The 118782-nt window shown below is 37.0% G+C and overlaps 6 protein-coding genes, 1 long non-coding RNA gene, 2 other non-coding genes and 8 pseudogenes across 15 annotated transcripts; 5 read left to right on the top strand and 12 right to left on the bottom strand.

Annotated features, from left to right (window-relative positions):
- Positions 1-2556: 2556 nt before the first annotated feature.
- Positions 2557-2658, bottom strand: LOC147937282 (small nucleolar RNA R71). Its single transcript, XR_015569785.1, has one exon. It is a non-coding gene; the product is annotated as a small nucleolar RNA R71 (small nucleolar RNA).
- An 11496-nt stretch (positions 2659-14154) lies between these two features.
- LOC147937281 (phenolic glucoside malonyltransferase 1 pseudogene) lies at positions 14155-16093 on the bottom strand (annotated as a pseudogene). The gene has a single exon (XR_015568628.1). The product of XR_015568628.1 is annotated as a phenolic glucoside malonyltransferase 1 pseudogene (transcript).
- Positions 16094-16281: 188 nt separating this feature from the next.
- On the bottom strand, positions 16282-19724 carry LOC104719570 (phenolic glucoside malonyltransferase 1). Its single transcript, XM_087469402.1, has 2 exons — positions 18288-19724; positions 16282-16471 (listed from the first exon to the last, which is right to left on the bottom strand). Exon 1 carries the CDS (start codon positions 19699-19701, stop codon positions 18313-18315), a length of 1389 nt encoding a protein of 462 aa, XP_087325528.1. The 5' UTR covers positions 19702-19724; the 3' UTR covers positions 16282-16471; positions 18288-18312.
- LOC147937280 (large ribosomal subunit protein eL21z/eL21y pseudogene) lies at positions 16553-17503 on the top strand (annotated as a pseudogene). The gene has a single exon (XR_015568629.1). The product of XR_015568629.1 is annotated as a large ribosomal subunit protein eL21z/eL21y pseudogene (transcript).
- A 1732-nt stretch (positions 19725-21456) lies between the features above and the next one.
- On the top strand, positions 21457-21981 carry LOC147937279 (uncharacterized). Its single transcript, XM_087468730.1, has one exon. It carries the CDS (start codon positions 21457-21459, stop codon positions 21979-21981), a length of 525 nt encoding a protein of 174 aa, XP_087324856.1.
- Positions 21982-28515: 6534 nt separating this feature from the next.
- LOC147937278 (small nucleolar RNA R71) lies at positions 28516-28617 on the bottom strand. The gene has a single exon (XR_015569784.1). It is a non-coding gene; the product is annotated as a small nucleolar RNA R71 (small nucleolar RNA).
- Positions 28618-40112: 11495 nt separating this feature from the next.
- On the bottom strand, positions 40113-42400 carry LOC104719572 (phenolic glucoside malonyltransferase 1 pseudogene; annotated as a pseudogene). The gene has a single exon (XR_015568626.1). The product of XR_015568626.1 is annotated as a phenolic glucoside malonyltransferase 1 pseudogene (transcript).
- A 188-nt stretch (positions 42401-42588) lies between these two features.
- Positions 42589-43455, top strand: LOC104774690 (large ribosomal subunit protein eL21z/eL21y pseudogene; annotated as a pseudogene). Its single transcript, XR_015568627.1, has one exon. The product of XR_015568627.1 is annotated as a large ribosomal subunit protein eL21z/eL21y pseudogene (transcript).
- A 713-nt stretch (positions 43456-44168) lies between these two features.
- On the bottom strand, positions 44169-45677 carry LOC104719568 (phenolic glucoside malonyltransferase 1 pseudogene; annotated as a pseudogene). The gene has a single exon (XR_015568220.1). The product of XR_015568220.1 is annotated as a phenolic glucoside malonyltransferase 1 pseudogene (transcript).
- A 4833-nt stretch (positions 45678-50510) lies between these two features.
- On the bottom strand, positions 50511-52090 carry LOC147937277 (uncharacterized; annotated as a pseudogene).
- Positions 52091-67672: 15582 nt separating this feature from the next.
- On the bottom strand, positions 67673-69108 carry LOC104720606 (uncharacterized; annotated as a pseudogene).
- A 9819-nt stretch (positions 69109-78927) lies between these two features.
- On the bottom strand, positions 78928-80666 carry LOC104719567 (phenolic glucoside malonyltransferase 1). Its single transcript, XM_087469577.1, has one exon. It carries the CDS (start codon positions 80497-80499, stop codon positions 79072-79074), a length of 1428 nt encoding a protein of 475 aa, XP_087325703.1. The 5' UTR covers positions 80500-80666; the 3' UTR covers positions 78928-79071.
- Positions 80667-91575: 10909 nt separating this feature from the next.
- On the top strand, positions 91576-94667 carry LOC147937276 (uncharacterized). Its single transcript, XM_087468729.1, has 5 exons — positions 91576-91816; positions 92049-92288; positions 92335-92453; positions 92693-93916; positions 94350-94667. Exons 1-5 carry the CDS (start codon positions 91576-91578, stop codon positions 94665-94667), a joined length of 2142 nt encoding a protein of 713 aa, XP_087324855.1.
- A 438-nt stretch (positions 94668-95105) lies between these two features.
- On the bottom strand, positions 95106-99444 carry LOC104719566 (ABC transporter B family member 27). The gene is made up of 17 exons (XM_010437507.3): positions 99189-99444; positions 98712-98774; positions 98601-98636; positions 98445-98519; positions 98214-98338; positions 98012-98111; positions 97688-97859; positions 97481-97599; positions 97276-97386; positions 97048-97192; positions 96837-96969; positions 96682-96757; positions 96349-96414; positions 96165-96272; positions 95973-96080; positions 95659-95856; positions 95106-95566 (listed from the first exon to the last, which is right to left on the bottom strand). The coding sequence occupies exons 1-17, from the start codon at positions 99261-99263 to the stop codon at positions 95357-95359; spliced, it is 1920 nt and encodes a 639-aa protein (XP_010435809.2). The 5' UTR covers positions 99264-99444; the 3' UTR covers positions 95106-95356.
- A 4120-nt stretch (positions 99445-103564) lies between these two features.
- On the bottom strand, positions 103565-106198 carry LOC147937275 (uncharacterized). Its single transcript, XM_087467952.1, has 2 exons — positions 104156-106198; positions 103565-103933 (listed from the first exon to the last, which is right to left on the bottom strand). Exons 1-2 carry the CDS (start codon positions 106176-106178, stop codon positions 103809-103811), a joined length of 2148 nt encoding a protein of 715 aa, XP_087324078.1. The 5' UTR covers positions 106179-106198; the 3' UTR covers positions 103565-103808.
- A 3681-nt stretch (positions 106199-109879) lies between these two features.
- LOC104719565 (putative receptor-like protein kinase At5g39030 pseudogene) lies at positions 109880-112680 on the bottom strand (annotated as a pseudogene). Its single transcript, XR_015568732.1, has one exon. The product of XR_015568732.1 is annotated as a putative receptor-like protein kinase At5g39030 pseudogene (transcript).
- A 1093-nt stretch (positions 112681-113773) lies between these two features.
- On the top strand, positions 113774-116010 carry LOC147937274 (uncharacterized). Its single transcript, XR_015568059.1, has 2 exons — positions 113774-115254; positions 115704-116010. It is a non-coding gene; the product is annotated as an uncharacterized LOC147937274 (long non-coding RNA).
- Positions 116011-118782: the final 2772 nt, after the last annotated feature.

The following is a 118782-nucleotide window of genomic DNA, read 5'->3' as shown; positions in this document are numbered from 1 at the left end:
TATCTTATTAGTGTGATAAGCTTTAGGTTCTGATATATTAGTTTCAAGAGCTTATCATGTGTTAGTCTCTCATGTATAAATACCACATTGTTATTAATCAATAAAGTAAGTCAGTTTGATATTAAATTCTTCATGAATCTAAAACATCTTATTTAACCATCGATCCTAAGAAAAATTAACCTATACCCATTATATTTAATCTGCTCAACAAATTTCTCATAAATAAAAAAAAAAGAAATATATTAAAAGTGTAAAAAAAAAAGATTGTAGAAGTGGTTGTTTGAGAAACGGTTCCTTAATTGTATGTACACGTGCCTATTTATTAGTGGTTTAATTTTTAAAAACTTAAAATATTGTTGTATAGTTATTATTTTTTTTTTTTTGCAACCCTCCCCATTTCCACCGTTGGAGATAGTCTTAGTTAGTACTGGTACCATAAAAAAAACTACTTTACAATAAAAAAAAATAACAATGATAATATCAAGTAGATGACTAGATGATGGATTAATAATTAATTGGTGTTTAAGATGGGTTTTCCGTAAAAAGGTTCGATCCATTTGGAAAGAGACTACTTTTTATGATTTGATCCCTTATATTTACGAAAACGTACATATGGATCACACCTTTGGTAAAATTGATGTAGCACATCTTTATGTATCAAATAAGCTTCTAGAATTCTTTGTTTTCCTTTTTGTTTTTGTTAGTTGATGTGTCTGTATTTTATAGGTTTTAACCATAGTTTTTAGGTTTGTTTTGAGTCTTTTATTGAGTCGAAATGTGCTTTTAGAGTCTTTTTAGTCTTTTATGAGTTTGTACAGGATCTAGGTGACTTTGGAAGGAATCTGAACGCTTTGGGGATGCAAGTAAGCATCTAGAGCCAATTTGGTGAAGACTGATCGGACTAGCAAGCAGATGGAGCAAACACAGAAAAGGCATCCTGGATCGGCTGATCCACATTCAGATCGACCGATCCCGAGCCCGATACAATTTTTCCTTTTTCGTTTTAAACCGACTTTTAGGGTTTTATTTTAGTATTTAAGCACGAGGCACGACCTCTAGAAAGACAACTTTTATTCTACGCAGCCTTTGAGCACTTGTAAACTTTGGGAGAAGATCTCTAATCCTTTTTGACACCTTGGAGAAGATTTCTAAACCCTATTTTCTATTCTTTTGCAATTCAATTATGTTTTTTTCATCTTTGATTTGCTGTTTCTGTTTCTCTATGGCTGAGTAGTTTATCTATTGGGTTTTGGGTTTCAAAGGGGTTTATAATTCTCTAACGATGGTGTTTTAGATTTGGGGTTGATCTCTTTTGTTCTTCATCTATAGTTGTTCTTAAAGCCTAATCTAGATTAGCTACCTAGTTTATGATCATAGGTTTAATTCATCGTGGCACCAAAAGTGTTGTTGAGTTGCTGGAAAATAACTTAGGTGAGCAAGGTGGACCTTAGCCAACAAAAGTTGAAGTTGAGGCACCTTGTGAACAGATCAACTTCAACTTTTATTGCTTTCTTGGTTTGCTAGATCCAAACGACGGTTTAGGGTTTAGTGAATTCATTGCATAGACAGTTAACGCTGCGAAAGTAGGTTAGCTTTACAACCATGATTTGAGTTCTAGAACGGTGTCTAATGCATCCCCATCTAACCACCTTAGTCTGAGATTATAATCCCCATAGATTCCCTGTGCCCAATATTTCCTTTTTGATTTAGAAACAACTTATTTACTTTCCGTTTGTTTAATTATTACTTGCTTCACAAACTTCCTCTTTTGTCTTAGCTATATTTGATCTTCATAGTTTCATAGTGCAATTGTTTGGTCTCTGTGGATTCGATACTGAAGTGTTACAACGATACCACTAGATCGTGGTGGAGTACACATTGGGTTTTAATTGACCTGTTGATCAATTTGGCGCCGTTGCCGGGGACCAAACGTTGCCTTTGGAATTTTAGAATTGAATTTAGTCTAAGATATATTTTATTTTTATTTACTAATTAGTTCTTGAGCTCTTTCGCTTGTGTTTCAGGTTTATGCAAACAAGAAGCCACAAGCCTACTGATTTGCAAAATCTGCGAAACAAGGAGTTAGCACGACTGGAACGAGAGAACCGAAAAGCAAGAGTCGATTCCGATAAGATGGCCGAAGACAATGAAGAGGTTCGCCAACCCAATCCGCCAGCTAGGTGAGCTACCTTGAGAGATGAAGAAGCTCACAACAGGCTGTTTCTGAATCGATCTGTGATCCAACCACCAGCTCCTGCGAGAAAAGATTATGAGATCAAGCATAGCCTAATCAATTTGGTCCAGAATTGTGTGTTTAATGAATTAGCCTCAAAGAGCCCTCTGGACCATATTGAAGCTTTTGAGAGATTGGCTAGTATGACAAGGTCTAATGGAGTTCCATATGATTACCTCATGTTGACTTTGTTCCAATTCTCCTTAGGAGATAAGGCTTTGAGATGGCTAAATCTCTTGGACCGAGGATCACTTACCACTTGGGAGCAATGTAGAGCAGCGTTTTTAAACCACTTCTACACTAAGTCACGATCAGCTATGTTAAGGAGCAAAGATTACTACCTTCTCACAAGGTGGTATGGATTCTTTTTGTGAAGCGTGGGAGAGATTCAAGGAGTATATGAGGGACTGTCCCCATCATGGCTTTTCACAAGAGAATCTTATAAACATCTTTTATGGAGGAATTGACCAGAAGTATCAGATGGCACTCGACACCGCCAGCAGAGGAGATTTTTCTACTAACACTGCCGCTGAAGCAAACCTCTTGATCGAAAACCTTGCAGCGAGTAACAACAGTCATAGTCATGAGTATGATCGTTCTGTGCGTGTTGTTAGCTCCGTGAATACAGATGTTATTAAGAATCTCACTGCTAAGGTAGACCTTCTTTTGAAGAGAGATCAACAAGCTATCAACATGTGCGACGGGCAGACGGGTGTTTATCAGCAAGTTGGAGTAAATTCAGGTTTTATGGGAACAGAGGAGCTGAACTATGTAAGAGGAAAAGGGAACTATCAGAATCATGGGTTTAATCAGAATTATAGAAATCATCCTGATCTCTCTTACAGAAACACCAACGTTGAAAATTCTCAAGATCAGGTGTATCCTCCACATAATCAACAAGGTAACTTCCCGCAAGGATTTTAGAACAAGGGTGCTGGATTTAATAGCTAAAATGTCCAAGGATATCATGCTCCATCTGCAGCTCCACAAGATAAGAAACTCGAATTGATGATGCAAGCACTACTGGACGGCCATAAGAAAAGTTCTGCTGAGATTAATGTCAAAATTGATAGCATGTACAATGATTTGAATGGGAAATTTGAGAGGTTAAGTTCACGTGTTGATTCCATTGATAAGAGAGCCTCTGCTATTTCTTCTAGCTCTAAGCATAAAGAGTCATGCAATGCTATAACACTCCATGGTGGGATTGAAGATGAGCTGAGTTGTGCTGTGATCAACTCATGTTTGGCTTCCGTAGAGCCAGGATCGATCAGTCTTGAGCATAGATTGACCAGTCCTATTTATTCTGATAATTCGAGTTTGATCCCCATAGAAGTTGGATTGACTGATCGCCCCTATAGATCAGTCGATCCTGTCGTTGTTGCAGAGCCTGTCTCATAAAATTTCACTCCTTCTGTTGATCGGCCAATCCATGCTGCAAGAATAGGGAATTTTGATTCATCTACTCCTATTATGAATACCAAGGAATCACTTCTTGTGGAACCAAAGCCCTATAGGCCACAAATTCCTTTTCCAAGAAGACATGTGAAGAAACCTCTGGATGAAAAGAAGTATGATCGGTACAAAGAAGTTATGAGTGAGTTCACTGCTGACATTCCCTTTACAGAGGCAGTAAAGCATATCTCTTTGTTTAGGAAGGTTTACAATGATGTTGTGGTTGAAGAAAAGGATTTGGTGGAGGTTAAGGCGTTTTTGGCCCTAGAGAAGAAGAACATTCATGCTCCAGTTTTGAAAAGACTACCCAAGTTAGAAGATCCAGGAAAATTTGTTGTTCCATGCTCCATCTTAGGAGTGAATTTTGAGGATTCCCTTTATGATATTGGATCCAGTGTGAATGTAATGTCTAAAGCTGTTGCAGAGAGGTTGGGGATTGACGATATGAAGGCTTATAAGGTCCATCTTAAGTTTTCAAATGCTGTCACCACGACTCCACAAGGCTTCATTAGTAATTTAGATGTTCAAGTTGGGAGTTGTTTGGTTCCTACAGATTTTCATGTTGTAGAAATGAGCGAGGGTTCTGTTATGCCTTTGATTTTTGGGAGACCTTTCCTAGCAACAGTGGGAACAATTGTTGACTTGCCGAATAAGAGGATCACTTTATCTAACATTGATGATAAAGTCTTCTACAACACAGTCACTACAAATGAAGCTACAAAACATTGTCTAACTGTAGAAGATGAGAAGAAGGTGGATGTCATGCTAATGGGAGAGAATGGTAAAAAGAATGAGGTCAACGAAGTCATGGATGGAAAAACTCATTCTTCTGAGAAGAGGTCTAAGAAGGTTAAGAAGAGAGACAAGCCAAAGATAGAGAGAGTAATACGCGATCTTCACATAACTTTGGTACCCCAGATATATGTTAGAGACACCATTGAGTATAAGGTGAAGTGTAAAGGAAAGTCTCGGCCTTTTTCTAAGGTTACATCCATCCTCACTCCGGAGTTTAAAGAGAAATGCCAAGAAGCAATGGATGATATGATGAAAAAGATTCTCGAGCTTAAGATGACGAATGGGAGAGCTTGTTTTGACACAAGTTCTCATCCTCCCATCACTTGACACCTAAAACCACGATCAAGCTATAGACCTTAACCAAGCGCTTATGGGAGGCAACCCATGGGGTTTGTGCTGGCTTACCCTTTATTTTTTTTATTTGTCTTAGGATTTTGGTTTGTTTTTAGGATTTGTTACGGTGAAATCACGTCCGATGTTAAGTGTTTTCAGGAACAAGTTCCAAACGCAGAAGATGCAAAATCTTTTGTTCTAGGAGCTTTGGATCGGTCGATCCTCCTTACAGATCGATCGATCCTCCTTACATATTGATCGATCCCGTTAGTTTGCTGCAGGTATCTCCAAGTTCAATAATGTTTTCGATCAGTCGTTCCCCACCCTTTCCAACACTACTCCAACACCAGATGCGAAATCACCGATTTTTGTTTATTATCTTTACTTTTTCTTTTTCATTTTTTTTTCTTATTTTTCTTTGTGGGATTCATTCTTTTTCTGGCTTTGCTTTCACACCGGGACGGTGTGAAGTAAGTCCGGGGGAGGGGTGTCTCCAGGTTACCAATGTCGATTTCTTTTGTTGTTTCTTTTTGATTTTTCTTTTCTTTGAGTCTTTTTATTCTAAAGAAAATTTTTTTTGGGAAACTATGATCATTTCTAGGAGTCTTTGCTTTGAATTAACACTCTTATGATTGCTTTAGTACTTTTGATTTTTGAATGAAGCTTGGAACGAACATGAGAAGAATCAACATGCCCCAAAAGACCCTCACTGAAGAGGACATTCAGTTGATCTTGCGTTGTCTCTAGCTTTGAAAGGACTTAACCGGATTTAACTTCTTTCCTTGGGGCTTCGCATATATCGGCCAAGAATCGTCCCTTCAAGCCTCACGAGACATGCATCTCCTTGCAAAGTATGCTTCCCCTCTCTCTTCCCTTCACTACTGAGTAAAAAAAAAAACAGAAAAAGAGAAAAGAAAAGAAGAAGAAGAAGAGGAGGATATAGGTAATAAAGAAGTAAACCGAGGGTTGTGCGTAAACCCGTACATCCTTTGGAGCTCATGAAAACCTGTCCGCAAGAAAAGAGCAAAGGATTGATACAAATAAAACAATGATACCCTAGAAAATTAGGGAGAAATCAATCTTTTGGAAGTGAGAAAAGAGAGAGGAAATGGAGCATATGAAGGAAGTCTTGGGAACTTAAAGGTTGAAGGAGTCAAAAAGTTCAATGATCGATACTCCCATGGTAAGACCGCACCTTTTTACTAATCTGATGTAGAGAGACAATGATGGGGAGACTGAAGGTTCTTTAAGGTTGTGGAGTTCGGAGTAGGGAGTGTTGATACTAATCATGGGCAAAGTACAAAAAGTAGTTCTTAATTTGATTTGATGAAGTGTGCAAAGAATAGGTTCCCAAGAATATGTGAGTTTTCACTTTCAAACATTTTCTCTGATCTTGAGTTTTTGTTTGTTCTTGCTTGAGGACAAGCAAAGATTCAAGTCCGGGGGAATTGACGTGTCGGTATTTTATAGGTTTTAACCATAGTTTTTAGGTTTGTTTTGAGTCTTTTATTGAGTCAAAGTGTGCTTTTAGAGTCTTTTTAGTCTTTTATGAGTTTATACAGGTTCTAGGTGACTTTGGAAGGAATCTGAGCGCTTTGGGATGAAAATAAGCATCTGGAACCAATTTGGTGAAGACTGATCGGACTAGCAAGCAGATGGAGCAAACACAGAAAAAGCATCCTGGATCGGCTGATCCACATTCAGATCCACCGACCCCGAGCCCGATACAATTTTTCTTTTTTCGTTTTAAACCGACTTTTAGGGTTTTATTTTAGTATTTAAGCACGAGGCACGACCTTTAGAAAGTCAACTTTTATTCTACGCAGCCTTTGAGCACTTGTAAACTTTGGGAGAAGATCTCTAATCCTTTTTGACACCTTGGAGAAGATTTCTAAACCCTATTTTCTATTTTTTTGCAATTCAATTATGCTTTCTTCATCTTTGATTTGTTGTTTCTGTTTCTCTATGGCTGAGTAGTTTATCTATTGGGTTTTGGGTTTCAAAGGGGTTTATAATTCTCTAATGATGGTGTTTTAGATTTGGGGTTGATCTCTTTTGTTCTTCATCTATAGTTGTTCTTAAAGCCTAAACCAGATTAGCTACCTAGTTTATGATCATAGGTTTAATTCATCGTGGCACCAAAAGTGTTGTTGAGTTGCTGGAAAATAACTTAGGTGAGCAAGGTGGACCTTAGCCAACAAAAGTTGAAGTTGAGGCACCTTGTGAACAGATCAAACTTGAACTTTTATTGCTTGTTTGGTTTGCGAGATCCAAACAACGGTTTAGGGTTTAGTGAATTCATTGCATAGATAGTTAACGCTGCGAAAGTAGGTTAGCTTTACAACCATGATTTGAGTTCTAGGACGGTGTCTAATGCATCCCCATCTAACCACCTTAGTCCGAGATTATATTCCCCATAGATTCCCTGTGCCCAATATTTCCTTTTTGATTTAGAAACAACTTATTTACTTTCCGTTTGTTTAATTATTACTTGCTTCACAAACTTCCTCTTTTGTCTTAGCTATATTTGATCTTCATAGTTTCATAGTGCAATTGTTTGGTCTCTGTGGATTCGATCCTGAAGTGTTACAACGATACCACTAGATCGTGGTGGAGTACACATTGGGTTTTAATTGACATGCTGATCAATTTGGCGCCGTTTCCGGGGACCAAACGTTGCCTTTGGAATTTTAGAATTGAACAGAAATTAGGTTCATCTTCTAGAAACTTGAATGCGTCTACAAGGTCTCACAATTCTTCACTACAAGACCAGAACGTGGGTAAAGGGCTGTTACAGGAAAACACAGATTTAATTGCGAATACTTCGTGTTCTACTATTTCTAATCGAGCACCAGCTACAACAGAGGATCAAACGCTTTGTCGTTCTACACGTACACCATCATATCGTTGTTTCACTTGTGGAGAACCAGGTCACAGACAAACTGCATGTCCAAATCAATCAAGACGAGGTCTCTTAATTGAGGAATTTGATCCATCATATAGTACTTACAACGATGATGTTGAGGAGACAAATACCCTTGAGAACACATATCTTACCGGTGATACAGGTCCTCTTTTGGTGGTTCGCCGCATCTGTTTAGCACCCCAAGTTATGGAGGAACCATGGCTTCGCACAAATATTTTTCAGTTGACTTGTACGGTTAAAGGTAAAGTGTGTTGGTTCATTATTTACTCTGGTTCCTGCCACAACATAATCTCGGACTATGCAGTTCGCAAATTGGGCCTTCAAAAAGAAGCACATCCTTATCCATACAAACTCATGTGGATAAAAGAAGGGACAAAATCTCGAGTAACACATCGAGCGCTTGTTTCGTTCTCTATTGGTTCGATTTACAAGGATAAGATCTATTGTGATGTTTTGACTATGGACGTGAGTCACTTGATTTTTGGAAGACCATGGCATTATGATAGAGAAACCACTCATGACAGGAAGCGCAACTCTTATAGATTCATGTACGATAATCGAACAATCACATTGTTGCCAAAGGAACCTTCTGCGCCTTTGACCACGCCCCATAAGGATACTCCAATGACTAAGTCTTTGTTCAAACTCGCTTTGATCTGTTCTTGTGATACTTTGAAGAAGAGTTTCACCAGACCGGGTTTTCCTTTGCTTTACTCTCAGTTGCAAGTGATTGTTTACCAAGCTACTCTCCTAATCTTGCATTGAGCACGCTTTTACATGAGTTTCAAGATGTCTTTCCAACCAAGCTACCTAGTGAGCTTCCACCATACGTGATATCCAACATAATATTGATTTGGTTCCATGAGCTACGCTCCCTAATCGACCTCATTATCGGATGAGTCCACAAGATCATGAAGAACTAAGACTTCAAGTTGAAGATTTAGTGGCTAAAGGTCATATTCGCGAGAGTCTTAGTCCATGTGCAGGTCCCACTTTGTTGATTCCTAAAACAGATGGCTCTTGGTGTATGTGTGTTGATAGTCGTGCCTTCAATAAGATAACCGTACGTTACCGTTTTCCTATTCCACGACTAGACGACCTTCTTGACCAAATTGGTACTTCCAAAATCTTCTCAAAAATCGATCTCAAGAGCGTTATCATCAGATTCGGATTCGCCCCGGTGATGAATGGAAAACAGCTTTTAAGAATCGAGAAGGACTGTTTGAATGGCTTGTTATGCCTTTCGGGTTATCGGACGGCCCTAATACGTTTATGAGGGTAATAAATCAAGCGCTTCGTCCTTTCATTGGGAAGTTTGTGGTAATATATTTTGATGATATACTCATATTTCAGTTCTTCTTTGGATGATCATATTCATCATCTACGAGTAGTTTTAGGTGTCTTACGGAAAGAACGATTCTTTGCTGCAAAGCACAAATGTCATTTTGGAACAGATTGTGTCTTATTCTTTGATTATATGATTTCAAAGGATGGTTTATCTGTTGACGTGTCCAGGATAGAATCCATCAAGTCATGGCCTATCCCACAACAATTACAGACGTAAGAAGCTTCAACGGTCTTGCATCTTTTTATCTACGTTTTGTTCCGCATTTTGGCAGCATTATGGCTCCGATTGCGGACTGCATGCGTGAAGGAAATTTTGAGTGGACAGAAATGGCGCATCAAGCGTTTGAAGTCATTAAACACAAATTAACAACCACACCGGTTCTCGTTCTTCCCGATTTTTCCTTGAATTTTGAGTTGCATTGTGATGCTTCTAATCTAGGAATTGGAGTTGTTCTTAGTCAACAAACTCGATCCGTAGCTATTTTAATGATAAATTATCGGGTGCTCGAAGCCAGCACAACACATATGATGTGGAGTTCTATGCTATAGTCCAAGCCATAAAACATTGGAAGCATTATCTTTGTCACTGTGATTTTGTTCTCTTCACAGATCATGATGCTCTATGCTACCTTGATAGTCAAGCGAAGGTTTCATCTCGACATGCAGCGTGGATTGCATTTCTCCTACATTTCACATTTACAATTAAACATCAATCTGGAAAGCTGAACCGAGTTGCTGACGCTTTAAGCCATCGTCACAATCTTCTCACGACTATGCGTAATTCAGTTTCTGGATTTTCATCTATTGGTGAGTTGTACGTCACAGAACCGTATTTTGCTTGTATATGGGCTGAAGTGCAAAGTGGTATTCACAAAGATTTCATATTACAAGATGGTTTCTTGTTTAAAGGGAGCCAATTATGCATTCTTGATTGGGAACGAACAATAACAAAAAACAACAAGATAGTCCATGTGCAGTTCCCACTTTGTTGATTCCTAAAACAGATGGCTCTTGGTGTATGTGTTGATAATCGTGCCTTCAATAAGATAATCATACGTTACCATTTTCCTATTTCACGACTAGACGACCTTCTTGACCAAATTGGTACTTCCAAAATCTTCTCAAAAATCGATCTCATAAAGCGGTTATCATCATATTCGGATTCGCCTCGGTGATGAATGGAAAACAGCTTTTAAGACTCGAGAATGACTGTTTGAATGGCTTGTTATGTCTTGGTTATCGAACGCCCCTAGTACATTTATGAGGGTAATAAATCAAGTGTTTCGTCCTTTCATTGGGAAGTTTGTGGTAATATATATTTTAATGATATACTCATATTCAGTTCTTCTTTGGATGATCATATGCATCATCTCTGAGAAGTTTTAGGTGTCTTAAGGAAAAAACAATTCTTTGTTGCGAAGCACAAATGCCATTTTGGAACAGATTGTGTCTTATTCTTGGATTATATGATTTCAAAGGATTGTTTATCTGTTGACTTGTCCAAGAATCCATCAAGTCATGGCCTATCCCACGAAAAATTATAGAAGTAAGAAGCTTCCACGGTCTTGCATCTTTTTATCGACGTTTTTCTCCACATTTTAGCAGCATTATGGCTCTGATTACGGACTGCATGCGTGAAGGAAAGTTTGAGTGGACAGAAATGGGGGATCAAGCATTTGAAGTCATTAAACACAAATTAACAACCACACCGGTTCTCGTTCTTCCTGGTTTTTCCTTAAATTTTGAGTTGCATTGTAATGCTTCTAATCTTGGAATTGGAGCTGTTCTTAGTCAACAAACTCGATCCGTAGCCTATTTTAGTGAGAAATTATTGGGTGCTCAAAGCCGGTACAACACATATGATGTGGAGTTCTATGCTATAATCCAAGCCATAAAACATTGGAAGCATTATCTTTATCACCGTGATTTTGTTCTCTTCACAGATCATGATGCTCTACGCCACCTTGATAGTCAAGCGAAGGTTTCATCTCAACATGCAGCGTGGATTGCATTTCTCCAACAATTCACATTTACAAATAAACATCAATCTGGAAATCTGAACCGAGTCACTGACGCTTTAAGCCATCGTCACAATCTTCTCACAACTATGCATAATTCAGTTTCTGGCTTTTCCTCTTTTGGTGAGTTGTACGTCACAGATCCGTATTTTGCTTGTATATGGGCTGAAGTGAAAAGTGGTATTCACAAAGATTTCATATTACAAGATGGTTTCTTGTTTAAAGGGAACCAATTATGCATTCTTGATTGCAGCCTTTGTTTGAAAATCCTTGAAGAACCCCACTCCGAAGGACATGTTAGACGAGACCGAAATCTCCAACTAGTTACGACATGTTACTTTTAGCCTTCTCTTCGAAGGGATGTTGAGCGATTTGTTGAAAGGTGTCGTGCAAGTCAACAAGCTAAAGGCAAGGCGCCTAATGCTGGTTTATACATGCCTTTAACAATTCCTACACAGCCATGGATTGATATTAGTATGGATTTTGTACTCGGCCTTCCTCGTACTCAAAGAGGTAACGATTCAATTTTTGTGATTGTTGATCACTTCTCATAAATGTCTTATTTTTTGCCATGTAAACAAACAACTGATACTGTCTAAGTGGCACAATTGTTCTTTCATGAAATTTACCATCTTCATGGCCTCCCTACCTCCATTGTTTCGGATCGCGACACTCGTTTCCAGAGCTATTTTTGGCGTTTGGTGTGAAAGATCCTTGGACAAGTCTTAACATCAGCTCCGCTTATCATCCACAAACGGATGGTCAAACCGAAGTCACAAATTGAGCCTTGGGTACTATGTTGCGTAGTCATGTCAGCAATAACATCAAGACGTGGGAATCGAAGTTACCACTGGTCGAGTTTGCACATAATCATGCCAACAACAAAACCTTGGGGTTCAACCCTTTTCATGTGGTTTATGGGATTATGCCTCGAAGTCCTTTGGATTTGTCTACGATGCCAGATAAATCACATCTCCATGGACAAGCAGTGGACTTTGTGGAAAATTTATAGATCTTTCATCAACAAGCACACAACCATTTGGAGTCTTCAGTACGTTCTTATAAACAAGCCGCCGATAAGCATCGCCGTGAAGTGAATTACCAGCCATGTGATCTTGTGTGGGTGGTCTTGACAAAGGACCGATTTTCGGTGCGAGAATACAACAAGTTGAAGTCTCATAAGATAGGACATGTGGAGATCATTCACCGTATCAATGCAAATGCGTATAAGCTTCGATTGCCGGATCATATTCGAACATCGGACGTCTTCAACATAAAACATTTATTTCCTTATCATGGGGGCAATAATGAGCCAGATTGGGGGTCAAATCTTCTTCTACCCTGGAAGATCTGATGTAGAAAATCTTTAAGTATTACACAAGCTTCTAGAATTCTCTGTTTTCCTTCTTGTTTTTGTTAGTTTTCTATTTTTTTGTTGATCTTCCTTTTGTCTCAAATTTATATTTCTTTTAGGTTTTCCTTTTCAGGTTGATTTAGCTGCTCTATAAATAAGACCTCTAATTCTTGTAAAGAGAAAAATCCTTGAATTGAATTAATAAAGAGTTATCTTACAAATTTGAGTTTTGCAAAATAGCTTATTCTTTCAAGTCTCAAACCTTTGCTTTTCGTGTAGTAAAACAGAGTTTTTCCTCTGTTTTTCGTGAAGAAAACATAGAATCTTGTTTCTTTAGCTTCCCGGGAACGTAAAAAACAAGTCTTTTTTTTTCTTTTCGTGCTTCTGCTTCATCAAAAATACTTGGATTCACCCTTAGGATGAACCCTTTTGTTCAACTTTTTTATATTCAACCAATCAGATTATGCCAGCTAAAAAATGAATAAATTTAAAATTTCATATTTTTTATTTTTAAATATATTTTTATATATATATTAAGTTTGATTTACAAGGTTATATGCTGGTTTAGGTTTATAAATAAAATTTATATTTTACAATTAAATGATACGTGAGTTTAGGTTTATAAATAAAAATTATGGTTTTAGTTTGGATTTATAAATTAAAGGAGGGTTAGTGTTTTGATTTTATAATTATTCAGAATTATATGTCGGTTTGGGTTGACAAATGAAAATTAAAATTTAGATTTTATAATTAAAATAGAATATTATATGTCGATTTGGGTTGATAAATGAGAACTAGGGTTTATATTTTTATAACTAAATAAAGTTATATATTAGTTTGAGTTTATAAAGGAGAATTAAGGTTTAGATTTACTTAAATTAATATTTTTTAATTTTGGTTAATGACTTTTTAAAATATCTATTAATATCTATTTTATTTAATATGACATGGCATTATTTGATTGGTTTAAATATGAGAGTTGAATGAACAAGTATCTTTCTAATGTTTGTATTTTAATGAAATCTAAAATTCTATTGAAAAATTTCATAGATATCATGATATGAACATTTTCTTATCAAATTCAATCATTTTTGTTTAATTTATATATAGTTATATTATATGCTATATACATGTGTTTGATATCATTATGATGACTAACTAAATTTATATGCCAAATACATGTCAATTTTTCATACACAAGTAAGAGTTAATGTATAAATAAAAAATGTAAGTAATAATTATTAATAATGAATGTAATATACTAATGTAGCATGGTGATATGTCTGAGTCCTTTCTTTTTCTTACTGATAAGATTTGGGTTAGTTACTTATCAAGCCCACTACATATTTAAATGTCTCATTATTATAACCCTACTAAAATCATTAAATGCCATAAAATGCACAACTTTATCAAATAACCTAATGTTTCATCTCAAATAGACCAAGTAAACCATTGCAGTCTTGTCCATCAATTCATCACAGTTGGCAGCATGCGATTGCGATGCATGCATCTCAAACTCGGGAGAGTCTGTGACAGCAAGTGGGACAGTTGTAGAAACAGACAAACATGATTTTGAAATTGTGAGAATCTCTTTGGCATATCTTCTTTGTATGGATTCTATAAAGTTTTGTGGCTAATATCAGGTCTGTAGATAAGCACAGTAAAGATCTTGTACTAAAGAGAGAGAGGGCTGTTGGCTGTTGCAATCTTTGCGTGATGTTAAAAAAAAGTCAGACCAAAGTGGGCTGATGAAAAGTAAGTTGGCCAAAAAAGGAAGGTACAGTTTTATTTCAAGAAAAAGAGTGGTTAAACTTTTAGTCCGTTATGGAGCAAATCGATCAGAGCATCCATTTCATGTTTCTTGAGAGAGAAGCCAACCTCCACACCGCCTTTTCTATCTCTATTCTCCGCCAAGGAAATCGCTTCGCCTTGATCAATTGACACAACCACCACTTTCTCCGGTCTGCCCCACCCGAAATCCATCCCGTATACACTAAACCGGGTTGACCCGGCAACAGAAACAATTTTTGTACCTAGTGGAATACTACTAAAAAACTCTACATAATCTGGGATATTCCACACAACACTCTCCTCCAATTCCTCAGCCAACCCGCTCACTAATCTTGCAGAAGCCAAAAACCCTTCTTCACCCATAAACGTATCTGCGGTTAATGGAATTCTATACGTACTGACGGCGCAGTTACCGAAATAACTCGACGGGATCGGCGGAGTTACTATTTTTCGACAATCAGCAGCAAACACAAACCCGACAGGTTCATTTGGATCTCCACCTCGAGCTCTAAATAAGCAAGTTAAAGCATATGAGTATGTAATCACAAACGTCGACAAACGAAGCACCTTTGACAGGGGGAAGGACTCTCTCTTGAGCCTCTCCCGAAACGTTTGGATATCTTCGGGAGTGAGCTCAAGAGTGTACCGAACTGCGTCAGGACTAATCACGGGAGACGGAGGAAGCTTTAAACTCTTGGGGTTTTCTGGTTCTTTACCGCCCATGAACGTTTTCACTAAAGTCTGCCATGAGTTCAAAACTTTTATATCGCCATTTGGTGGACCTTTTATGACCGTGCGATCGTAAAACGGAGTCAGATCTTTGGGTAGAGAGGAATCTTGATGTTTACATATGTGCGCCCAAGATTTGAGAAAACTGGTTGTCGTTTTCCCATCTAAAACGCCATGGTGTGCAGTTACGCCTACGCAAAACCCTTGGTTTGGAAACAGCGTGACTTGAAACGACATGACCGAAGCCGAGTCGTCGGAGCTTTGTAACTCAGGGACTAACGGGTGCAACTCGGTGGAGAAGAATGGTTCCTTACCGGTTAAACGGGAGAAATCGGCGTTTGACTCGGCGACGGTGAATGAAACGGCGTCGTTTGGAGAGTAGACGATGCTCGGTTTGAGATCGAGTGGTTCCCATACGAGTTTGCCGGCGAGTGGGAGATAGTGAGAGAGGGATGAGGAGAGAGAGGCTTTGAGGTTTGGCACGATGGCTGAGTCGAAAAATGAGCGAGTTGCTTCAGTGAGTCGAAAGAAGATGACTCGTTCGACTGGATGGTGCTTGAACCAGAGAAGGTCGAAGAAAGTGAGTGGGAGAGTGAGTGACTCGGACGAGTCTGAGATTGAAGGAGAGACTCGCTCCACGTTGATGATATTTACTGATGAATCCATTTCTTGTACTATTGATGGGAATAATACAACAGAGCCACTCATTATATATATATTAAAAAATATTAAATCATGAATCCAAAGCCAAAACTGGTCAATTTTTAACATTTTTTCTCTATTTTTTTTTTCAAATTTTGATGATGAAAATTGATCATTTCATCATATCAATTATTATTGATTGGTTATTAAATATATATTTGAAAATTATTAACCTGACACATACCATAGAAAACTCATTTGTTCAATATTATTTGAATTATCTCTACCATTCTCTTGCATTTTTAGCTCTAAACAATTCTATTGTTGGCCAGTAAATTTAACACAAAATGAAACATTACATATTGTATCAACTTATTTTTTGCCTTCATATGATTATCTCCTGTTTTACGTGTGCGAATGTTTTGTTGATTACTGCTTTATCATCAGAACTTCACTCCCAAGAATGAGAATTCGCAGCTTAAAGCCAAAGACTTTGGCTTATCAAACTTTTTCAGACCAGGTTCATCATCACACATTTTACTTTGGCTTAAGAAAGCTTGATTCATCATGTATATTCGTTAATGAGTTTGTGATAGTCTCTTGTTGTTTGTGATAAAATGCTACAAAGTTTTATTGGTCACCTGTTTGTGATAGTCTCTTTTTATCAAAAATGTATTTACTTGATAAAATGTCGACAAGCGAAGCTCCTGTGAGGATCCGAAAGATGAGGAGGAAAACTCTCTCGTCAGTCCCTAACGAAGCGTTTCGATATTTTCACAAAGAGTGAGCGCAAGAGTGTATTAGAAAAATTCGGGACCAATCTCGAGTGATGGTTGAAGCATTACACCCTGTAGAAATAAAATAAAATTAGGAAGAGTCTGTGACAGCAAGTGGTACAGCTATAGAAACAGACGAACATGATTTTGAAATTGTAAGAATCTCTTTGGCATATCTTCTTTGTATGGATTCTATAAAATTTTGTGGCTAATATCAGGTCTGTAGATAAGCACAGTAAAGATCTTGTACTAGACAAAGAGAGGGCTGTTACAATCTTTGCGTGATGCCAAAAAAAAGAAAGACCAAAGTGGGTTGGTGAAAAGTAAGTTGGCCAAAAAGGAATGTTGAGAATGAAATAAGGGGTATGTAAAACCAAAAATAGATAAAAATAGACTAAAGAGACGGAAAAATGCCGGCAGGTCATGGAGTTCGTGCCAGAACGAGGAATCTGTTCGCGAGGCCGTTAAGAAAGAAGGGTTACATTCCACTCTCGACTTACTTAAGGACCTTCAAGGTCGGCGATTACGTCGTTGTTAAGGTGAATGGTACGATCCACAAGCGTATGCCTCACAAGTTCTATCATGGTCGTACTGGTCGCATCTGCAACGTCACCAAACCCGCCGTCGGTGTTGAAGTCAACAAACAGATTGGCAATAGGATCCTAAGGAAGAGGATTCATGTGCGTGTGGAGCAATCAAGGTGTGCTGAGGAGTTCAAGCTGAGGAAGAAGAAGAATGATGAGCTCAAAGCTGCAGCCATAGCCAATGGTGAGACAATAAGCACCAAGAGACAGCCTAAAGGACCCAAACCAGGAGTCATGGTCGAAGAAATGACCTTGGAGACTGTGACACCAATCCCTTACGATGTTGTCAACAATCTCAAGGGAGGCTATTAGTTCTCTGCTTTCTTATGTTTTGGAAGCTCCTCTGTCTTCATATGTTTTGTAGTGACTTGAAACTTTGTTTTCGACTAAGAATATTTTATATAACAGGAGTTTGCAGTAAAAAAAAAAAAAGAAGAAAAAAATAGACTAATTTGTTTTTCTATGTATTGTAACATATGTTTAGAAGTATGTATAATGTAATATATTTATGTTTTCATAAGATGTATTATAATTATAATTTATAGTTTTATTATTCTTATTTTGTATAAATACTAACCAACATTTGTTACATTATAAATTATATTAAAAAAACATTTTCTATAAATAATTAACTTTTAATTCTTAAAACACTCATATTTAAGGTTCACCAATAGAAGGAGAAAAACTAATATACATAGTTAGTGACCCACCTACTATGGAGCAGTGAACCTTCGATGTAATTTATCTATGTTATATGGAGAGGTTGAAGCTTTTAGTTTGGGCGATGAAGTGTATGATTTGGTGCGGACAATAGCGACGTAGTTTTACTCACCGACTACTTAGACATGTGTTTTCTCCTTCCGAATGACCGGTCTTCTCAATTTATTCGGACCAGATCAAGTGTGATAAAAAAGAGTTCTCTACTTTTTCTTTTTCTCTTAATTTTGTAGTGCAAATGCTAAAGCGAATTTCTTGACATAAAAAAAATTGTACCGAACCACGGTATGTTAGTTTTGTAAACAATTTTTCTTCGAGTTGACTTCCTTTGAGCTAATCTATTAAAGCTGTCGACAAAAATATATATATATATATATATATAATATACATAGTTAGTGAGGTTTAAATTAAACTAGTATTAAATTTAATGTTAATTTAAAGTTAACAAACCCATTAAGGGCTGTTTAATGATGATGCTCTAATAAGATTTTACCATTGGAGAAGTCATTGAAAAATCTCTTAATGAAGTTCTTAAGTTTAAAAAATGTGAAAATTATAATAAATTATACTACTGGAGATGCTCTTACAATTTTATTTTGAGGAAAAGAGTGGTCAAACTTTTAGACCGTTATGGAGCAAATCAATGAGAGCATCCATTTCATGTTTCTTGAGAGAGAAGCCAACCTCCACACCGCCATTTCCATCTCTACTCTCCACCAAGGAAATCGCTTCGCCTTGATCAATCGACACAACCACCACTTTCTCTGGTATGCCCCACCCGAAATCCAACCCATATACTCCAAACCGGGTCGAATCCGCAACAGACAGAACCTGTGCTCCTTTGGGAATACTACTATATAACTCAACAAAATCTGGGATCTTCCACACCACACTCTCGTCCAATTCCTCAACCAACTCGCTCACCAACTTTGTAGAAGCCAAAAACCCTTCTTCCCCCATAAACGTATCTGCGGTTAATGGAATTTTACTAGCAAGGATGGCGCAATTACCGAAATAACTCGATGGGATCGGTGGAGTGACTTTATTTCGACAATCCACAGCAAACACACACCCAACAGGTCTATTTGGATCTCCACCTCGAGCTCTAATCAAGCAAGTTAAGGCATATGAATATGTTATCACAAACGTGGACAAACGAAGCTCCTTTGACGAGGAAGAGGAGGAGGACGACTCTCTCTTGAGCCTCTCCCGAAGGGTTTGGATATCTTCGGGAGTGAGCTCAAGAGTGTACCGAACTGCGTCAGGACTAATCACGGGAGACGGACGAAGCTTTAAACTCTTGGGGTTTTCTGGTTCTTTACCGCCCATGAACGTTTTCACTAAAGTCTGCCATGAGTTCAAAACTTTTATATCGCCATTTGATGGACCTTTTATGACCGTGCGATCGTAAAATGGAATCAGATCCTGAGGTAGAGAAGAATCTTGATGTTTACATATGTGCGCCCAAGATTTGAGAAAACTGATTGTCGTTTTCCCATCGGAAACGGCATGATGTGCTGTTACGCCGATGCAAAACCCTTGGTTTGGAAACAGCGTAACTTGAAACGACATGACCGAGGCTGAGTCGTCGAAGCTTTGTAACCTAGGGACTAACGGGTGTAACTCGGTGGAGAAAAATGGTTCCTTACCGGTTAAACGGGAGAAATCGGCGTTTGACTCAGCGACGGTTAATGAAACGGCGTCGTTTGGAGAGTAGAGGATGCTCGGTTTGGGATCAAGTTGTTTCCAGACGAGTTGGCCGGCAAGGGGGAGATAGTGAGAGAGGGATGAAGAGAGAGAGGTTTTGAGGTTGGGGACGATGACTGAGTCGAAAAAAGAGCGAGTTGCCTCGGTTAGACGAAAGAAGATGACTCGTTCGACTGCATGGATCTTGAACCAACGAAGGTCGAAGAAAGTAAGTGGGAGAGTGTGTGACTCGGACGAGTCAGAGTTTGAAGGAGTGACTCGGTCGACGTGGATAAATTTTAGTGATGAATCCATTTCTTTGGTGGATAGATACTATATGCTGGTTCTATATAAATGCGACGTAGAATAAAACAGAGCCACTGATTAATGATTACGTTGAAAATTATTGAAACATGAATCGCGTGTCAATTTTCAATATTAGTGTAGTAAATATTTCCCAAAAGTGAAACATGAGCTCAAGAGGGTACCCAAAAGATTAACAAAAAAGAAAGAGAAATGTAAACAGTTATTACGGTTCGGAATCAATGTTTTTTTTGGGGTTTTTACTGGGGTTTCGCTTACGCTTTATTTCTATTTTCACGATCAGCTTGCTTGTTTTGTGTTGTAAGTTTTGGTGGTTTTTGAAGCTTTTTAGTCTTTTCTTTTTCTTGACCAAAAAAAAAAAAGTCTTTTCTTTTTCATGTGTTCTATAAATATTATATACTTAGTAGTATTGAACCAAAAAAAAAAAAAAAAAAAACTCCACAATAAAAATAAGAATAATAATATCAAGTAGATGCTAGATGGTGGATTACTTGGCGTTTAAGATGGGTTTTTTTCGGAAAAAGGTTTGGAGCTCTCTCCCCATTAGTTCCATCCGTTTGGCAAGAGACTATTTTTATGCTTTGATCCCTTATAACATCTCCATCAATATATTTTAAGAAATTTGCTTAACAATTTTTTCAATTTTTTTTATCCAGCTCTTCACATGTAAAAGGACTCAAACTTAAACAAGAACAGAAACTCAAACTCATTACATAAACAGAACCTTAAACTCAAACAAGATAGCTGAAAAAAAAAAAAACTCAAACAAGATATTGAACCCATGGTACACATGATTTGTAGTGTCTTTTTCACTAACTTGATCATGCTATACCATTTACTATAAATTTATCATTATAGACCACACATAATTGAGACTTACACTCACAACAAGCTCAAACCAGAAAGGCAAGAATGAATCATCTCATAATGAAGTGACCTCACCCGTTTATGAGAACTTTCGACCCAATACTTATTAGGCTTGGAGTAACTTAATTTGCCACCTATACTCATGATAGAGATATTATTACTATCCTGAAACAAGCCAAAACAAACACATCTTCAAAAAAAACTCAAATCCCTTTTGAGTTGCAGCTCATTGAATCAACCGTTTGTAATATCACAAATCCCACTGAAACAAAATTTTTTAGATATGCAATTGGAAACGAAGAAGATGAAATCTGACAGAGGCTGTTGCCGAGTTTGATTGTCTGATTAGTCATGTTTGACAAATCAAAAACCCTAATTCCTTGAGAGGTTGACGCTGATCTGATCCCCTGAAACACTCTGTAGTAGTCTCCTCCACTGTCAATTCGACGGACCGTCTGGTGAAGCTTTCGCCGTCTAACTATTCACCGTGCTTTAAGAGAGAGAGAGACGAGAGGAACAAACAATAACAAAAAACAGCAAAACTTTTTTTTTTCCTAGCCAATCACAACTTGACACACCCAAATTTCTAAATGAATTATTACGGATAATGATGTCTCGTTAGTGAATATTGGTGTTGTACTTATGTTCCTAGTGTGATAAGGTTTAGGTTCCGATATTATTAGTCTCAAGAGCTTATCATGTATTAGTCTCTCATGTATAAATACCACATTGTTGTTAATCAATAAAGTAATTCAGTTTGATATTTAATTCTACATGGTATTAGAGCGAAATTCACATAAATTTCTCTAAATTTTTTCTTTCAATCGATAGTTTCGATTCTCTTTTTGTTAAAAGTTATTTCTTGCATGACAAGAAAACATGTCTGAAGTCGAAGATGTTTCTTCTGGAACCAAGAAAGCTGTTGGTCAACAGCCGGAGCCACCGGTGGTGTCTCCTTATCTCTTGTCCAGCTCCGACAATCACGGTTCCATGATCTCGTCGGTGTTATTGAATGGTGAAAACTATAATGAATGGGCTACAGAGATGTCTAATGCTCTGCAAGCTAAACGCAAAACAGATTTTATTGATGGAACAATCTCAAAACCTTCCATTGATGATCCTAACTTTGAGAATTGGCAGACGGTGAACTCAATGATTGTTGGATGGATTCTTACTTCCATCAAACCAAAATTTAAGTCCACCGTTACGTTCATATCTGATGCATGTGACCTATGGCTTGATTTGAAGCAAATTTTCTCAGTGGGAAACAAGGTGCGAGTACATCAAATCAAGGCTCAAATTGCGGCATGTCAACAAGCTGGACAACCCGTCAACGATTACTATGACAAATTGTGTCATTTTTGGGAAGAACTGCAGACTTACAAACCCCTTGACATTTTGTAAGTGTGGTTTGTGTACACGTGGTGCTACTCTTGAACCGGCTAAAGAAAGAGAGGAGGAGAAGATCCATCAATTTATTTTGGGTCTCGACGATTCTCGCTTTGGAGGTCTTAGTACCAATCTTATTGCGATGGATCCATTGCCTTCTCTTGGTGAAATTTATTCCCGAGTTATACGAGAAGAACAACGCCTTGCTTTTTCACGACATCAAGAATAGAGGAAGGAGGCTGTGGGTTTTGTCACATGTCGCGAGATGGTTTCTCCACCCGTAGCCGCTGAAAATCAATCTGTTAATCGCATGGAATCCTCCGTTATCAGATCTCGTCCCGTGTTATGTTCCCATTGTGGTCGGACGGGTCATGAAAAAGATTGTTGGTCTATTGTCGGTTTCCCTGACTGGTGGACAGAACGTAATGGTGCTGGTCGCGGCTCATGTGGTCGTGATCGCGGTGGTCGCAGCACTGGTGGCGGACGTGGCAGAGGACAGATAGCTATGGCACATGCCACAAGTTCCGATCCCTCTTCCCATTCTTCCGTGTTTTCAGAATTCACACCAGAGCAGCTCCAAGCTCTTTGCCAACTGCTTCAAGAACGAACTGTTAGTAGTAGTTCTGACAAGTTATCTGGTAAGCCAAAGTTTGGCGATGTTATACTTGATACAGGTGCTTCCCATCATATGACTGGGAACCTTACTCTCTTGACTAACATTGTTCCTATTTCACCTTGTTCGGTGGGTTTTGCGGATGGTAGCAAAACAATGACTCTAAGTATGGGAGAATTTCCTCTTTCAGAGAAAATTTCCTTGACTAATGTTCTCTATGTCCCAACTTTGAACTGCACTTTGTTCTCCGTTTCTAAAATTGTGACGCAAACTAAGTGCATGGCCACCTTTACTGATTCAATTTGTGTTTTACATGACTTTTTTTTGAGGACTTTGATTGGAAGAGGTGAAGAGCGTGATGGGTTCTACTATCTAACGGATGTAGCAACCGCAAAAATTCACACAGTTACTGTCTCTACTGATCAAGCTTTGTGGCATAAATGATTGGGTCATCCTAGTTATTCGGTGCTTTCGGTTTTGCCTATGGTTTCTGTTTCCGGTTCTTCTAATAGCTCTTTGTCTTGTGACGTGTGTTTTCGAGCTAAGCAAACTAGAGAAGTTTTTCCTGATAGTATCAATAAAGGTTCTGATTGTTTCTCTTTAATTCATTGTGATGTGTGGGGACTGTATCGTGTTCCTTCTTCTTGCGGTGCAGTTTATTTCTTGACTATTGTTGATGATTTCTCAAGGTCCGTCTGGACTTATTTATTGCTTGAGAAATCGGAAGTGCGTATTGTTCTTACTAATTTTCTTGCGTACACCGAAAACAATTTGGGAAGACCGTCAAAACAGTTTGTAGTGGTAATGGGACAGAGTTTATGTGTCTTTCCTCTTATTTTAGGCAAAAAGGCATTGTTCACCAAACATCCTGTGTTGGTACTCCGCAGCAAAATGGTCGTGTTGAACGGAAACACAGACACATACTTAATGTCGCCCATGCATTGTTATTCCAAGCAAGCCTACCAATAAAGTTTTGGGGAGAAGCTGTCTTAACCGCTGCGTACTTGATAAACCGCACTCCGACGTGCATTCACAACAATTGTTCCCCATACAAATTACTTCATGGTGTTAAACCTGCTTATGATCAGTTGTGTGTCTTTGGTTCGGCTTGCTAGACACATCGGTTGGCTCATGACAAGGACAAATTTGGGGCTAGAAGTTGCCTTTGCGTGTTTGTTGGTTATCCGTTTGGCCAAAAAGGTTGGAAAGTTTTTGATATGGAGCAAAACAAGTTTCTGATTTCACGTGATGTGATTTTTTGAGAGGATGTTCGCAGAGAAATCTGCTGAGGTGCCTTCTTCTCCAGCTCCTTCTATCCCTCTGGTGACTGATTCAGATTGGTGTGTTCCAATGACTGTGCTGAAAGGGGGAGTACACTGTCTTCTGTCTTCTGGTCTGGAGACGGCTGCGCGTGATGATCACAATGTGTCCTCTGTTTTGCCTAGTGAGCTGGTTGTTTCACAACCACGTGAGCCGGTTGTGCCACTCTTCGTACCCTCTGTGCCTCCTGCAGTTCCAAAGTCGTCTCTTCCAGATTCTTGTGTCATTCCTACGCCGGTGGTTCCTGTTTCTGCACCGTCGTCTGTGGAAGTTCAACAACTGCCTCGACCCGACAAGTGTCAAGTTTGACAGTCTGTTCGTCTCAAGGACTTTGTGTTGTGTAACACCACCACTGATAACGCCACCTATCATTCTCTCTCGTCCTCTGTTTCTCAGTCCTCATCGGTCCATGGTAATTCTTTGTATCCTTTGATGGATTGTATATCCGATGTTTCTTTTTCCGCAGGACACAGAGCTTATTTGGCTGCCATAACCAATGCTACTGAACCCAAGAATTTTAAAGAGGTAGTCCGTATTAAGGTATGGAATGATGCAATGACTACAGAGGTGGATGCTCTTTAATTCAAGAAAATGTGGGATATCACGGATCTTCCACCTTGTAAGGTTGCGATTGATTCTCAATGGGTGTACAAGACTAAGTATCAGGCTGACGGTTCTCTCGAACGTTACAAAGCCCGTCTCATTGTCTCCGGGAATAAACAGGTTGAAGGGGAAGACTATCATGAGACGTTCGACCCTGTTGTCAAAATGACCACTATGCGTACGCTTCTACGACTTGTTGCTACTAATAATTGGGACGTGTTTCAGATATATGTTAACACCACTTTCCTTCATGGTGATCTAGAGGAAGAGGTTTATATGAAGCTGCCACCAGGTTTTTGACATTCTCATCCTGGCAAGGTTTGTCGTCTTAAGAAGTCATTGTATGGGCTGAAACAAGCTCCTCGATGTTGGTTCAAAAAGCTTTCTGATGTGTTGCTTCGTTTTGGTTTCAAGCAAGCGTATGACAATTATTCTCTCTTCTCCTATACTCGTGCGAATATTGAGATCAATGTGTTGATCTATGTTAATGATCTTGTTATTTGGGGCAATGATAGCTATATGGTGCAAAAGTTCAAAGACTACTTAGGGAAATGTTTTTCTATGAAGGATAGAAGTGTCTCGCGGGTCGGAAGGAATTTTCTTGTCCCAACGCAAGTATGCGTTAGATATAGTCGCTGATACTGGCAATCTTATTTTACGACCCGTTGTCAATCCACTCGAACAGAATCATCATTTGGCTGATGATGATGGTCCGTTGTTAACTGACCCCACTCCGTTTTGCCGTTTGGTTGGCCGTTTGTTGTATCTTCTACACACAAGACCAGAGTTAAGTTAATCCGTCCATGTGCTGTCTCAGTTTATACACCATCCACGTGAGGCTCATTGGCTTGCTGCTTTGCGTGTGGTACAGTTCTTGCAGGGTCTTTCGGGACAAGGGATTCTCCTTAAGGCTGACTTCGACTTGTCTCTCACAGTGTATTGCGAGTCGGATTGGTCTTATTGTCTTATTACTCGTCGTTCGATTAGTCTGTTTGTGGTGCTTCTTGGTGGTTCTCCAATTGCTTGGAAAACCAAGAAACAAAAGACTGTCTCTCACTCTTCCGCTGAAGCTGAGTATCGCGCAATGTCCTTTGCTCTTGGAGAAATCCAGTGGATTCGTAAGTTGTTAAAAGAGTTAGGTATCAAACAGTCTCAACCTGCTCGATTGTTTTGTGACAATAAGGCTGCTCTCCATATCGCTTCTAATCCATTTTTCCATGAACGCACCAAGCATATTCAGAATGATTGTCATGCGGTTCGTGATGCGGTGCGCGATGGTATATTTTTACACAACATGTCGCATCAAGTGAGCAGCTTGCTGACATTTTGACAAAGGCTTTTGGTCGACTTCAGTTCCTTTACATAATGTCCAAGTTGGGTGTTCAAGACCCTCGCACTCTAACCTAAGGGGAGTATTACGGATAATGATGTCTCCTTAGTGAATGTTGGTGTTGTACTTATCTTATTAGTGTGATAAGCTTTAGGTTCTGATATATTAGTTTCAAGAGCTTATCATGTGTTAGTCTCTCATGTATAAATACCACATTGTTATTAATCAATAAAGTAAGTCAGTTTGATATTAAATTCTTCATGAATCTAAAACATCTTATTTAACCATCGATCCTAAGAAAAATTAACCTATACCCATTATATTTAATCTGCTCAACAAATTTCTCATAAATAAAAAAAAAGAAATATATTAAAAGTGTAAAAAAAAAAGATTGTAGAAGTGGTTGTTTGAGAAACGGTTCCTTAATTGTATGTACACGTGCCTATTTATTAGTGGTTTAATTTTTAAAAACTTAAAATATTGTTGTATAGTTATTATTTTTTTTTTTTTGCAACCCTCCCCATTTCCACCGTTGGAGATAGTCTTAGTTAGTACTGGTACCATAAAAAAAACTACTTTACAATAAAAAAAAATAACAATGATAATATCAAGTAGATGACTAGATGATGGATTAATAATTAATTGGTGTTTAAGATGGGTTTTCCGTAAAAAGGTTCGATCCATTTGGAAAGAGACTACTTTTTATGATTTGATCCCTTATATTTACGAAAACGTACATATGGATCACACCTTTGGTAAAATTGATGTAGCACATCTTTATGTATCAAATAAGCTTCTAGAATTCTTTGTTTTCCTTTTTGTTTTTGTTAGTTGATGTGTCTGTATTTTATAGGTTTTAACCATAGTTTTTAGGTTTGTTTTGAGTCTTTTATTGAGTCGAAATGTGCTTTTAGAGTCTTTTTAGTCTTTTATGAGTTTGTACAGGATCTAGGTGACTTTGGAAGGAATCTGAACGCTTTGGGGATGCAAGTAAGCATCTAGAGCCAATTTGGTGAAGACTGATCGGACTAGCAAGCAGATGGAGCAAACACAGAAAAGGCATCCTGGATCGGCTGATCCACATTCAGATCGACCGATCCCGAGCCCGATACAATTTTTCCTTTTTCGTTTTAAACCGACTTTTAGGGTTTTATTTTAGTATTTAAGCACGAGGCACGACCTCTAGAAAGACAACTTTTATTCTACGCAGCCTTTGAGCACTTGTAAACTTTGGGAGAAGATCTCTAATCCTTTTTGACACCTTGGAGAAGATTTCTAAACCCTATTTTCTATTCTTTTGCAATTCAATTATGTTTTTTTCATCTTTGATTTGCTGTTTCTGTTTCTCTATGGCTGAGTAGTTTATCTATTGGGTTTTGGGTTTCAAAGGGGTTTATAATTCTCTAACGATGGTGTTTTAGATTTGGGGTTGATCTCTTTTGTTCTTCATCTATAGTTGTTCTTAAAGCCTAATCTAGATTAGCTACCTAGTTTATGATCATAGGTTTAATTCATCGTGGCACCAAAAGTGTTGTTGAGTTGCTGGAAAATAACTTAGGTGAGCAAGGTGGACCTTAGCCAACAAAAGTTGAAGTTGAGGCACCTTGTGAACAGATCAACTTCAACTTTTATTGCTTTCTTGGTTTGCTAGATCCAAACGACGGTTTAGGGTTTAGTGAATTCATTGCATAGACAGTTAACGCTGCGAAAGTAGGTTAGCTTTACAACCATGATTTGAGTTCTAGAACGGTGTCTAATGCATCCCCATCTAACCACCTTAGTCTGAGATTATAATCCCCATAGATTCCCTGTGCCCAATATTTCCTTTTTGATTTAGAAACAACTTATTTACTTTCCGTTTGTTTAATTATTACTTGCTTCACAAACTTCCTCTTTTGTCTTAGCTATATTTGATCTTCATAGTTTCATAGTGCAATTGTTTGGTCTCTGTGGATTCGATACTGAAGTGTTACAACGATACCACTAGATCGTGGTGGAGTACACATTGGGTTTTAATTGACCTGTTGATCAATTTGGCGCCGTTGCCGGGGACCAAACGTTGCCTTTGGAATTTTAGAATTGAATTTAGTCTAAGATATATTTTATTTTTATTTACTAATTAGTTCTTGAGCTCTTTCGCTTGTGTTTCAGGTTTATGCAAACAAGAAGCCACAAGCCTACTGATTTGCAAAATCTGCGAAACAAGGAGTTAGCACGACTGGAACGAGAGAACCGAAAAGCAAGAGTCGATTCCGATAAGATGGCCGAAGACAATGAAGAGGTTCGCCAACCCAATCCGCCAGCTAGGTGAGCTACCTTGAGAGATGAAGAAGCTCACAACAGGCTGTTTCTGAATCGATCTGTGATCCAACCACCAGCTCCTGCGAGAAAAGATTATGAGATCAAGCATAGCCTAATCAATTTGGTCCAGAATTGTGTGTTTAATGAATTAGCCTCAAAGAGCCCTCTGGACCATATTGAAGCTTTTGAGAGATTGGCTAGTATGACAAGGTCTAATGGAGTTCCATATGATTACCTCATGTTGACTTTGTTCCAATTCTCCTTAGGAGATAAGGCTTTGAGATGGCTAAATCTCTTGGACCGAGGATCACTTACCACTTGGGAGCAATGTAGAGCAGCGTTTTTAAACCACTTCTACACTAAGTCACGATCAGCTATGTTAAGGAGCAAAGATTACTACCTTCTCACAAGGTGGTATGGATTCTTTTTGTGAAGCGTGGGAGAGATTCAAGGAGTATATGAGGGACTGTCCCCATCATGGCTTTTCACAAGAGAATCTTATAAACATCTTTTATGGAGGAATTGACCAGAAGTATCAGATGGCACTCGACACCGCCAGCAGAGGAGATTTTTCTACTAACACTGCCGCTGAAGCAAACCTCTTGATCGAAAACCTTGCAGCGAGTAACAACAGTCATAGTCATGAGTATGATCGTTCTGTGCGTGTTGTTAGCTCCGTGAATACAGATGTTATTAAGAATCTCACTGCTAAGGTAGACCTTCTTTTGAAGAGAGATCAACAAGCTATCAACATGTGCGACGGGCAGACGGGTGTTTATCAGCAAGTTGGAGTAAATTCAGGTTTTATGGGAACAGAGGAGCTGAACTATGTAAGAGGAAAAGGGAACTATCAGAATCATGGGTTTAATCAGAATTATAGAAATCATCCTGATCTCTCTTACAGAAACACCAACGTTGAAAATTCTCAAGATCAGGTGTATCCTCCACATAATCAACAAGGTAACTTCCCGCAAGGATTTTAGAACAAGGGTGCTGGATTTAATAGCTAAAATGTCCAAGGATATCATGCTCCATCTGCAGCTCCACAAGATAAGAAACTCGAATTGATGATGCAAGCACTACTGGACGGCCATAAGAAAAGTTCTGCTGAGATTAATGTCAAAATTGATAGCATGTACAATGATTTGAATGGGAAATTTGAGAGGTTAAGTTCACGTGTTGATTCCATTGATAAGAGAGCCTCTGCTATTTCTTCTAGCTCTAAGCATAAAGAGTCATGCAATGCTATAACACTCCATGGTGGGATTGAAGATGAGCTGAGTTGTGCTGTGATCAACTCATGTTTGGCTTCCGTAGAGCCAGGATCGATCAGTCTTGAGCATAGATTGACCAGTCCTATTTATTCTGATAATTCGAGTTTGATCCCCATAGAAGTTGGATTGACTGATCGCCCCTATAGATCAGTCGATCCTGTCGTTGTTGCAGAGCCTGTCTCATAAAATTTCACTCCTTCTGTTGATCGGCCAATCCATGCTGCAAGAATAGGGAATTTTGATTCATCTACTCCTATTATGAATACCAAGGAATCACTTCTTGTGGAACCAAAGCCCTATAGGCCACAAATTCCTTTTCCAAGAAGACATGTGAAGAAACCTCTGGATGAAAAGAAGTATGATCGGTACAAAGAAGTTATGAGTGAGTTCACTGCTGACATTCCCTTTACAGAGGCAGTAAAGCATATCTCTTTGTTTAGGAAGGTTTACAATGATGTTGTGGTTGAAGAAAAGGATTTGGTGGAGGTTAAGGCGTTTTTGGCCCTAGAGAAGAAGAACATTCATGCTCCAGTTTTGAAAAGACTACCCAAGTTAGAAGATCCAGGAAAATTTGTTGTTCCATGCTCCATCTTAGGAGTGAATTTTGAGGATTCCCTTTATGATATTGGATCCAGTGTGAATGTAATGTCTAAAGCTGTTGCAGAGAGGTTGGGGATTGACGATATGAAGGCTTATAAGGTCCATCTTAAGTTTTCAAATGCTGTCACCACGACTCCACAAGGCTTCATTAGTAATTTAGATGTTCAAGTTGGGAGTTGTTTGGTTCCTACAGATTTTCATGTTGTAGAAATGAGCGAGGGTTCTGTTATGCCTTTGATTTTTGGGAGACCTTTCCTAGCAACAGTGGGAACAATTGTTGACTTGCCGAATAAGAGGATCACTTTATCTAACATTGATGATAAAGTCTTCTACAACACAGTCACTACAAATGAAGCTACAAAACATTGTCTAACTGTAGAAGATGAGAAGAAGGTGGATGTCATGCTAATGGGAGAGAATGGTAAAAAGAATGAGGTCAACGAAGTCATGGATGGAAAAACTCATTCTTCTGAGAAGAGGTCTAAGAAGGTTAAGAAGAGAGACAAGCCAAAGATAGAGAGAGTAATACGCGATCTTCACATAACTTTGGTACCCCAGATATATGTTAGAGACACCATTGAGTATAAGTTGAAGTGTAAAGGAAAGTCTCGGCCTTTTTCTAAGGTTACATCCATCCTCACTCCGGAGTTTAAAGAGAAATGCCAAGAAGCAATGGATGATATGATGAAAAAGATTCTCGAGCTTAAGATGACGAATGGGAGAGCTTGTTTTGACACAAGTTCTCATCCTCCCATCACTTGACACCTAAAACCACGATCAAGCTATAGACCTTAACCAAGCGCTTATGGGAGGCAACCCATGGGGTTTGTGCTGGCTTACCCTTTATTTTTTTTATTTGTCTTAGGATTTTGGTTTGTTTTTAGGATTTGTTACGGTGAAATCACGTCCGATGTTAAGTGTTTTCAGGAACAAGTTCCAAACGCAGAAGATGCAAAATCTTTTGTTCTAGGAGCTTTGGATCGGTCGATCCTCCTTACAGATCGATCGATCCTCCTTACATATTGATCGATCCCGTTAGTTTGCTGCAGGTATCTCCAAGTTCAATAATGTTTTCGATCAGTCGTTCCCCACCCTTTCCAACACTACTCCAACACCAGATGCGAAATCACCGATTTTTGTTTATTATCTTTACTTTTTCTTTTTCATTTTTTTTTCTTATTTTTCTTTGTGGGATTCATTCTTTTTCTGGCTTTGCTTTCACACCGGGACGGTGTGAAGTAAGTCCGGGGGAGGGGTGTCTCCAGGTTACCAATGTCGATTTCTTTTGTTGTTTCTTTTTGATTTTTCTTTTCTTTGAGTCTTTTTATTCTAAAGAAAATTTTTTTTGGGAAACTATGATCATTTCTAGGAGTCTTTGCTTTGAATTAACACTCTTATGATTGCTTTAGTACTTTTGATTTTTGAATGAAGCTTGGAACGAACATGAGAAGAATCAACATGCCCCAAAAGACCCTCACTGAAGAGGACATTCAGTTGATCTTGCGTTGTCTCTAGCTTTGAAAGGACTTAACCGGATTTAACTTCTTTCCTTGGGGCTTCGCATATATCGGCCAAGAATCGTCCCTTCAAGCCTCACGAGACATGCATCTCCTTGCAAAGTATGCTTCCCCTCTCTCTTCCCTTCACTACTGAGTAAAAAAAAAACAGAAAAAGAGAAAAGAAAAGAAGAAGAAGAAGAGGAGGATATAGGTAATAAAGAAGTAAACCGAGGGTTGTGCGTAAACCCGTACATCCTTTGGAGCTCATGAAAACCTGTCCGCAAGAAAAGAGCAAAGGATTGATACAAATAAAACAATGATACCCTAGAAAATTAGGGAGAAATCAATCTTTTGGAAGTGAGAAAAGAGAGAGGAAATGGAGCATATGAAGGAAGTCTTGGGAACTTAAAGGTTGAAGGAGTCAAAAATTTCAATGATCGATACTCCCATGGTAAGACCGCACCTTTTTACTAATCTGATGTAGAGAGACAATGATGGGGAGACTGAAGGTTCTTTAAGGTTGTGGAGTTCGGAGTAGGGAGTGTTGATACTAATCATGGGCAAAGTACAAAAAGTAGTTCTTAATTTGATTTGATGAAGTGTGCAAAGAATAGGTTCCCAAGAATATGTGAGTTTTCACTTTCAAACATTTTCTCTGATCTTGAGTTTTTGTTTGTTCTTGCTTGAGGACAAGCAAAGATTCAAGTCCGGGGGAATTGACGTGTCGGTATTTTATAGGTTTTAACCATAGTTTTTAGGTTTGTTTTGAGTCTTTTATTGAGTCAAAGTGTGCTTTTAGAGTCTTTTTAGTCTTTTATGAGTTTATACAGGTTCTAGGTGACTTTGGAAGGAATCTGAGCGCTTTGGGATGAAAATAAGCATCTGGAACCAATTTGGTGAAGACTGATCGGACTAGCAAGCAGATGGAGCAAACACAGAAAAAGCATCCTGGATCGGCTGATCCACATTCAGATCCACCGACCCCGAGCCCGATACAATTTTTCTTTTTTCGTTTTAAACCGACTTTTAGGGTTTTATTTTAGTATTTAAGCACGAGGCACGACCTTTAGAAAGTCAACTTTTATTCTACGCAGCCTTTGAGCACTTGTAAACTTTGGGAGAAGATCTCTAATCCTTTTTGACACCTTGGAGAAGATTTCTAAACCCTATTTTCTATTTTTTTGCAATTCAATTATGCTTTCTTCATCTTTGATTTGTTGTTTCTGTTTCTCTATGGCTGAGTAGTTTATCTATTGGGTTTTGGGTTTCAAAGGGGTTTATAATTCTCTAATGATGGTGTTTTAGATTTGGGGTTGATCTCTTTTGTTCTTCATCTATAGTTGTTCTTAAAGCCTAAACTAGATTAGCTACCTAGTTTATGATCATAGGTTTAATTCATCGTGGCACCAAAAGTGTTGTTGAGTTGCTGGAAAATAACTTAGGTGAGCAAGGTGGACCTTAGCCAACAAAAGTTGAAGTTGAGGCACCTTGTGAACAGATCAAACTTGAACTTTTATTGCTTGTTTGGTTTGCGAGATCCAAACAACGGTTTAGGGTTTAGTGAATTCATTGCATAGATAGTTAACGCTGCGAAAGTAGGTTAGCTTTACAACCATGATTTGAGTTCTAGGACGGTGTCTAATGCATCCCCATCTAACCACCTTAGTCCGAGATTATATTCCCCATAGATTCCCTGTGCCCAATATTTCCTTTTTGATTTAGAAACAACTTATTTACTTTCCGTTTGTTTAATTATTACTTGCTTCACAAACTTCCTCTTTTGTCTTAGCTATATTTGATCTTCATAGTTTCATAGTGCAATTGTTTGGTCTCTGTGGATTCGATCCTGAAGTGTTACAACGATACCACTAGATCGTGGTGGAGTACACATTGGGTTTTAATTGACATGCTGATCAATTTGGCGCCGTTTCCGGGGACCAAACGTTGCCTTTGGAATTTTAGAATTGAACAGAAATTAGGTTCATCTTCTAGAAACTTGAATGCGTCTACAAGGTCTCGCAATTCTTCACTACAAGACCAGAACGTGGGTAAAGGGCTGTTACAGGAAAACACAGATTTAATTGCGAATACTTCGTGTTCTACTATTTCTAATCGAGCACCAGCTACAACAGAGGATCAAACGCTTTGTCGTTCTACACGTACACCATCATATCGTTGTTTCACTTGTGGAGAACCAGGTCACAGACAAACTGCATGTCCAAATCAATCAAGACGAGGTCTCTTAATTGAGGAATTTGATCCATCATATAGTACTTACAACGATGATGTTGAGGAGACAAATACCCTTGAGAACACATATCTTACCGGTGATACAGGTCCTCTTTTGGTGGTTCGCCGCATCTGTTTAGCACCCCAAGTTATGGAGGAACCATGGCTTCGCACAAATATTTTTCAGTTGACTTGTACGGTTAAAGGTAAAGTGTGTTGGTTCATTATTTACTCTGGTGCCTGCCACAACATAATCTCGGACTATGCAGTTCGCAAATTGGGCCTTCAAAAAGAAGCACATCCTTATCCATACAAACTCATGTGGATAAAAGAAGGGACAAAATCTCGAGTAACACATCGAGCGCTTGTTTCGTTCTCTATTGGTTCGATTTACAAGGATAAGATCTATTGTGATGTTTTGACTATGGACGTGAGTCACTTAATTTTTGGAAGACCATGGCATTATGATAGAGAAACCACTCATGACAGGAAGCGCAACTCTTATAGATTCATGTACGATAATCGAACAATCACATTGTTGCCAAAGGAACCTTCTGCGCCTTTGACCACGCCCCATAAGGATACTCCAATGACTAAGTCTTTGTTCAAACTCGCTTTGATCTGTTCTTGTGATACTTTGAAGAAGAGTTTCACCAGACCGGGTTTTCCTTTGCTTTACTCTCAGTTGCAAGTGATTGTTTACCAAGCTACTCTCCTAATCTTGCATTGAGCACGCTTTTACATGAGTTTCAAGATGTCTTTCCAACCAAGCTACCTAGTGAGCTTCCACCATACGTGATATCCAACATAATATTGATTTGGTTCCATGAGCTACGCTCCCTAATCGACCTCATTATCGGATGAGTCCACAAGATCATGAAGAACTAAGACGTCAAGTTGAAGATTTAGTGGCTAAAGGTCATATTCGCGAGAGTCTTAGTCCATGTGCAGGTCCCACTTTGTTGATTCCTAAAACAGATGGCTCTTGGTGTATGTGTGTTGATAGTCGTGCCTTCAATAAGATAACCGTACGTTACCGTTTTCCTATTCCACGACTAGACGACCTTCTTGACCAAATTGGTACTTCCAAAATCTTCTCAAAAATCGATCTCAAGAGCGTTATCATCAGATTCGGATTCGCCCCGGTGATGAATGGAAAACAGCTTTTAAGAATCGAGAAGGACTGTTTGAATGGCTTGTTATGCCTTTCGGGTTATCGGACGGCCCTAATACGTTTATGAGGGTAATAAATCAAGCGCTTCGTCCTTTCATTGGGAAGTTTGTGGTAATATATTTTGATGATATACTCATATTTCAGTTCTTCTTTGGATGATCATATTCATCATCTACGAGTAGTTTTAGGTGTCTTACGGAAAGAACGATTCTTTGCTGCAAAGCACAAATGTCATTTTGGAACAGATTGTGTCTTATTCTTTGATTATATGATTTCAAAGGATGGTTTATCTGTTGACGTGTCCAGGATAGAACCCATCAAGTCATGGCCTATCCCACAACAATTACAGACGTAAGAAGCTTCAACGGTCTTGCATCTTTTTATCTACGTTTTGTTCCGCATTTTGGCAGCATTATGGCTCCGATTGCGGACTGCATGCGTGAAGGAAATTTTGAGTGGACAGAAATGGCGCATCAAGCGTTTGAAGTCATTAAACACAAATTAACAACCACACCGGTTCTCGTTCTTCCCGATTTTTCCTTGAATTTTGAGTTGCATTGTGATGCTTCTAATCTAGGAATTGGAGTTGTTCTTAGTCAACAAACTCGATCCGTAGCTATTTTAATGATAAATTATCGGGTGCTCGAAGCCAGCACAACACATATGATGTGGAGTTCTATGCTATAGTCCAAGCCATAAAACATTGGAAGCATTATCTTTGTCACTGTGATTTTGTTCTCTTCACAGATCATGATGCTCTATGCTACCTTGATAGTCAAGCGAAGGTTTCATCTCGACATGCAGCGTGGATTGCATTTCTCCTACATTTCACATTTACAATTAAACATCAATCTGGAAAGCTGAACCGAGTTGCTGACGCTTTAAGCCATCGTCACAATCTTCTCACGACTATGCGTAATTCAGTTTCTGGATTTTCATCTATTGGTGAGTTGTACGTCACAGAACCGTATTTTGCTTGTATATGGGCTGAAGTGCAAAGTGGTATTCACAAAGATTTCATATTACAAGATGGTTTCTTGTTTAAAGGGAGCCAATTATGCATTCTTGATTGGGAACGAACAATAACAAAAAACAACAAGATAGTCCATGTGCAGTTCCCACTTTGTTGATTCCTAAAACAGATGGCTCTTGGTGTATGTGTTGATAATCGTGCCTTCAATAAGATAATCATACGTTACCATTTTCCTATTTCACGACTAGACGACCTTCTTGACCAAATTGGTACTTCCAAAATCTTCTCAAAAATCGATCTCATAAAGCGGTTATCATCATATTCGGATTCGCCTCGGTGATGAATGGAAAACAGCTTTTAAGACTCGAGAATGACTGTTTGAATGGCTTTTTATGTCTTGGTTATCGAACGCCCCTAGTACATTTATGAGGGTAATAAATCAAGTGTTTCGTCCTTTCATTGGGAAGTTTGTGGTAATATATATTTTAATGATATACTCATATTCAGTTCTTCTTTGGATGATCATATGCATCATCTCTGAGAAGTTTTAGGTGTCTTAAGGAAAAAACAATTCTTTGTTGCGAAGCACAAATGCCATTTTGGAACAGATTGTGTCTTATTCTTGGATTATATGATTTCAAAGGATTGTTTATCTGTTGACTTGTCCAAGAATCCATCAAGTCATGGCCTATCCCACGAAAAATTATAGAAGTAAGAAGCTTCCACGGTCTTGCATCTTTTTATCGACGTTTTTCTCCACATTTTAGCAGCATTATGGCTCTGATTACGGACTGCATGCGTGAAGGAAAGTTTGAGTGGACAGAAATGGGGGATCAAGCATTTGAAGTCATTAAACACAAATTAACAACCACACCGGTTCTCGTTCTTCCTGGTTTTTCCTTAAATTTTGAGTTGCATTGTAATGCTTCTAATCTTGGAATTGGAGCTGTTCTTAGTCAACAAACTCGATCCGTAGCCTATTTTAGTGAGAAATTATTGGGTGCTCAAAGCCGGTACAACACATATGATGTGGAGTTCTATGCTATAATCCAAGCCATAAAACATTGGAAGCATTATCTTTATCACCGTGATTTTGTTCTCTTCACAGATCATGATGCTCTACGCCACCTTGATAGTCAAGCGAAGGTTTCATCTCAACATGCAGCGTGGATTGCATTTCTCCAACAATTCACATTTACAAATAAACATCAATCTGGAAATCTGAACCGAGTCACTGACGCTTTAAGCCATCGTCACAATCTTCTCACAACTATGCATAATTCAGTTTCTGGCTTTTCCTCTTTTGGTGAGTTGTACGTCACAGATCCGTATTTTGCTTGTATATGGGCTGAAGTGAAAAGTGGTATTCACAAAGATTTCATATTACAAGATGGTTTCTTGTTTAAAGGGAACCAATTATGCATTCTTGATTGCAGCCTTTGTTTGAAAATCCTTGAAGAACCCCACTCCGAAGGACATGTTAGACGAGACCGAAATCTCCAACTAGTTACGACATGTTACTTTTAGCCTTCTCTTCGAAGGGATGTTGAGCGATTTGTTGAAAGGTGTCGTGCAAGTCAACAAGCTAAAGGCAAGGCGCCTAATGCTGGTTTATACATGCCTTTAACAATTCCTACACAGCCATGGATTGATATTAGTATGGATTTTGTACTCGGCCTTCCTCGTACTCAAAGAGGTAACGATTCAATTTTTGTGATTGTTGATCACTTCTCATAAATGTCTTATTTTTTGCCATGTAAACAAACAACTGATACTGTCTAAGTGGCACAATTGTTCTTTCATGAAATTTACCATCTTCATGGCCTCCCTACCTCCATTGTTTCGGATCGCGACACTCGTTTCCAGAGCTATTTTTGGCGTTTGGTGTGAAAGATCCTTGGACAAGTCTTAACATCAGCTCCGCTTATCATCCACAAACGGATGGTCAAACCGAAGTCACAAATTGAGCCTTGGGTACTATGTTGCGTAGTCATGTCAGCAATAACATCAAGACGTGGGAATCGAAGTTACCACTGGTCGAGTTTGCACATAATCATGCCAACAACAAAACCTTGGGGTTCAACCCTTTTCATGTGGTTTATGGGATTATGCCTCGAAGTCCTTTGGATTTGTCTACGATGCCAGATAAATCACATCTCCATGGACAAGCAGTGGACTTTGTGGAAAATTTATAGATCTTTCATCAACAAGCACACAACCATTTGGAGTCTTCAGTACGTTCTTATAAACAAGCCGCCGATAAGCATCGCCGTGAAGTGAATTACCAGCCATGTGATCTTGTGTGGGTGGTCTTGACAAAGGACCGATTTTCGGTGCGAGAATACAACAAGTTGAAGTCTCATAAGATAGGACATGTGGAGATCATTCACCGTATCAATGCAAATGCGTATAAGCTTCGATTGCCGGATCATATTCGAACATCGGACGTCTTCAACATAAAACATTTATTTCCTTATCATGGGGGCAATAATGAGCCAGATTGGGGGTCAAATCTTCTTCTACCCTGGAAGATCTGATGTAGAAAATCTTTAAGTATTACACAAGCTTCTAGAATTCTCTGTTTTCCTTCTTGTTTTTGTTAGTTTTCTATTTTTTTGTTGATCTTCCTTTTGTCTCAAATTTATATTTCTTTTAGGTTTTCCTTTTCAGGTTGATTTAGCTGCTCTATAAATAAGACCTCTAATTCTTGTAAAGAGAAAAATCCTTGAATTGAATTAATAAAGAGTTATCTTACAAATTTGAGTTTTGCAAAATAGCTTATTCTTTCAAGTCTCAAACCTTTGCTTTTCGTGTAGTAAAACAGAGTTTTTCCTCTGTTTTTCGTGAAGAAAACATAGAATCTTGTTTCTTTAGCTTCCCGGGAACGTAAAAAACAAGTCTTTTTTTTTCTTTTCGTGCTTCTGCTTCATCAAAAATACTTGGATTCACCCTTAGGATGAACCCTTTTGTTCAACTTTTTTATATTCAACCAATCAGATTATGCCAGCTAAAAAATGAATAAATTTAAAATTTCATATTTTTTATTTTTAAATATATTTTTATATATATATTAAGTTTGATTTACAAGGTTATATGCTGGTTTAGGTTTATAAATAAAATTTATATTTTACAATTAAATGATACGTGAGTTTAGGTTTATAAATAAAAATTATGGTTTTAGTTTGGATTTATAAATTAAAGGAGGGTTAGTGTTTTGATTTTATAATTATTCAGAATTATATGTCGGTTTGGGTTGACAAATGAAAATTAAAATTTAGATTTTATAATTAAAATAGAATATTATATGTCGATTTGGGTTGATAAATGAGAACTAGGGTTTATATTTTTATAACTAAATAAAGTTATATATTAGTTTGAGTTTATAAAGGAGAATTAAGGTTTAGATTTACTTAAATTAATATTTTTTAATTTTGGTTAATGACTTTTTAAAATATCTATTAATATCTATTTTATTTAATATGACATGGCATTATTTGATTGGTTTAAATATGAGAGTTGAATGAACAAGTATCTTTCTAATGTTTGTATTTTAATGAAATCTAAAATTCTATTGAAAAATTTCATAGATATCATGATATGAACATTTTCTTATCAAATTCAATCATTTTTGTTTAATTTATATATAGTTATATTATATGCTATATACATGTGTTTGATATCATTATGATGACTAACTAAATTTATATGCCAAATACATGTCAATTTTTCATACACAAGTAAGAGTTAATGTATAAATAAAAAATGTAAGTAATAATTATTAATAATGAATGTAATATACTAATGTAGCATGGTGATATGTCTGAGTCCTTTCTTTTTCTTACTGATAAGATTTGGGTTAGTTACTTATCAAGCCCACTACATATTTAAATGTCTCATTATTATAACCCTACTAAAATCATTAAATGCCATAAAATGCACAACTTTATCAAATAACCTAATGTTTCATCTCAAATAGACCAAGTAAACCATTGCAGTCTTGTCCATCAATTCATCACAGTTGGCAGCATGCGATTGCGATGCATGCATCTCAAACTCGGGAGAGTCTGTGACAGCAAGTGGGACAGTTGTAGAAACAGACAAACATGATTTTGAAATTGTGAGAATCTCTTTGGCATATCTTCTTTGTATGGATTCTATAAAGTTTTGTGGCTAATATCAGGTCTGTAGATAAGCACAGTAAAGATCTTGTACTAAAGAGAGAGAGGGCTGTTGGCTGTTGCAATCTTTGCGTGATGTTAAAAAAAAGTCAGACCAAAGTGGGCTGATGAAAAGTAAGTTGGCCAAAAAAGGAAGGTACAGTTTTATTTCAAGAAAAAGAGTGGTTAAACTTTTAGTCCGTTATGGAGCAAATCGATCAGAGCATCCATTTCATGTTTCTTGAGAGAGAAGCCAACCTCCACACCGCCTTTTCTATCTCTATTCTCCGCCAAGGAAATCGCTTCGCCTTGATCAATTGACACAACCACCACTTTCTCCGGTCTGCCCCACCCGAAATCCATCCCGTATACACTAAACCGGGTTGACCCGGCAACAGAAACAATTTTTGTACCTAGTGGAATACTACTAAAAAACTCTACATAATCTGGGATATTCCACACAACACTCTCCTCCAATTCCTCAGCCAACCCGCTCACTAATCTTGCAGAAGCCAAAAACCCTTCTTCACCCATAAACGTATCTGCGGTTAATGGAATTCTATACGTACTGACGGCGCAGTTACCGAAATAACTCGACGGGATCGGCGGAGTTACTATTTTTCGACAATCAGCAGCAAACACAAACCCGACAGGTTCATTTGGATCTCCACCTCGAGCTCTAAATAAGCAAGTTAAAGCATATGAGTATGTAATCACAAACGTCGACAAACGAAGCACCTTTGACAGGGGGAAGGACTCTCTCTTGAGCCTCTCCCGAAACGTTTGGATATCTTCGGGAGTGAGCTCAAGAGTGTACCGAACTGCGTCAGGACTAATCACGGGAGACGGAGGAAGCTTTAAACTCTTGGGGTTTTCTGGTTCTTTACCGCCCATGAACGTTTTCACTAAAGTCTGCCATGAGTTCAAAACTTTTATATCGCCATTTGGTGGACCTTTTATGACCGTGCGATCGTAAAACGGAGTCAGATCTTTGGGTAGAGAGGAATCTTGATGTTTACATATGTGCGCCCAAGATTTGAGAAAACTGGTTGTCGTTTTCCCATCTAAAACGCCATGGTGTGCAGTTACGCCTACGCAAAACCCTTGGTTTGGAAACAGCGTGACTTGAAACGACATGACCGAAGCCGAGTCGTCGGAGCTTTGTAACTCAGGGACTAACGGGTGCAACTCGGTGGAGAAGAATGGTTCCTTACCGGTTAAACGGGAGAAATCGGCGTTTGACTCGGCGACGGTGAATGAAACGGCGTCGTTTGGAGAGTAGACGATGCTCGGTTTGAGATCGAGTGGTTCCCATACGAGTTTGCCGGCGAGTGGGAGATAGTGAGAGAGGGATGAGGAGAGAGAGGCTTTGAGGTTTGGCACGATGGCTGAGTCGAAAAATGAGCGAGTTGCTTCAGTGAGTCGAAAGAAGATGACTCGTTCGACTGGATGGTGCTTGAACCAGAGAAGGTCGAAGAAAGTGAGTGGGAGAGTGAGTGACTCGGACGAGTCTGAGATTGAAGGAGAGACTCGCTCCACGTTGATGATATTTACTGATGAATCCATTTCTTGTACTATTGATGGGAATAATACAACAGAGCCACTCATTATATATATATTAAAAAATATTAAATCATGAATCCAAAGCCAAAACTGGTCAATTTTTAACATTTTTTCTCTATTTTTTTTTTCAAATTTTGATGATGAAAATTGATCATTTCATCATATCAATTATTATTGATTGGTTATTAAATATATATTTGAAAATTATTAACCTGACACATACCATAGAAAACTCATTTGTTCAATATTATTTGAATTATCTCTACCATTCTCTTGCATTTTTAGCTCTAAACAATTCTATTGTTGGCCAGTAAATTTAACACAAAATGAAACATTACATATTGTATCAACTTATTTTTTGCCTTCATATGATTATCTCCTGTTTTACGTGTGCGAATGTTTTGTTGATTACTGCTTTATCATCAGAACTTCACTCCCAAGAATGAGAATTCGCAGCTTAAAGCCAAAGACTTTGGCTTATCAAACTTTTTCAGACCAGGTTCATCATCACACATTTTACTTTGGCTTAAGAAAGCTTGATTCATCATGTATATTCGTTAATGAGTTTGTGATAGTCTCTTGTTGTTTGTGATAAAATGCTACAAAGTTTTATTGGTCACCTGTTTGTGATAGTCTCTTTTTATCAAAAATGTATTTACTTGATAAAATGTCGACAAGCGAAGCTCCTGTGAGGATCCGAAAGATGAGGAGGAAAACTCTCTCGTCAGTCCCTAACGAAGCGTTTCGATATTTTCACAAAGAGTGAGCGCAAGAGTGTATTAGAAAAATTCGGGACCAATCTCGAGTGATGGTTGAAGCATTACACCCTGTAGAAATAAAATAAAATTAGGAAGAGTCTGTGACAGCAAGTGGTACAGCTATAGAAACAGACGAACATGATTTTGAAATTGTAAGAATCTCTTTGGCATATCTTCTTTGTATGGATTCTATAAAATTTTGTGGCTAATATCAGGTCTGTAGATAAGCACAGTAAAGATCTTGTACTAGACAAAGAGAGGGCTGTTACAATCTTTGCGTGATGCCAAAAAAAAGAAAGACCAAAGTGGGTTGGTGAAAAGTAAGTTGGCCAAAAAGGAATGTTGAGAATGAAATAAGGGGTATGTAAAACCAAAAATAGATAAAAATAGACTAAAGAGACGGAAAAATGCCGGCAGGTCATGGAGTTCGTGCCAGAACGAGGAATCTGTTCGCGAGGCCGTTAAGAAAGAAGGGTTACATTCCACTCTCGACTTACTTAAGGACCTTCAAGGTCGGCGATTACGTCGTTGTTAAGGTGAATGGTACGATCCACAAGCGTATGCCTCACAAGTTCTATCATGGTCGTACTGGTCGCATCTGCAACGTCACCAAACCCGCCGTCGGTGTTGAAGTCAACAAACAGATTGGCAATAGGATCCTAAGGAAGAGGATTCATGTGCGTGTGGAGCAATCAAGGTGTGCTGAGGAGTTCAAGCTGAGGAAGAAGAAGAATGATGAGCTCAAAGCTGCAGCCATAGCCAATGGTGAGACAATAAGCACCAAGAGACAGCCTAAAGGACCCAAACCAGGAGTCATGGTCGAAGAAATGACCTTGGAGACTGTGACTCCAATCCCTTACGATGTTGTCAACGATCTCAAGGGAGGCTATTAGTTCTCTGCTTTCTTATGTTTTGGAAGCTCCTCTGTCTTCATATGTTTTGTAGTGACTTGAAACTTTGTTTTCGACTAAGAATATTTTATATAACAGGAGTTTGCAGTAAAAAAAAAAAAGAAGAAAAAAATAGACTAGTTTGTTTTTCTATGTATTGTAACATATGTTTAGAAGTATGTATAATGTAATATATTTATGTTTTTATAAGATGTATTGTAATTATAATTTATAGTTTTATTATTCTTATTTTGTATAAATACTAACCAACATTTGTTACATTATAAATTATATTAAAAAAACACATTTTCTATAAATAATTAACTTTTAATTCTTAATACACTCATATTTAAGGTTCACCAATAGAAGGAGAAAACCTAATATACATAGTTAGTGACCCACCTACTATGGAGGAGTGAACCTTCGATGTAATTTATCTATGTTATATGGAGAGGTTGAAGCTTTTAGTTTGGGCGATGAAGTGTATGATTTGGTGCGGGCAATAGCGACGTAGTTTTACTCACTGACTACTTAGACCTGTGTTTTCTCCTTCCGAATGACCGGTCTTCTCAATTTATTCGGACCAGATCAAGTGTGACAAAGAAGAGTTCTCTACTTTTTCTTTTTCTCTTATTTTTGTAGCGCAAATGCTAAAGCGAATTTCTTGACATAAAAAAATTGTACCGAACCACGGTATGTTAGCTTTGTAAACAATTTTTTTTCGAGTTGACTTCCTTTGAGCTAATCTATTAAAGCTGTCAGACAAAAAAAAAAAATATATATATATATATATATATAATATACATAGTTAGTGAGGTTTAAATTAAACTAGTATTAAATTTAATGTTAATTTAAAGTTAACAAACCCATTAAGGGCTGTTTAATGATGATGCTCTAATAAGGTTTTACCATTGGAGAAGTCATTGAAAAATCTCTTAATGAAGTTCTTAAGTTTAAAAAATGTGAAAATTATAATAAATTATACTACTGGAGATGCTCTTACAATTTTATTTTGAAGAAAAGAGTGGTCAAACTTTTAGTCCGTTATGGAGCAAATCAATGAGAGCATCCATTTCATGTTTCTTGAGAGAGAAGCCAACCTCCACACCGCCATTTCCATCTCTACTCTCCGCCAAGGAAATCGCTTCGCCTTGATCAATCGACACAACCACCACTTTCTCCGGTCTTCCCCATCCTAAATCCAACCCGTATACTCCGAACCGGGTCGAACCCGAAACAGATAGAAACTGTGCTCCTTTTGGAAGACTTCTAGATAACTCAACAACATCTGGGATCTTCCACACCACACCCTCGTCCAGTCCCTCAACCAATTCGCTCACCAACCTTGTAGAAGCCAAAAACCCTTCTTCACCCATAAACGTATCTGCAGTTAATGACATTCTACCAACACCAATGGCGCAATTACCGAAATAACTCGATGGGATCGGTGGAGTGACTATATTTCGACAATCCGCAGCAAACACACACCCGACAGGTCTATTGGGATCTCCACCTCGAGCTCTAACTACGCAAGTTAACGCATATGAATATGTTATCACAAACGTCGACAAACGAAGCTGTGTTGACGAGGAAGAGGAGGATGATGACTCTCTCTTGAGCCTCTCCCGAAGCGTTTGGATATCTACGGGAGTGAGCTCAAGAGTGTACCGAACTGTGTCAGGACTAATCACCGGCGACGGACGAAGCTGTAAACTCTTGGGGTTTTCTGGTTCTTTACCGATGAACATTTTGACTAAACTGTGCCATGAGTTCAAAATCATTATATCGCCACTTGGTGGACTTTTTATGACCGTGCGATCGTAAAACGGAATCAGATCGTGAGGTAGAGAAGAATCTTGATGTTTACATATGTGCGCCCAAGATTTGAGAAAACTGGTTGTCGTTTTCCCATCTAAAACGGCATGATGTGCTGCTACGCCGATGCAAAACCCTTGGTTTGGAAACAGCGTGACTTGAAACGACATGACTGAGGCCGAGTCGTCGGAGATTTGTAACTCAGGGACTAACGGGTGCAACTCGGTGGAGAAGAATGGTTCTTTACCAGTTAAACGGGAGAAATCGGCGTTTGACTCGGCGACGGTGAATGAAACGGCATTGTTTGGAGAGTAGACGACGCTCGGTTTGGGATCAAGTTGTTTCCAGACGAGTTGGCCGACGAGGGGGAGAAAATGAGAGAGGGATAATGAGAGAGAGGTTTTGAGGTTGGGGACGATGACTGAGTCGAAAAAAGTGCGAGTGGCTGCGGTGAGTCGAAAGAAGATGACTCGTTTGACTGCAAGCATTTTGAACCAGATAAGGTCGAAGAAAGTGAGTGGGAGAGTGAGTGACTCGGACGAGTCTGAGTTTGAGGGAGAGACTCGCTCCACGTTGATGATATTTACTGATGAATCCATTTCTTGTAGTATTGATGGAAATCCTAATACAGTATCGTCGTTTGTATATATATGAGATAAATATTATTACTGTAAGTAAAAAAGGATAACACAACAGAGCCACTCATTATTTACATATTAAAAAATATTGAATCATGAATCCAAAGCCAAAACGGGTCAACTGTTTACAATTTTTAACATTTTTTCTCTATTTTTTTTTTTCAAATTTTGATGATGAAAATTGTTCATTTCATCATATCAATTATTGATTGGTTATTAAATATATATTTGAAAATTATTAACCTCACACATACCATAGAAAACTCATTTGATATATTGATTATATTCTAATAAAAGTAGTCATCTTTGTTTGATACACTTCATTTCATTGTTTCAATTGTGTTTTTTTTTATGTCGGCACAATTTGTTTTTTTATGTCGGCACATTTCTTCGTTCCCGCTTACTTTGTTCAATTTTTTTTTTTTTTTGGGTTTAAAACTTTGTTCAAATTTTTTTCAATTATCTCTACCATTCTCATGCATTTTTAGCTTCTAAACAATTCTATTGTTGGCTTCTAAACTTTGTTCAAAATTTAACAGAAAATGAAACATTACATATTGTATCAACTTATTTTACGTATCATTCTATTTCATCATGGATCGCACACAAACAGTCGAGACCTCAAAAAATTTTGTTGGACTGATATCGGAACAAAAATTCCAATACACCAACCTACCATACCTCAAATAAAAGCTACAATACATCCATCAACAAACAGGAGATCAGTTTTATTCATGTAAAGGAAAGGTGTCCATGATGGAGCAAATCAATTAGTCCGTCCATTTCTTGTTTCTTGCGTAAGAAGGCAACCTCCACACTACTCTCCGCCAAAGAAATCACATTTTCTTCACCAGTATAGATACAATCATCACTTTATCAGGTCTACCCCATCCGAAAATAGAATTCAAATAGATACTCCAAATCTACCGAGAAACCATATCCAATCGTTCTATTCGGTTCTCCACCTCGAGCTCTTATGAAGCACACACTATGGCGTACGAGTAAGCAATAACAAATGTCGATCATTATGACCGTGCTCTCCCGAAGGGTTTGGATATCTTCAGGAGTGAGCTCAAGAGTGTACCGCGCTGCGTCAGGACTAATCACCGGGGACGGACAGAGCTTTAAACTCTTGGGGTTTTCTGGTTCTTTACCGGTGAACATTTTGACCAAAGTGTGCCATGAGTTCAAAATCTTTATATCGCCATTTGATGGACTGTTTATGACCGTGCGATCGTAAAACGGAATCAGATCCTGAGGTAAAGAAGAATCTTGATGTTTACATATGTGCGCCCAAGATTTGAGAAAACTGATTGTCGTTTTCCCATCTAAAACGGCATGATGTGCTGTTACGCCGATGCAAAGCCCTGTTATAAGTGAAACTCCGTCGAGATTATCATTCACATAGAAAGGTATATATAGAGTACAATGTGTGGAGATAGGATCGTATCTATACTAAGAGATATTCTAGAGATATTCCTATTAACATATATCCAAGATCTCATAGGATCTTAACTATCTAACTAACACGCCCCCGCACTCTGATCGTCGGTGTACCGGAGGAGCGGACGTTCAGACTGTCCCGGAAACTCAAGAATAGTGGCGAGGGTAATCCTTTGGTGAAGATGTCCGCTAACTAGTGTGCGGATGGGACATGTAAAACTTTAATCTCACCGACGGCCACCTTATCACGAACAAAGTGGATGTCGATTTCAATGTGCTTCGTCCGTTGGTGCATAACCGGATTGGAGGACATGTAGACTGCACTAACATTGTCACAATACACAAGAGTTGCCTTCGGGATATGAATGTGCATTTCAGCAAGAAGACCCCGTAACCACGTCGCTTCAGCAACAACGTTCGCAACACCCCTATATTCAGCCTCAGCACTGGATCGAGACGTCGTGGCTTGTCGTTTGGCAGACCATGCAACGAGGCTATCACCAAGAAAGACACCATAGCCAGAAGTGGACCGTCGCGTGTCAGGGCAACCGATCCAATCAGCGTCGGTGTAGGCAACCATGTCAATGATGGAGGAACAGTGAATTTGGAGGCCATGTGAAAGAGTGCCTTTAACGTAACGGAGGATTCGCTTCAAGGCAGTAAGATGTGACTCTCGGGGATCATGCATGAACAAACAAACTTGCTGAACTGCATAAGCAATGTCCGGTCGAGTGAACGTAAGGTATTGAAGGGCGCCCGCCAGACTTCGATAAAGTGATGGATCCTTGACCAGAGCGCCAGTCGCAGCGGCAAGCTTAGCCTTTGTATCAACCGGCGTTTGACTGATATTGCAATTAGTCATACCGGCTCGATGAAGGATATCTGCGGCGTAGTTGTGTTGGCTCAAAAATAAACCGGAGGCGTTGCGTGTGACCGAGATGCCGAGAAAGTAGTGAAGGAACCCGAGATCCGACATTTCGAATTCCGTACTGAGAGAAGCGATGATGCAGCGAAGGAGCTGGTCAGAAGAAGCAGTAACGATGATGTTATCTACGTAGAGGAGAAGATATGCTTGATCTAGACCATGGCGGTAGATGAATAGAGAGGGATCCAATATGCTTTGCTTAAAGCCAATACGACGAGCGTACGTAGCAAACCGAGTATTCCAGGTGCGAGGCGCCTGCTTGAGTCCATACAGAGAGCGGCGGAGAAGGCAAACATGGTCGGGTTTAGACTTGTCAACAAATCCCGGAGGCTGGTGCATGTAGACCGTTTCCTTGAGATCACCATGGAGGAAAGCGTTTTTCACGTCCAACTGATGAAGCGGCCAATCTCGAGCTACCGCAACATAAAGAACAACGCGTATGGTTGCCGGTTTAACCACGGGGCTAAACGTTTCATCACAATCGATTCCGAGTTGTTGTGACTTCCCATTAGCGACCAACCGAGACTTGTAGCGGGTGAGCTTGCACTACGCATCAAATTTATGCCTGAAAAGCCACATAGAACGCACAATATTAGTAGCCTTTGGCCGGGGCACAAGATCCCACATACGCCTTTTAATCTGAGCATTATACTCTTGTGTCATAGAATCATTCCAAAACGGATCCTTTGCAGCCTGAATATGTGATGTTGGTAATGGCGAAATTACATCTGTATGGAGACATAATGGAATTCGTGGTTTAACGATACCACTTTTGCTACGGGTGACCATCGGATGTGCGGGGGGAACGATATTTGGTATAGGTGGCTCCACAGGTGGAGTGATGGTCAACTGTGGAATGGGAGGCACGGGAAGGATCTGTTTAGGCACAGGAATCGGTGGGATAGTGGCTGAGGAAAATGCCGAAAAAGGAAACACCGATTCATCAAAGGTTACGTGACGGGAGAGTATGATCTTACGGGTTGCAATATCCATGCAGCGATAGCCTTTGTGATTCATTGGGTACTCGAGGAAGATACAGGGAGTGGACCGTGGCGCCAGCTTGTGTGGAGAAGTGGCCAGTGTGTTCGGATAGCATAAGCACCCGAATGTGCAAAGGTAATCGTACCGTGGTGGAATGTTGAACAGCTTCGTGTATGGCACCTCACTGTTAATCACCGAAGAAGGAAGGAGATTGATTGTGTAAACGGCAGTGAATAGAGCCTCAACCCAATACGAGAGTGGTAGTGATGCTTGGTGGAGGAGGGTACGAACGAGGTTGTTGATTATGTGTAGTGTCCGTTCCGCCCGACCGTTTTGTTGAGACGTGTGAGGACAAGAGAAGCGGATCGTTGTACTGACCGAGGATAAGTGTGCTAAGAACTCCCGATTATTGTACTCACCACCGTTGTCGCATTGAATGGATTTGATGGTGCGGTTGAATTGTGTTTTAACATACGCAGAGAAGTGTAGGTAATTACCGAATGTATCACTCTTTCGCTGCAATGGATAAACCCATATGAAATGTGTGTAATGGTCAATGAACATGAGATAATACTTGATACCAGTAACACTCAAAACGGGAGATGTCCAAATATCAGAATGAATAAGATCAAATGGTTGAGAAACAGAACTGTTTGATGAATAAAACGGAAACCAGATGTGTTTACCAAGCTGAAACGCTTGACACAAAGTTCTCAAGTCGGTCTTATTGTAAGAGATATTATTAGAAGAGTGAACATGTTGAAGAACGGCATTGCCAGGGTGACCCAGGCGGTGATGCCATGTCGAACTACGTGCGGGAACAGAAACAAAAGCTTGAATGGGAGCCGAGTTGTGGTATGGTGTGACGGAGTAGAGAGGGCCCGGGCTATTGCAGCGGAGGAGCTTGGTCCTGGTCAGTAGGTCCTTAACACAACAACCGAATGGGTCAAATTCTACAGAACAATTATTATCTGTTACAAAACGTCGGACCGAGATCAAGTTTTTGATGATAGAGGGACAAACTAAGACATTTTGAAGGCGTAGAGAATGAAATGGTGTTAGTAGAATACCATTACCAACATGCGTGACCTTGGCAGAGGATCCATTTCCGACAATGACACTAGGTAAATGACTCGAACTAAAAGGTGTACGTAGAATACCTGGTTGAGCCGAGATGTGGTTGGTAGCTCCCGTATCCATGACCCAAGGTGTGGCATTGGGATCCTGAATAGACATCGTTTGGAGAGCATTGGTCAGCGCAGTTGGAAGATACGTCAGTTGTGGAGAAGCTGGAGGCAGCATCTGAGTGACGTGAGCTTCACCGTGAGGACGAGATTGAGTGGGAGCTTGATGGACCGGTGGAGCAGAGGGACCGTAGTACGGAGGTGGTGGCGACAGACCGTAGTAAGGAGGGTGTGGTGCGTAGTATGGTGATTGATACGGTTGAGGACCGTAACCTCATGGTTGGTGTGGATCTGACCAGGAGTTATTGTAGCGACCACATCCTCTGTTCTGAGAACCGCCACGACCGCGACCTCTGTATCCGCGACCCTGATGTCCGGACTGATTGCTGCGTGAAGACTATTGATCCGTTGTGGTGCACAAGATGTTCGGTGAGGATGTGTCAGACGGCGGACTCGGAGTGGGTTTCACGTGCTTGGACAGACGGGTCTCTTCTAATTGCAGCATGGATCGTGCGATGGTAAATGACGGGTACGGTGACTTGTGCTTGATGACATTGATGATGGAGTCGAACTTGTCATTAAGTTCGTTCAGCATATACATGACGAGTTGGCGATCAGTGACCGGAGAGTCAATGTTGGCTAAGAGATCGGCAAGTGTCTTAAGTCGTTTGCAGTATTCGGCGATGGTAGAGTCACCGATGGTGAGAGTGCGGAGTTCAGTGTCGTACTCTATTGCGCGCGCCTCTTTGTTGTCACGAAAGAGGTCGTCGATGGTGAGCCAAAGTTCTCGTGCGGTGGATTTGGTTTTGAGAACTGTGTCGAGGATGGACTCTGAAATTGTGCCGTAAATCCACATTTTAACGAGGCCATCATGTTCTTTCCACTGTTGTTGTGTCGCCGGAGTTGAAGTGGATGTGCCGTCGAGGTGGCCGAGAACTCCGAAACAGAGACAATGAGTCTCAAAAAGTTCTCTCCACACGTCATAATTCATTTTGGTCATGTCAAGGGTAATCGGGATGTACGCCTTGATTTGTGAGATGCCAAAAGGTTTATCAGATTTTGGCGTTACGCAAATAGTAAGAATCGCAAAAAAATTATGCAGAAGAGAAGAGAAAGCAAAGAGAAGACGGAAGGAAGACAAAGAAAAAGAATAAGAGAAGAATGAAAAACAGAGGAGGCGGAGATGGATCGAGCAAAATTAGTTGTAGACTAGGGCTTCTAATACCATGTTATAAGTGAAACTCCGTCCAGATTATCATTCACATAGAAAGGTATATATAGAGTACAATGTGTGGAGATAGGTTCGTATCTATACTAAGAGATATTCTAGAGATATTCCTATTAACATATATCCAAGATCTCATAGGATCTTAACTATCTAACTAACAAGCCCTTGGTTTGGAAACAACGTAACTTGAAACGACATGACCGAGGCCGAGTCGTCGAAGCTTTGTAACCTAGGGACTAACGGGTGTAACTCGGTGGAGAAAAATGGTTCCTTACCAGTTAAACGGGAGAAATCGGCGTTTGACTCAGCGACGGTTAATGAAACGGCGTCGTTTGGAGAGTAGACGATGCTCGGTTTGGGATCAAGTTGTTTCCAGACGAGTTGGCCGGCGAGGGGGAGACAGTGAGAGAGGGACGAAGAAAGAGAGGTTTTGAGGTTGGGGACAATGACTGAGTCGAAAAAAGAGCGAGTTACCTCGGTTCGTCGAAAGAAGATGACTCGTTCGACTGCATGGATCTTGAACCAGCGAAGGTCGAAGAAGTGAGTGGGAGAGTGAGTGACTCCGATGAGTCAGAGTTTGAAGGAGTGACTCGGTCGACGTGGATAAATTTTAGTGATGAATCCATTTCTTCGGTAATGTTTTGGTGGATAGATAATCCATTTCTTTGGTAATGTTCTATATATATGCTACGTAGAATAGAAGGATTCAATTTTGTAGGAACAATAATTACAAAATAACAATTAAATTACGAAAACGTACATATGCCCATCATTAACCAAATTTAATTTTGGTTAATGATTTTTTAAAAGATCTATTAATATCTATTTTATTTAATATGATATGGCATTATTTGATTGGTTTAAATAAGAGAGGTGAATGATCTTTTAAGTATCGTTCTATTGTTTGTATTTTAATGAAATCTAAAATTATATTAAAAAAAAATCATAGATATCATGATATGATATGCATATTGTGTTATAAAATTCTATCATTTTTGTTTAATCTATATATATTGTATATAGGCATGTCAATTAGGGCCAAAGTCTGCCGGCTGATACGGCCCGACACTGAAAAATACCGGGCTCGGGCTTAAATATTTATGTCCAAAAAAAATCAGGTCTTTCAGGCTCATCCCATTTGGGCTATAGGGTTTTTTGGGCTCAGCCCAAAAAGCCCTTTAACAAATATATTTGTATTTTTTTTGTTAACGTTTTTATTTGATTTCAATATTTGATTAATTATTTATTGTAAATAAAGTTTGAAACTTTAATCATAGTTTTCATATTTACTTAATAACCTTGCTTAATACTTTTCCAATTTTTATCTATGATATTTTATATGAATTGTATATTGTTTTATTTGGTTAAAGTATAAATTTTATTTAGTTTTAAACTTTTTCTTTTAAATTAAGTTGGTTATAGTGAATATAGATGAGTTATTAAAATTCTGATTGATTTGTTTTACAGTGCATCTTTAAACACTGTTTTTTAAGCCTTACAAGTTTGAATTATTGATTTGTAAGATAAGCCCGAAAAAATCCAAAATGCCCTGTAGCCCTACTAGGGCAGGACTCGGGCTTTGAAATATAGGCTCGAAAATACCTCGGGCCAGACCAGACCGGACTCAAACATATGCAGGCTTTACGGGTTTTGGGCCGGGCCTGGCCGGACCAGCCCGATTGACACCCCTAACTATATATGTGGTTGATATCATTATGGTGATTAACCAAATTTATATTATCCCTATATAAGTAAAAGAGAAGTACAAAATCATTTTCGGGGCGTTCAAAATTGGCAAAATAACCCTATATTAACAAAACGGATCCGGGTCATAAATATGCGCTTCTTTAAGATTGGGTTATCGAGTAATCATTTGGAAGTGTAATTGAAAAAAGGAAACTGATTATGAGAATATTGGTTGTTTCTTTAATTTAGGAAACTAACAAAATTTGCTAATTAGTGTATAATTTATCTTCTAAAGGTTACAAATAATAATAACTACCCAAAATTTATGGAAACAGAAAATCATTTTTTTTAACAACTAAACAGTTTAAAATCGTTAACATAAATTAAGCTATTAAATTTGGAATTGTACATAAAATGTAAACAAATTGAATATAAAATTAGTTTTGATTTTTAGAAATTTCCTCAACAAAATTATGATTATTAATTCAGGGAGTTTTAATTAATTAGAAAAAACTAAAATTTAACTACAAAATACTTTCGTAAATATATTTTATTTTGTGACTTTACAAAGTTATAAAATAAGATTTCTTTTGTTAAGCAATTATCTTTGTAATTATAAATAAAATACATAAATAGTAATAATATAATTTATCTAGACTATCAAATGAATATCTTGATTTAAGTCTATTTTTATATGATAAATTCAATTCATTAGTGATTTTCATTAGTTAGAATTAATACAAAATTTTAAAATCTTAGAAATAAATTTTAAATATATATAGCTATACCAATACAAAATAGTTTTATAATAAAAAATTACTAATGAGAATTGATGATATGTTTATTAGTGTATTGAAATCTTATAATATCAATACAGTAAAACCTCTATAAATTAATAATGTTGGGACTAAGACATTTTATTAATTTATAGTGATATTAATTTATCTATAAATTAATAATTATTATTTTATAGTGTAAATTAATAATTATTAATTTATAGATATATTTTTAATTGTTTATTTTTTAAAAAATTATGAATTGGAACAACTATAGCAAAATAAGATTAAACTTTCGGATGTTATAAATTTTATGGTTTAGGAATTGAACTTGTAATATTTAGAAAGCACTATTTACAATAAATTACAAATATTATAGACAAATTGACTTATACACATGAGACACATAAATTCAAATCTATGAATAATAATATCAATTCTCCTATTTTAATAATCTGTCAAATTATCAAATTGTAAATGATGCATATCTAAAAATTAAAACTTTAAATTTAATTATTTGTATGACATGTTATAAAATATTTTAGAGATATCATTATAGGTTGAAAATACAACATTACAATTGTTCTATAGAATTGAGCTTTAGGAGAAACATACACTATTATATCAGTATATATATATATATATATATATAAATTTACATAATTATTAATTTATGATATTATTGGGACCATATTTTATAAGGAGATTTCGAAAAAATTATTATCTTATTATCTTATCGAATATTGTTAATTTTTATACTGGCCCGACTTGGGACCAGCAAAATTTATTAATTTATAGTGTTTATTAATTTATAGAGTATTAATTTATAGAGGTTTTACTGTATTTTTATTTTCCTAACATGTGAATTAAAGTATTTATAAGAATCAACAAAAATCGACTAATAGAAATATGTTTTCGGGATTTCTCATATCTTTATCAATTTGAATTGTCTAAAAAAGTAGAGAAATCTTATAATATTAGCATAATTAATGCAAAATTACACCTATCATGTGTATATGGAAATAATTACTTTTGAATTTGGAAACAAACAATAAATAGATTTTTACAACTATATATGAGTATATACATTAATGTATGATACCAAAATTGTTTAGATACAAAATAAATAATTTTTTTTTTAAGATACTACATGGTGAATGGTGATATCAAATATTTTGTTTAGATTTTGTTGGACACACTTCTTCTCTTTCTTTATAAATAAAGGCAAATATGTGTCAATATTTTTACTATGACGATGGTAAACGCACTCTCTTCCTCTCTCTCTCATCAAACACTAAACTTATCATCTTATGATTTATTCTTGTGATGTGTAGGGTTTTACAAGTCAGTCGCTATGACGTTTTGTCTTGGAGTTCAGCTTTACCCTAGAAGACTTATGTTGGCAGGTTGTTTATCGGCTTGGATTGTAAGTTATTCGTATTCTTTTATACAATCGGTTTTCAATGAATTTTCTACTAGATTTGGAAGTTTATGTCTTTGATAATTCTAAGGTCATGACTATCCTCTCTACTAATGTCGCATGGGCTGTTCCAAATTCGTTACAAGTTTATTCCATGTCACATGTATTTCGTTTCATAATAAAAATATAGGTTACTAAATGTTGTGTCAAATGGACCCATTTATTCTTTGGGCATTGGTGTTTGTGGGATGGTTCTAAAGGAGTATTATACTAATTCTACATAAAATTTTGATGCATAAGGACAAAATGCATCTTATGTGGGACAATTGCATTTTGTATACCTTTATTTGGCTTTGAATAGTAGACTCCATATTTGATATTTGAGAAACATAACCACCAAGGGTACTGAAATTATAGTTGACTCCCTTACGACCAAACAAAAAACACAAGTCGAAACGACATATGTAACCCGGAGAAAGTCTGCAATAGATTTCATTAAGGACGATTACAACTTAATGTCAACTAGAAGACATAACAATTTGTCTACTCCTTAATTATAGTTTGAATTTTAATTAAAAAATTATAAAAAATAATTTGATAAACCTATTGACCAAATAATAACCACATAGACTTCCTGCATTGGAATAAAATAAATTTACCTATAAACAAGTCAAATTAAGGGAGAAAAGGCTGATTAGGTTAAAATTATATGATTTAGGGTTTTTTTAAGTAGACTTCTCTGTGGACTATTTGTGGTTGACTTTGTTATGCCATCAACTATTAATATTATATTAATACCTATAATTTTAACCAAACCGATAGCTGAACCTAACCGAATGCGTACCGATTCCTTGTTTTTAACCTAACCGGATAATTTAACGATATATATACTTCTTTCTGTAAGTCAACCCTAGTTTTACGTGATCTCTCTCTCTCCAAAATTTCTATCTCAAAAATTCTGATATTATTGTTCTCGGAAATTCAGATTGTATTCTCATCATTTCTCGTCTTCGAATCTCAAGGACATCTCTAATAAGTATTTCTTGGTTTATCGTCAGCGATTTGCTTTTGTAACGCTTTAGCTAATTTTGTTCGTAAATATATATGTTCTCATCGTTTTTTGTTCATTTTGCACACAGATATGGGGTTACACAGCTACACTCAGCCATCTTCTAGTTCTTTGCAAGTATGGAGTTAGCGTCCACCCGAAGTAAATTTTCTTGGCCTGACAGTTGGAATTACTGACAAATGTTTCTGCGGAAGGGAAACCATTATGAAATGTTCCTCCACAGCTGACAATCCTGGAAGAATTTTCATTGGATGCAATAACCATGAGATTGTTAGATTGTTTGGTGGTTTATTTGTTTGGTCTAATTATTATTTGAGTATAGATAATAATCTTTTGGTATATTTATTTCTATCGTATAGGATTGAGAGGACCATATTATGAAATGGTGGGATGAGGCTATTATGCAAGAACTTCAAGCAATGAGAGGTGGACTTGCTCACCAAAGGGATTCTATTACAGCCATCCAGGAAAATGAGGAAATGCTATGGGTTCAGCAGGAGCTAGACAAGGTGACAGATCAGATGAAAGAATTACGTCTCTCAGTTCGTCGTGTAAGGGGGTGGTCGGGAATGTCTTAATCGCCGGTATAATCCTCATTGTTGTATTAATCTCTTTGGTTTCGTAGATCTTTCAATTAAGTTCTAAAATATGTGAACCTTTCTTCATCGTGTCTGTATGTTTGAATGGCGTATTTATGTCTGTAATCTGTGCACTTGCTTCAGTTTCTATAATATTTGGATGATTTCGTTGATTTCAATTACAGTAGACTTCTACTGTTTACATATTGTCGAAAAAATAAGATTATGATGTCTACTTCTTAACCTGTGTAAAGAAGTCAGGCAATGAAGTCTGTACGTTAATTTATTACGAGGCGACGGTTTGCGTTATTAATTAATTATAGGTAATTGTTCATTGCAACCGCTTCGTCTCATATATATAACCCAAGCCCTGGGCCTTGTGATTATTTTAAAACTGCAACCAAAAAAGTTATCAGTAAATCATTTCTTTTCTCTTAAAAATAGTACGTAGTTCATCCTCACGACAGAGAATTGGTGATTGAAAGTCTTTCAGTTTCATTGGAACGGTCAATATAAATCATCACAGCTAGCCCTGGGTCTTCGGTTCAGTTTGTTCAGATTGAACCGAATTAACTGACATACTCGGATTTCGGTTCCGAGAGAGGAATAGAGAGTTAACCGATCAGATGCAATTAAATTGTGAATTCAGTTTCGGGTTAATCGGGTTCGGAATCTGATTTCCGATCGGTTAATCGTTAACCGAGGTATAAAAGCTTATTAACACTAAACCTAATCAGTAACACTTCACAGCCAACTCTCTCAAACCCTTGTGCGACTCAAAGGCGATTCTTTCGCCGTGAACACCAAACTCCGACTCACTGACTTTTCTTCATCGTTTCTTCTCTCCTTCTCGTAATCTCTTCTTCTGTTGCTCTTCTTCATCTTCTAATCGGCGGTGGAAAATCAGATTTGGTGAACCCTAATCTCCAAATCGAAAAGGTAGACACTGGTTCCTTTCAATCTCTGTTCTTATAATGAAATGGTTTAAAACTCTTTGGTTTCTGTTAATTTGTAGTAGCATAATTTCGTTAATCTCGGATTTAAAAGGAAAAACCCTAACCCTAAATTTTTCAATTCGATTTATTTTTGAATTTTTTTTTTATAGTTTCTTGATTTCTTTATATAGGTTGTTAAATGTAGTCCTGTTGTTTTTAGTTTTGAAGTTTTAAGATGAAATTAACCACAACCTGTTAGTCGATTGAATTGAGTAGACTTTTCTTGATGGTTTACTTGTTTAAACTTCTCTAATGCTAATCGACTGTTATGCTTTGCAGATGGAGGCTAAAGATTACGACCCTAACGTCGAGAAGGATGGTGAAGAACTTGTTATCATAGAAGAAACTGGTCAGGCTGGGACTGCTCAGGCTGAGACTGCTACGACTGGGAATAAAAGAGAAAAACTAGACTCTGGTCTACCACCTAAGGCGAAGAAGAAGTATCCTAAAAGGGCTTGGGTCTGGCAACATTTCATTCAAAGGAATGAGGATGATCAATTCAGCTTCTGTAAGTATTGTCAGCAACAGGTTGGGTGTGATACAAAGCAATCAGGGACTAGCGCGATGAAGGGTCACATAGATAGATGCAAAAAGTTTAAGGAGTTCAAAGCGATGGAAAATCAGACTGCTTTAGGTGTTGATAAGAGGGGGGGATATGAGGGTCATTAAGTATGATCCTCAACTTTATAGGTTATCTGTTAATCAGCTAGTTGTTATGAATGAGTTGCCTTTTTCCTTTGCTGAACCTGAAGGGTGGAAGCGTTTATGTTTAAACTTGTTGCCTATGTACAAGACTTTATCAAGAAGGACCTCTTCTAAGGACATAGCTGGAATGTTTCTGCAAGAGAAAGAAGAGTTGAAGCACTTGTTTGGTGTTGAGCAGCAAAGAGTTTCTCTTACCACGGACATATGGGTTTCACAAACAACTTCTGTCAACTACATGGTGGTGACTGCTCACTGGATTGATGAGAATTGGGCAATGCAGAAAAGGATACTGAGCTTCAAGGTAATCACTGATCACAAAGGAGACATGATTGCTGGACAACTTTTGGATTGTCTAGAGGAATAGGGGATCAAGAAGGTATTTTCAGTGACTGTTGATAATGCTAAGGGTAATGACAAGGCTTTGAGGGTTTTTAGAGAGGAGTTGAGGCTGAGAGGAGGTGAATTCTTGCATATGAGATGTTGTGTTCACATCCTCAATTTGATGGTGTCAGATGGAATGAAGAAGGTTAAACCTTGTATTGCTGCTATCAGGGATTCAATCAAGTATGTGAGATCATCGTATACAAGACTGAAGTCCTTTGCACTCAGGTGATAACTTATCTGACATTTACTTTTGAATTTTATTGAAAGCACATACTACTTTAGCTTTTAGTCTAATTTCTCTGTTTTCTCTGTTTATTAATTAGGTGTGACACAGGAAAGGTGTGTAGAGGCAGCTTGCCTCTGGATGTCATTACTAGGTGGAATTCAAGTTACCTTATGCTGACTCAAGCTTTGAAGTTGAGAGTAGCCTTTCAGAAGATGCTGACTGAGGACAAGCTGTATGAGGATTATTTCAATGAAGAGGATGAGAAAACCAAACAGAAACGTGATGGACCACCAATGTTTTCTGATTGGGAAGAGGTGTCAAGGTTAGTCAAGTTCCTGAAAATCTTTTACAACTACACTTTGACGTTTTCTGCCTCTACATCAGTGACTTCAACTGATGCTTATAAGCACATAGTGAACATTGAGAGAAGTCTTATCACTAGATGTGGAAACAGTAATGAAGAGGTTAGAAAGCAGGCTCATATTATGAGGGATAAGTTTGAGAAGTATTGGGATGGGTTGATGAATATGAATCCTCTCGTCATTGTTGCTAGTGTTTTAGATCCCCGGAATAAGATGCAGATTGCTACTCTTTGCTTTGAACAACTTTATGGTAAGAATACAGCAGAGTTTAGGAAACTTAGTATTTCAGTTACATGTATGATGAAACAAATGTTCTCGGAATACATTTTGAGACTTAGCAAACATGTTGAGCAACCAGAAGAGGAACTTCCATCACCTATAATAGCTGACTTATCTGATGATGCTGAATGTGAGGGTATTGATTCTTTGTACAACAAGCTGGTTAGATCTAAGGGACCAGTAGAAGGCTGCAGTGAGTTAGATATCTACTTAACTGAGAAGACAGAGGTTAGAGTGGAGAGTACTTTAGGTTTTCCTTATGATGTCCTCTCATGGTGGAAGTGCAACAGCCAGAAGTTCCCTATATTATCTGCAATGGCTAAGGATGTTCTAGCTATTCAAGTCTCCTCTGTTGCTTCGGAATCAGTTTTTAGAACTAGTGGCCGAGTCTTGGATTCATATAGGAGTTCTTTAACTCCTTATATGGTTGAGGTTCTGATTCTCACTCAACAGTGGCTTAGGTTCAACTTCAAAGCTGATGATGAAGTTGCAAACATAACACAAATGATGGAGGATGTTGCATTCTTTGAATCCCTTGGTAAGTATAACATTTCTGTTTATATACATATCTTCATACCATCTTACTTCTAACACTTGTTTGTTTTCCTAATTCAGATTCTCGGAATGCACAAACTAAATGAATTTTCTTTATATAAGTTGAGTATTTCAATCTATGTGTTCTGGCTTGTTACTTGATAAGATTACAAGTTCTAAGGCTTCTTTGTTTTCAATGTTTACAGGTAATCATAGGCTGCTCTTTTGTACTTTTTGATGTGTATAGCAGCATAAACATAACTATGGAAATCGGAAGTGGTAGCTGCACAGCCTTGATATGGTATTGATTCAATAGCTTCTACCTTCTAAACAATGAGTTGGTATTGATTCAATTCTACTAAAACTGTTATTTAGGCTTCTTTTGGTTCATTCTTTTGTAATGTATGGGTGCATATGGTCTGTAATGATGTCATACACATATACTGATAAGCTAAGCTCAATTTTTTGGCCTACTTCGGTGCAAAAAGATCCGACGTAGTGTTGTTCTCGGTAACATTCAGAACAGTATATTATTCAGAAATCCGACCCGATTAAGCCGAGTTCCGATTACACCGAACCGATTAAATTTTCTGTTTAATTCGGCATCATTTCTCAATAACCGAATAACTCAAAAATCGATTAACCCGACCCGAATAAACCGAATATTCCGAAAGCCCAGGGTAATCACAGCCACGAGGATTTGGAGACTGTTCACGGTTGGGTAATGATAGAAACTTTCTCTATATCACTTTGTTTTATTTAACTTATAAGTGTAGAATTCTAACATTCACGGTTGGGTAATTATTAGAAAGTTTCTATTGAACTTCATTTCACGCTTATAAGTGAACATATACCATATAAACGGGTTCATCGAAGTTAACGATGTATTAATTTGGTTGATTAGATAGATTTGCAGTTTAAAGTACGTTTTAGTTTCCCAGGAAGAAGTCTTCTTGATAAGTCTACAGCATATCAGTACAAGTTTTAATTTGATTTGATGGATTTGCAGACGGTTCAGTTTCCCGTTGAGAAGTCTGCTAGAGAAGTCGTCAACATAATCATTACAAGGTAAAAATTGATTTGACGTTAGTTGGCGGTAATATATATATATATTTAATTTATCGATAAGCGGGAATTGGTTTACTGATAAACGGGATCCGATTTTAATCGGGTTCTTTATAATGCTATGGGAATTGGTTTTATAAAACCGAGATTATTATAATTATTATAATTTTATACAACCTAAAAACTGAGATAACAATATTTGTTATCTCTAATTCCATCTTGCTCATTTTCTTGTCAACTTTCCTCTTCCGCTTATCTATTTCGCTTATCACTAACGTTTGATTTTCCCATTTCTTTTTGTGTTAAACTTGAATCTCTATCTTTTGGATTGTCTTTTTGCTTACTTCGCTCAACGTTTTTGTACCAGATCTCGTTGAACTCTGTATTCTTTAACCCATTCGCTTCTTCTTCGCCGCCGTTTCATATTCGATTAAACTGAAGGTTGACCTCTTTTTCAAATCGATTGTAGACTTCCTTTTCAATTCAATTGTAAACTAATCGTATTTGTCTTCTTCTATCTCAATCTCTCGTGTTCTAATTCCCCGCCAAACCTAATCTTATTTCGCAGAATGGAGGAGGCGAACAATATAAAATTTCCTAGGAAGTTTTTCACGAAGGGTGAGGAGCCGCTTCCGTGTAAAAGCATCAGCTACTACAGCAACGATACGAAGCTGTTTGATGAACTGTACGAAGCTCTCGCAGAAGATGAATGGGATGAGATTCGTAACTCTCGACTGGGTGTCTTCTTACAGTTCAACCGTCTCAAATTCGAATGGGCTTCCAGACTGGTTCACTATATGCTCTGCTTTCAGCTAGTCTGCAACAAAAATTACGAGATATGGAGTCTGGTTGAGTCTAACCTATTAAGATTTTCTTTGAATGAGTTTGAAGCCATCACTGGACTTAACTGTGAAGATGCCGAGTCCTTGGAGCAACCACAGGTTGATGTTACGGACGAGATGGAAGAGTTTTGGGAGAAGTTTGGAGTCAGTTTAGACATCAATCCGAGTATTGATCAACTCGTCGCAGCATGTAAGAACGCTTACGACTAGGATAGAGTAGATCGTATTAGGTTGGGTTATTTAGCCATCTATGCTTGGTTTATAGAAGCTAGAAAATCCTCAATTCCCACCCGTCTAAATATGGTTAGGCTAGTCATGGATTTAGATGCATTTCTTGATTATCCATGGGGAAGAGTTGCTTTCAAGAACCTCATCCATTCTGTGAAGGAGAAGGACATTAACAAGAGTTACCATGTAGACAGATTTGTCGAACCTCTGCAGATTTGGGTATACGAATCTATGCTGGATTTTGGTAAGGAATTTGGCGACCTGTTGCCTAATAAATCAACTCCACCGTTGCTTGCTTACCGCGGTTCCGGCGGTAGAAAATATGTCAAAGAGGGCATTCTAAGACAGGTACGCATATCAGACTATCTACTATCTTAGATTTTTTTTATTAGCAACACCGTTAGTGTTGGATTTGAACAATTATACTGTTTTATATCAATTGTAGACTCGTTTCAATCACTTGAAGACCATTGGTGGCATGAGTAGCCCTGTTTGGAAAGAGGATGAAGCTGATGATAAAATTAATAACATTTTGAAAGCATTGACTGGGGAGTTTGGTACATGGAAGTGGGGGTGAGGCTTGTGGGAGACGGACGGTATTCATGAATCCAACAATGCGAAGATGAAGGTGGAGGAAAAGGGTGAGAAGAAAAGAGCCGGTACATCTGATGAACCAAGTGGGAAGAGGCACTGTCCAAGTACTTCAAATGCCTTGGATATCAATATTTTGGATTCCCTTAAAGATGAACTCGGCATGTGGGGAGCAACTCTGATTCAAGAGATGAAGGATGGATTCAGCAGTTGCGATTTGAAGTTTGACATGCTGAATAATAAGGTGGAAAGCTTGGCTTCGGATCTTTCCAAAATGAAGGGAGATGTAACTGGTACGTCAGATGTCGATACCAACCCAAAAGAACAGAAGGCTCGTGAAGCTACTGCTGAAGATGAAGAGCCTATCACTCAAAAAACGGATATGGTTAGTTCTGAACACTTGAAAATTCCTACTACGATTCCTCACAAACACAATACCAGGAACAAGGCGAAGAAAAAAAAGACTTCTGGAAGTTGTCAACTTTGCAGACAAAATAACAAGTGTATCACTTAGACTTCATTATGTAAAGTAGACTTCTGAATCATGTTGTCTTTGTTTGTTTTATTCGAGACTTTTAAACATATGATGTGGCTTTAATTTTATTTGTTTACATCAATGATCATGTAACTTTTAAATCAGAATTTGCATACCCTGAACCCTTCTCCATCTGTTACTCGTACGGATAGGAAGGTGCCACAGGTGGTCAGCTCCGAATCATCTGACACTGATTCAGACGAGCTGTGTTCTTTCGCACAGAAATCCCAACAGCAGCCGACTACACTGCCAGAGCTAAGAAGCAAAAACCACGGGTTGAAGCTTTTATTCTTGCAGCACAGGGCAAGGCTGGAAGGGTTAAGAGATTGGCGTCAAGTCAGCGTTCTCCATGCATTGGTGATAACACAGCCAAGACTATCATGGGTGGTAAGTCAAATACGTCAACATACAATCCTTTTGATAAAGCAGACAAGGAGATGAAGAAGGTTTTGCTTGACTTCTTAAAGGAAGATCCGTAAGTCTACTATCTTTTATGTTATGTTTCAAAATTCTACGTTTCGAGACTATAGTAACTTATATGTTTCGAAATCATTCTTCATCCGTAGGACGTACATGAACAAGGTTCTAGACAAATCCCGATGTTGTCTTTGGTGGTACGAAATGCAGACAAGAACAGTGTGGCTACGAGATTCGGTAAGTCTACTAGTAAACTTCTTGTAAGATTTATGTTGACAGTCTTCAATACTATTTAACTTCGTTTTTTAAATCCATGTGATTCCAGCACTTGGATGCGGGTTTGAATCTATTGAGACATCGATACACACAACATCCTGAGAGGTTTAGATCGAATAGAGTTGCCTTCCTAGACGCTATGTTCACTCATCTGTGGATGACGAAGTACTTTGACTTTGTCAAATCTGAACCAAACGCTGATGGATCTGGAAAACTTCTGCCGGCCGGTTCCTTCAGCTACCACGCAGGTGAGTATCCACCGTATGCTCAGTCTAACAAACAGTGGGGTCTGGAAGTGGACGACTTATACGCGCCGTTAAACGTTAAATCTCAGCATTGGGTTGCTCTGTGGATATCGATTCCAATGAGACACATCATGGTCTGGGACAGCATTCCCAGTTGTTCAACCGAAGATGAGCTTGCGACTACAGTTCAGCCGATAGCTGTGATGGTCCTGCATGTGCTGCGGGAGTTAGCCAGTTATGACCACAAACAAATGTACTCGTACGATAAGTTCACCCACAAGCGTAACAGAAGTGCCTCTGAATAGGAGGCCATGTGACTGTGGTGTTTTTACATTAAAGTACATAGAATGTCATGCACTCGGACTACCGTTTCCTTCTACTTTGTGCGACGCAAACATCACATGGATAAGGGTGAAGCTTGCTTGTGACTTATTTCACGAGATTGAGTGTCGTGGACCAAATGAGCAGAATTACACCGAAGACTTTGGGCTCTATGATTCTCCCCCAATTCTGGAGTAACTAAGAACTTGTTTCCAGAATTTAAAGTCTTTTTAATTATGTATGTCTTATGTATGACTTATTAGGATGATGTTTTGTTTCTGTCAGGAGAACTTGTTATTTTGTGGGTTGGATATATCTTGCTTAACTCTGATGATGGGCGGTATCCATATATTTTTGTGGTATCCTCCTTATTAACTCTAATGTAAACGGATTATTTTTCTTGTTCTCGTAGTCATATTTTTTGTTCAACTCTGATGATGGGCTGCTATCCATATATTTTTTTGTGGAATCCTCTTTATTAACTCTCATGTAAACGGATTACTGTTCTTCTTCTACTAGTACGAAATAGGTATTCATTAGGTCTGGGGTTACTTCCCGAAACTTCTTTTAATAAAAATTAATAAAATAATACAGAAAGAAAGAGAAAGAGAGAGAACCGATGCTTAAAGTACTTGTGGAAGAATCATTGCTCTGCTTATTTTTACACTTGTCTGTTTCTCATTAGTTAGTTATTATAATATTAATTACTTGTAGTCTTCTCTAAACAATAGCGTACAGCGACAGCTGAGTAGACATCTGATTGAAGTTAACTTTTATACTTCTTTTAGATCTTGTTGTCCAATAGGCATGTAGAGTTTTTGTTCTCGTAGTTATATTTTTTATTAAACTCTGATGATGGGCTGCTATCCATATATTTTTTGTGGAATCCTCTTTATTAACTCTAATGTAAACGGATTACTGTTCTTCTTCTACTGGTACAAAATAGATATTCATTATGTCATCTCCTCTGGGGTTACTTCCCCATATTTTTTTTATTAAAAATTAATAAAATAATACAGAAAAGAAGAGAAAGAGAGAGAACCGATGCTTAAAGTACTTGTGGAAGAATCGTTGCTCTGCTTATTTTTACACTTGTCTGTTTCTCATTAGTTAGTTATTATAATATTAATTACTTGTAGTCTTCTCTAAACAATAGCGTACAGCGAAAGCTTAGTAGACATCTGATTGAAGTTAACTTTCATACTTCTTTTTGATCTTGTTGTCCAATAGGCATGTAAAGTTGACCAATAGAAATAGAAATAGGTATTCATTAGGCATGTAGAGTTGACAAATAAAAATAGAAATAGGTATTCATTATGCATACATTAAGTAAAAAACTAAAATATAAATAGTGTTTGGGTGATGCAACTAATCGTCGAAACGGACATGAAGTTTGCCCCAATCAATAAGAGGAGGAACCACACACTGTTTGAGATCAGCTTTCGTAACCTCTCTCATCTCCTCTAACCTCTTGTGCTCTGCCTCGTAGTCGACAAGTTGTTGACCCAATATTTGATACAGTTGGAATAGTTGAGCGTCGATCAGATCCACTTGATCCACAAGGGCGGTAGCCTCTTCCTTCTTCTTCATGTGATCTTTCATCATATGAAGAATTGCTTTGAAGCGATCCGTTGTCTCTTCTTCAACCACGACTCTCGTCCTCTTAAATGTGTCTTTCATGGCATCAATTACTTCCTCTTGCCATTCGAAATCGGAATTGCTTCACTTACGTTTACTGGAACTCTCTCCGGCCATAGCTCGAGAATCAAAATGAAAACAATCGTAACAAACTTATTCTCTTGTTATCGAAGAAGGAGATGCAATAGATTGAGTGGAAATTGAGAGGATATTTATAGGTGCAATGATCGAAGAAGAAGATGAAGAGAAGGCAACGATACAATGAATGTAGAGATATCGAAAGGGTAAGATGAATGTAGAGATAACTAAAGAGTACAATCAATTTAGAGATTCACGAAAGGGTACAATGAATGTAGAGTAGACATTTGATTGAAGTTAACTTGGAGACTTCTTTAAAAACAATAGCGTACATTGAAAGCTTAGTAGACATCTGATTGAAACCTATCCAAGAAAAAACCATGAATCTTCGAAGCATTTTTTCCCTCTCATTGGCTGTCATAACATCACACTCAAACTGCTTCTTATCTTCCTCATATTTATTAACCAAATCAGAGTTCACCAAACCATTAACAACTTGTTTATTCATTGCTCTTATAGATTCTTTAAGTACCTTGATTTCTTCTTTTTGCCGACGAATCTCATCCCTCCACTCCAATAAGCTCCGCTTTTGCCACCCACGTGATGGTTCTTCGTCTGACCAATGGGAAAAGCCATAAACAGTGCACCTGAAGAAATTTCTTTCTGGATTTAAATCTGTCCATGATTTCACAAGTACCGTAGATCTACCACAATAGTTGCAGATTGGACCAGGAATTTGTATTTGCGAATTTGTATCAGAATCTGACCCCGAAATCTGACTCATCATTCTCTATCTAATGCTATTTGATGAAGAAGAGAAGAAAGTGGAATCCCCTTAGGAGAAATGATTGTCTTTAATAGATAATGTCGACTTGAACAAGTGGAATATATCCGAAAATATTACAAAGACAAATTAACACTATGGAAGTTCCAGTTGACTTCACGATAAAGGTAACTTCTACTCTCCGTCTTCAGCAACCTGAACAAATACTATTAGTATCACTAACGATATCAACCACAAAACATTAAAAATAATCAAGTGAATGTTACTCACACAATGAGGTCGAGTATGTCCAGGCTGCGTGCATTTTGAACAAGCGTATGACTTTTGTGTCTTCCTCGGCTTGGTCCCCTTTTTACGTGACAGTTCTAGCCATGTAAGCCAACGAGACTTCTTTTGCCTACCAGGCTTCCGCTTCGGTATTGGAGGCATACATCGGATATGTGGCCCAATCGGAGTGTGCTCGACATTGGGCATAATGTTAGCCGCGTACGATGCATAGACATAATCTTTTCTATAGTAAGCTTCTACCACGGTAAACATATGCCATCCAGCGGATTTGGCAGCCTTAATTGCATGTGAACATGGTATTTTCTCAACACCAAACACCCCGCATGAACAAGATTTTGCTTCTAAGTCAACCAAACAGTCACGTTGCCCACCACGAACGTGGAAACGCCAACCATCAATGCGTTCGACCATCATCATATCTGTGTAATGCTCCCTTACGGCCAATAAGAACTCAACACCCCGGCTAAAAGTCATCCTCTCGTCTTTTCCAATACCACCTACCTAACTTTTTCGTAATAAACTCAATGAGATATGTGATGGGATAACCTTTGGCTTTCTTTAGCATGGAGTTGATAGATTCCGCAATGTTGCTAGTCTTGATGTTGTATCTATCTCCTGGACAGTAAACTCGAGACCATAAAGCTGGATCTGCCTCATTCAAGTACGCTGCAAGAGCCGGATTTAAGTTAGTGAGCGAAACCATGTAGCGGTTGTAATCATCATGCGTATGCGCATATGCTGCCCCTTTCACCAAGTACATCAGTTGCTTCCCATTGAAATTAGAAATTATGTTTTATTGAAGATAGTAATAACATATCTCTCGTGTTGCCCATGGGATAACATTTCGACATGCTTTACTTATTGAACTGTGCCTATCTGAAACTACTACCAAAGGATATTCATCCGAGATACACTCACTTATTTTGGTGAAAAACTAATCCCATGAAGCATCAAACTCCGAGTCGACAATTCCAAAAGCCAACGGAACTGAAAGTTACCATCCTATGCGCAAGCGATTAACAGTACACCTTCATACTTGCCAGTGAGATGGGTCCCGTCAATCACAATAACTCGCCTAACGTAATTGAAACCACGGATTGAAGCATCGAAAGATATGAAAAGGTACTTAAACCTATGATCGTCATCAACAACAAGGTCAACGACCCTTCTCGGGTTTGACTACTCTATTTTCCGAAGACAGTAAGGCAACAAGGCAACTTCGCATATCCATCTTCTGCGCTTCCTCTCACATATTCTTGCGCATATTGTAAAGCCTTGTACGAAGTAGTGTAATCCAAAGTCATGCCGAACATTGTCCTCATTTAATCTTCGATATGTTGTGGGACAACACCATCTACTATTCCTACCCGGTCGATGAAAAGCCTCCCAATATATTTTGAGGTGCAACGCTTACGGTTAGCTACGCGGTCCACAATAGAACATGTATGCACGTTTAGATATTTGGTGACCCAAAAAGTGTTTGGATCATTCTTCACAGTGGCTACGACCCTCCATGTGCATCCTGGCACAGAGCATATTGCCACCGACCGAGTCTTTGTGGACTTATTAATTTTGAAAGAGAATTTTAACATAACCGCGGTCAAACGCACCTCAGTTATGACGTCAGCTTTGCATGCAAAGCATTGACCTACTTTCAGTTGGTCTATCCAAGGATTATTTAATTGTCCATGAATACCACCAAAAAACGGTTTCCCTTATTCAACATCTAGTCTCAGGTCATCTCCATCTCCATCGTCATCTTCATCTTTAAATTTCTCGTACTCACTGTAATCGAAATCCATGTCATCAACATCTTTTGGCTTCTCATATGTATGATCAGTTTCATTAAGTTCTTCTGCACACTCATCGGCACCTAGATCTACATCGTTACCAAATTCATCTGTTGGCTCTCCGTCGTCAACATAACGAGAGTTGTTTAACATAACCGGATGTCCATCCATGCACTTCATAGAGACGCAAAGGCGAACAACATTCCTACTACTAAAATCTATCAAGTTCTGAACTGATCTATCATTTGTGACATAGACAGGAGAGGTATTTTGGGACAATTGCTGAAGCATCATCTCTGTTAAGGGATACGATAACTGAACCATCTCTGTTTCTTTATCAATCAGATAATCTTCTACATTCATTTCATAAAGCTCAGCATATGTACAACCGTGTCGCAAAAAAAACATTCTCCCACCTTTGCTTCCATCCATGTCAAAATGCCAAGACCCATTTCTCGTCAGCCATACTCCAAAAACAACAGGTATTTGCGCTATTTACCTGAAGGAGTAAGCCGCAAGTTACTTACTCAATAGCCTAATAACCTAAGAAAAGCAAAAACATGATTGATCGAAAAGTATAATATATTATCATCGTAAAAATATACATAGGCAAGTACATAACCGATGTAACACGTACGCACTAAAAAACAAAAAAAAAATCTTTATAAATTTCCAATTAAAAACTAATGGCAATTTTGTGAATACAATAAATAGACAAGGATTTAATAGGGAGAAAGTGGCAAATGTTGGAGAGAGAAAAAGAGGGGTCTAACATTGCAATTGACTCAAGTTAGGGGTCTAATTTTGCAAGTCTCCCTATGTTTTTATTGCTGCAGGTTGATATTTCTGGTGAAATGTTTTTCTTCATTTTTAGTATTCAATCGTATATTACCTCTACTGAGGCCTAACGCTTATTATGGGGCTTCAACATATTTTTATGTGTATAATTCTTTTTTGTAGGCTAACAAGCTCTCTCTTTTTCTTTGTTTTTCACTAGGGTAGGAAGAAAAATTAATTTCTTATTCTTATTTTTCAGTGTTATAATGTTATCATTTCTAATTGTTTTTTGTTCATTATTTTTATTTTTATTCTTCTTTTATTTTTACCAAACTCATGGTAATATTAAAATTTTAAATATTTTTAACTACTTCTTTTATTCTATCAATACTCATTATAATATCAACTGTTCGAATTATTTTTTCATTTTTTATTTTAACCAAATTTATTATAAAAATACGAGACTCTTTCATAGATCAAACTATAGTGAAATGAAAATGAATAATGTATCAAATCTATTATGGATCATAATCTCCAAAAATATATCTTGTGTTGTTAAATATTTCAGTTTTTTCTATTTTATTATATCAAAACTTATTCTAGTTTATCTGAACTCATTACACAAATATATAAATAATTATAATTGATTGCATTATAGTAAAATAAAATGTAAGTGTTACGAGTCTTATATATCTGTAAAAATTCTTCCGCGCTGTAGCGCGGGTCCGAACCTAACATAGTGTCAAATGGAAGTATGTCAATTTTTCATATACAAGTAAGAGTTAATGTATAAATAAAAAAAAAATACTAATGTAGCATCGTGATATGTCTGACTCCTTTCGTTTTCTTATAGATAAGATTTGGGTCAGTTACTTGTCAAGCCCACTAAATATTTAACCCTACTAAATCATTAAATGCCATAAAATGCACAACTTTATTAACTAACAGTTGCAGTCTTGCCCATCAATTCATCACAGTTGGCAGCTTGCGCTTGCAATGCATGCATCTCAAACTCTATGTGACTGTGTCCTAGCTAAGAGACAAAAAATTCGACTTTCCGATCAGAGTTAAAGAAAAATATTATTGATGAGCTCGTCAATGTTGATGCTATCCCCTTCAAATTTCAACCCCTAATTTGTTTTGCTTGATTGACCAATTAGGTTTTGAGAACAGGAGAGACATGGCATGATCACTTGACACCAATTTTGCATTGAGTACAACAAGAAAGAGTCACTTAAATGTTTCCCCGTCATAGATCCTCAGTAACACCTATAGGCTATAGCCCATGATGCAATCCACCATAAGAAGCCCATATGCTTGCAGTGATATCCGGATGCGTAGCCAATGGAAGTTTTGGATAACACTATTGGCTTTGTTTACCTATTTTACATATCATTCTGTTAAACATAATGTACATTACAATGTTGTTTGTGCATGTTATTGTTACATAAACCATGGAACAAAATAAAATTTCATCTATAGTATGCTATTTCAATTACTATCATACTTTTGACTCTCGAGTAATTTTTGTTTTTTTTTTTGTTTTAATTCAAATTATGATATATGTGAAATAATATTTATAATAAAATAAAATTGCAATATGAAGTCAACTTATAAAAAGATATCCTATATATCCAAGAAATACAAACGAGAAGAGACTCTTAAAATCAAGAAAAGTTATTATGGATATAGCGTAGTTTGGTTTATAATATTTACCAAAATCATAATAATTTTGCCAAACAAAGGATGAGCTGCCAAGGAGAAAAAGATAATTTACTTCTTATGCTTCACAAAGAATGCAATTCCACTAGAATTTTACCTTGTATAGTTACTAAATATTTTATATGTATATCTAATATTTCGTAGCAACAAAATTTTTCTTACAATTTTGTTACAAATAAATTTAATTTGTCGTCGCAAAAATCACTGTTATAAATATTTGTAGCAATTTGCTATACATTTGTCACAGAAAAATATGTATCCAATTGTTACTAATTGCTAATTTCTCTGTAACTATCAGTTACAAATTGCGTCAGAAAGATCATTAACTTGTAGTTGTAAAAAGTCACAAAATTTCGTGGCTAATTTTCTAACAAAAATCTTCATGATTTTTTTGCTGTATGGATTAAATTGAATTTGTATATAATTTACATATTTAAACCCTGTTTTGCAAAATTTATTTAAATGGATTTATATATTACTTTTTTTATTGCATAAGTCATAAAAAATATCTATTATACAAAACATACATAACATATATCTATATTAACATTTTTGCAGCAGTTTTTTGAAAAAAACCTTAGAGTGCTAAACTATTTACAATCCTATGCCATTAACATTTATTATTTTTTCACATATTTTAGCAACAAAAAATCAAGTCAATTGTTTTCCTTTATCAGAACCCTATAAATCTGTTCGAAATTGATTTTGTATATGAGTCATTACTCACCACATTCAATTCCGAAATTAATTTTCCCAGAAAATATCGAATAATATTAAAGTTGGTATATTCTTAATAATCAAAATATTTTGCAAATATTTAATCCCTAATTAGTTGAATTAAGCGTTAAATCTCTTGCAAATTATATTCAATTTATTATATGTGGCTGATAATAACTATAATTATTTATCTATATTAAAAATACATTTTAATTCTTGACAATAAGAAACATCTCTAATTAAAAAAATCGGTAATTACACTTACAAATCTTTTATGGTTATAATTTCTTAGTTTCCAAGTTAGACGATTTATAACAAAAGATAGTTAATGTGATAGCTTAATTCCGAAATTAAAACAAAATGATAACATGATTATGAATATAATTATTTTAGAGAATCTAATTACTTTAATAAAACTCTTTAAAAAACTAAATTGTTTCCTATAATTTAGTTTTAATGACATATCTTCCTATAATACTCAATTCAGATTTTAGGCTTCTATTATGGTTTTTTTATGCATGATTGGTAATCTTTAGCAAGATGGTCCTAATTAACAAAAAATGTTATATTAATTAAAGAAAATGATATAAATTTTAGAAGAGAAATCTTTATAGGTTTTAGACTTTTCATACAATTCAGATTGTTTGTATATTTTTCACTAATATTTACAAGATAGTTAAGTTATTTTCTGAAACTGATATTTGGCAAAATCTTTTAAATCTTATAAAATCATTCAAGATAAACACCAAACTCAAAATGTATATTTTTTTAATCTATATTAACATTTTTGAAATACATTTGGTGTTTCTACCTTTTAAGTTACTTATTTACAAAGTTAATCTCAAAAAAACTGTACAAAAAAATAAAATCAATTAGATTCCTAAAGTGTCTCTACCAATTTGGTTTATAATTTTCTAAACAATTTTTATATTTAGAAGCTTATTACACTTAATAACATATGCCAAAAATATATACAATCTTTTTTTTCCTTTAAAAACTCTAATATTCAATAATAACTATAGTGTTTGATATGAATAATTAAAATCTTTAATGGTTATTATATATGCTGATAAAAATATAAAAATAATTAGTTCACGAGTTAAATATAATAATTGGAGTATTTATAATATAATTTATTCTGCAGTATAATGTATCTAGAGTGGCAAAAATCACTATATAACACCATCTTCCATCTGTTGAGAAGTCACCAACTATCAACTACCATGAGCTTACGTGCAACCTCACCATAAGTTTTACTCTTAACCTAGTCAGAGCACAAACGTAGTTTGAGCATAAGATTAGGGTGCGGTAACTGTGAATTATGAGTAAATTTACTAATATACTCTTAATTATTTAATTATATCTAATAAACTAAAACACAATAATTAATAACTAAAAATATGATAATAATAATTTAAAACAACAGTTTTTACGTAAAAATAGGAAAATTACGGTTTTGACTCGAAAACTTGAAATTACGTTTTTAGCCGGAAAAAGAAAAAAATGGTTTTGACAGAAAAACGTCAATCACATTTTTGGCAGGGAAACAAAAATCATGGGTTAACAGGAAAATGGAAAATCACGTTTTTGATGGGAAAACGAAAAAATCACATTTTTGCGAAAAACAAAAAATAACGTTTTTAGTGGGAAAAACAAAAAATTATGTTTTTGGCAGGAAAAACGAAAAATCATGTTTTTGGCGGGAAAACTGAAATCATGTTTTTGGTAGAAACCGTTAAATCATGTTTTTTGCGGGAAAACGAAAATCTCGGTTTTGGCGGAAAATGGAAAATCATGTTTTTGGCGGAAACTATGAAAATCACGTTTTTGGTGGGAAAACAGAAAATTACATTTTTGGCAAAAATACGAAAAATCAAGTTTTTGGCAAGAACCGTGAAATCATGTTTTTGGCGGGAATCGTAAAATTAGGTAATAAACAAATAAATATGAATTTATAACAATATTCAAGAATTATTATATATTATTTCTTAATAATTAATGGAAAATAATAGAAAATGCAAACAAAAATATAATTGAGGTTAATTTGGTAATTTTGTTTTATAATCACACTCAAATAGCATTGTTATTCAAAAATATGATAGAAGTAGATCTCCATTCACAATTTTAAGTAATCGTATGGCTCCCAAACCACATCCCTACTGCACTCGAATTGCAATCGCACATGAAACGGAGTGCCATTCGGGTTAGGAGCAGTACAAAAAAAACATTCATTTGATAGGTTTTTGTTTTGTTCTTTTGCAGTAACTTAGTCTTATAACAAAACTCCACCTTAAAGCACATACACACAAAAAGAAAAGAAAACACCATTAGAACTCGCCATTTCAGCAAACACTTAAGTGAATTATGAGAGAGAGAGAGAGAGAGGTAATTAACTGGAGAGAAAACTACGAAGTAGAGATATAGACACCATTGTGGTATGCCATAAATGATCATGAAATAAAAGTCATGTTCGCAAGTGGAGTTACAGTAAAATATATCAAACTAACACACTTGAATCATATTGAGATCCTAAATTGCATTAGATAAAGAAAAACATAATCAATCACCTTTATTTCAGCGTCAAGCTCCTCCTTTTCAAGTCCAGTTGCAATGGGCATTACATCCTCCACCTTCATCGCAGAAGTCTTTACTGCAAAATACAATACAAACTGTAATAAACAATCATTCACCCTCCAATGGGGTTGAGAAATTAGTAGACAGAGTCCAATCTAAGAGTTTAACAGCAACACGAATACTAAACCAATCTAAGAGACCAATACAGAGTTATGTCTATCCTCTAAATCAACACCTGAGACAAAAATTCCTAGAAACAACTCATCTAAACCCAATAATAAAAAAGAGAAACTTACTTGCAATAGGCAACACTGCCTGAGCTGCGTTTAGTGAACTCTCGAACATACCCACATTCTCTGCCTCATGTTGTTGGGCTCTACAATTTTGACAACCCTGAGAAGATTAAGTAGTGGCAGCATCTATAGTTTCAGATACGAAATCAATATATATATATATATATATAGGGTTAGCCGAAATCAAAAACTGTAAACACAAAACTTTTAAAGGTTGTAAGGCAAACAAAATATATTGTTAGGTTCCGGAATTCAACAAAAATCTGAAAAAAACCCTAGCTCCCCTTTTGAAGCAACATGCATCCAACCATCGGAGACGGTGCATAGGTCTGTAAAAAGTACCAGCGTCCAAACGTCAAGCTGGGAAATGGCCGGAGCTCGCCGGATCCGCCTCAAGCATTCACCAGAAATTGACGGAGGAGGTTGTAGAATAAGAGAAAGAGAAGACGTGAGGGAAAGTGGTAACTTAAAACCATCTCCAACAGGGTTGCTCACACCATTTTTCATAATTGTAATCAATACTAAACTTGAATGTTTCTCTCCAGAGCATTACACATCAGCATTGTGAAGCATTCTGGAGATGACACATCAATTAAAACAGGTAACCAATGAAAACATTTTAATTAATATAGCTCATCATTCTATTCCAATAGTAACCAATTTATCACTAACCTATCAAATTAAAACATTAATACAGATCATCATTTTTGTCTAAGTGGACACATATTTGTTCTCTTGGATGATTCAATTTCTTCTTTCCAATTAGCTTTCATCGTCAATTCTGATCTAATCTTTAGAAAGAGAGCCATGGGATCACCAGCACTGCAGATTCAACATTATTTTCGCCGGTGTAACGAAAAGGGTTTTTGTGATCGTGTGTTAAAAACACTTGTATCACCGACTTCGTTCAACAAGGAGGGAGAGAGAGAGTTGGTGTTGAACCCTAACATCGCTGCAAGAAGGAGAGAGGAGAAGAGAAGTAGCCATGAGACAGAGTATGGGAGAGCAAGAGAGATCGTAAAAAATAGAGAAAGAGGAAGAAGAAAATATGGTGCCGAGACATGGAGGTGGGAAGCAGCGAACCGGATGACAATCAACAGAGAAGGAGACGTTGCGGAGGTCGTGGATCTGGTAGTCATTACTGTGACTGTAGCAGGCTATGGTGGTGGTGGAAGAGCAAAGTCGGAGCAGATCGGAGCTGGAGAAGAGAAGAACGAGAAAGAGGAATAAGATAATAAAGCAGTTTGGAGAGGTGCCTTTGGAGGCTCTTCGGCGCCGGATGTTACATCGAATTAGAAAGAAAAAACATATGCGTGATCACTATCAAGCCATGAGCTCGTAGCCACTGACGGAAGTCCGATTGGAGTTATATTCAAGAAGTTATCTGGGTTTCTTCCTATGCAAGAAATTACTGGAACCGCCCAAACCAGAAATCCTAGAAATCAGATTCGAATATGTCTCCTTAGAACAGTGTTTGGTAGTCCAAAATTTACCCGATCTAGCTGAGATTTGGTGGGGAGCTTCACGGTACTACTGGCTACAGATTCAACGGTGGGATTTTGATTTTAACGGTTAGTTGTGGTTTTCCACTTGTGTGTTTTGAGACATTTGTACAGAGAAAATAGTAATATTTTAATGTTTGGTTTGACAAACGAGGTTGGATGGAGATGAAGCTTTGTATGAGTGTTCTTGAATATTGGGTCTGAGATGAAAAAGGAGCAATGAGTTTCAACATTTAAGTGGCAAAGGAGGAGGAGAATTCTAGAGATAACGAAACACAAGAAGTTACGAAAGATGAGGATATGTCTGAACCAAAGAAAACTGAGATATATGCTGAGATAAAAATAAGATGATGAAAAAGCTATGATGGAAGATAAAGAGTCAGAGGTTTAGACAAATGGAGACAATGCTGAGACTAAAAAAGCTGTGATGGAAGATAAAGAGTCAGAGGTTAACTTGTGATTATAGGCAAGACTCATCCTTTGGAAGAAGAGATATTAGAGTTTTACAAATACTAAACTGGAGACTAAAAGATCACTAGAGTAAAGTACATATCTTTGTTTTGGAAGAAGAGATGTTAGAGTTTTACAAATACTAAACTGCAGACTAAAAGACCACAAGAGTAAAGCAAATATCTTTGTTCGAAATGCTTCACGATGGAGTAAGAATAATGAAGATGTTTCTTTGATGAAGAGATTGAAACTAGGAACCAATAGCTGAAACATTTTTCTTCATTTTTATTTACTCGTAGTTTTAATGTTACATAAGCAAAACTATGATGTGATTTCGAATATGCGACAGAGGTTTATATTGATATATTTTTTGGTTTGGGTTTGAGGCGGATTATGTTTCAAAAATTTTCATTATGAGATTTATAAGGTATGGTTTTGGCCTTTTGCGATCCTAGAGTTTTTTATTATTTAAATATTATATTTTTTTTTAATGTTGACATATCATGTTTTTAAGGTAAATACAAAATAAAAAATAATAATCAATCAAGACATGCTTTGATTTTTTTTTCTTATTATTGTAAACAACATATAAAAATTATCTTTAAAAGAATTAAAATAAATATAAAATAAAAAAATAACCCGCGGCCTAGTGCAGATATTATTCTAATAATAATAAAATAAAAAAAAGGAGGAGGAAAAGAGAGAATCGTTCCTTATTTAAGCAATCTAAAAAACGTTTCTTTCCATGTTTCTTGCCATTTGTTAGTATGTAATTAGTTACTTTTTATTTTATTATTTAAAACTTATATAAACAATTTGTTTATTATAATATAATTAAATTAGTTCATTAAAGAATCTAACAGAGTCGTCTCCCACCGTTGGAGAAACTCTAACAACGAAAGAATAAGGAGTCGAGGCCATGGTGTGGCGGATCTGAGAGAGAGAACTTTTGTCAAGAGTTTTTTTTTCTTCCGCTATATATGTAGCACTTTGCTACAAATTATGTCTGATAAAAAATTAGTTAAAACATATTGTAGCTAATTGGTTACTAAGTGTAATTATATAATGACATAATTTATAGTTATTATTTGTTTTTACTTTTTTCGTTGCAAAAAACATAGCTATTTAGTCCATACCCCCTAGTGAATATCAACATATTTCATGCAAATTAAGAAAATTGTTTTAATTTTCACTTTATACTTTTTACAAATACACTAAAGAGATTTCTCTTTCTTATTAAAAAGCTGAAATAATAAAAACCAACAAAAAACAAAAATTGTTTAAAGAGCTATAGGAAGTATTAGAAATAGAAAATCTTTTGTAAAACAAATCCTAAAATGTCATAATTAATTTTTTTGAAATGGATGGAGTAGTAACAATAAAAAATTACAATTTCGTCTTATCAATACAGAAAATAAATTTCATTTCTGACATTATTTTTCTTTCGAAAGAAAAATGATTTAATCTTTCAGTCCGTTACGAAGCAAATCAATGAGAGCATCCATTTCATGTTTCTTGAGAGAGAAGCCAACCTCCACACCGCCATTTCCATCTCTACTCTCCGCCAAGGAAATCGCTTCGCCTTGATCAATTGACACAACCACCACTTTCTCCGGTCTTCCCCACCCAAAATCCAACCCGTATACTCCAAACCGGGTCGAACCCGCAACAGACAGAACCTGTGCTCCTGGTGGAAGAGTCATAAATGCTGCCAAAATCTCTGGGATCTTCCATGCTGTAGTCTCATCCAATGCCTCAACCAAATCACTAACCATACTCGCAGCAGCTAAAAACCCTTCTTCACTCATAAAAGTCTCTGCCTTTAACGGCATTTTAAAAGAAGCAGAGACACAATTGCCGAAATAACTTGATGGAACCGGTGGAACCATGAGACTTCGACAATCCACCGCGAATCCGTACCCGACTGGTCTATTCGGATCACCGCCTCGAGCTTTGATCATACACGTCAAAACGTACGAGTAAACAATCACAAACGTGGATAAGCGAAGCTCCTTTGGTGAAGATGAAACAGAGGATTCTCTCTTGAGTTGTTCTCTAAGCTTTTGAATATCTTCTCTAGTGAGATTGAGAATGTACCGGACGACGTCGGAACCTATCTCCGGCGACCACAAGAGCTTTAAACTCTTGGGGTTTTCTGGTTCTTTACCGCCGGCGAACGTTTTGGCTACTGAGTGCCAAGCGTTCAGGATCTCTGTATCCAAATCCGTCGGGCTTTTTATGACCGTACGGTCGTAATTTGGGATTAGATCCTCCGGTAGAGAAGAATCTTGATTTTTACATGCGTGCGCCCAAGATTTGAGAAACATGGTTGTTGTTTTTCCATCTAAAACGGCATGGTGTGCTTTTACGCCGATGCAAAACCCTTGGTTTGGAAATAAGGTGACTTGAAACGACACGGCGGAGGCTGAGTCGTCGGAGACATGTAGCTCGGGGACTAACGGGTGTAACTCGGCGGTCGGGTATGGTTCGTTTCCGGTTAAACGTGAGAAGTCGGCGTTTGACTCGGCGACCGTGAATGAAACGGCGTCGTTTGGGGAGTAGACGATGCTTGGTTTGGTGTCAAGTTGTTCCCAAACGAGTTTGCCGGCGAGTGGGAGATAGTGAGAGAGGGATGAGGAGAGAGAGGTTTTGAGATTGGGAACGATGACTGAGTCGAAGAAAGGGCGAGTTGCGTCGGTGAGTCTGTAGAAGATGACTCGTTCGACGGGGTGAAGTTTGTACCAGAGAAGGTCGAAGAAGGTGAGTGGGAGAGTTGCTGACTCGGACGAGTCGGGGTTTGAAGGGGTGACTCGTACCACTTCGATGATGTTAAGTGATGAAACCATTTCTTTGGTCACCATTATGTGTTGTGAGATTGGTTTACTCATCCGATGATGATAATATATATACAATGAATAGGAATTTGTTATCACAAAATAAAAAATGGTAGGAGGAATCCAATTTTGTTTCAAACAAGAAAATAATAACAAAAAATAAGTACATTACCAAAACAATAGAAGGATATTCGCTTTTTTAAAAACAGAAAGGATAACAAAAAAGATCTAGAAGTACGTATTGAAGTATGAATTCAAGCTGGTCAAATGGTGCACAGAAAAAAAAGAAAAGAATTTAACCTGGTCAATGGTAAATGATTTTCAAAAAGAGTATTAGATGTATTTCCTTTATTTTTGTTTGGTCAAATATATCTTTAACAGTTTAACTCTTTCTATAATACTTATTACTCTATATATATCTCTTTGTTCAAAAAAAAAAAATACTCTATATATATCTTTAATTTCCAAAAAGATTTAGTTTTTATAATAGTTTCTTTTTATTTATGAATAAAAAATACATACACGAAAAAACCGTTTGTAAATAAAATAGTTCGTTATCTTTTTAATTTATTTCATTATCATTTTCAAAATCATGTTATGGGAGTATAATATATTTTTTATTTGTTCTTATTTATTCTTCGAAGTTTTAATAATTTTTACTGGTTATGTATATTTTTGGATGTCTGAAATATATAAGTTTCAGATAACCTACAATAGTGCGACACAAGGAGGTCAAATAAGTTGAAAGATCATCCAAAAATGGTAAGTTTGATGTTGAAAGGAGCTTCCAGCGGACCAGCATTATCGAACTATCAGGAGAAGTCAGACACGATACCGAACTTACACACAAGTTTTATTAGCACCTTATAGAAAGCTACGAGCGCCAAACTTATCCCGTAGATAGTTATTGCATTAAGCCAACATATGGACAATTTCAAATACAACACATTTCTAAACCACTCAAAACGAGGATATACATTAGAGTCGTCTTATTTTGTTTTAAAGCTATATACGGGATAATGAAAAATGTCATGACCAGTAATATACATAACATTTTCTATGGTAAATCTATTCTCATGACATTTTTCATTGATGATAGCTTTGTTTTGTCGAATAGCATGAGAATATATGCTCAATAAGCAACTCTTTTGTCGAAAAAAGATTTTGTTTTCTTATATTGAGTTTTTTTTGTTAATTACTTGAGAAGTTTAGTAGTGGTACGTATGTCCAATTTGAGGCTTCTATTCTATCAATGTGGGATATCGAGAGGGGACTAATTAATAATATGATAAAATGATTTTGTTATTCCTACCACATTAATGGATATTGAGTCTTCATCGGACCATTTCCAACAACCTCTCAAACCCTCAAATTTTAAGGGATTTTAAGTTCCAACAGACTTTTAAACCTTCAAATTTTAAAGGTTTGAATAGTAAACTCTTAAATTTGAGGGTGCATTATTGAAATCCTTAAAACCTTTTATATATTTCATTTTAGTCCTTACAACTTATATATCTTACAAATAATTCTATTAAATTTTGTTTGAAATATATTCTACATAAATTCAAACATATAAATTAAAATTGAAACTATTATATATAAAAGATGTACCATAGAAAATAATTTTATACAACAATCATTCAATAATTAACCATATATTGAGTAAATTTATCTTTTTACATGTAATTTTATTTTATGTTTTCAAAAAAATATATATTATTTTGTTTTATCATAGAAAGTTTGTATTTTATAATATAGTTTGATATAATTTTTTTAATTGTGCATTGTATATTTATTTATGAAAGTTTTGCTATTATAACTAATTATCAGTAATATTGTGGACTATAATATAAATATAATAAAATTTAGAAATAATTTTGAGGGAATACAATTGGACTAAGTGACTAAGAAAAACTCTAAAGGAGTGTATTCAACTTGACGATTTCAAGTGATTTGTGTAAAGTTTACAAATCCTGTGTTATTCAATCAAGGATTTTACAGAAAATCATATCAATTTCCCTAAAATCTATCAAAATTCTAAATTTTCTTTAAGTGGGATTTGAAAGAATTTTACAGAAAATCATATCAACTTCCCTAAAATCTATCAAAATACCAAATTTTCTAAATCCCATCAAATTTTCCAAAGTTATGGTTTCAATACACCCTCTTAACAAAAATGGTGATTTATAGACCTACTTAAAGCAGCTGCCAACTTTTTGTCCGATGAAAAGAAAGAAGAATATTACATGCCCACTTATCAAAATTTTTTGATATTGACTTATCAATTTTTCAATAAATTTTAAACTATGAAAAGATAGATGTTAAACCACGTGAACTGACAAATCAATGTTCGTTATATACATATATATGCATGGCTATAAAATTTAGTTAAGGTCTATTTGCATTTGTGAATTTGTTTTTATCAGTTGTGTGGACGTTGGAAGAATTTGATATAGCTGTCACATTTGAAAATAAGGACATAAGAATTTGAAAAAAAAAAGAAGAAAAATTTAAAATCAGAATGAGTATGTTAACAACAAAATAATATCTTTCTAATATGGCTTAAAGAAATAATTAACTTTGATTTTAAATAAAGAATTAAACCGATCTATTTTTATTAACTCTCTTTATTTTTAAATCTTTATTTATTTTTATTAGTTTAGATCAATACAATAAAACTCCTTTGTTTTTCACCAGCTACTGACACCTCAGCTTTTTAGTTGAAGGAGGAGTTGACACATAAGTTAAAATATATAACCAATAAAATTCTAACATTAATACACATCAGTTTTTTGTTTGCCTACATAGACACATCATTGTCTCAATGTTAAAATCGGTTTCTTCTACTTCCAATATCCCTATCTCACCCTCTCTTTAGTGTGGTGATTCAGCACTTGTATGCCTGCAATGGTTGATCCTAATTTTGGGGTTTTTCAAGAATAACCAGAGTTAATCTTTGATTTTATCTTATCACCATTTTCTTACTCATCTTCAAAAATCTCCACCTGAGGCAAAGATGATCAAAGCCAAAGAGCACACACTTTCAGATAGATAATACCTTGAAAATCAATCCTCTGTTTGATTCCAAACCAAACTTTACACGTTTTAGAGTAACGTCATGGTAAGAACCCTTTGACTATACGGTTCTTGTTTCACCACAAAGAGGACACAAAACTCCACCTTGGTTTGAACGTACAAACCAAAATTGATTCCCTTTTTGAGAATCTGAATAAGAGCAGCACTAAAGAACATTTTAACACCTGTTCAAAAACATGCAACTTCAATGTCTCTGCATAAATTACAAAATGCATGCAAACCAAATATTCAGCAAACTGATCCATACACAAGACTATAATCACCAACACATGATATTTATGTATCTTATGCAGATGCAAAGAGAGATTGTATAAATCCAAAGTCTCACTAACACATAGTGTACCTGTATTTTTATTGATACTTTGATTTTTGGCCTCAGGATGGCGAAGAACACTGCAAATATCACACACAAACATATTCTCATCATTGTCATATGTACAGATTGCACATCGCCATGAAAATTCAGCAAAAAAAACTCAACATGACTCTCGCACATTTCAAACAAACCAGCCTAAGACTGTACCTCTGTTCAATCACAACCTAGCTACTTTCTTCCAAGAACTACATTACATTTGGTTACCTTATCTACATCTTGTAGAACAGGCGTAATCAAGTCGTCGTTAACAGCAACAAACACAACAATGTTAATGTTACTATTGTAACTAAAACTCTTCCCATCTTTGCAGCTTGCATTCACCACAGGATGTTGAGCAATGATTTAAGCATTTTCTTCATACATAACAATGTGTGTCTATGTTTCATTCAATTCAATCCCACCTTCTCGTATAGTGCATCAAGAGCATCAATGTTCACAAAGTAACCAACACGGAAGGTATGAACAGAGACTCTCAATCATATTCTTCAATATTGCAGATTGAATCAGGCAATAGAGGAGGCAAATTGGTGGTCGTGGTAGCTTTTCCCTCCGCCGCCGCAGCAGGAGGAGGAGGTGGTGGTGCCACGGAGGATTTGGGCGGAGCAATTCCAGCCACCGCAGCATAAGGCGTTGTTATGGTCTTCCTCGGACAATCTACGAAAGTCGTCACTGGAGTTTTTTGAGCAATTGTCGGACCAGGAGTTGGTGATGATGACGGACAAAGATTGATCGGCTTGGAGAAGTGGAGAGAGAACAGAAGGAAGCGAAGAAGGAAAAAAAACAATCACAGCTTAACAGACACTCGATCAAAAAAAAAAAAAGCTAAATTAAGCTACGATCACAACAAAACTTTAGCTGATATAGTTAAAAATAAAATGTTTTTATCAATACAATCCTTATGGCCCTGTGTATGCTTAGGTTTTTTTTGTTGCAGGCTTGTTAGTGGTACAAGATTGGTCATCGTAATGGCACCACTAACGGTTTTGATTGACATCAAAACCTCTGTTTCAATTGGAATATTCTTAATCGCAAAGACAACTGTACATGGAAAACAAAGAAATTTTTTCTTAATCGCAATTATGTTTTTTTACATTATTACATTACCTACACAATTTGTTTTAGCTCATCTACCAATAGTATGTAGCACAATCACTAAAATACATGGAAGTTGCTAAAATAGATTTTAAAAAAACATGTAACTCACAAGAAGTCACTTATTCAATAAAAAATACAAACAAAGTCAATGCTATCAAAGCCTGCATGCTAATGATTCATTTAACAAGTTAATCAACAAGTAAAATCTAAAAACAAATACCATTTAACATTTATCATTTCCTTTATAACTTATAAAATCTTAAAATAGATAGCCAATTGAATTTAAATAATACAGTTAAGCATTTCATGTTAAGTAAAAATCCTTCTATGTTCCACATCACATTTATCATTAGTTAATAATATTCATTTCTGATATTAACAAGTTATGATTAGTTAAGTTATTCATTTCTTTTGTTTATTTTTGTCAACGCTTTGATATTCTAAATTTGAGAACAAACCATATAACTGCTTCTCGACCAAAAAAAAAAAAAAAACCATACAATTGCTTAATTTACAGGTCATTCTAAGAATAAGCTACGTTAATCTCTCAAGCCTGTGTGGAGGATAAACATCAGTTATTGGATTCTTGGAGCAACATACATAAACTTTACATATTATCAAACAAAAATTATCATATGTCTATCTTATTGCATGCATTTACTATGAATATAGATGTGATTTCTTCTACGGTGATGATTACAGTGTTTGAATTTTCGTTAAGCCAATTATACAATTAAATTTATCGACTTAAAATGTAAACGCATAACAAATACTACGAAGTTATAAACCATTGTAGTTTTTTTTCCAATACATTTCTATATTTTTTCATTGTGTAAATCATAATTTTTATGATTAATATAATTTCAGAAAATTAAAATCATATATTTAACATCAAATGTATTAAAAACATCCCGCGGCATCGCGCGATCTAACCTAGTACTTTCTAAAAGATCTATGATATGGGGATGCTATAAATTAAGTTTCAACCAAATACATTTTTAATTTCAAATTACCAATAAGCCATGATGTGCTTAGTTTGCAATTTTCTCTTACTAGTATTGGTGGTATAGTAAGTAACTAATATGAGATTCGTTATTTATAATTTAATAGTACTGTCAACTCTTTGCTATCATTTTGTTTCTGTATTCTAAGAAATCAACATATACCAAACAAATTATAAGTTTTTTCTGCTTATTTTAGAACTGGATAATAGATACCATCCATCCCCTGTTTTAGAAATCGCTAGGCGCTAGTCGGGCGGTCGGGCTGGGTCTAGCGCCTAGCGAGAAAATCGGAGATTAAACGAGGATTAATTGGATACTAGTTTTTGGGTTATTTTATTAAATTAATAGTAAATTAAAAATATATAGTACTAAATTTATGTATAATTATGTTTATGTGAAAAGAAAAATATCAAATAAAATATAAAATTATAGTATTTTCTTTAAAATTACCGTAAAAACATAAAAACGTAATTTTAAGAAAAAAAATTATGATTTTAATTAAAAGTTTGTACATTAGTTATTGTAAAACATCATAAACTCTTAATTTCAATGTTTAAATAATAAAAATATATATATATTTGGCTTCAAAAATAATTGGTATATACAAAATTATGCGGGAATTAATCGAATTAGACGGTATAATCGGATAATCGATGCTAGGCGGGAATTAGTCATTAATCGAGGTGGAAATGATGGAGCTACCGATTTTACGGAACGTAATCGGTGCTAGAAGGGATTTTTAAAACAGCGCATCCAACTAATAAATCTAGGAATGTATACTTTAGTTATTTATTAAAAAAGGTACACAAGTTTTGTGGGGAGTGCCAGAGTGTATGGATTACCAATAATTCATTAGGGATCGTTGTAGATCTGTCTCTCTCTATATACATTTATAATAGATTTTTGTATAATTTATGGAATCTTAAAATCGTGTGTTAGAAAAATAATTAATAAAAAAGTATAATGTGTTAGAAAAATATATGAAGTTTTTTTTTTTTTTTTGTCAAACAAAATATATGGAGTTCTATCACATATATTTGATATTTCGGACGTAAGATATGACGCAACTGACGAAATGGCTAGAGGGTCATTCACAGTTCACACGAAAGTACGTAGAGTTCATAACAAATTTGAATTTGATGACTGTCTTTTGCTATTATTGTCGGACACCCCTGACTGTGGAGCCGTTTCGAATATGACGATATTTTGCCATCATTTTCAGATACTGAAATTTTCTATTCCCGAGAAGATATTATATAAAAATAAAAGAAGTGGGACGAAAGCAAAAACAAAAGACCAATTACAATTCTAAAAACAGTGAAAAGTATATACAAAATCAATAAAATTTTTGGTATCATGACAAAAACATACTTTCAACACATTCTTTCAATTTCATGATGTAAAGATTTCTCCCACCACAAAGTTAATTATTAGTATAAAAATGGTTCATCTTCCAACTAAATCTTCTAGATTAATACTTCCTGTCTCCATAGTTTGATGTTTAGTATATTTCATACATATTAAGGCAAAAGAAAGATAATCAATTCATTATATATTTTTTCTTTCAATTGGGTAAAGTTATACATTTTCTTCTCTTCTCTCTCACCTTTTTTATCTTTCAATTGGGTAATGAATTGATTATCTTTCTTTTCTTCTCTCACCTTTTTTATCTCTCCTACTTTTCTACTTTTTAGTCAAATAAATAATTAAAAAAGGAAAATATATACAAAAAATTTGAAAACATCAATATTTTAAGAACAAAGAAAATTTCCTAAAACATCAAATTATGAGGAACAGAAAAAGAGAGTATATTTTTGTTTTCTGAAAAAGTCAGAAGCGTGAACTAATAATCACTAGTAATTAAGAATATTCAGTGGCGGAAACAGAAAAATAATTTATAATAAGGATCACAAAAATCATAATGTGCAATGTTTCTGTATAAGTAATGATTAATGAATATGAGGAAAGTTCAATGTTTCTGCTTTCGTTAAATCAAACGCATATTCTATATAATGAAACACTCGTTGGACTTTGATCACTTTTCTCATTATTAAAACAAATCCATTACAATTCAAAAAATATATAGTAACTTTTGAAAGTATTTCTAAATTCTTTCATTAACTCAATAATCTCTAGATTATAATTTTTTTCAGGAATTCATATTTTTCATTAACTTTTTTTTCGTGTTGTAATTAACAAGAAATTCTTAACAAAGTTTCAAAACAAATAATTCTTAAATACATAACAAAAAAGGGTAATATTAGTGAATATCACAATTTTGGAAAGAAATTAAGTAAATACCACATTGTCAGAAAAGTTTGGTAACTACCATTTTCAAGAGAAGAAAAAGTCAAAACTGTCCTTAAACAAAAGACAAAAGTACAACAACGTATTGTTATTTGTGAAAAAAACATGTGAGTTAATAAAAATATCAGCATATACTAAAGCAAAAAGCGTATCATTAAAAAAAAGTGTTTTCATATTAAAAATCGTGTTTTCAAACGAAAGCATATGTAATCTTCATAAATAACGTGTAATTTAAGAAAATAGATTACTAAAGAGAGATATATTATGTTGTTACGTGTAATTTGATAAAGTAGCGTGTTGCCACGTGTAATTCGATAAAATAGCGTGTTACAAAACCAAAATGTCATGAATTAAATCAAAAATACACGACGACGGAAATTGAAATCCAAAGACATATAGTGAGATATCTTCTGCAATTTGAAGGAGAAAAACCAAAAAGAATAAATAAGCTGGAAAATGAAGAATTGATGTTGTTTGATGTGTTTGTAAAGTCAATTGTGAAAGAAGAAAAAGCCAGTGAGAGAGCATGAGGGAAGAGAAGAGAGAGAAAAAGTAATAGAGAAAGTTGAGTGGATATGAGAGCATGAGGGAAGAGAAGAGAGAGAAAGAGTAATAGAGAAAGCTGAAAGAGAGAGAGAGAGTGCATGAAGGGAGAGAGAGTTTGTTATTTATGTGAAAAAAATGACATGATATTTAAAAAAACATGTAATATATGAAATGGGTATAAGTGTAATTGTATTTGAAGAAAGAGTACTCTCTCACAAACACTTGTATAATTGTGTTATTTTCTTAATTATGTTTTGTTTTTGTGGTATCTAGTGCATATTCTCCAAAAAAATATAGTAAAAGAAGAGCAAAGTAAGTGTTACATTTGGAACCGCTGGTTCCCTGAAGATCGTTTTTCCGGCCAAAATCCTACTTCAGCTAAGGCTGAAAGTGGTTCCCATCGTCCCCCACCCTTCCCTCCGGACCCCCCTGACCAAAATCCTCTTGCTTCCCTCTATGATTTTCCCCCTTTATCCCCCAACTCTCCCTCCCTTTCTTCCCTTGATTATATCGCCTCCGAGCGAGTGATCCTAGCTCTCCCAGCGCATCATAAGTCCACTCCTGTAGTTGTCAACCCTCAGGCCCAGGCAATTCTCAATGCATACAATCAAACTTTAACCACAAACCTTAGATCTGAAAAACCCTACTACAGTGTCCAAAGCAAGTACTATAGCTCAAACTAACGGACTGCTTCCTTGTCCAACACCGAAGGTTAACCGTATCCTCCTAAGCACTGCCCAATCTACACTTCCTTCTCCTATCCCGACTATCAACCACCCTAACGTTTCTTTGCAACCAACCCATTCTATGCGAAAGTCACTGTTACCAGACCTAACACTGCTCAATCTACCCTTCCTTCTCCTATCCGGACTATCCTGATAGATCCTGCTGATGCTACTCCAGTGGTAACTACCCTTCTGGTACCTCCTCCTCCTCTCCCCACTCCGCAAACCCATCCCCCTCCCAGTCGAAGTGTAAATTCTTTGGCACAACGACTCAAAAAAGAAGCAGATAAATCTCTCTCCCGGCTAGCTCTTGTTGACTACTCACCGGAAGGGAAGCCTCGAATAGTCATCCCTGATTCGGTTTTTCATGAGGGTGCTGAAATTCACAGAGACTTCATTATTGGTATGTTCAAAGGCAGATTGCCAACATTTAAGCATATACAAAGTGTCCTCGGTCACATGTGGGGCAGAGGCCAAAGGTTGGAAATTCACCTTAATCATTCAAATAACTCGATCTTATTTCGACTACCAAACGAGTACATACGTACCAAGGTGTTAGAGAAGAAGATGTGGTACATTGGTGAATGTATGTTCTTGGTGGCTCAGTGGGATTCCTCTGGAGGGGACAAACCTGACATAAATGCAATGCCTATCTGGGCTCACCTTAAAGGTATGCCTTTCGACCTGATGCACAGAAAATGCATTAGTCTTGTGGCGGGTCTGGTTGGAGAGCCAAAGGAAATAGATGAATTCACCAGGAATCTTGTCAGTTTAACTGAAGCGCATGTAAAACTAGAACGAAACCTGACGGAGCTTCTACCTTCAAGCGTGGAGATTGTTCGTGAGAATGGTGAAGTAATCACAGTAGTTGTTGAGTACCCGTGGATCCAATCTACTTGCACAAAATGCAGCGAAATTGGATATGTCGTCAGGTACTGCCCTTCTGCAACTACTCCTTTGACCCCAGCTCGAAGTAAACCTGCAAATCTAACCAGAAAAAAGCTAGTATCACAAAGTCCTGCACCTAAAAATGATCAAGTACAGGAGCAGAGTACCTTAGTACCTGAGGGACCTAACTCATCCTCTTCTTGCCTTAAAGTTTCTCCTCTGGGGCCTGAGCTACCTGTTCTGCAACAAAAACCACCAATCAACCCCCGCCATACCTCAGTAAACAAAACATCAACAAAAACCATCACTACCTGCTCTAGTGGACCGCTGCTTGACCCCCTCTCTTGCTACTTCAAACTCTTTTGATGTTTTAGCTACCAATCAACCCCCCCTGATCCCTCACCTCTAATAGTCAACCCTCACACATCTTCATTCCCCCCCCCCCCCAACTACACCACCCTCATCCCCTCCCATTAATCATGCGCCCCGTCTGATATGGAAATTGAAGTTTCTGTCCCCCTATGTCAAGCATAAGTAACTCGGAGACTCTCCGACTATTGGGAGAGAATCCAATTTGTTCCTAACCACCTCCCTTGTCCCATGTATATACAACAGTTTTTTTGGAATGTTCGAGGACTTAATGACTCGGATAAGCATTGGCCTTTTGCTAACTGGCTGTTTATTAACAAGCCTCTTTTTGGTGCCATACTAAAAACCCATATAAAAGAACCAAGCTTGAACCGTGTCATGAATCTTTCCTGTCCTAGCTGGCAGTTTACATCGAACCACAACTCAGACGCTGATGGCAGGATCGTCCTAATCTGGAGGTCGCCTGCATCAGTAACTGTTCTTCATCAGTCTCGCTACATGATCACCAATGAAGTCACAATTCAAGGGGGGTCAAAGATTCTTTTTCACAACAATTTATGCACCAAATGAAAGTGACAAATGTACTGACCTTTGGTGTGAAGTAATTGACCTCTAGCAGCGGTTGCAGTTAGACTCACTTCCCTGGAGGGTAGTAGGAGACTTCAACCAAATTATCCATCTTGGGGAGCACTCTAGTGCAAGTGTCAACCATTTAACTTCGCGAATGACAGAACTGCGGGATTGTCTTCTACAACTTGAGCGGTTTGATGTGCGCTATGAAGGACCCTTTTTCACCTGGTCAAACAAAAATCCTTCAAACCCTATTGCCAAAAAGCTTGACAGATTACTTGTGAGCAACCCTTGGATCGCTTCTTACCCTAACACTATAGCCTCCTTCCTTTCACCTGTCTTCTCGGACCACACGCCGTGCCTTCCAAACCTTGATGCAACCCTCCCTTCTTTTGGTACCAAACCTTTTAAGTTCTTCAACTTCCTAACCACCCACCCGCTTTTCATCCAAACGATGGAAACCAATTGAATTCTGGCTGGAAACACAAATCAACGGGAAATATGTTTGTTAACTCTCAGTGCAAAACATAAAACACTCAAAAGAGAGCTAAAAACACTATCGAGAGAGAACTTTCAGATATACAAAACAGAGTGAGATAGAGTAACTTGTTGCTTCAATCTGTGCAGGTACAAGCTATATCAAGTCCGTCGGCTCTTTATCAAGAAGAGAAAGACCTGCACACCAAACTTTTCTCAAGAGAGTGGAAGAAGCATACTTTCGACAAAGATCTTGCATTAACTGGCTTAAAGAGGGAGATTTGAATACAGCTTACTTTCATCGTATCACTAGGATTCATAATGCTTTCAATGCCATCAGATCCTTCTCTATCTCTTCGGGAACCATTATTGATGATCTAGTGGAAATGAGTAGACTGGCTGGCTGTTAGTCATTTTGAATCTCTCCTTGGTCCAGCTTTCATGCATCCCCTCTCCATTGGCCCTTCATGGATTCAAAGCATTATAACTTACCGTTGTCCTTCTGAATTAAAACTATCAATGGTAAGACTGCCTACTATTGATGATATATCAAAGGTAATGTTTAAGCTAAATGCCAACAAGGCACCATGACCGGATGTATTTACTTTTTCTTTCTACAAAGCCGCCGGGGGTATTCTAGGTTCCGAAGTCACCACAAGCATTTTGAAGTTCTTTCAAACATCTTTCCTGCCTTCAGCGATTAATGCCACAACTCTTGCTTTGATTCCAAAGTTTCCTAGAGCCTCTCTTATTTCAGACTTTCGGCCAATATCCTGCCTAAATACCTGTACAAGGTAGTTTCCAAGCTATTGGTAGCAAGACTCAAGCCTGCCCTCCCTGATTTGGTCCAGCGGAATCAAACTGCGTTCATTAAAGGAAGACTATTAGTTGAGAATTCAATGCTTGCAGCGGAACTTGTAAATGGTTATCAGCGAGAAAAAGGCCCCAAACGGATAACAATGAAGGTTGATATAGCAAAAGCTTTTGATACTATCCGATGGGAGTTTATTTTTAGTTGCCTAAGGGGAATAGAGGTTCCTGAACTCTACCTTCAATGGCTTAGAGCATGTCTTTGCACTCCTTCCTTCTCGGTTGGCTTCAATGGGCGAGTACATGGATATTTTAAAAGTAGAAGGGGGCTCAGGCAGGGTGATCCGCTATCTCCCAACCTCTTTGTCCTTGCTCTAAACTGTCTTTCAGCCATGTTAGATAAAGCTGCAGAAGAGGTGAAATTAAAGTATCGCTACAAGTGTCGTGGCTTAAAGCTTACTCACTTATGTTTTGCAGACGACTTGTTAATTTTTGTTGATGGATCCTTAGCCTCGGTTCAAACGGTTCTCACCATCTTAAAGGAATTTGAAGCTGCCTCTGGTCTGGCTATTAGTCTCCCAAAAACAAGTTTCTTCTCCTCAGGGCTATCTCAACCTGAAATAGACCAGATCAAACACGAAACATGGGTTATTCATGGACACCTACCGATCCGCTATCTGGGTATACCTCTCTGTACTAAAAAACTTACCTTATTGGACTGCGCCCCACTGATCCAGAAAGTTAAGAATAGCTTAAATGCCTGGTCTGCGAAATCCCTCTCTTTTGCGGAAAGGTTACAACTCCTTCACACTGTCATTGCTGGCTTAACTAATTTCTGGTGTTCAGCTTTTCTCTTGCCAAAGAAATGCATTGACACCTTGAATTCTCTAACTGGAGTTTTCTTGTGGAAAGGAACTACAAAGGGTCATCACTCGGCTCGAGTGGCTTGGGATACTATAACAACTGAAAAATCAGAAGGTGGCTTGGGTGTCTGTGACTTGCGGAAATGGAATACAACGTGTATGATAAAACTTATCTGGCTGCTAGTCTTCAGGACAGGATCGGTGTGGGTTGCTTGGTTTAAATCGGCTGTTCTTTCTGGTGACCTCAGTAACTTCTGGACTCGGAAGCCAACCACTAAGTTCTCCTGGCTAACAAACAAGCTCTTAAAGCTCCAGGAAGAGATTTATCCTTGGATTAAGATGAAGGTGGGAAATGGAAGAAGGTGTAGGTTCTGGAGTGATCACTAGTGTAGTCTTGGACGGTTGTCGACTTACCTAAACAATGAAGGACCTCTGGGAATCTCGCAAGGATCAACCATTGCAGACCTATGACGTCACGGCTCATGGAGGGTACCGCCTGCAAGAGCAGAACAACATGTCAACTATCACATCGAGCTAGCTACTTTGCGGTTAACAAACGAAGAGGATACGTATATATGGTGGATAAATGATCAACTACGAGATGGTCGATCGACTGGAAAAATCTACACTTCCCTAAAAGAAACCTTACCTAAGGTTCCATGGTATAGGATCGTTTGGTATACTAAAGGAATCCCAAAGCATAAATTCCTCACCTGACTCTTTGTTTTGAACAGATGTCCAACACGGGACAGACTTTGATCTTGGGGTCTATCGGTAGATCCGTCTTGCCTACTATGCGGCTCGAATGATGAGAGTTGCGATCACCTTTTCTTTGACTGTCCTTTCAGTTGGACCATCTGGAACCTCATCACGAACCATTGCTCCTTCTTCCCTTTGCGTTCTTGGTCAGGTTGCCTTCAGGGACTCATTAACTTCCAAGGGTCTCGAGATGCCAAGATCCTCGTCCTCACCGCTTGGCAAGCTACGATCTACAACTTATGGACGGAAAGGAATCACCGCTTCCATCGGAATAGCTTCAGGTCCAACGAACTTTTTGTCAAACAGATTGACTCTCTTGTGCGAAACAGAACACTAAGCTTCTGTGACTCCAACCCGACCCTATCCTCCAACATGCTTCTACTCTGGTTCACAGGAGCTTAGCAAGAGGAAGAAAAACCCTAATCGCCGCTTGCTCCTTTCTTTTCTCCTTCTCGATCTCGTTTCATCGCCAATCATTGATGGCAGCGTGGGGTGGGTTTGAATTGGTTTTACTGCCTAACCGTTTTTTTAGTTCTGATTTAACTATTCAGTTCAAGTCTGGTTTTATTTTAACTATGGGTTTAGTTTGGTTCAGTTAATTTTCTACTTTTTCTAATTGGGTTTTGGCTATGTAAAACTTTTGTTTCATGGTTTGTAATTTGAATGCCTCTTAACAAAAGAAAAAAAAAATGTTACATTTGGAATTGTATTTGGAAGACTTAGTTTCTTCCGTCTTTCATTTGGAGTTTTGGACTTTAGATTGGACGAAGATCCATATCAAAAATTTTCGTCTTTTTCCTTAATAGGAAAATAGAGTTTTTTTTCGCAAGATAACTCCGGGAACGGTTGTGGAGTAGTTTTTACAATTTTGTCAGAGAACCCTCTGGCTCAAACTGAAGGTTTCAGTTTTCATAGAAAAAGAACTCTGAAGCTGTAATCAGAGAGTCAAATTATACAAATGGCCTCTTATAATTGAATCTATGGGTTCTTTCTTTTTGTTTCTGTTGTCAGAAGACTGAACTTATCTCACAAGTTGGTGACAGAGGATGAACTTTGGAGCTGCCTCTTGACAAGATTGGTGTAAATTCCATTAAGGCTGAGAAGCTCATCATGAGTGCCTTTCTCAGCCACTTCACCATCTGATATAACCGCCACACAATCTGCAGTCTTAACTGTTGATAACCTATGAGCTATCACCAACACTGTTCTTCCTGCCATTAACGAGTCCATCGCATCCTGCAAACAGATACAGAACATTAGGATATGAGTAGTTTGTTTTTGTTTTTTTAGTCTTTTTGAGTTTTGATTTCAGTGTTCTGTTTTGTTACCTGAACAAGATATTCACTTTCTGCGTCGAGTGCACTTGTTGCTTCATCAAGAAGCAAAACACTTGGGTTTGTAAGAAGCGCCCTTGCGATTGCAATCCTTTGCTTCTGTCCTCCTGAGAGCCGTAATCCTCGTTCTCCAACAACGGTTTTATACTTATCCGGGAATGCTTCAATGAACTCGTGTGCATTCGCCATTTTCTGTCACAACATTTCATTTTGATCCCAATCAGAATGTGTGTTCAGTTCATGAATAGCCTTGTGTGCCAATGAGCACACCAAAAATGGAGAAAGAAAGAGACTTGAGATGTGCTTACCGCGGCATTTTCTACATCGGAAAGACTAGCTTCACCGTCAAATCCATATGCAATGTTCTCTTCCACTGAACAGTTGAAAAGAATAGGTTCCTGGCTTACAATGCTGATCTGAAATGAATACAATCCAGGGTAAGAAAAAGTCCAAATTTGGGTTCTACCAAATATGCATAAACATGAAAAAGAATTGTTTACCTGTTTGTGAAGGTACTGATGAGATATTTCCATCAAAGAAACTCCATTAAGCAAGATCTTTCCCTTGAGAGGATCATAGAATCTCTCAATCAAATTGGCTATGGTTGTCTGCACATAGCAAATGAAAGATATGAAAAACATTCAATGGACCTTGCGAGAGAAGTGGCTCTCGTTATGAACTTACTTTTCCTCCACCACTTGGTCCTACAAGTGCAACTTTTGAACCTGGTGTCAACCTCAACGATATTCCCTGCAAAAGTTTGAGTGTTTAAGCGATGGTTAGAACTGTAACAGCTCTACAAATCCAGTTATCATCCTCAAACATATATAGTCATGGTTCAAGAATCTGTTATATTGTAACTATGGAGTCAAAACACTTACAAAAGCCAAACCTTTATCAACCAAACTTTTAGTCATACTAATTGTTTATGAGTTGAAGGATACAAGTTTCTTCTGAAAATATTATGATCTAACCCGTGATATATAAACAAAAGTACAAAAAACGATTTAGTGTTACCTTGAGTATCATGTGACTAGGCCGAGAAGGATAAGCAAACCAGACATCATTTAATTCCACATCTCCATCAGGATTACTGCAATCATAATAATATCTCCATCAGAATATAAACTGATCCCGTTCTTACAATAAGGAGTATGAGAGCAAAATCTTACCCGACGGGACACTTATCCCCTGAACTTGGCATGCTAGAAACACGGTCTAAGATCTGAAAAACACGTCTACTAGCACCTGCAGCTTTCATGGCAGTTGTGTACAAACTCGACAAAGAAGATACCGATGAACCAACTGTCAGAACAATATCTTAGTTTAATACAACAGTTCTCTCAAAAATCTCAGATCAAGAAACATGAATGCAAATGAAACCTGTGAGGCTATAAAGAATGAAGGAAGTGAGTGCTCCAACGGTCATGGAACCATATATTGTCAAGTATGCTCCATAACTAACAACCGTAATAACAGATAATGTGAAAGCTGCGTTTAGTCCACCGAAGAACAGCCCAACAAGTACCTAAATCATCCCAAAATATATCTTCTCAAAATACATCAAAAAATTTAAATTTGATGCGATGTGTTTCGTCCACAAAAACTTACAGCTTGTTTGAGTCCTAGCTTCAGCGTCTCATCGACTTTCTCGGAATATTGTGATACCATATAGCTTTCTTTCGCAAATGATCTAACAGTTCGGATTGCACCAAAAGATTCCTAAAATAGTACATATTGATCCAATCAATCTAAAATAATGAACTGAGAAAATAAACATTGATAAGCCTCTGTATAAAAAAAGCAGAGTTAAAACCTCAGCAATTGATGCAGCAACAGCAGCTGCAGCTTGAGTTGTGTGTGAAAGTTCACGGAGATAGCGGCCGAACTGTTTCACAGCAACTGAAATTACCGGAACTACTACTAGTGCCAACACTAAAAGCATGATTGATGAAAAAGAAGATATGTAAGTATACTCCATCTATTAGTATCAAAACTGAAAAAGACATGAGAAGCTTCTTACATGTTAATTTCCAAGATGATGTAAACATGAAACCAACTCCAATAAACGCAGTTGTTACATTACGAAGAGCTTCAGAAAGATTTGTAGTAGCAGCGTTTTTTATGATTTGTGTGTCTTCGGATAGTCTACTTAAGAGTTCTCCAGTTTTTGTTACATCATAAAACGCTATTTCCTGTTAAGCAGAGAACAACAAAACATCTTTGTCGATCAAGTTCTTGTAGAGTTAGTTCATAAGCAATTAAAAGTCACAAACAATGCATGAACGACTAAATTAAAAAAATGAAGGAGAAAGCAAATCATAAAAAATCTTGAAAAATGGTTTACCTGATGCATTAGGTGTTTAAACAAATCTTTTCTCAGTCGAGCCACAACTCTTTCGCTAGCAGAGTTAAACAGCCACGCTCGCAAAGCCGTGCATACCGATCTAAAGAAACACAGTTATAGAAAAAGAAGTATGACTTAGACAAAACCAAAACTCTAAAGATGAAAGAGGGGACTAATGAAATACTTTGAAAATGCAAATTACCCGATTACAACGATAAGCAAAATGATCACTACGGAGTTTCTAACAGCGATCAAGGATTCAGTTTGCTTCTCAGGCGTCTTGACATCTCTTGATACAATGTCTATAATCATCCCACCAAACTTTGGCTACATAACATAAAAAGTTCAGCTTTCTTTGTTCAGACGATTCCAGTTCAGAGATCAACTAAGATAAAATAGATAGGAAGTTGGAGATCAAAGAGATGAGACATACAACGAGGAGATTAGTAGTTGAACCTATCAACAAAGCAATGGTACCAATTACTAGCTTTCCCGCATCTGGCTTTGCCTGCAACCAAAGTATTTTGAGTATTGATGTATCTTTACATAAGAGTGCTATACTATACACTTATAACAAAAAATCACTCACCAACGCAAAGACTCTACCAAATCCAACATTTGCTGCCTGAAAAAACCAAAATAAGATACTTATCACTTCTATACATGAAATGCTTCTGTAAAAAACAGTACAAACAAATACCTCAACTGCACCATGCTCAAGATCATTTGTACCATTTTCGCTTTCATTCGCTTTCGTTTTATCCTGCATACGAGTGCCATGTAAACAAACTAACAACTAGAAAACTTTGTAAACAAGATTTTCACTGAAACATGAGAACTCTTTTATTTGGCTAAATCTAAATCAAGAATCAAACTTTAAGAATTATTTCTTCCAGTTGTAACAATCCAATGATTGAAATCAAATGATCAATTGGTCAAGTGAGAACCATATACTTCAAATACTAACCACACTCTCTTGGATTTGAACTTGTAATTTCAATTCACATGACACTGGAAACAGAACCCGTCACCACAATTAAGAACTTTCTGATAAATTTCCAAAACCTAGGAGATGAAAGGTCCAAACTTTACATCGATCATGAAACTTTACAAAAGCAAGAATCATCAGACATGAGAGTATGAGAGTGAGAAAGAAGAAAGGGTTAATGGAATGAACCTGATTCTGCAACAGAGGATCTCTGTAGCTACTACTTTTACTTGACCCACCAGTCAAGAGTCTCTTGTTGCCCATCTCAAACGATAGAGAAAAAGGCTCAACCTTTTTGTTTTGGCTTATATTTTTCTAAGCCATGAAAAAAAAACGAATTGGTGTTTTTGTTCTTTCCACAAGTTGGTTTCTTCTTCTTCCTGGTAATTTTGGGAATAAAGAGTATTTATTAATATAATTTTTTTTATTAAATGAAATCTGCTTTAAAGTTATTGTCAAGAGTCAAGACTTTAGTTGGTAAGCGCAAACATAATCAATTACTTTTTCAATATTTATAATTTTTTTTTTCAGTGTAGGTGATTTTTTTTTTCAGTGTAGGTGATTGTTTACAGGAAAATGGCGTTTTTCATAACGAAAAATGTTAAAAAAAATATTACGAAAATTTTAAATTTAATGTTATTTAAAACATAAATTTTATAGTACATAATTTTTATCATCAACTATTGTTGATATATTTTTTTTTTTTTTTTTTTTTTTTTTTTTCAACCAAACATTAATCAAATTAAAAAATAACTCCAAGATTGGTTGCCCAAACCGGAGGAAAAGAGTTTACAAAGGAAATTTCAGAGGAAAGCAATCTTGAAGAACGGGCTAGACAATCTGCCCTTACATTGAGCTCTCTAGAGATCCTGATCAGGGAGAACGAGGAAAAGCATGGTCTGAGCACAAGAAACTCCTCTAACAGGTTCGAAAAAGATGGCCAATCGTCAGGCGTCTGCACCATCGCCACCAATTCTGCACAGTCTGTCTCAAAGCTTTGACATCCAACTCCAGCCGCCAAGAGTGACTCCATAGCCCAAATCAAGGCTTGTAGCTCTGCATGTAAGGATGTAGGACCGCATCTCTGACTCCGTGCTCCCAAAAGGAGAGTCGCATCATCATCACTACAACACCACCATCCTAGACCCTGCATAGCATCTGACCCTTTCCAAGAACCATCAATCTGACATCGAGGAAACGCTCCCCTATCCTCCACCAGAGGCGTAGTATGCAAATACCTATCCGAATAGGATTTTGCTTCTTCCCATAGTAATTTATCATTATTCGCCTGGTGTAGAATTTCCGTCGGCTCGGCCTGTAACCCCTGAAAAACTTTTTTATTCCTATCTTTCCATAATGTCCAAAGTATCCAAGGAAGACGATTAGCTACATCCGAATCCCCCGACTGAGAGGCTGCCCGCCAAAAAATAAAGTCTAAATTTGCATAAATTGAAGCAAATGGAAAGCCATCGGGGACTAACGAAACTAGGGACAACTCCCAAACATCGAGCGAGCGAGGGCACTCAAAGAGAGCATGATTGATAGTTTCTGGTGCAGCCCCACACCGTTTGCAGAGTGTATCACACCGGATACCCCTATACGCAAGTCGTTCGAGCACTGGGAGGGTGCCCGACGCAATCTGCCAGAAAAAATGTTGGACCTTTGGGGGAACATCCAGCTTCCACACCTGGGCCCTGAGGGCCATACATGTTGGTCCGTATTCGACTTCCGTCATCAGTTCTCTGGCTAATCTATAACCTGATTTAACCGTATACTTCCCTGACTTGGTAAAATGCCATACTAACCGATCCCGTTGCTGGACCTTACTGACCGACATACGCCGAATAATCGGTATATCCCCCGGATCCAGAAACTCTTCTAGAGTAGGCAAGTGCCAATCCTTCGTGACAGGATTAATTAAGTGGTTCACCATCAAGCTCGGTAACCAGAGTCGTCCCCGACCATTGGCAGGACGTGGTCTAATATCCGGAATCCATGGATCTCTCCAAACCGAAATAGAACTACCCGAACCTACCGCCCATCGCGCTCCATATTCCACTAAATCTTTCGTTGAAAAAATACTCCTCCAGGCAAAGGAGGGATTAGAAGGTTTTTTGGCCATAAGCGGGTGTTTATTGCTAAAATATCGGCCTTTCAAAACCCTCGCCATTAATGACGTCGGGTGTTGAATTAAACGCCAATACTGTTTTGCTAACATAGCATCATTAAATTGTTCCAAGGCTCTGAAACCTAGACCCCCATCACACTTATCCTTACATAGTTTATCCCAAGCCACCCAATGTAAACCATGAGCCTTATCGTTGGATTTCCACCAAAAAGTGGAAATAGCACTCGTTAATTTAGATGTCAACTCTTGCGGCAATTTGTAGCAGGACATCACATGCGTGGGAAGTGCCAAAGCCACCGATTTAATCATAATCTCCTTACCACCTTTTGATAAAAGCTTTGCATTCCAACCATTGACACGATCATCCAATCGATCCTTGACATATCCAAAAACCTTATTTTTTGAACCCTGGAGGCTTTCAGGAATGCCCAAATAAGATCCCATACCTCCCTCTTTGGTAATACCAATAACTGACTTCAACTGATCCCTTATCTCAGTAGGAACCTTCTTGCCAAACATTATAGATGATTTCTCTAAATTAACCTCTTGTCCTGAGGCTTTGCCGTAATTCCTGATAATTTCCATGACCGTCTGACATTCTGTCGCCTCTGCTTTACAGAAGAAAAGACTGTCATCAGCAAACAACAAATGCGAAATGGTAGGACTATCCCGGGCGATTGTGATACCCGTTACCTTTTTCTCCCGTTCTGCCTTTTTGATATTCGCTATCAGAACCTCTGTACAGAGTATAAACAAGTACGGTGACAACGGGTCCCCCTGACGAAGACCCCGCTGTGGTTTAATAAAACCCCGGGGTTGACCATTAAGAAGAACTTGATACGACACCGAAGATACACACCACATGATCCAAGAGATCCAATTCCGATCAAACCCTAACTTAACCATGACTGCCTCTAAAAAAGCCCATTCTACACGGTCATAAGCCTTACTCATATCCGTTTTGAAAGCCAGAAATTCCGACTTGCACCTATTATTAGTATTTAACCCATGAAACATCTCCTGCGCAACCAATATATTATCCGTTATTAAACGACCCGAAACAAAAGCCGACTGAGTTTCGGAAACCAAAGATGGGAGAAACCGCTTAAGCCGAAAACACAGGATCTTAGAAATAATTTTATAGCTCACATTACAAAGACTTATCGGCCTAAACTCCGCCATCCGCTGCGGACGATCAACTTTAGGAATAAGACAAATATTCGTCTCATTTAAACACGGGTCAAAACGTCCTGAACGGAAAAACTCTCTGACTAGAGCCACTAAATCCCCTTTTAAGGAAGACCAGAATCGTTGAAAAAACAAGGCCGTCATACCATCAGGTCCTGGTGTCTTCTCCGGGTGCATAGCAAACAGAGCTTTCCGAACTTCGGCTTCAGAAATATCCCGAATTAGATCTCTATTCATAGTATCCGATATTAAAGGGGTAACCTCCTGTAACATCTCTGACACACCTTGAGCATCTGAATTCCTAAAAAGGTCCTCAAAATATTTTGTAGCAATATTCTCCATACCTGAAGCCGATTCATTCCATACATTATCTGTATCAAAAAGACCAATGATCCTATTTCTTACCCGACGCTGTTTAGTAGAAGCTTGGAAAAATTTTGTATTCTTATCCCCAACCCTTAACCAGAACTTCCTACTCTTTTGTTGCCAATATAACTCCTCATCCCGATATGCTTCTTTTAATTTCCTCTCTATACCTCGAATTTCCTCCTGAGAAATTGAATCATCCATTTTCGCCTCCTGTAACGCCGCCTTTAAGGACGAAATGAGTCTTGGGCCAGAAAAAATATTATTCTTTCTCCACCAAGAAATCGAATTCCTGCAATTCTTTATTTTATCCACAAAGCCCGTAGGCCGGAAATTTATAGTACGATTCCAACCTGACTCAACTGCCCCGGATAATCCATCCTTCCCCAACCAGCATTTGTCAAAACGGAATTGCCGATTCCGTTTTATATGTGTCTTCAGACAAGTTGCCAAAATTGGACAATGATCAGAACCAATCATATCCAAATAGTCTACCTTGGAATTCGGGAAAAAACCTTGCCAGTCCTCATTACCCAAAGCACGATCTAACCGGCACCGAACAACCTGGTTATTGCACCGATTACCCCTCCATGATAAATGCTCACCATAACAAGGAAACTCTAACATCCCACAATGTCGGATCATGGAATTAAAAGGCACAAAAGAAGAGGCTGGACGCAAAGCACCTCCCCTTTTCTCATGATTACCACTCAATTCATTGAAATCACCAATCATAAACCACGGATCAACACGGAAAGACCCGATATCCGATAATTTATCCCATACTTTTACTCGATTTTGGGGGACCGGATCCCCATAAATAAAAGACATATAAACTAATTGTTGGCCAAAGAAAGCTTGTACATCTATAATGCGATCACAATCATAAAGAACTGAGAGTTTTATTTCATCTTTGTAAAATAATGCTAAACCACCACTTGTCCCGCAGGGTTCAACAGTATACAAATTATTAAAACCAAACTTATTCTGAAACTTTTGCAAATAAGAAAAACATTTCTTAGTTTCTGATAAAAATAAAATGTCTGGTCGATGTTGCTTCCATAAATCACCCAAATACTTCTCTGTCAGATCAACCCCAATGCCCTGACAGTTCCAACTCAGGATCTTCACGTGTGCGCCGGTGGTTTCGGGAGAGCCACCGTCCCTTTCTTGACTTGACGACTACCATCCGCTGGTTTACCTCTCAAGGGAATATCTTGCCTCCCCTGACTCTTCTGTTTTTTTCCTGCACCTGCAGGTTTAGATAACGCCTTAGCCAATAACCGTTTCCCCGGAGAAGCCAAAGTCCTAACAACATTTTTAGCAACTATTCCTGAACCACTAACACCCTTTCTAACATTAGGCCTATTAAGTCTCACCCTATGTATTACCGGATCCACTAGCTTAACATCAGCCAAAGCGTTATTAACAAGACCCAAAACCGAATCCGGCAAGACTAAAACAGGAGGTTTACCTTGTGAATCACCAGTCATATCCGACTGTGAATCCGTACCCTGCTCGGTGAGAGTGTCGTCCTCCTTACCCAACTCAGTATCAGGTATAACCGCATCATCACCTTCGGGATATTCTCCCTCCTCCAACAAGTCATCATTCTCCTCCATAAAGCCAGTCTCCTCTCCCTCCTTGACCAATCCGGTGAGAGTCTCTTCCGGAGCAACCGTAACAGCCTGAGAAGTGGAACCTCTCCCAACCGCATCCTCTTCCTCTTGGGATCTCTTTGCAACAGCATTCTGTTTCACCGCGCTCCCCTGTTTGACCTTATACAACGGTTTTGGCCACACAGGTCCCATACCCTTTCGATTCAGATTGAAGGAAGGAACCTGTCCCTCTAACTCACCACTTAGCATCTGCGAACCTCTCTGTCCACCAGAGCCACTAGACTCCACAGCTGTAAACTGTTTTTTCTGTCCCCACGTTGAACCTTGGAACCTTTCTTGATATCGGGAACCATAAGCACCCCCATCTCCGTGCATACCCTCGTGACCCTGGAAATCCAAAGCCCTCTTAACATGCTTCCTTGGTTTCTCCCAACCACCTTCACTTTTGAATCCCCCTTGCTTACCCTGAAGATGATGTTTCAGAACAAACCGTTTATCCACTTGCTGTTCCGCGACCTGCTCCCCCGCTCCCTTCTTCAATTCTGGGCACTCACGCACATCATGAGTTAGACGAGAACAATGCTCACAAAAACCTGTCAGCTTCTCATACTCAAGGGAGACAATAACCTCATCTCCAAACTCAAAGGGAACAACCATCTTGAAAAGGAGAGGATTAAAGCCATTAACAGTCACACAGAAACTTCCAGTCTCCTCATCAATCTCCCTGAGAATACCCACCTTCTTACCTATTGCTCTCAAAGTCGCTTCTTCCCAAAGATGCATGGGAATACCCGTTACCTTAACCCAAAAGTTGATTGCGGAGGGATAAGTAGATGATATGATAGGCTCCCATTTCACCAACGCGAGCATCCACCCATCAAAATGGTATGGACCGTTCATCAGCACCGCCTGCAGTTCCTCTTCAGCCTCAAAATTAAACTGAAATAAGCCCTGACCCAAGTCTGCTCCTACCACCTTGTCCTCCAGCTTCCAAATCTTCGGTAGATTAGCCACCAAAGACTCCATTTGCTGAACACTTGGATTCATCAAACGCCCAATAAGAGTCAGTGAGAATTGTTGTATTCTCTGAGCCAAAACCGAATTAGCGATCCTCACTGTCTCCGTACGGACCAACGGAGCTTTGCCTTTGTTGAGTGCTAACTGAGACATGATAGACCACCAACGACACAACCAAAACTCCTTGAGGTCTGAAAAACACGACACCGCAAGACACAATTCTCTCAGAAAATCAGACAAATCGCCCACTGAAGAAAGAATGATCCAGCAGTTATAAAACCACCCTATCAAACTGAGCTCGCGGATAAATACCACTTGAACAAAACACCCATTGTCAAGGGATAGACAAAATCTGTCCGAAATTGATATCTCAGAGAACATCACAAAACATTCCAGAATCACCAATACAAGATCGTAACGAGATACCCATCTGACAAACCAAGGAAAGAGAATTGATCTCATACCATAATTAACATACCAATGAATCCTCCCGATAGTATATTCAGATGGAGCCTCAATCAACATGATATGAAAATCTCGACAATGTATAACAAGCAAAATCAATCGCCATGCAATCCGGAAGCAAATCCTATCGCACTCGCAATCAACCCGAATCGAATCAACCTCAATAAAACCAACCCGATACAAATCCTCAATCCACCCGTACCGTATCGAATCCTCAATCAGCCCGATAAGATTCGATCCAACTCGATCCCCACCATAGAGAAAGAGATCCCGTAAGTCCCGAGTGAACCCAGACCAAATCGAAGACAGATTTCCGATCCATCTCCGAGATCCAAACGTAACCAGAGCACACGAAAGACCAATCTTCCGCCTCTCAACAGCACTGAACCAAAGCATATCAAACCCTAGATCGAATCGCCATAACTGTCAGGTATAGTATTGTTATTGTGGGATATCATTTAGTTTAGTTTTATTGTTGATAACCAGAGTATTGTTATTGTTGATATATTTATGGATCAAGTTTTGTTGATTTGGCCAAACCAAACATATCGTTAATCTTGCTAACAGAGTAGTTACTAACAAGCGTTAATTTGGTGTTATGATTTTTTGTTAATAACAAAAAAGTTGTTTTTGGCCAAACTTTCAATTTTCAATAAGAGAAGTACAAAAGTCTTTTCGGGTCGGGTTAATTTCACAAAAATAACCCAAAATTAAGGGAGTCGGATTCGGATAAAAAATACCCGCAACGTTATAAATGGGTTATAGGGTTTTCCAAAAAATAAATCATAAATAGAAACATCAATAAATTCCCCCAGAAATAAACCATAATAGTTACAATAATCTATATTTTGCTACAATTTAGGAAACTAACAAACATACAAAATTAATGTATTTTAAATTTATTGATATTAAATCGGACAAACAAACTTAAATAGGAAAATTATATCGTCTAATATAAAATCATACCAGAAACATTCATAAAAAAATCAAACTGAATAACAAGATAATTGATTGCACAAATCAGTACGATCTCAATCTTTTATATATGTAAACTAATTTAATTTTGATTATATATTAGTATATACTTCTGGAATAATCCATTTTAATAGAATTCATAAATAATGATGATATAATTAAATAATTTTAAAAATCTGAAAAATAAAATTTAAATTCTATAACTATACAAAAATGAAAATACTAACGAGAATTAATGAGATGTTTATAATTACATTCAAATCTTTTCTATCAATTTTGTTATCATTCCTAATATGTATAATAAAAATGCTAGTGATAATTAAAAAAAGATATGGAATGATGTTCTGAGTTTTTTCACATATCTCTATCAATTTTGAGTTACTTTTTTTTTTGTCAAACACTTGATTTCATTCATTTCTAAACAAAATACAAGGAAAAGGATTCAAAGATCCAGAGTTTAAACCATACAACAAAAGAGGCACTCCCCAATGCCAAACAAAGATAGATAAAGTAGATTAACAAAGAGTCCAAGAGAGCTTTGAAGCAAAAGCTAGATAGCGAGTTGCCACATGTGAGATCAAGGGTTGTTGAGAGGTCTTCCATGAGTAGCTCAATGGTAGACAAGTTAGTCATAGTCAAGCAAAGACTTAATGACGTTGAAAAGGTGTTCTTAGCGAACGAATGGTGATTGAAGTATCTAGCTAAACAAGTCAATGGGGAAATGTTGGTCAAGAATTCTCTAAAACCATACTCATGCCGTCGACAAGTTGAATTCCGAGCTATTAAGCCATAAGACTTCAGTGACTGTTGGGCAGTAGGGTTCATCAATGGAGCTAGCATCAGGATTTTTAAAGAACGGTTGAAACACCGTGACAACCTAGGTAGATTCTCTCTCACAAAAGTGCCTTGGCAAAGGAGATTAAGAATTCTACACAAGATTTGACATCGGTTTACCGCGAGCAGAGATAGATCATACCAGAGCTGCAAAACTGATGGCGAATGATGGGTGTGGAAGTTCAATGGTGTTCGGATAGACCATGAAATTGCATAGGATGATACTCAATCCGCAAATACCTAAAAAACCGAAAACTCAATTTTGAGTTACCTAAAAAACCGAAAACGTTGTAACATTATCATAATTTATGCAAAATTATTATTCAATTTGGAAACAACCAATAAATACAGTTTAACAATCATATATGATTTTCAAAGATTTTTACATATCTCTATCAATTTTGAATTACCTAAACAAATGGAAAACATTGTATCATTAGCATAATATATGCAACATTATTATTCCTTTTGGAAACAATCAATAAATATAGTTTAAGTAATTAACTTATATGATTAGATTTCATATATGATTAGATTTCAATACCAAATATTCAATCAGTTAGTTTAAGTAATTAACTTAAAACCCGAAATACTACTAATATTCTAAATATATTTATATAATTATTAGAAAATCACTTAAATTTCTCTACAAGCCGAAAAATATTTTTTCTAGAAGACTTCAATTTACTAACCCTAAAAATCGACACTCATTCCTCACTATATAAAGTCATACAAACAAAACATCAATTGTTTCATTCCAAATGTTCTATGTTTTTCTGATGTTTTTATTTATTTATGATTTCATTATTCATGTTATTTCAATATGATATATATTAATGTTTTTAATTTTTATTTTACAGGAACATCAAAAACATTGTGAATCTATCAAACTCATATGTTCTTATGTGATACGGGTATGTACAAAAATTTCATTTAATATTTTTCTAATTATGATGCTGATTAAGACTATCAAACTCAATTATGAATTTGATTAATATTTTTTTATTGTATTCAGGACATATGAAGCATTACAAAAATTATAAAATTACTATAATGTTGTTATGTGAATCAGGTATATACATAATTTGACTTAATATATGAACTATTTTACATTTTTGTAAATAATTTGACTAAATATATGAACTATATTTATACTTTTATGTTTTACCCGTTTCTATGAGAATCTAAAGAAGAAACCTGTAAAGATCTATCCTAAGCAAAACTCATCAACATAAAAAATATAACCAAAGTTAGAAAATTCTAACAACACAGAATAATAGATAACTATGATGTATGAAAATAGTGGGATTAGTAGTTTAGGGATTTATTTATTTAATTTGTTTTCAGTTCAAGAAATATGATTTTGATATTTTTAAAATTAATTAATGATAATTTTTTGGCGTTAATGTTTTGCTAAATTTCAATTTAGATAAATTTGAGTAAATGATAAATTGTTTTTCTAAATTTGAGTAAATGATAAATTATATTAAAATTTTGGGTAAATGATAAATTGTTCTTATGGTTCATCACATACATTTTAGTGTAACTTTTACAAGCAGAATATTTTTATAATATTTTATGTATATTCCTATTTTCTACTACTATAATGATCAAATTCAATTATTTATTTTTTGTGTTGTTAGTATACTTTTCTAAACTTTTTAATATTTATTTTATCAAAACTTATTTTATTATTATTTATTCTCTTTTTTCTCCTACTTTTGTTTTATCCAAACTCATTACACAAATATATGATTTAATATAATCAATTGCAAAAATGAAAATATAGTATATTTCAATCTATTAATATCATATATATATTAATAAATAATTTCCCTCGCTGTAGCGTGGAGGAATTTTTACGGATACATCAATCCATAATTCGAGTTATAAAATTATTTTGGTAATGAAAATGGCAATGATCAAAGAGAGTAAGAAACGGACCAAAACAATAATGGCTTGTACCAATTTATTATCGTTGACCAAAGATTACAATTGATAAAGTTTCGACTCGTTGACAAGGCGATACGACAAGAGAGAAAAGAGAGGAAAGAGAGACCACAAGAGTTTTCTTTCCCATTCATGGGCTTTACTTCTTCCACCTCGTGCTAATGAGCTAAATAGGCCTCATGCCATTCTTTCTTGGTTTTAACACCAAACAGTTGTCTAAGAATCAAAAGTTGACTTGAATTTTGTGTCATCGAATGAACCTCTTGCAATCAGCTTCTTAAAATTATACTATGTTTGTTAAATCTAGGTTTTAGAGTCTTTAAAACTTACTATAAATGTTTTGTTCAGAAATATGATTTTATCCACCTCTAGTTTATGAGAAATTAAGTACAACATTGTGTAAACTTTATACTTTATTTTTTACAATTTCTTTTATCCCAACAAGAAAAACAAATAAAATAAGGTTTTCATGCTTATAATTATCAACAATATTTTTTATCCAGTTTCCTCGCCATCAGAAAGTGAAGGAGATTCAGGAATAACCTCAGCGGAGATATGCATGGAAGGCTTAGGGGGAATTTCAAGAGCATCTAAGCTTCCCTCCATCATTTCCACGACTTTGTTCATCGGTGGACGATCTGATGGGCATGGTTGGATACACCAGAGTCCTACCACAATCATCTTCTTTGCAGTTTCTTTTTCTTCTTTGGTTATTTCATCACCAAATACCCATGTTTGCTCTCCATCTTCAAGATCCTTATAGATCCAATCAGGAAAGTAAGTCGAACTAGCATCAGGGTCAATAGTTTCTACTATTTCTTTGTTCCTTGCTCCAATCATGTCTAGGATCAACATCCCATAGCTATATACATCTGATTTATGCGAGACTCTTCCATACATTCTTGAGAACACCTCCGGTGCAATGTAACCTATAGTTCCTCTTGCGTTTATCAGTGACACAACGCTTTCTCTTTTTTCACAAAGCTTAGCAAGGCCAAAGTCTGACACTTTAGGACAAAGATTGCCATCTATCAATATATTCTGAGGTTTAATGTCGAAATGTACAATTCTTGTTTTGCAGCCATAATGTAAGTATTCCAGACCTCGAGCAATGCCCAATGCAATTCGATACAATGTTCTGACATCTCGAGCCAGTGACTTATTTCTAGAGATGAACTGATCGAGAGACCCATTCTCCAAAAACTCGTACACAATTGCTCTTTTAGACCCTTCAAAGCAGAAACCAAGAAGAGAAACGATGTTTACATGAGATGTTTGGCTCATGCTTGCGACTTCATTGATGAAATCCTCACCATTTCCCTTCAAATCTTTCAAGACCTTTACTGAAACCTTACGACCATTACAAAGGTTTCCTCCATAAACGGTTCCAAATCCCCCTTTCCCAAGTATGTAAGAAAATGACTTTGTAATCTTCTTTAATTCTGCATACGTGTACATATTCAGTAGTTTCTTGAACATTACAACACTTTTTTCTTTTATATTCTTCCTCTTCCTCTGACGCATTGACAACATGAGAACAACAATGAAAGTCACCAGCCCAAGTACAGAACCAACGGCTATGAAGATTATCACCAGAACATGTGACGTACCTTTCATATGCTGCGGCTTTAGACGGTTTGGGGTTAAGTTCGATGATAATGGAGGATTTAGATTAGGTCCGGCTAGATTACCATCTGAGTTGTTAAGCTTGAGAATCTCTACACCATTCAGAATAACATCATAACACGATGGACTATAGTCCTTTAAAGGATACAAGTCAACTCGTAGATCAGGTCTGGGCCCACTTTCCGAACCAACATAGATGCTGAAATCTAGATACACTGGAATCCGAGAACCACCGCTCAGCTGAATCACGTCCATCTCATGCTTGGCAATCTGATGTTCGATGAAGATGGTGAAGACGCGCTGGTTCGGTTTGGTTACTTCCGGGAAAGTCTCACAGAAATGAAGCCTCACGAGGTAATTAAACCCAGCATCGACTGTGAATAGCCATGTCATGTTGAAGTTCAGGTTTAGCTCAGGATACTTGGCTTTACCCATTGAGCGAAACGTGGCGTACACGTACGCTGGGGCAACATACGCTGGAGTTTTCTCGGAGTAGTTGATCATTACATTATCTATGTACGGAGTGACTCCACCGTTTAGGAAAGCATCATCATCAGAAAGCCAGCGCCTGAACATTCCCGAATCGCCGACCTCGCCCACCATTTGTCCACCTACGTTTAACCGATAAACGGTCTCTAAAGCCGTCGAGTTTTCTATCTTAAAGTCAACGGTACTACCGACTTCTGATACCATGTTGTCAAATCCTCCCTTTGAGTAAAACCGGTCAGGCATGGACACGATCTCGATACCGTTAACGAAAGCTAACGATTTCTTAGCCGGCCTGAACGTGAGATTCAACCCCTGGTGAACAGGAACGATAAACTCTTTGATTAGAGTTGGCTCTCCTTTGGAAGCTTTCACCGTTAAATCAGCACTGAAGTTGGTCAAGAGAGTGAAACCATTTAGACTGACGGAGAAGAAAGAACTGACCGCGTCGAAATCGGGCCCGTACCCGTGGTACCCGTAATAATAGCACGGATAAAAATGTAACCGGATGAATTTCCAACCAGGGGAGAGTGGAAAACTGTACGTAAAATCTGATCGGAAAATCCTAGCGTTCATGTAGGGAACTTGAGGAGTCCATGATTCTTTGTCTGATGATGCGTCTGAAGTGAATGACGTGTAGTCCGAATTCGACGGCAGAATTTTCTTCTCCGCCTCCGGCATCCAATTTCGGCCGCCGGTGTCGAAGGTGAAAGAGAATTCACCGCAGTTGATGAGAATAACTTCGTCTGGCTTGTATGGCGCCGTTGCTTCTTCCCCTCCGCAGGAGACGAAAACGAGAATATAGAAGACAAACAAAACGTAACAGATCACCGGAATTCTTTTTGAAGGTGTTGGAGCCATATGGAGGGAGAAGAAGATAAGAGATATGAGTGTGTATAATTGAAGTTTTAAGTCCTAGGTAGTGTGAGTGAGTCTATGGGTCAACCGTTCACTAACAAAGCAAAACTAAGAACACGTTTCGATGAAGTTTCTAACAAATAAATTATTAACCAAAATACAAAAAAATGTTTCTATCAAAGAAACAAAAGATCAAAGTAATAAGCACATTGGAACCATAGATTTGGTATCTTGACGAGTTATTCATTCTTGTCTTATTCATCCATTGCTGATTTTTAATAATATAGCCGTCACGTATACGTGGTTGAAATTTCTATACAAAACTTTAGCTTATGTGATTGAACAACATATATCTTACAGCGCCAACCGAACATCCTGTTTTTTTTTTTTTTTTTTTTTTTCTATTAATTATATATAAAAATTTTAGTCAGTTCTTTTAGTTTTAAAGATTGTATAATCATAATTCATAAAATGATATATTTTCAAAACGTTCTTTGTAGTTTGTCACCTTTCTATCTAACCAGCAAAACACATGAAAAGGTTTTGTGCTAATATACTGAAAATCAACGGTCCATGATTTCTATCAAGTGTTGCTTCATCATTTTGCTATAAGAGCCATGAAAATTATTCTTATATCACATGTCACTCGAACTTATATCATATGGAAAATTTATGTTTTTTTTCTGTTGAAGACTTTTTCAGAGAGCACAAGAAATATGTCGGTCTGGTTTTTTGATTTGAATGATCATAATAGATTAATTGGCCTCTACTGCTGTGGAACTGTTACAAGGAATTGAAATATATACAAATGCAACGATTTGTGTCAAAGCATGTTTTTTTTTCTATTTCTCTGTGATATTATGGAACATATATTAACGAGTTGTCTTTCATATCAAATCTCAATGTGCAAATCTATATAGTGGTAGAATTACCTAACATATATAATGTAAAAGTATTGGGAATTTGGCACCAATAACCCAAAATAAATTTATAACTAGATAATGACCCACGTTGAACAGCCTGGGGAAATAAATACTTTTTTTTTTGTTTTTTAATATTTAAAATGTAGATATAAATTGTTGGCATCTTAGATATTATATCGTGTGTTTTAGTTATATTATACTACTTAAAATCAAAATTAATTTCAAATGTAAGCTTCTTGAATTTTCTGTGTGCGCCATTTTTCTTTCGGCCCAAGCCCACATAATATATGAATGGTGGACCTAAATTTCTTTTTTAAGCTTCAGAAAATCAGAAACGATACTTCTTCTTCTTCTACGATCTTGATATTAAAATCAGAAAAGACGACGGAGAAGTATACGGTCAACTTCACGTAATTGGAGATCCCATCGTAAAAGCAACATCGAGGTATGTAAGATTTTACATTTAGTGCCAACCCTCTTGCTGATGTAATGCAAGGAGATTAATATTATAAGGTAGAACATGGATGTTCACGGAAACTGGGACATGCTAATTCAAATTTGTGGTTTTGTAATGCTAGATTCCCGATTTCTTTATTTGGTTTGGTTTTTTTTTTTGGACCAATCTGATATAATCTTGAGTTAATTCAATTTTTGTATTATTTATGTAGATTTTTCCAAATAAAGTTTTTTGAGCTCATATACTTTCCATACGGTAAATATTCACATGATTATTCCAAGGTCAATATTTTCATTACAGATTTGTACGTTGGTTGGTTTAAATTCTATTCCGAACATATGCAAGTATGTACTTTATATAAGTTTAGTTCTTATCTATATTCCCATTTATTGTTTTGGGTTGGTCTTCATTAGCATTATAATTTTGTTAGTTTTCCCTTAATAGATAACACAATCGAAAAAATTATAACATAAAAGCAACTTACTATTTATATGTGAAACTAAACATCGTGGATTACTGCTAAAGGGTACGCTGTTGTTTTAGTCAAATCAGACTCCAAGGTGCTAGTGGACCTACTCAACACAGGGAGGGTTGTAAATGAACTCGCCGGTATCATCCATGATATCCGTTGTTCTGTTGCTTCTCTTACCTTGTGTACGTTTCTGTTTATCCTTCGTACGACAAATGTTTTGGTCGATGAGCTTTCAAAGAGTGCACTTGCTGCACTTTCTGTATTTCCCCCCGGTGAAGAAAACCCGTTCTAATGTATCTAATGAATACATCTGTTGACCAAAAAACAATATCAGTGGATTAATGATAACATCATATGCATCAAAAACATTGGGGATATGATTCTCACCTGAAAATAGCACCATAATAGCTTTTCGTATAAATTTTTTTATTACTTACCCCTGTAGTATTGATCATTGCAAATTTGATCATACAAATTACTATTTTATGTGAAAGTATTCTTTAATGGTAGGCTTATCTGTTCAGATTACTATTATTAATAAGGTAAATAATATTAATAAGGTGCTCCAATTACTATTATTAATAAGGTAAATAATATTAATAAGGTGCTCCAATTACGATTTTTTATTACTTTATTAATAAGGTGAGTTTAGAGTCAAATATTATTAATAAGGTGCTCCAATTACTATTTTTTACATACAGATTGTATTTTCTAATTTAAAGTAATGGTACACCCTATTAATATAAATGGTTTGTTTATAAAAACTTACTCTCTGATCCACCAAAACCTCCTTCATTGTTTCTCCAGATTGAATAGTGTATCAGATTGAGTAGTGTATTGCTTTCAAGTATGGGGCATCTTAACCTAAACACGCCAGCTGCTTTTGTAAAGGTTTGATATCAGCGACATAAGTCATATCCATCAAATCATTCATTTTTGAAGATTTCTGTTTTGCTATAGTAATTTGATAACTGGTTTTATGAATGTGTTGGTGGTTTGTAGAATGTTGCTAACAGACAGTATATATAGGGAATTAGGTAGCTTTTACATTAGAGTTAATTTTATGAGATAAAAGTTTGAGGTTATCTTCCACAAAGGAATATTCGAGATATAAGACCTTACTTGAAATATTTGAAAACCTTTCTGCCATTGTATTGTATGTATGAACATTGTTTTCTTAGTCCAGGTTCTTAAACTGTTTAATAAGATTCTTAAGATATGGTAGTTTTGTATTTAAGGGATTAAGATGTTCTATATTATCTTTTCAAAAAAAAGATTATGTGAGATGTGGCACTACTTTTTTGCCAAACTGATATTCTTGTTGTTATTTTTTCTTTAAGTGCTGGAGGGCGGGAGGTGAAGCGAAAGATGTACTACTTTTGTGGGTGAGATTTTTATTAGTACAATCGTATAACCCATTAGTATTTTTTATATAATTATATATTGGCATTTTCTGTAATTTACCACATTAAATACATTGTCACTTTTTAATTGCTGTTTTTTTTGGGTAACCATTTTCTAGTTACAACAAATTAATATTAAGATTATGTTGTTACAACATACGATTTGTTATAATAGGTCATTTTTCAATGGGACAATTGCATTTTTTGTACCTTTATTTACATTTGAATGAAATCGTAGACCCTATATTCGATTTTCGAGAAACATAATCACTAAAGGTGCTGAAATTACAGTTGACTCCCTTACGACCAAACAAAAAACAGAAGCCGAAATGACAGATGTAACCCGAGGAAATCTGCAATAGATTTCTTTATGGTGGATTTCAAATTGACGTCTAATGGAAGACATAAAAATATGTATACTCCTTAATTATAGTTTAAATTTTAATTTTAAAAATTACAAAAAAAAAATTGGTAAACCTATTGACCAAATATTAACCACATAGACTTCCTGCATTGAAATAAAATAAATTTACATATAAACTAGTCAAATTAAGGGAGGAAAGGCTGATTAGGTTAAAATTATTTGATTTAGGGTTTGCTTAAGTAGACTTCTCTGTAGACTATTGGCGGTTGACTTTGTAATGCCATCAACTATTAATATTATATTATTTTAATTTCACCGACAATTTAACCAAACCGATAGCTGAACCTAACCGAACGTACCGATTCCTTGATTTTAACCTAACCGGATTCAGTAACCATATAAATACTTCTTTCTATAAGTCAACCATAGTTTGTATGTGCTTTCTCTCTCTCCACAATTTCTCTCTCTAAAATTCCGATATTGTTGCTCTCAAAAATTCAGATTCTATCCTCATCATTTATCGTCTTCGAAACTCAAGGACATCTCAGATAAGTATTCTCATCATTTATCGTCGGCTATTTACTTTTGTAATGCTTTAGCTAATTTTGTTCGAAAATATATATGTTCTCATAGTTTTTTGTTCATTTTGCACTCAGATATGGGGTTACACAGCTACACTCAGCCATCTTCTAGTTCTTTGCAAGTATGGAGTGAAGGTCCACCCGAAGTAAACTTTCTTGGCCTGACAGTTGGAATTCCTGACAAATGTTTCTGTGGAAGGGAAACCGTTATGAAATGTTCCACCACAGCCGACAATCCTGGAAGGATTTTCTTTGGATGCAATAACCATGAGGTTTTAGATTGTATGATGGTTTATTCATTTGGTATAATTATTATTTGAGTATAGATAATATTCTTATGGTATATTTATTTCTATTGTACGGTATAGGATGGAGAGGACCATATTATGAAATTGTGGGATGAGGCTATTATGCAAGAACTTCAAGCAATGAGAGGTGGACTTGCTGACCAAAGGGATTCTATTACAGCCATCCAGGAAAATGATGAAATGCTATGGGTTCAGTAGGAGCTAGACAAGGTGAAAGATCAGATGAAGGAATTACGTCTGTCAGTTCGTCGTGTACGCACGGTGGTCGAGAATGTCTTAATCGCCGGTATAATCTTTATTGTTGTATTAATCTCTTTTGCTTCGTAGATCATTCAATTAAAATCTGTGAACCTCGAAATTATCGTGGCCGTTTGTTGGAATGGCGTATTTATGTCTGTAATCTGTGAACTTGCTTCAGTTTCTGTAATATTTGGACGATATCATTGACTTCATTAGTTGACCTATTTAGTAGACTTCCCCCGTTTACATTAAGAAGTCAGTCGACGAAGTCTACTCGTTAATGATTTACGACACGACGGTTTGCGTTATTAATTATGTAACTGTTCATTGTAACCATTTAGTCTCGTATATATAAACCAGCCCTGGGCCTTTTGATTATTTTAAAACTGCAACCAAAAAAGTTATCAGTAAATCATTTCTTTTCTCTTTAAAAAAAAAGTATGTAGTTCATCTTCACGACGGAGAATTGGTGATCGGTCAATATACTTGTATCGGTCAATATAAATCATCCACGCTTAATTGGAGACTGATCACGGTTGGATAATTGAAACTTTCTCTATATCACTTCACTTCATCATATAAGTGTATAATCATCTATCATTCACTTCTATGTAACTCGTAGAAAGTTTCTATATCATATCACTTTATACTTATAAGTGTAGAATTCTATATACACGCAACTTTTGTTCCTGTACCATAGAAACTCGTTCATCGTCGTTAACGATGTATTAATTTGGTTGATTAGATGGATTTGCAGTTTAAAGAACGTTTTAGTTTCCCAGAAAGAAGTATACTTGATAAGTCTTCAGCATAATTGATGTAGCATCTACTATCTTCTTCTTTCTTGGGCTTTACGTTATTATTTTGCTGGGCTTTACTTAATATTTATCTCTTTATTTCCACCGACATTATCTTAAGCGGTGTTGTGTTTTCCTTTTGCTTTAGGTTTTATCGATCCTATTATTATATATAGGAGTCGTCTTTTATTGTATGAGCACCTTGAATTTTAATAAGAAAAAAACCAGAGAGTTTCTCTCACCCTATCGTGTCGTTTCCTCTGTTAGCTTAACGCACAAACTAACGAGTTTTGGTCCTGTTGATCACAAACTCAATCTCTTTTCTGATATTCCGCTGCATTAGTTGGTATCAGAGACGAATCGATCTCAACATGCCTCCTAAGAAGAGTCTTCAACAACAACAACACGAAGAACAGTTGGACTTGATAAGGGATATGTTCTCGGAATTTACTCACGGGATGCAAACAGTTCTGCGTAATACCGTTGAGACTACTGTCCGAACCATACTCCGTGCTCAACAACAAACTGCAGTGTTGCCTAAAGTTGGAGTTCAGCGAGAAGAGGATGTTGGTGATGTTGACGATGATAACATCGTCGATGATAATCCGTTTGCACAACTGCGCGAGCAACCAAGAATAGATATGATTGTAGCTCCACGAGCTGATCATCGTCGTTGGGAATCTGGGTTCAAACTGGACCTACCCGACTTTCATGGTAGCCTGCAGC

The sequence above is a fragment of the Camelina sativa genome, chromosome 10 (assembly GCF_030686135.1).
Source record: "Camelina sativa cultivar CO46 ecotype springtype chromosome 10, ASM3068613v1".
In the NCBI taxonomy this organism is placed as follows: Eukaryota; Viridiplantae; Streptophyta; class Magnoliopsida; order Brassicales; family Brassicaceae; genus Camelina; species Camelina sativa.
This window is presented reverse-complemented; position numbering and strand designations above follow the sequence as displayed.

What these genes read in the sequence shown, in the direction of transcription:
- LOC104719570 (XM_087469402.1), bottom strand. Translation starts at nt 19,701, where the DNA reads ATGGATTCATCACTAAAATTTATCCACGTCGACCGAGTCACTCCTTCA.
- LOC147937279 (XM_087468730.1), top strand. Translation starts at nt 21,457, where the DNA reads ATGTCTGAAGTCGAAGATGTTTCTTCTGGAACCAAGAAAGCTGTTGGT.
- LOC104719567 (XM_087469577.1), bottom strand. Translation starts at nt 80,499, where the DNA reads ATGAGTAAACCAATCTCACAACACATAATGGTGACCAAAGAAATGGTT.
- LOC147937276 (XM_087468729.1), top strand. Translation starts at nt 91,576, where the DNA reads ATGACAGAACTGCGGGATTGTCTTCTACAACTTGAGCGGTTTGATGTG. An exon ending in TGATGATCTAGTGGAAATGA is followed by an intron (nt 92,289 to 92,334) that starts GTAGACTGGCTG and finishes TCCTTGGTCCAG; the next exon opens with CTTTCATGCATCCCCTCTCC. An exon ending in ATCCTTGGATTAAGATGAAG is followed by an intron (nt 93,917 to 94,349) that starts GTGGGAAATGGA and finishes GTCTATCGGTAG; the next exon opens with ATCCGTCTTGCCTACTATGC.
- LOC104719566 (XM_010437507.3), bottom strand. Translation starts at nt 99,263, where the DNA reads ATGGGCAACAAGAGACTCTTGACTGGTGGGTCAAGTAAAAGTAGTAGC. An exon ending in CCGATGTAGAAAATGCCGCG is followed by an intron (nt 95,857 to 95,972) that starts GTAAGCACATCT and finishes ATGTTGTGACAG; the next exon opens with AAAATGGCGAATGCACACGA. An exon ending in AAAGTGAATATCTTGTTCAG is followed by an intron (nt 95,567 to 95,658) that starts GTAACAAAACAG and finishes ATCTGTTTGCAG; the next exon opens with GATGCGATGGACTCGTTAAT.
- LOC147937275 (XM_087467952.1), bottom strand. Translation starts at nt 106,178, where the DNA reads ATGCTTTGGTTCAGTGCTGTTGAGAGGCGGAAGATTGGTCTTTCGTGT. An exon ending in TATGACTGGTGATTCACAAG is followed by an intron (nt 103,934 to 104,155) that starts GTAAACCTCCTG and finishes CTAAACCTGCAG; the next exon opens with GTGCAGGAAAAAAACAGAAG.